This window comes from Protopterus annectens, chromosome 7.part0 (genome assembly GCF_019279795.1).
Source record: "Protopterus annectens isolate FY-2018-M chromosome 7.part0, PAN1.0, whole genome shotgun sequence".
In the NCBI taxonomy this organism is placed as follows: Eukaryota; Metazoa; Chordata; order Ceratodontiformes; family Protopteridae; genus Protopterus; species Protopterus annectens.
The window spans coordinates 799,601,578-799,745,756 of NC_056739.1; the positions used below are offsets into that span (position 1 = coordinate 799,601,578).

The following is a 144,179-nucleotide window of genomic DNA, read 5'->3' on the forward strand; positions in this document are numbered from 1 at the left end:
CACAACTACTGAGTGCTAAGGAGAAAATAAGTGAGTATCTGGATAATATGCATGAGTTTAAAAAGATTGCTGTTAAGCAACTGTTTTTTTTTTTGATGATAGCTCCAAAGCTCAAAAACATTTAGCATTAATGTCTTAGGCAACAGAAGTGGGAAGTGTTGTTGCCAAACTTGGGGAGCGTATAACATGAAAAATAACCAGATATGTCACAGAGGTATTAGATATAGTTCAGAAATGTTATGAACATTTGTGTAAAGCAGAGAAATGTGTAAATTACGAAAGAGCACAAATGGAAATATTTATGGAAGACTTAATTGTGCCAAGGTTAGAGACAGATGAAGCTCAATAATTAACAGTTAAGATAAGAGGAGATGAGATAAAAATAGAGATTTATACTCAATCTGAAAAAAAAAATTCCAGAAATAGATGGTATTCCTGTGGAAGATTGGAGGCTAGGAGGGAAGAAAGTGATATACTGCAGATCTGGATGTTTTCTTTAACAATATTTTAAAAGCAGGAGAAGCACCAGAAGCCTGGAAGAAAGCAGTGGTAGTTGTAATACCCGTAAAAATCCATCAGCCACATATAGGCTCATTTTAATTTTAAACAATGATTATAAAGTGTTAATGTCTATGCTAGCTAAAATAATGGTAAAGGTGTTGCCGAAATTGATAGATATGGATCAATGTGGTTTTATGGAGGGGAGGCAAACATTTGACAACAGTAATAGAACAGTCATGATCCAGAGGGAAGCAGAGTATAAGAAAACAATGCTGTTGCTGGCAGGTCTTGATGCAGTGTAAGCATTTGCTAGAGTAAGTTGGGATTTTATGAGTAGGGTAGTGGAAGCATATGCATTCCCTGTTTCAATAATAAGGTTAATTAGGAGAATATATGAGAGAGTGGAGACAAAAATTAAAGTGCGAGGGTTCCTTTCTAACAAATCCTTTCTATCATGCAGAAGTGTGCTTTTTCCCTTTTATTACAGGTTCATAGATTAGTACTAGGCTAACTGCTGTTGTGGGCCATTTCAAGCCTAGCCAGTTACTCCATGTGAGACCCAAATCCTGCACCTTGTGTCTGTAAGGTAAAGACCTTAACCATTATGCCAACTTCCCACCCTTATTTACTTTATTTTGAAAACCATTGGCAAAGACAATAAGAGACTCAGAAAGTCAAGGATACAATTGGCATGGTAATCAAAAAAGGTGGCTTTATTTGCAGATGATATTATTTTGTACTTGATAAGTCAGCATATAAACCTTGTGTTATAGAACATTTTGTAGCAGCTTTAAGACTTTTCAGGATATAAAATTAAAAAGATAAAACAACTATAGCTGCAAATTATGTTCCCACTCATGAATTAGTTCAGCAATACCCATATTTATGGGGACATTATAAAATGAAGTATTTAAGAGTATGGATTAAAAAGGCTTCTGTTGTGGCAGTTAAGGATATCAGGGAAGAGTTGAAAAAAACTGAGAACTTGGAAGCTCTTGTCTATGGATATGGATAGTATGATACAAGCAGCGAAAATGTTTTTAGTTCCTTTAGTTTTAAATGCAGGTCAGGTATATTTTTATCAACCAGAGGAGATTAATAAAGAGTTGTAGGAATTTATTGGGGGTGGAGGCAAAAAAACAGTGAGATAAGTTGATCTTCCTAAAATAACAGGGTGGTTTTGGATCACGTGATTGGAAGGGATATCTTAGAGCTAAGCAGTTAAGGCTTATATACATAAAACAAGCAGAAAGTTATCATTCAAAGTGGAAAGGGATGATTAAGCAAGGCGGGAGTTCAATTGGAGAGAATGAGATTTTGGAGGCAGATCTTTAAGGAGAATAATAACAACATGCAGACTATTATAGTCATAACGTTTCAGAAAGTATTCTAAGAACTTAGAAAACACCAAAATGGAGAAAGGAGATTTTGCAAATAAGGATAACTGCAAGCAGGGGTTCAAAAAATAGGCAAGAGAGGGGTGGAATTTACTGGAGAAAACTTACAAAGGACTCAAGGTATTGGAATCAAATAATAAGGGAGGGGAAAGTTAATAGAGTGGGGTGAGGCTAAGATGAAATTTGTGCTGCAGACTAGAGACTGCATTCTCTACAAGGGGATTGATAATAGAGGATAGGCAAAGAGAAAAGGAAAGTCTTAAGTGAAAGACCTGCCCTAAAAGAGTTTTTATTCATCTCTAGAAGAAAGGATAATCAGCAGTCTATATAAAATATTGCATGACGGTTATAACAATGAAGCAGATGAGGTTAAAAAGACTGGGAAGAGAGACTGGAAAAACAACTTTCAAGGAAACAATGGAGGTATATATGTATGGCTCCCAAATATGTAACAAATTCTAGAAGGTTTAAGATTTTTGCTTGCAATTATTTACGTAGGTATTTTTTTACCCCAAGCAAATTTCAGAGATTTTTCCTCATTAAAATAGCAAATGTTGGAGATGTGATGGGGAAAAAAAGAGATAACTGGAAACATGTTTTTTGGAGCACAATTATTTGGCAGATATTAAAAATTCTTTTCAGAGTACTCTGTCAGAAATATTGGGTGAGCAAATGACTGTAAATAAGGAAAGGATTTTTTGAGCTGGGACACAGGATCTGAATTGCCTAGACATAATAAGACCTTGTTAAGTTTAACTCTGTTGGCTACTAAAAAAGCAATTACTTGAAAATAGAAGTCAAAATATAAACCAACTGTATCTGAAGTATTGAGTATAGTTAAAGAGATAAAATAACTGGAAGAGGGATATTTAGAAAAGGGAAGGAGCAAATTACATAGAAATACATGAAATTTGAGGGAACGATACATGTAGGATAATGTTCAGGAGAAGGAATGAGGTTTAATGGAAAGCAGGAATTGAGCAATTTGTGTAATGTACTGAAAGACAGTTGTTATAAAGAAAAAAAGTTATGCAAATTATGATTTATGTAAATGGAAAATGTTAATATGGTTTATTTTCTTTTCTGTTAATATATATGTGCCTGTGTCTTAAGTGATGATTTAATAAAGGTGTTAAAAAGGCAAAACTGCCTGATTTTATGTTATAGGAAGGTGTACATGTCAACAGAATAAACCCATAACCACCAAACCTGTTATCAATGAAAACAATGCAGCAACATTATCCAAGAATAGACAAAATCCATTGTTTGTTTGTGTTTTTCGGCTTTTCCCGGTTAGGGGTCGCCACAGCAGAACTCCGGTCCGCTAATGATTGGAAGTTGATTTTTCGTACCGGCTTGCCAGGCCTGACGCACAACCTTCAACAAAGGTATGCCCATTCATGCATGTCTCCACGCAGAAGACGCTCTAGCTGAGAATCGAACCGGACAGCGTCTTACTGTGAGGCGACAACACAACCGCGGGTAATAAAAAATAAAAATAATACAACTGAAGTATCTTTTGCTCATTCAATCCCCCTTGTAGTCTCATTTGCTCCCACATCCCTTGTATTTAAGTATGTTCAGATAAAATCACTTTCGCTAGTAGATCTAGGAAACTCTCTTTCTGATACCCTCCCTGCAGAGGAATAAAGATGAATTATTGAAATTTCCAGTAGTTTATTCAGTTAAGTAGTTAGATGGAAGAGTGTTCTTGCTCTACAGTACATTCAACAGGTGAGTTATTTAAAGTTAGATACAGACAATGTTGGGGGAGGGATCCATGGGAGCTGATTGGAGAAAAATCTCGGAGATGGAAAAACAACAAGCCAATCCCAAAGCTTAGAGGTTAGTCCCATATTTGCATATTCCTGAAACACCCGTGACTGTTTACCTTGGGTTTGTCAGGTTTTTTTATTTTTATTTTTAATAAACAAAACATGACAACACACCAGGAGCTACCATTATAGAACTATATTTAAGAAAACCAGTAAGTAAAGTACAGTGTGTATATGTGTGGCCACACAAAGGACTAGGAAACGAGAACAGGCACACATAGTGGAAATCAATAAATGCAGTGGCAATCCAAGGACAAACACGGCAGGTACGATTATGTAATGCAAAACTATTTATTAAAAAACAACCTCGGTCAAGCGCTTCCATCCCGTACAAAATGGGACTTCTTCAGAACCATGAATTTTAAATTACCAGTGCTATTTATAGGCAAACATTAAAAAACATGTGATCAACCATTAATTAGGACCCAACATTTCTTAAAGCAACCCTCAGGTAAAAAAATTAAATCTACCACAAGCTTCAAGAAACATAAATAGTCTAAAAACCTTAAAATATGGTACAAAAAGAAGTAAATGTCAGTAAGGTGGTTTTGGGTTACGTGATTGAACGGGACTGTAGTCTGACAGCCTAAGACATGTAGGCTGTACTTACTGTCACTCATTCCAGTGCCAGTAGCATAGTCTGTGTTTGATGTACTGGGTGCACCATCCCATTATACATTATCAGAAAATATAAAAAGGGCATCTGTCCTACCGCAAAAAAGAAAAAAAAACATTTTTCCCTAACCTCTCAACATTTTCCTGTCCCACTGCCATACTGTTGTTCCTATGCTTGCTGTTCCCCCTTTCCAACTGATATATCACCCAGTTTATTTCCCATTTATATTATATACACAGCTGGCACTTTGCAGCCCTTATATGAACTCTGTGCTATGCCCTATTTGCAAATGTGGGGGATGCTTCCTCATAAGTGAATACATACAGTGTTGAGCATTGACATGCTTGCCAATGTTCCCAGGTCACATAATCATTCATAGTGCATTGGCTTAATTGCGCTGTGACTTTCATGTTTACAGCTGTGAGAATTCATTATGTAACACTATCCACAACTATTTCAGCTCATAAATCTTTTTCCCATGAATCTCTCACTCTGTTAGGAAGCAAGGAGGCATGTTGTGTTAGTTTATAACCAGCACACACTTTCTCTAGGATAAATGTACAGGAGAGTCATATACTGCCTTTGAATACTAGTGCCTCTTTGAATACATCTGTATTTTCAGGAATTAAATTATGCTTTAACATATTGAAATTAAAATAAAAATCAAGATCTTATTTAGGTAGAGACTTTGGCTAAATAAGCATCTCTCTCTGTCTTAAATTACCTACTTGCAAACATAATACCAATGTTTGTTCATAGGTGTGTACTAGGCTAACAACCACTAGGGCATTTTTAAATATAGCTATGCATCCCAAATCTCTGACAAGTTCTGGTACCCTCCATAAGTGTAAGCAGGAGCTTGGCAGATGAACCATTTACAGGCTGCCAGTGTTCATTAGAGACATGGGTGCCAAACCAGAGATGAATTTCTGGTTTCCCATCCAGTTGTCCAACTTGTACTTGAAATGAATTAGGGAGGAACTCTGTTTCACATGAATGGGTAGCCTTTGCAGATAAGGGGGTAGTCTCTGAGATACCTACCTGTCTCCAGCAGATACTATTTATATAACAAGCAAGGTTTAAGTCTTTAGAATGGGTATTTTTGGTGCTGTTTGTTTTGCAGATATGCAGGAGGTCCATCAGGATGGGGTCTGACAATGCCTTGTATACCAGGCATAGATCTCTCTTCAACAGCCTTTGGGAGACAGAATGCAGGGCTAGGGCTTTTAGGTGGTCTGCATAGGACACATCACTTATGATCTGTATTATTTTAGTGAGGAACCTCTGTGGATGTTCCAATTGTTGGATATGCCTGGTTTGGTACATACCAAAGGGGCATTGTACACATTGATAAGTCTGATGAATGCTGAATATAGTGGAATAATGATCTCCTTGGACCTAGATGCTATACCTTTGTTTATAGGTTGCACAACATAGAATAATTTTCTGACTACTTTAAACATGTAATGGTCAAATACTAGATTATTGTCTGCATGTGTCCCCAAGTTGCTGTCTACTGGGTCTACTCTTAATGGTATGTTGTCAATATGATAGTTACCATGGGTTGATGACTTCTCGACGAATACTGCTATGCATTTCTTAGCATTTATTTTTAGTCCATGGCTCTGACACAAGTTATTTGTCTGTGTCAGCCCTTCCTAGAGAACATTAGTGTCATTGGAGGATTCTATGGCAGCTTCTAATTTGCAATTGTCTGCAAATCTGGTCAGCCAGAGGCCCTTGACATTAGCCTTGACTTCAGAGAATAAATGTCAAAAAAGTGCAGTCCTAGGACCAATCCCTGAAAGACTCTAATTCTGATTGGATTCTATGTAGAGGTGGACTCTCCAATTCTAACTACCTGGTCCTGTCTGTGAGACAGCTGGCTACCCACTGGGTGACATATGGGTTTATACCTAACCTCTTGAGTTTATCAAAGATGCCCAAGTGCTGCATTGTGTCAAATGCTTTGGTCAAGGTAGGCAGTGTGAATCATTTTACCCTTATCCATTGCTTTGGTGACCTTTTCAAAGAAATCCACCAGGCTGAGTAAGCATGACCTGCCCTTGATAAAATGAGATTTGGTTGGGTCCAGTGTCTGGAAGTTTCCTATGTCATTTTTGATCATTTACATGGTAATTCTTTCCATGGCTTTACATATGAGACTAGTGAGACTTATGGGTCTGTAGATGGCCCAGTTTTGTGCAGAAGGATGACTGTTCCTGTTCTCCATTTGTGAGGCATGAAGCTTGTTTGGAGGCTAAGGTTAAATAGTGATTCCAGTGGGCCTGATAGGTCATGTTTCATGCTATTTAGAAGGCATCCTAGGATATTATTTGGTCCCATCAATGCAGAGATTTTGGCCTTAAAGAGAGAGAGAGCGAGAGCATTGAGGAACTGATCCCTAATGATAGTATAACGATTTATATTTGATGGTATTTTCTGAGGGAAGGTTGAGGGAAAGAGAGGGGTAAAGTTAGAGCTGAATTTGTCTGCCAGTAGGTTTGCTGTATCTTCTGGCTCAGTATAGGTGACTCCATTAACAATGAGCTCTACACACAATTGTGTATTGCCTTTGAGGTTGTGGACATAGCTAAAAAAATGCCTTGTGGTTGTCCTTGGTCTGGGAGGCCAAATTTACCTGAAATTTGGCTTTGCTATTCTTTATTTGTCCTCTGAGTTGTTTGATTAGTTTGATGAGAATGCTTTTATCCTGCTGGGTGCTACACCTACTGATTTTTGCCATGATTTTTTTCTGTTATACAGTCTATTAATGTGATTCCACCAGGGTGGCTTGTTTTTTGAGTTATATCTGCACTTATACCTGGTAGGTACAGCTGCCTCTAGGCAGCTATTAACATGCTTGATAGGGTTTTTGTGAACAGTTCTGCATAGGCAGCAGTGGTCTCAGAGTTTACGGGGACTTGAAATTTTGCCAGGTTATTACTTAATAGGAGGTTAGCCTTGGAGCAGTTCCTGAACATTCCGGGGTTAACTGGATTTCTGGGTTTTATTTTTATTTCAAAGGAGACCATTTTGTGACCTTTCCAGAGAGGATATTATTAGCAGATGCACCCCTTGTTGGCGTATTGACAATCTGGTCCAGGAAGTTTGCATTTACAAAATCCAGGAATCTCTGTGCCTGCATGTTTGGTGTCATATATGTTTCCAAGTTAATAGTGAAGTAATTAAAGTCGCCTATGAATATAGTATTGGGTTGAATGAAGAGTGCTGCCAGTAAGCTTAAATATGTGTTATGGGTCTCCTGAGTCATAGAGCGGGACCTACAGCTTGCAAGGAAGTATTATCAATTTTTTTCTATGGTGATTTGAACACAGAAAAGCTCAAGTGCATTGTCCTGTTTGACCAGCCTTGAAGTAAATTTATTTTTGATGTAAATCATGACACCGCCACCTTTAGTCCCTGTCTATATAGTAGCTGTTCTAAATGTATGGAAGGCATTATAACCTTGCACTGCCAGTGTGCTCTCTGTGGCTTTAAGCCCATATCTCAGTGATTCCACAGACATCAGCATTCTCTAGGGTGAGGAGAGCTTCTAGGGAGTGAGACAAAGTCTCCTTTACATTACCTTTGTCCATTGTAGACATTATTCAGTCAGAAACTGGCAAGCTTTTTGTGATTAGAAAACAGCATGTTGCAGTTTGACAAAAGACAACTCTGATTTCTAGCTTCACTATCAGGGGTCTAGGTTCTAATATGAACATAGATTAATGGACCCCCTTCATCTGCTCATTTGATGGTTGCTTGTTTCTTATTTCCATTATCATAAATGTACAGTACTTTGTTTTCTTACTTATTTGCTTGTTACATGTGATGATATGTATGTGCATTCATACCGTGATGATTGACTTGACTTCAACACTGCGGAAGATTGAGTTAAATGATTATTCTTTTTCTGAGATGGTGTGACCTCAGAGTTAGAATAATAGAGAAAGGGCTTATAGGGGTTTCTTTATTTTGTTGCATGTTGTCATTGCACTAAACTGACATGTGTGTGAGTATTTGCATTACATCATGTGTAATCAAGTAAATTTTGTGCAGTCAAGGCTGATTGTTAGTGTTTAGTGCTCCTGAGTTTCAAGGTATCATAGAGGAACTTAGGTTAATGCATTGGTCCACGATGGAGGAATTAAATGACCCAGGAGATGCTCCTTTTTGGGGAACTGTAATATGGGGATATTTGTCTAATTAATAATGAAGTCTAGTGGATGCCACAGGGTCTAATCACTCCTAAATTTAAATAATGTTTCACCACATCCAGTGTTAATATGGCTGTTTACAGTGTCTGAAGGGTACCCAATAAAGCAAATATAAATTTAGTAAAAGAGTGCCCCATGGTGAAGCCACTTCAGAGCATTTAGGATTCCTGTGGGAGTCTACAGATAAATGGTAGTGCAGTTGTACTGGAGGCAGGCCCATTGGTTTCTGGAAATTCTTCACACATGCCAATTTTCATGGGCTCCACCCTCCCTTTCTGTTGATATTTGGTACTACATGTTTGTCGGTTTTCAGTTTCCTCAGTCATTATGCCTTACAGTCTGTGCAGGAAATGCAGGCCAGAGCTGGAATTCTTCTGTATATGTATTTAGAGATAAAAGTAAGACAAGGAAGGATTTAATGGGAAAACATTCCATGGTGACTCATTTTGTATTGGGGTTGTCCTTAACCGTGGCTGTATCTGCTGCTCTGATCTCCAGATTTCCTTTTGTAAAAATAACATAAACTTCAGCTGCACTATGAAACAAGTATTTTAGAAACCATAATGTTCTCTCTCAGAGATTTTTCTGGATGTTGCCCTTTAGCAGGATTCATGCAACCCCTCCCTCACAAATCAGTCTGCCTTTTCCATGCATTTGCATGTTTAATATTGTACTTCAGTACACAGCAGTCTTCAGCTTTCATCATAAATGAGTTGTGATTAAACGTTCCTTACACACTGTGATTAAGTTAGAAATAGCCTACTGTGGAGGTAGGAGCTATTGTGAAAAGGAGCACTCCACGTTCGTGAATCAGTATACATTCCGTGAGTAACAGGCCTTGACTGGAAGTACCTCAGTGAACACACCTTTTCTTGCTGTTTAGTGTTTGGAGTTGCACTGTACCCAGTCACACATAATATCAGTTTGTATGTCATGTTTGTTCACAGCTTAATGTGTGACATACAGCAAAGTGAATTTTTGTTCCTTTTTTTTCAGAAATGTCAGAGACTTCTGCTTCACTCATACTCCAGTCTACAGTTTAAATTACTGCAGTGCCTAGTTGCCTGTGGATTTAGGTGCAAAGATGAAGTTAGAAATTGATCTCCCAGTTCACTGTCCTTAGCTTTGTATCTGTGATATAAAAATAAATTATTTTAGTATATCTGATCACACTGAAATTTATGTATTTATGTTTGCTAACCTGGCATTTTCAGCTGGGCAGATCCTGTTTACAGTAACTAACCAAATAAGTTAGTCCATATCAAAATAATTTGGATAAATGACATACATTATACTGAAACACATATGTAAAAAATGACTAAAACAAAACAGAGTGCAGAAGAACAGAGGAATGTAAAATTTCATAATAAAGAAGTGTTAACATTAGTTTACAATTCCATGGCTGATAAGTAAATTAGACATTATTTAACCATCTTACACAAAGGACAGAAGAAGCAGGAACATAGGGAGTAAATAGCCATGACACGTAGCCATTGGGCAGATATAATACTGACCATATTAAGATAAGGCGTGCAAACAAAGTTAGGATTTAATTAGTTAACAGACTGTGGGATATTCAGAGGGAAGAGAAGAATAGTACGAGAGGGACAATTTAAAGTAAAAGAGGGTGAGTGCGGAAGGAGCAATGCTTGGAAAGATAGCATAATAAGAAATGCATGAGAGAATATATATTAGATGTAGGGAGATGAGGGATGAGTACGAGGGGAAAACGGTTTGGGAAGGGGTAAAGTCTGCAGAACTGAAGGGCAGAATACAGCTCAAAGAGGTATCTACATGTATTCAAATTCAGCTTTATAAATGTACTAGAATCCAAGTACTGCTAAAATAACACAATGGCATATAACATAGATAAACAGACAGCAGGCACAGTGTACTAATACATAATGATGAAATAATGATCATAAAACAGTGATCGTAAAAAGTTGGCTTACTCCATCTGGGTCAACTGCCCTTTAGTCAAAAATCTATTTTGTCAGATCCAATTAATCGGAAGTCTGTTTATTTGACTGTTTTTATATTGGCAGTTCTAATACTCTAAAAGTACAGGCAAGTAAAGCTATGAAAAGTCATATGCTAGTGAAACAGAAATGGGCCTCAAGGAACCTTTTAAACTGATGGTATGGAAACTTACTTAATCATTGAGGGAGAAGGTTCCAAGATGTGATGCTTGATGGCATAAGTGCAAGCTCTGGCAGTTTCCAGCTACACACTGGAAACCCTCTGCAACCCCAGAGAGATGAGATACGTAGGCCTAGATATGCTACTTGTTGTGACGCCCCACCACTGGCCCAAAGGACCAGATGCTCATTCAAGTAAGGATGACACTAGTTATGTAATGCTAAACACATCAACACTTAAACTTTAAATGTGATATTGAACATAAAAAATGCTGATTGTGGCCTGAAAGTAATCTGCTCTTATTTATAGTTGACTTTTATTATTGAACGAATATGACTTTTGATTGGAACTCTCAGGTGTACATAGCTTTTTATCATCGAGTAATTGTTATGTAGAATAGCTATAACAGTACTAACTGCAGTACTCAGTTACATCCTTCCAGCCACAACACTTTTTTCCCATTTTTTGCACATGGGGTTGGGGTGTCACTTCAACAGTGACAGTCATCTAGAGCTAAGGTTTACACTACTGGGTGCCTAACCCTGCCACAGTAGTTCTTCACACCACGCTCACACGTATACTCACATCTATGGCCAATTTAGAGTGTCCAGTCCACCTACTGCATGTCTTTGGAATGTGAGAAGAAACTGGAGCATCCAGTTAAAACCCACGGAAATACAGGGAGGACATGCAGACTGTGTACAGAAGGCATCCTGGCCAAGAATCAAACTGGGGATCTTCTTGCTGTGAAGTGACAATGCTATACGCTGTACCACTGTGCCACAGTACTCAGTTGTTAGTTGTGAAATTTGTCAGAGACAATCCAGTTTCTCCCTACTTCACAGAAACTGAAGAATTAATAGAGCTCATTCTGTGGGCACCGCCTGACAAAGGGAATGGCTTTGGATGGTCATCCAAAATATTTCTTGTAGTTTTCTTCTCAGAAGATTCCAACATGGGACATCACACTCCTCATTGGCCTATATGCCATAAGCAAATGCACCAAGGCCTTGAGTTTGTTCCTCCTAACTATGAAGAGTGAAACATTTATATGAGAAAGGGCACACACACACACACACACACACACACACACACACACACACACACACACACACACACACACACACACATTAACAAATGCATATTAGGTATTCAGAAATGTGCAGGAGTTATGGTTTTGTTTAGAAAAAGAACATTTTTTCAAATACAGAGAATTTTTAAAATATATCAGGCAGAGCACTAAGGGTCGATATTTTGAATAAAGGGGGAAAAGTTAAGATTTATTTTTTATTATACTTCTGTAACATAAAAAGAAAAATATTATTTACTGTGTTTAGTTCAACCATATCTATCAATGAAAGGAATATAATGTGTGAAGATTTTAACTGTAATTTGTGTGGGGAGAAAAAAGGAAATGAACAGTATTATAGAACTTTGATATGCCATTTAATACAGAAATATTACTGAAGAATGAAATTAAGAAATTTGTGACCGGAAGAAAAATCCGATTTTAAGGGAGATTTAAGAACTAGAATGGACTTCATTTTTTGGAATTCCACTGATTTCTGTGATTAAAATAAACATTAGACATTACTTTTTCAGATTATAAAGCATTATTCATGCAAATATCCGAGAGGACCGATAGGGAATGACTAAGGATCGAAACCTTTAAAATGGATAAGAAAATAGCACAGAAAAACTATGTGAAAGAATATTTACCAAAGACTATCTTAACTTGGAATTCTATGTTTCTCAGATGGAATAGTTGACATCTTTAAAATAAGACTTGTCAAAAGAGTAAAAAGTGATATGGGAGCTTTAAAAAGGAGAAATAAAAAACAGAAATAATTAATAGCAGAAATACATTTTAATATATATTTATAATATGTGTGTGTGTGTGTGTGTGTGTGTGTGTGTGTGTGTGTGTATATATATGAACTGGATCAATTTCAAGCTGAGCCCAGGAAAGTACAGAAATAAGAAGTATGATAAAACATGAACGTATTTATACATTATTCTGTGATAAAATAAGAAAAAAGTATGCAATATTTCCAATACAAAAGTTGTCAGTTTAAATGTACTATAGATAAAATGTTCTATCATATCCAGTTAGATAAAATGTTCTATCACATCCAGTTACATATATATTTGATGTTGCAAACTAAAAATTCTGTGACATCATGGGAAAAAAAAGGAAAAAGTGGGTAAGGAATACACTAAATGTGTTCATAAGTTGACATTGTGCTTATAGTGACTAAGGAATTGAAGAAAATAAGGTGGAAAAGGTAGATAATGTGGCCTGAAGGTAAGAAGCCACACTGGGCTTGTTGGAAAAGGCGTGCTTTTAGTTGAGATTAGAATTCGGTGAATGTTGTTAGGAATTAGAAGTGTGGATGTAGAGATTCCCAGAGTTCAGGTTATACATTTGAGAAGCTGTGATTATTGCATTTTAGTTTTGTCTTGAGCAATTGTAGAATTGACCCTGAGTGAACATGTCTTTGGAGGTTGTAGGAAGTTTTCAGGGCAACTTTAACAGCGGGGTTGGTGGTGGTGGTGGCATTCAATTACCAACAGCTTAAGTAATTGAATCACTAGTAAGAGATCAGCTGTTTGTTGTTGAATTAGTAGACATTTAGCTTTGGTGATAGTCTGTCAATGGTGATCTCACCTAGAAGACTGGGAGATAAACTGACCAATTTTGTTAGAAGTGCTCTGCAGAACTCTGCTGTTTTTATTTGATGCAGCTGTCACTAATTTAAGGCCAAATTCAAGTTGGCAAAATAGATTTCCTTTGCCTATGGTGGCTCTTCTTGTAAAGGCAAGAAGGCATAAGATCTTTCATGGCTAGAAATGGAGATAGTACCGTTTACTTCTGGTATTTTGATATGGGGCTGGAATGGATGTTTAGGGACTGGTTGAGCCAGATGAGTTAAGTGTTTGAATGAGTTGCTTGCTTTGATTGGTAACCTAAGTTTTTCATTGCTGACATGTTAGGAGTTTTGGAAAGCTTTTGGTTTGTTTCTAAATTATGTATTTTGTTTTCACTGAGTTCAAAAATATTTCTTTTTATTGATAACCCAGTTGGTATGTGTATGTGTGAAGGTCATTCTCTACTTAGATTTATGGTAGGAGTGTGATGGGTTTGGTCTAAATATTACCATCTCATCAGCATATAAAAAGAACTGAAAAGATGGGATTCGGTAGGTATTCTGCAACCCAAGTGGTATTTTAAGTCTTTAGAATTTGTGAGCAATCAAACATGGAAAAGAGAGTTATTTGGGTCTGAATCAAAATAATTTAGGTGGAAGTTGTAGTGAATTAGTATATATTTTGAAAAGTACTGGGACAATGATCACTAAAACATGGAAGATAAACAACAATGAAAAAATGTTAGTGAGGATATTGGGAGTTAGAAGATCTAGAAGAGGGTGGCAACCTGATTTTATGTTGGGTGGGAAGGGAAGCTTTTGAGTAAGCTGGATACAATTGGAATTAACCAAATGGTCACTAGAGAGTGGTCCTAAAAGGTTTAGAATGAAATTGCTTAGAATAAGAAGATTCTTCTATGTATATACTGCAGAAATAATTTTAGGAATAAGTGTTTGGAATTTTTTGAGGGAAGCTATAGATGGTAGGTAAGTGGATCTGGTTGTTCTTGATATGATATTTATAATTATCCAGTTGGCTCTATGTCAGAGGTGAAGTTATCTTGAGAATTATTTTGATATTTAGGTGTGATTTATATAAATTAGGATTTCTTCTGCTGTTCTGTTCCCTGGCCTAGCATGAAATCAACCTGTTGAATATTAGGACTGTCATTTTTAACGCATTATTCTGTAACAGCAGTTAAGTCAGGAGAGTGAGAGGCAATGGATACACTTATTGATGCCTTTCAATTTCCAGATATTAAAAATTATAGCAGACGGTGAAAAAGGTGAGCACTTTCTCATTTTCACAATAGAAGATCTTTATATACGAGACCCTACACCAGATTCATAAAGGTTACCACAAAGTGTAAACTATGTGTAAGGTTGTTGTATACTTCCTGAGTTAAAGAACAGCCTTACCACAATACTTGTACTCTCTGTTCACTCAGAAAGGTTAGACTAAGTGTGCAGATAGTGGTAGCTTTTATGAATCCGACTTCCTGTATAGTTAGATGTAGTGAATCTTTGTATATGGTTTATTGCTGCATTTAATAAAATATGTACTATTAAACAAAACTGACTTTATGATGAGCATCATAAATTTACAAAGAGTAACGTTAAATCAGGGTCAAAATCAGAGTACTATGCCTAAGTCATTGCAGTTGAAAAGTATGCACTTATTTCATCTGGTTTACTACTAATACTGCAGGCATCCTGTAAGGAGGATTGCAAGCTGTGAACGTTTTTGTGCAAGTTTGAATATACTACAGGTCCTGTGCTTAACTGAATGGTTGCTGTTCTTAGTGGTATAAAATAATGAAATGTAACAGATATTTTAATAGTTTCAAACTGTAGTTGAAGGATAGTGCAGACCTTTGCAATGTGAAGTAGTCTGCAGCTGGGAGTGTATGACTAAGTGAAAGCGTTATTCTGCATGAGGTAGTACATTTATAACGAATGATCATGAATGAAAAAGATGAAGGAGAATGGTTAGCACTTGGTTTTGGGATGGGCAGGGGTGCTGCTTCTTGGTTCAGTGTATGAGGAGGGGAAGAACTTTTATGTGAGTGATAAGATAGGATATGATAGGACTGACAGGAAAGGGAAGAGAAACACAGAAGGGAAACAGTGTTAGGAGAAGGCTGAAATAGTAGTGAAGAAGGCATGCAGTGTGTCTGTGGGTTAGGGTATGCTAGCAGTGAGTTTTAATTTATATGGCACTAACTAGGGGTGTTAGAAGGAAAGGGTGGAAGTATTTCTTCAGTCAGCATGGGGTAGTGTAGCACATATATTTAGAATGGTGTTTTTTTTGCTAAGAATGGTATTCGCTGTCTCTCTCTCTCTCTCTCTCTCTCTCCCTCTCTGTCTCTCTCTCTTTCTCTCCCTCCCCCTCTCTCTCTCTCCCTCCCTCTCTCTCTCTCTCCTTTCCCATATTATAATGAGTTTAGTGTGTTCGTTTATATAACATTTCCCTTAGTGCCACTTTATCACTACTTAATACCTAACAAGGTTTTCCCTTCAGAAGAATCCCATTTCATATTCTTTGCCTTCTACGTATGCCTCTACTTCACTACAATGTTTTGTTTACTCTTTATCACCTAACAAAGATCACAATATTCACCCTTCCTCACCTGTTCTCTGCTTTCTACTTTTATCACCTGTTCTTTGCTTTTTACTCATATCTCCCACATCACCTCTCTTTTCTTCCTACCCATAAATGTAAAATTATAATTTAGCATTTCAAACCTCACTGTAAATATGGCAAATTGTCTTGTATTAATATGCAATGTGTCTGAATTTTACTGATTGCAGATTTTTTTTGTAGTACAGCTACCTTTCACTTATTATAGGTAAATAGGTTCATAGGTAAGTATTAGGCTAGCTACACCTGAAGACCATTTTAAGCCTAGCCAGTTTCCCTTTTGGTGCTCAAATAAACCTATCCCATTTGGTGTCGGATTGGTCTTACCCATTCTGTGGTCGATAATTATATATTACCCCTAATGAGAATAACTGGGATCATACCATGGATAATTTGAGGGGACCCATACATGGGATAAAATATGTAGAAGCTCTCTCTGTTCATTAGTAGTACAGGGGAGTCCCAGAGTAAATTTGTCTTGCAGCTGGCTTAGAGGATTATGGAACTGTTAGTGAGATGCTTCATGTGGTCCAGAGGTGCAAGGTTTGATTCCCGCAGCCTCCATTACCTAACTGTGTGACTCTGAGCAAGTCACTTATCTAGACACTGTTTCTATGTTAAGTCTGAAGAAAAGGTACATGGAGATCAGTACTTTACCCTGGAAAACAAATAAATAATTTTTCTGTTTCCTTTTCATAAATCTAAGTTGCACTTGAATCTGGATAAGAATAAACTTTTATGTGAATGGGGAGTCTGTTCCACAGTAGCGTATCCTCTGTGACATACACCTGTTCCTCCGAACCATTCTGTTGTAGAAGAGGTTTAGATCCCTAGACCGAGTATTTACAATGCCACTGGACTTCTGTTTTGATGAAGTTTGCTTAATTAACAAAATATGAGGAAGTTATTTCTGTATATCCATGTAGGAAAAAGTGCACTATGGGTGACAAAAATATTTGTCAGGGGGAGAGTTTGCACATTATACATACATAAAATTATAATATGTATGATTCTCTTTTTTTATGGCGAGTGTTTGTAAGCATAGACAAAGTTGTGGCTGTTTGCACGAACAGTAGATGTTTCTATCAGTCAGTAGATATGGAGATAGAGAGTAACTGAAAATCTTACAGGCTAGGTAAGTAGTGACAGTAGTATAGAGAGAATAAAGTCAATGACATTTGTAATGGCTGTGAATGGAGGTGGGAGAGGTAGAAAGCAGGCCACATCGCACATGCTGTCGTGAATCGATCAGTTGGCACATGCAAATAACATCGAATGCTTGCAAGCACGGCAGCGATTAAAGAGAAAAGCAACAGCAGCAACTAGAAATAAAGCAACGTATTTGTACTGTAGTGTTACAGAGGTCATTTATATGACCAAAGAATATGTCTCACACTGACCAAAGTACCAAGTTTCCTCTACAATATCCAGCTATTTAAAGAGCAAGTGAGGGAATGGCAAAGGAAACACATGTTTACAGCCAGGAAAACAGGTCATTCTCCCTTTTTAACTTTGTAATCAAAGCAGACAGATTGGTATATGGAACAATGGTAGATAAACATGGAAACATAATTCCTGAGAATCAGAAGAAGTTACAAGTTGTAGAATATATATATATATATATATATATATATATATATATATATATATATATATATATATATTGTAACATTAAAGGAGAGTGTCAGGCACTATTCTGGATCCCAGTTTGTTGTTTTTTAGTTTATATTTGTCTTGGTTCTAAGTTGTAGAATAGTAGTTAACAGTGATTTTAAAAAACTACTAAGGATAATGAAAGACTTAAAATATTGAAAGGGAGGACGTTAACAACAAAGCCATGACACTCAACTGATAGTAATATCATAGAAATAGGTTTAAAAAGTCTTAATAGAAATAAATAGAGTGAACCAAGAGAGGATGAAATGGCGTACTGCTGTCATGAAAAATGTCAGCTAAAGTATTTATCCATATACTAAATGAGTAGTTTTGGGAAGAAAGAAAATCTAGACAGCTTGAACATACAAGGATTATGAAACATCTGTGGAAGAAAGATTTAAGAAGACATACAAAACTGAAATCATGTCTCTTTACTAAGTACTCCCAAGATTTTAGTTCTTAGAATACTTTCATCTACTTTATGAATATAATATCCTGTATGGTGATTGTTATTCTCCTTAAAGATCTGCATCCAAAATTCCAGTCTCTCCTTGTTTCTTGAGCTTCCCCACTGTTTCATGATCATCTCTTTTCACTTTGAATTACAAGTTTCTCCTTGCGCTATGTACAGAAGCTTTAACTGTGTAGTTCTGAAATATCCCTTCAAACTGGGTAATCCCAGTCTGCCTTGTTCTACTGGAAGAATATGCTTATCCCACTTGACTCTTGCCATCTTCCCCTCCCAGATAAAATCTTTCAGCTCTTTTTTAATTGCTATCCACAACTTCTCCTCTGGTTGATAAAAAATATGCCTGACCTGTGTATAAAACTAAAGGGACTCAAAACATTTTAACTGCTTGTATCTTGCTATACATATCCATATAACAGAGCTTCTAATTTCTCAGTTTTTGAATTATCTTTTGTTTCGTCACTTCCCACATATCCGTAGCTGCCATACCAGAATCTTTTTTTAATCCATACTCCTAAGTACTTCATTTTATCATGTCCCCATAAATATAGATCCTGATGAACCAATTTGTGTGTGGGTACATACTTTACAGCTATTGCCTTTGTTTTAGCTTCGTTAATTTTGTATCCCACAAAGATGTGAAACTGTCTCAAAATGTTCCACAACACTGAAATGTCCTTTTCTTGTTTTATCAGATATAAAATAATATCATCTGCAAACAGAGCCAGTTTTTCTTGACTACCATACCAATTATATCCGAATTTCTGAGTCCCTTATTTTATTGCCAATAGTTCTAAATATAAAGCAAATAAAGGGGAAAGAGGACACCCCTGCCTCATTCCTTTGCTCAAACAGAAATTATCAGAGAGGAACCCGCCCACTTTAGTTTTCACCACCAAAACCTCATATATCCTTCTAATCAACCATATAATTTTATCAGGAAATGCAAATGCTTCCATTGCCCTGCTCATAAACTCCCAGCTCACTCTGTCAAATGCTTTCTCTGCATCTAGACCCACCAACAACAGTGGTATTTTCTTACATTCTGCTTCCCTCTAAATCATCAATGTTCTGTTAATGTTGTCAAATGTTTGTCTTCCCTCCACAAAACCACATTGACCCATATCTATCAATTTTGGCATCGTCTTTGCCATTCTTTTAGCCATTCTAGACATAAACACTTTATAATCATGGTATAGAATTTAAATTGACCTGTATAATGTTGGATCTGATAGGTCTTTACCCTCTTTAGGTATTACAGCCACCACCACTTTTCCCAATATGTTGGTGCTTCTCCTTCTCTTAACATACTGTTAAACAGAACCTTCCAGACCTTTATTATTTTTTCCCTCCTAACTTCCACACTCTTCACAGGAATACCATCTGTTCCTGGGGACTTTCCTGTGGATTGGTTATACATCACCATTTTATCTCATTTCCTCCTATCCGAACTGTTAGTAATTGAACCTCATCTACCTCTAACCTTGGCATATTTAATTTTTCCACAAACATTTCCATTTGTACCTTTTCTTGATTTCCATAATTCTCTGCTTTATACAGACTTTCATAAAATTTCTGAAATATTTCTAGTACCACTACAGGACCGCTTGTTATCTTCCTTGTTATAAGCTTCTTAAGATTGGTGACAACCCTTTCTACTTTCTGTTGCCTGAGACTGCTAAATGTTTTTGCGCTCTGGATTTATTATTAAAAAAAAACAGTTCCTTAACAGCAATCTTTCTAAACTCATGCACATTATTGAGGTAATCCCTTATTTTCTGTTTAGCATTGTACAGTTGCTCCTCTTCTTGTTCTGTGACATTCCCACTATTCTGCAATACTTTAACATTTGTCAGTCCCTCTAAATAATTCTTGTTACTTAACTATATATCTCTTTCTTTTATTTCCAATCTATTTTTAAACTCCACTTTAATTTTATCTCACTCCCTAACTATATTTTGAGAAAAAACTTCTATCTTCTCTAATAACTCCTGAATAATTTATGTTACCCATTCCTTAAAGTCCTTTCTTTTCAATAGATAGGTGGGAAAGTACCATTGTCTCATTTTTTATTTCATCACCCTGGCGTTTTTCATTTAGTTATTATTGGGGTGTGATCTCAAATAGTTATTGGATGTGTAACACGACCTTCAGTTAAATGCCCATGTTCTTGTGAAATGTAAGTTCTGTCTAGCCTAGTCCAATTTTTGTATCTTGGGGAACAATATTTAAATTTACTCCAAACTCATACTGCTGAATTAACATCTTCTATGCCAAATATTTTCATAAATTTCTTCAAAATATATTCTCCTTTATTATATTTTCCCTTCTGCCCCCGACACATCTTCACTGAAAATCAAATTCTAGTCCCGACCTATAAGCAATATTTACTGCTGAAAGCTGATTTTTTTTTCAAATAATTTTCTTAATCTCCATTGTAGCAATTTTAGGTTGAATATAAATACATGCCAATGTAATCCTCTTCTCTGGCCAGTAGCCCTTTTTTTCCAAACATCTTTATTAAATTTACACATATGATAAAGACAATCCTACATTTATATAAATGAGAAACATACAAAATGATATTACTTTAATTACAAACAGTTTACATCATAGACACCTTGAAACAACTTGTAAACATTATACATCACTTATAAACCATCCAGTCATTGTCAGTTAAGCATTATGTAGTTCATGCAAATCCTGCTTCTTAAACCTTGTACCTGCTCTGCACATATTTTTCCTACAATTCCCATTTTTTCCTATGCAGTTTGCTCCTTCCCTTTTCTAAATATCCCAAGTCCAGTATCTCTGTTACTATATTCACTACATCTAGTAAAGTTCCATTTTTTAGTAATTGCTTTTTTGTCAGCCACCATAATTAGACTCAGCAAGGCTTTACTATGTCTAGATTCTGTATTATAACTCAAAAAAATCATCTCCCCAGTCAATCCAATCTGCTCACCCAGCATCTCCAACAGAGTGGTCTGCAGGGAATCCCAAAAGTCTGCCAGCTCATCACACTTTCAAAAAATATGTTCCCAGCTACCTCTTTCTTGCCCGTTACACTTCCAACATTTACTATCCACCTGAGGAAAAATTCATTGGAGTCTACTTGGGATATAAAAATGCCTGTGTAAACACTTCCAGCCAAAGATCCTAAATATTCTAGACTTTGTTGTATATTTGGAAGATATACATATATCCCCCCATTGTCTCTTTGTGAATTACTTATCTAGTCTCTCTTCACAATCCTTTCTAAGCTCCTCTGATTGATTTTTATAATTATCATGCAATATTTTATATGCTTTACTAATTATTTCTTTTTTAATGGCAGTTTCTGTTCTAGATTCTATTAAAAACTCTACCAGTGCTGGTCTTTCATTTAAGAGACTCCTATTTCTTTCTCTTTGCCTATACTCTGATATCAATCCTTGATAGGGAAGGCAATCTCTAACCTGCAGTCCAAATAAATTCTTGGCCTCTTCCCATTCTATTACCTTTCCTTTTACAGTTATTTACTCCCAATACCTTGATCCCTTTGCCAGTTTTCTCCAATAAATTCCAGCCCCCCCTTGCCATTATCCATATCCCTGACCACAGTCAATCCTATCGGCAAAATCTCTTATCTCCATTCTTGTGCTGGTTTGGTTCTTAGAATACTCCCTGCTATTTTATGAATATAATACTCTGTATGATTTTGGTTGTTCTCCTTAAGTGACTGCATCCAAAGTCTCAATCTATCCTTATTTCTTGAGCTTCCTCCCTGTGTCAGCATCATTCCTTTCCACTTTGAATTATAGTTTTCTGCTTGTGCTATGTATAAGAGCCTTAACTGTGTTGCTCTAAAATACCCCCTCAAATTTGGTAATCCTAGTCCACCTTGTTCTATTGGTATAATCAGCTTATCCCACTTGGCCCTTGCTGTCTTTCCTTCCCAGATAAAATCCTTCAACTCTTTTTTTAATTGCTATCCACAGCTTCTCCACTGGTTGATACAAGTATGCCTGATCTGTGCATAAGACTAATGGGACTAAATCATTTTAATGGCTTGTATCTTCGTATATATATCCATATAACAAAACTTCCAGTTTCTCAGTTTTTGTATTATCTTCTGTTTAGTCTCTTCCCACACATCCTTAGCTGGCACCACAGAGTCATTTCTAATCTATACTCCTAAATATTTTATTTTATCATGTCCCCATAAATATGGATATAGTGTGACCAATTTGTGTGTTGGTACATAATTTGATTTATTTGTGCTGTGGTGGGGGACATCTGAACAGTTTGATAGGTTCTTTGGGATTGTGAACAATTTGACTGTTTGTCTAAAGTTCACCTATAGTCTGTCTTATGAAAGGATTAGTTATCTGGATGTCATTGTTGAGAAGTTGGATGATCACCTGATTAATACATGGATCTATCAGAAGACATGCCATAGGAATGCGTTCCTGTTCAGGTCTAGTATGCATCCAGGTTACATTTTTGAGAATCTCATCAGGGGACAGGGTATGAGAGCATTGAGATTAAATCCCTCATTAGTAGGATTTCAGAAGGAAATGACCAGCCTGGAGAAGAAGTTTCTGGATAGGGGCTATACCAGGGATGAGCTGAGTAGACAGTGGTCTGACCTTCTTGATTTAAGGTCCACTAGGGCATGTCCTTATTTTGGTTTGCCTCTAGAATTGAATAATTTCTCCCCATCTACTAGCGGCAATAAGACTAAGATCCCACTTTTTTATACTAATGATTACAGAAGAGTCACTGATTTGTTCCATCACCATTGGTCCATTCTTTTAGTGGACGATGATATTAGCAATATTGTGGGTAGTTTTTCCACTTTTAGGTATAGAAATCATATGAACCTGAAGAGGTTACTATGTTCTGGGACACAGAATAATGTTGATAGGTTTCACCGTGGTTCCACGGTAGCGTGTGCCTCGTGTAATTTCTGTGGTTATATTGACTCATCTGGTGTTTTTCATCACCCTGATCTTGGTAGGGATTTTTATTTCAGAGGGGTTAACAATTGTATGACCCCCACATGTGGTTTACCTGGCTCAGTGTGTGGCATGCAGTGCATTTTATGTTGGGAAAACCAACAGACCCCTGCGTGATAGAATGAGGGAACATCTCTATCACATTAGGAAGGGGTCTCCACATAATGCACTTGCTAAGCATGCCACTGAGTTTGGGTGCACTCATACATTTAAATTCCAGGTGATTGAAACTGTTACACCTAGCATCAGAGAAGGGGATATTATTGCTTACACTGAGTATAAGGAAACAAGGTGGATTGTTCTTTTAAGAGCAGATCGAGGCAGTGGCCTTAATGACAGGGCTTCTATTAAGCCAGTTTTGAAGAAAAGAAGACTTCGTAAATGAAGTCTTTGATGGTTTTTATTTTTAGTTTTTTTTTTTTTGTTGAGTTTACAGTTTGTCTATGTTTTTGGTTTAAAGTGATTTTTAGAATGTAGATTGTAAGGATGTATTGTGTAATGTCCTTATTTTTAACTTTGTTCTTTATTACTTTGTATCTCTTTACTGTAACTTTAAGCATTGATTATTTAATTATTTTATTTAATTGATTTATTAGATGAGATGGTTTTGTATAAAAGATAGGTTAGGTCTACTGTTTGTAAAGGTCTGATGAAGCTCCAATGCGAAAGCGCTTACCTGTTTTTGTGCTGGAATAAATAGTGGATTTTTATTTCTTTGACCAGCTGAGTGTTTGTCCTCATCGAGTTGCAGCTGTGTTTTACCTCTGATGGTGTATATATTTTTTCTTTTTATTTCTTTTTTAATGGCAGCTTCTGTTCTAGATTCTATTAAAAACTCTACCAGTGCAGGTCTTTCATTTAAGAGACTCCTATTTCTTTCTCTTTGCCTATACTCTGATATCAATCCTTGATAGGGAAGGCAATCTCTAACCTGCAGTCCAAATAAATTCTTGGCCTCTTCCCATTCTATTACCTTTCCTTTTACAGTTATTTACTCCCAATACCTTGATCCCTTTGCCAGTTTTCTCCAATAAATTCCAGCCCCCTCTTGCCATTATCCATATCCCTGACCACAGTCAATCCTATCGGCAAAATCTCTTATCTCCATTCTTGTGCTGGTTTGGTTCTTAGAATACTCCCTGCTATTTTATGAATATAATACTCTGTATGATTTCAGTTGTTCTCCTTAAGCGACTGCATCCAAAGTCCCAATCTCTCCTTATTTCTTGAGCTTCCTCCCTGTGTCAGCATCATTCCTTTCCACTTTGAATTATAGTTTTCTGCTTGTGCTATGTATAAGAGCCTTAACTGTGTTGCTCTAAAATACCCCCTTAAATTTGGTAATCCTAGTCCACCTTGTTCTATTGGTATAATCAGCTTATCCCACTTGGCCCTTGCTGTCTTTCCTTCCCAGATAAAATCCTTCAACTCTTTTTTTAATTGCTATCCACAGCTTCTCCACTGGTTGATACAAGTATGCCTGACCTGTGCATAAGACTAATGGGACTAAATCATTTTAATGGCTTGTATCTTCGTATATATATCCATATAACAAAACTTCCAGTTTCTCAGTTTTTGTATTATCTTCTGTTTAGTCTCTTCCCACACATCCTTAGCTGGCACCACAGAGTCATTTCTAATCTATACTCCTAAATATTTTATTTTATCATGTCCCCATAAATATGGATATAGTGTGACCAATTTGTGTGTTGGTACATAATTTACCGCCATTGCCTTTGTTTTAGCTTCATTCATTTTGTATCCCGAGAAGATTTGAAACTGTCCTAAAATGTTCCACAACACTGTAATGTCCCTTCCTGGCTTTGTCATGTGTAAAATAATATAATTTGCAAATAGATACAGCTTTTCCTGACTATCATACCAATTATATCCTTGAAATTCTGAGTCCCTTATTTTCTCTGCCAGTGGTTTTAAATATAATGCAAACAGCAGAAGGGAAAAGGGACAATGCTGCCTTGTTCATCTACTCAAGCAGAAATTATCAGAGAGGACCCCGCACACTTTAATTCACACCTTTGATACCTCATATATTCTTCTAATCAACCTTATAATTGTATCAGGGGAAAGCAAATGCCTCCATTGTCCTGATCATGAAGTCCCAGTCTACTCTGTCAAATGCTTTCTCTGCATAGCCAGTAGCCATTTAGTACTACAAATATACCACTATTATCTTTTTTTTATTCTCTTCTATCAGTATTAGAGCTCCTCTTGCAATTAATATAAGTACCCCTCTTTTCTTTTGTCCCAGTCATTCCACTGAATAACTGTTCCAAAAACCTTTCTTTATCAAATTCACATGTTAATTTCTTTCCAAATGTGTCTACTATAGCATAACTATTTGCACTCTACATTTTAATATAGTTCACTAGTCTTAATTTTGTATATATCTGTGAGAACATTTACATTTAAAGATAATATAGAAAGCGTCATTATCAAAAAGCTATTATTCCCACCTTTTTGTGTGAGTTTTTTTTGTTTAGTGTCTAGTTCCAGCTTTTGTGTTACATGCATACACTAATGACTGGTAGGTTGATCTTTTATACAGTTGTTTCTTGTCATATCCAGTTTTGCCTATGTCACATCTTACAAAACTTTTTGTTTTATTCAAAGCCTTCAAACAAAAAAACAAACACCCCCAATACACCCCTAAAACCTACTAACTTAATACTAACACACAAAACTATATATACCTTCAAATATTGAAGCTTTACTCTCCTAATAGGAGCAATAATCTCAAACTGACAGCCACACTCACAGACTTGGGTTAACCTGATAGGAAGGTTATCCATGCTAAGATATAAGGTACAGCATGTGTGCCTACTAAGTGCTGTCTGGATTTGTCTTATCTTAATTGCTGTCCCAGATGGGGAAACACTTGAATGCTTTCAGAAAGTATTATCTCCTAGCCATTGAAAGAAATAAGTATTCTGTTTTTATTGCTCTTTAGTAGATTGTCTCCATGGAGACATGAGAATGAGATACAGAGTGGCTTCTACAAGCATTCATTTATTTGCTAGAAGAAAGATTTATTATATTCAAAGTTATTTTTTTACCTATTTGCTTTCGCTTAAAACTTGTTACTAGATCAAGCCAAGGGCCTTAATCCAGCCATTCCTTATGCAAGAATGAAAAAAAAGCACATCAACTTTTTGTTGTATTATGCTCTTTTGACAAGACTTTTCTTCTTTTTTACATTTCTTAAAAGTAAACAAGGGGAAAGAGAGAAGTATTAAAAAAACAGAGGCACCGTGTACTTTAACTTTACTTTACAGCATACCGATTATGTCATGAATTTTAAAAATATTACTGTTAAGAACAAAATTTTGTTTTACTTAGGATTAACTCTCGCTCTCTCCTCTTCCCATCTCCTAAGTGTTCTTCCAAGCATTAATGACATGAAGTAGGGCATATGCTTTAGAGTCCCTACATGTTTAACAAAGTCAAAAAAGTCCAATATTTCCAGGTTTTCTTGTTCTGCCATGTTTCACAAATATAATTAATGCTTTGTAATACTACATTTATTTGTCAGTTTCTGAGTTGCTGGCTTTATTCCTGTTGATCTCCATCTCCCAAATCCAGTCTATGCTTTATTTCCAACATACTCATTTCTAATCATCTCTGTCTCTCAAGCATTTTCAGTTGAAACAATGGAAAATGTTTCACTGACACAGTCTCTCTGCAGTCTTTATTACCAGAGAGAGAGAGGCAGAATCTTCTTCTGTTTTACAGCTCACTTTTTGTTGGAAAAAACTTTTGTATTTCCTCCTTAGCAAGTTCTGCATCAAAAATGATTGTGTCCCTCCAGGAAGAATATTCTGAAGATTACTGGGTACAGCAGCTTAAATCTCAGGCCTGCTTCTTGACATTCCCTGAACAGTGTAATAAATTTACTCCTCTTCTGCCTGGTGTACAGTGAGTAATCATTTTCCACAAACATGCTAGTGTGTCCCACTTTTAGTACCTTGCCCTTCTGACACAGTTTTGACAGAATCAACTCCTTCTTTACATCTTTACTATTAAAGGTCTATGTTACTGTATCATAGCCAGGTTTGGAGCATACACCCGATGTACCCTTTCAATTAACAACTCCTGCTGTGAAATACCAGTCTAGTTTCTTGTGATGTCCCCACTCTGGGCCAGTAATCAAGGAGCCTGAATCCTCAACACTGGCACTGGTGAGGGATATTCACTTGGAACAAAAATGGATACACTCAGTATTTCCATATGCAGCTCTCTTCATCAAGCACAATTTCCCTGAGGATAAACAGGGAACACACTCAGTCTGGGGGCCAGTTTCTCTGTCCCTCTCTCTCTCCAGATCTCCAATAAGACTCCCTACTGGTGCAAATGTAGGGTTAAGTCCTCAGCTGAATGTCCAAGCCAAATCCTCCAGCACCCTCTCTGTGAAACCAGTGATTCATGTCCCTGCTCCAAGCAACTGACACAATCTTTGAGATTTTTTTTTGCACACACACACACACACACACACACACACACACACACACACACACACACACACACACACACCTGGGAAAGACTGGCACAGATTTACTTGCTATATCACTTTCTGCCACAACTATAAGGTAGTTACACCACTGCCAGAGACTCCAAAGCCAGCTACTCCAATGCTCTTAAAAGGGCACCCAATTATACTGAGTAAAATTAATAGTAATACACATGGTAGTGTTATGCCAATGTGGTAAGGCTTTCAGGAGTGGCCAGAGCTGTCACCAAATAGATATAAGTACTCTCAGAGTTTAAAATATTCTCTAAAAGACCAGTCATGATAAAAAGTTCAAATATATTTAATAATGAATAATAAAAGAACATGAAAATACTAAATTTCTATTTACAATAAACACTAGAGTTCAATAACAGAAAATATTAAAAATAACCCAGGTGGACAGGTTCACACAGTTACAGAAAAACAATACTTAACTAATCTCACTATATTTTTCTGACTGATTTAAAGAATTATTATTCCCTGGTTACTTACTAGAGCAAGGCAAGATGAAGTAGGTGAGGGCCTTTCCTTGTCAGTTTACAAAAACAGACGGCCCTGAGACTCAACTAGTATTAAAACATTATTTTAGTAATGGATTACAGAATTACATCACATACATCTGGTGATCTGATTTCTGGTTCCCATGCACCCCCTCCCATTGCTAGAAACTACCAGGATTTTGCACATATGTGTCAATAATACACACACATGGAGCTTGCTAAGATCTGATCCAGCTTCTGGAAGTCATAAAACAATTCCAGAGTAGCAATTAGTTCACTGTTAAAGACAATACAGATGTCTTCCTAGTGCTTGTTTTTTCCAGACATTTCATCTCTGGCTGCAATCAGAATGTAAGATATAATCTTTATGGCCTAGGCCCAGTAATTTAATTTCAGAACATTTTTCAAAGTTAGCTGCAATTGGACAGTGATTAACTTCTTCTCTTCCATTATTCCAGTACCCTCTGTTAAAACATATACATTTAATTTAGCCACAATACCGTCAGGATGAACTGTTGATACATTTGTAACACAAGCAACATTACACATACATTTTCAGCACAAGCATCTAAACAACTCAGATTGATATACAAATGACATATAATTCTTTACAAAATTCCACTGCCCTTGCTTATTCTGGCATAGCTGGCAATACCTCACATCATCACATTGCTTATTTGTGCTTTTATAAAATTAATATAATCTGTTCCTTTCAGCTTCTCTGGTACAGCAGAAAATCTCAGGTTTTCCCTATATGCTCTGTCCTCTAATTCTATTATTTTATTTTTTTTAAACTTCTCTTTTTGAGCAGTCTCATATTCAACCAGCCTTTTCTTCATTTCAACCTCTGACTTTTGCAGTGTTATCACCTCATCTGAGTATCTGTTTAAAGCTTCTTCCATTTTTCCAGCCTTTTGTTATTTGAGTTGGTATACTCCAACAGTGTTTTGTTTATTTTAATCAGCTCTGAGTACATTTCACTTATTTTTTCCAAAGCTGGAGCTTACAGCTGTAGAATTCTTCCCAGTCAGTGTTTTTCCCTCACCTTTTGTGATTTATTTTCTTTCAGGTTCTCTGAATTTCTTTTTTGCTGGCTTCCTGGCAGTGCACTTACTAGACAGTTACTGAAATTTACCCAAAAATACAAGTTTATTGTCTCTCTCTTCTGAGTTTCTGTTTTCACATTGGGAGAGCTGAAATTAAGCTGCTACTCCATGTGCAGCAATCTTGGAAGTCAAGTACTCCCAAGATTTTGTCAAGATTGTTATCAAAGATTTTGTCAAAATGGTTACCATTTAAGAATAAAGTATGCTTGAAAAGTTTGTTAGAAGATGAAGATGTTAGTGTTATAGATGGAAAGATGATAAATACATATGCTAGATGAAAAGAATTTAGATTATGGTGCTTAGGTAATGGATATGATTAAGTAAGTCATGAAAGTTTATGGAAAATATTAGAATAATATGTTTTGGGATTTACATTTAGGTGGTGGATGAAAAGAGTATATAAAGATTCTTTTTGAAACCCATTGTTAATGGGTGTGGTCAAGATGGAGATGTGTGAAACAAAATAATGTTTTAAATTCTGTACTATTTTGGGCCAGGTATTAATATAGTGGGTTAAGCAAGTAAAGTAAAGTAGGAATGTGAAAAACAGGAAGTGAGAAATAAGGAAAGATAGAGCTTTCCTATGGTACTGTCTTATGCAGATGTATAATCTGCTCCCCTGCGAATGCTTGACATAGATTGTTTATAAAGACATTGCTTGATCATAATTGACTGAGAACACATTTATCCTGTAAACCACCTGCAAACATCAGAAATTAAAGTTTTCTAGGAGGCAAGCCCCACTGTACTCTCCGATGTGGAAGCAGGCCTCCTACAGGCTCCACACACTTATATGTGGATGTACATCATTAAGAAAATGAGAAACTACCCATTAAAGTGTACCAATATCTTCCACAAACAGTGGTCCTGCTGTGCCTAAGAAAAGTTAACTTTCAGTCTGCACCACCAGGTGATGATGGCCTCTGATGTAGGAAAATCTCAGAAATCTATGTTTGAAAAGCAAAAAACTGTAAGACAAAGTAAGGGCTGCATTGTGGCACAACGAGTAGGATTATTGCCAGATTACAAGAGGTTCTGTTGGTTGGATCATGGCTGCAGTGTCTTCTGAGTGGATTCTATTTGCCTTCTCTGGGTTTGCATGTATTTTACAAAATAAATTGTTGAGTCACATCCAACTCCTATAGTGACCCATGAACAGCCACCACCATCCACAGAAAATACTATGCAAGTAGGGAATGGAAGTGATGGCAACAACATTGGATAGATGGATTTATGGAAGTTGTAGAAAGTGCATTACATGAGTTGGGTCTAATAATCAAAGTGCTATGGCTTTGGAAAGAGAAAGAATAACAGGAAGAATGAAATTAAATTGTATTTGGAGAGCAAGAACTTATGTATGAAGAATAGGAAGAGTAGTTGCTAAAGAAAGACATGTACCTTACCAGTATCAATTAAGTTTAAAACGATATTAATGCAAATCAGTTTTGTTGAATAGATGGGGTTATTTAGTAGAGGTTTATATGTTGCTGGAAAGAATATGTGGACAGAGTACAGAATTATCCCCATTAGGAGAGGTATATTATATAGAGATAAGAAGATGGGTGCCATACCCACAATTTATCCAGTTGTACTTGTCTAATTAAGAAAAGAAATAATATGGGACAAAGTAAGCAAAAATCCCCAGGTCTGTTTGAAAAAATTGCCAGTAACAAGATACAGGGGATGAAGGCAGAACTGGAAACCAAGAGAGAAAACAAAGTCAAACGTGAGACATGAAACATGTTGTGATGATGTGAGATAGTGCCGACTGTGCCAGAGAGTAAGACAGTGCGTGTGTAACATATGCCAGCGTAACTAGCTGGAGTTTTGTAAAGAATTATATGTTATTTGAATATCAAACTGATTTGTACAGATGTGTGTGTTAAAAAAATGCATCAGTGGGTTCTGCTGGACAGAAAAGAAATATACATGTATGTCAGGGTGTATTGTTGTAAGTGCTTAAATGTATATATTGTAACAAAGAATACTGGAAGGGGTTAAGCTCAGCCCAGCTAACCTTAAGAAAAATAGCCTAAAATTAAATGTCCTGGTTTAGGCCATAAAGATTCTATCTTATAGGTCTGAATGCAGCCAGAGATGCAATGTCTATGAAAAGCCTTTCTACAGGAATGGTGGAAGTATTGGAATTGTTTACAGTCTCCAGATGCTGTAATATACTTTGATAAAGTTGTATGTGGGTATTGTGCCACATTCTGGCTCTGTTGCTAGTTAGATGGTAGTGTGGGAACCACAGAGTCAGGTGACCAATCTACTAGTGAGAGATATGCACTCAACACTTTGTTATTGGACCTGACACAAGAGATACTCATCCACTTCAACTTGCCTTGCTCTAGCAAGTAATTAGGGAACAGTAATTCTTCAGTCAGCTAGGAAAATATAGCGAGATTAGCTGGAAGTTGTTTTTTTTATGTATCTGAGTGTTTCCATCTGTGTTTTTTTTTTATTTCCTATGAACTGAAACTCTGGTGTTTATTGTGAATAGATAGTATTGTCATATTTTTTTATTAAATATATCTAAACTTTTCATTGTGGCAGGTCTTTTAGAAAATATTTTAACCTTTGAGAGCACTTGTATTTATTTAATGGTACTGTGGCTTCATCCTCCTGAAAGTCTTGCAGCTTGGTCACATATTACCTTTTGTATAAGTATTAATTTTACTGAGAGTAATTGGGTACCTTGGTAAGAGCCTTAAAGTAGCTGGCTGGTGACAGTGACTCTACCTAATTGACTGGGTGGAGGTGGCAAAGCGAGTAAGCTCTATCATACTTTCCCAGGTGTGCGTGTGTGTGTGTGTGTGTGTGTGTGTGTGTGTGTGTGTGTGTGTGTGTGTGTGTGTGTGTGTGTGTGTGTGAAAATCAAATCTCAAAGACAGTGTGTCTGTCAGCTACTTTGAACAGAGACACTGAGAGCACTGATTTCACAGAGAGTGTGGTGGAGAACTTGGCCTGGAACACCCGGCTAAAGGCTTAACTCTACAGCTGTGTCAATGGGGAGTCAATGGGGAGTCTTATTAGGGGTCTGGAGAGAACACCCAGCCTCAGGACTGGTGTGTGCATTCCCTCTGTGCTCTTAAGGGAAATTGTACTTGGTGCAGAGAGCTGCATCTAAAAATACTGTGTGTGTCTATTTTTTTTTCAGTGAAAATTCCCCACCAGTATCAGTGGTGAGGAATGAGGCTCCTTGATCACTGACCCAGAGAAGGGGCATCACATACTGGTGGCAGTGGTGGGATATTAAAGGAAAACTCCACCTTCACCGCAGTTTAACTCAACTCTTAGGTTGCTTTTCTCCCTATAATACAATTCCAGTACTATGCAGGTACCTGAAACCTGCTTGTACTTTATAAAACTTTCATTTCCTCAAAGGAAGGGAGAGACCACCCACTTTTTTTTAACCTTAACTTCTCACGAGCTGCTGAGGAATTTGTCTACACTTGCATGACATACCACAGACACAAAGAAATCTGTAGTCAGGAACTCAGGCTGCTGTAAACAAGATAGAGAGGTGTGAAACTGTTTTACATTGTCTTTAAGCAGAGGAAAAAACTTACACTGATTCACAGCTACTTTTAATGCAGCTGTGCCTTTCAGAGCAAAACAGAGCAATTAAATCATTCAATGTTTCAAAGGCAGTTGTCATCTCTTTCAAGGATTTTACATAAGCAGCATCACAGTATTGAAATGCTAAGCTTTAAACTTTGTCTGTTGTTTATACTACTTTACATTTTAAGATGACTTGAATGTAGTACATCTGTGACATTTAGAGAAAAGTCAGAAAATATTTTTCATGCAATTCTTGAGAAGTGTCAGCACATTTAGCAAAGTGTATGGGGCAGGGCTGTCAATTCATCTTGGACTACATAAAGATACTTTGAACAAAGGAAAACCACACAGCAAAAGCCAGATAAGCAAATTTATTTCTCTAGCACCTCGGCCACAATAAGCTGTACTTTGAACAAAGGCCTGCAATTTAGCATATATATATATATATATATATATATATATATGGGTCTACTTCAGTAGACTGAAATACCACTTACCTGAATTACAAATAACCAAGAAGACAAAACAGAAACCGCAACCCAGCCACTGGAGATGCACAAGCCAGTGCATTTCTTTGTGCCAGTCCCAAGCCCAGATAAATGGGAAGGGTTGCGTCAGGAAGGGCATCTGGAGTAAAAACATGGCCAAATCACACATGCGGACAACAGTACAAATATACATATTGGATCAGTCGAGGCCTGGGTTAACAATGACCACCACCAGTACTGTTGGCCAACAGGGTGCTGGCAGAAATTAGGCTACTGCTGGCCAAAGGAGGAGAAGAGGGTGAAGGCATGCCTGAAGGCAGGTAAAAGCTAGGACTGTGGTAGTGAGGGTCAGAACTTTGACTGTTGGCAGTATGACTGGTATAGGGAAAGAGTTAGATGATATGATGGACAGAAAGAAGGTTGGTATATTTTGTGTGCAAGAGACAAGATGGAAGGGGAGCAAGGCTAGGTGTATCGGAGGCGGGTTCAAATAGTTTTATCATGGTGTGGATGGGAGGAGAAATGGTGTAGGGGTTATCCTGAAGGAACAGTATGCTAAGAGTGTTTTGGAGGTGAAAAGAGTGTCGGATAGAGTGATGTTTATGAAGCTGGAAATTGATGGTGTAATGATGAATGTTGTTAGTGCATATGCTCCACAAGTTGGGTGTGCGATAGATGAGAAAGAAAAATTTTGGAATGAGTTGGATGAAATGGTGATGACTGTACCCAAGGGTGAGAGAGTGGTGATTGGAGCAGATTTCAATGGGCACGTTGGTGAAGGGAACAGAGGGGATGAGGAAATGATGGGAAGGTATGGTGTTAAGCAAAGTAATGCAGAAGGTCAGATTGTAGTGGATTTTGCAAAAAGGATGGACATGGCTGTTGGGAATACGTATTTTAACAAGAGGGAGGGGGATAGGCTGACATATAAGAGAGGAGGAAGATGCACACAGGTGGATTATATCTTATGTAGAAGGGCCAGTCTGAAGGAGATTGGAGACTGTAAATTGGTGGCAGGGAAAAGTGTAGTTAGGCAGCATAGGATGGTGGTTTGTAGGATGACATTGGTGATCAAGAAGAGGAGGAGGAGTGTGAGGGCAGCACCAAGGATCAAATGGTGGAAATGGAAAAAGGGTAATTGTGAGGTGGAGTTTAGGGGAGAGTTAAGATAGGCACTGGGCGGCAGTGAACAGTTACCAAATAGCTGGGTAACTACAGCAGAGCTAGTAAGGGAGGTGGCTAAAAGGTGCTTGGTGTGACATCTGGAAAGAGGAATAAGGGCAAGGAGACCTGGTGGTGGAATGAAGAAGTACAGGAGAGTATACAGAGAAAGAGGCTGGCGAAGAAGAAGTGGGATTGTCAGAGAGATGAAGAAAGTAGACAGGAGTATAAGGAGATGAGGTGCATGGCAAAGAGAGAGGTGGCGAAGGCTAAGGATAAGGCATATGAAGAGGTGTATGAAAGGCTGGACACTAAGGAGGGAGAAAAGGACCTGTAGGCTAGACAGAGGGACCAAGCTAGTAAAGATGTGCAGCAGGTAAGGGTGATAAAGGATAATGAGGGAAACATACTCACAAGCGAGGAGAGTGTGTTGAGCAGATGGAAAGAGTACTTTGCGGGGTTGATGAATGAAGAGAATGAGAGGTAGAGAAGGTTTGATGATGTGTGGATAGTGAATCATGAAGTGCAGTGGATTAGCAAGGAGGAAGTAAGGATAGCTATGAAGAGGATGAAGAATGGAAAGGCTGTTGGTCCAGATGACATACCTGTGGATGCATGGAGGTGTTTAGGTGAAATGGCAGTGGAATTTTTAACTAGATTGTTTAATGAAATCTTGGAAAGTGAAAGGATGCCTGAGGAGTGGAGAAAAAGTGTTTTGGTACCGATTTTTAAGAATAAGGGTGATGTGCAGAGCTGTAGTAACTACAGAGGGATTAAATTGATCAGTCACAGCATGAAGTTATGAGAAAGAGTAGTAGAAGCTAGGTTAAGAAGGGAGGTGATGATTAGTGATCAGCAGTATGGTTTCATGCCAGGAAAGAGCACTACAGATGCAATGTTTGCTCTGAGAGTGTTGATGGAGAAGTACAGAGAAGGTCAGAAGGAGTTGCATTGTGTCTTTTTGGACTTAGAGAAAGCATATGACAGGGTGCCTAGAGAGCAGTTGTAGTATTGTATGAGGAAGTCGGGAGTGTCAGAGAAGTATGTAAGAGTGGTACAGGATATGTACAAGGGTAGAGTGACAGCAGTGAGGTCTGCGGTGGGAGTGACGGATGCATTTAAGGTGGGGGTGGGATTACATCAAGGATCAGCTTGCAATGGTGATAGACAGGTTGACAGACGAGATCAGACAGTAGTCCCCGTGGACTATGATGCTTGCAGATGACATTGTGATCTGTAGTGAGAGTAGGGAACAGGTGGAGGAGACCCTGGAGAGGTGGAGATATGCTCTAGATAGAAGTGGAATGAAGGTCAGCAGGACTAAGACAGAATATATATGTGTGAATGAGAGGGAGGATAGAGGAATGGTGAGGATGCAGGGAGTAGAGGTGGTGAAGGTGGATGAGTTTAAATACTTGGGGTCAACAGTTCAGAGTAATGGTGAGTATAGAAGAGAGGTGAAGAAGAGAGTACAGGCAGGATGGAGTGGGTGGTGAAGAGTGTCAGGAGTGATTTGTGACAGATGAGTACCAGTAAGAGTGAAAGGGAAGGAAAACAAGAGGGTAGTGAGACCAGCTATGTTACATGGGTTGGAGACAGTGGCATTGACAAAAAGGCAGGAGTCAGAGCTGGACGTGGCAGAGTTAAAGATGTTAAGATTTCCACTGGGTGTGACAAGAGTGGACAGGATTAGGAGCAAGTATATTAGAGGGTCAGCCCAGGTTGGAAGGTTTGGAGACAATGCCAGAGAAGCAAGATTACGTTGGTTTGGACATGTGCTGAGGAGGGATGCAGAGTATATTGGGAAAAAGATGCTAAGGATGAAGCTGCCAGATAACAGGAAAAGAGGAACGCCTAAGATAAGGTTCATGGATGTGGTGAGAGAGGACATGCAAGTGGTTGGTGTGACAGAGCAAGATGCAGAGGACAGGAAAAAATGGAAACAGATGATCCACTGTGGTGACCCCTAATGGGAGCAGCTGAAAGAAAAAGAAGAAGAAGAAAAAGAGGAAAAGACAAAACAGAAACCGCAGTTTAACAAAAGTGCACATCACCGAAGCAGATTCCTGGGAAAAGAACCATTTGGTCAATATAAAAAGAAAAGCACATCAAAACATGTTAAACCCAACCCCCCTAACTAAATATACCAATTCTGAGATCATACTATACTGGGGAAAAGGGCAAATAGCCCATGTTGGTCAAGTGGTTGTTTTCCCAGGAATCTATTTTGGTGTTGTGCACATTTGTTAAAATGCGGTTTTGGTTTTGTCGTCTTGGTTTTTTGCAACTCAGGTAAGTGGTACTTCTGTCTACTGAAGTAGACCCATATATATATATATATATATATATATATATATATATATATATATATATATATATATATATACACACGCACACACACACACACACACACACACACACACACACACACACACACACACACACACACACACACACACACACACGCACATACACACACACACACACACACACACACACACACACACACACACACACACACACACACACACACATATATAATATAATATATGGTTCCCCTTTAGAATATCGAATTGCTGAAAGCTCGAAATTCATAAACTCGAGCCCACAATCTTGAGTTTTCAGCAACTCGAAATTCTAAAGGGTACCAAAAAGACATTTCAAAAATATCTTTACAATGTTTTTGCAGGGGGGCAAAACATATTTTCTTGTTTATTGCCTCTGTACTACCCTTTCTCCTTTCTTCATGCTTGTTGATTGTGTCCAAGTGTGACTCCCCAGTTTTGGGCCACTCCTCCCCTTAGGGACTGTATCAATGAGTACCCTCCCACCCAGGATGGGCACGTCCATCCCTTCTTACCTTCGATCACCATGTTGACACAGCGGTAAGTAGGGCACTTTATACTGCTTATCTCATAAGGAAGGGTATTGCCTCCAGGAAAAAATAGGTTATAACCCCCCTGTACTCTTCCCACATCAGGCCAATAATTGTTCCTTTCCAAACACCTGCAGCAATTGGAGAGAACACAAAGGTTCCTTACAAAAAAAAATTCAGGGTCTTCAAGATCTGTCTTATGCAGACAGACTGAAATCATTATCACTTTACTCTGTCATACAGGCTGCTCAGAGGTGACCTGTGCCTTGCATATAGAGCAATCTCTGACCCAGCTTTAATGGAAATGCTGCACATTTGCAAGTGTAATGACAAGTGTAATGACACACGGGTCACTCGCTCAAAGGACCTTAACCTGGTATGTGACATCAGCAGAACTTGCTGGAGAGGCAGATTTGTCTCACAGAGGTTGTCCCAACTTTGGAACAAGCTTCCTATTACTGTTAAACAAAGCCCCTCGTTGACCCTATTTAAGCGCAATTTGGATGACTCAGTGGATAACTGGAAATTTACCCCAGGGGTTCCACCTGTGTCCCTCTTGGACAGGGACAATAGGTGCTGATTTTAGTTGTCTGCTTGAACCAGATACCCTTGGGAACACAGGTTGAATTTAGCTAGGCTTGTAAGGGCCCTGGGGCCATTAGCCTAGTAACCTCCTATGATCCTATGATCCATCAGTTGCTTGAGCTGTTAATCAAACCTGGGTCAGTTGGGACATAGTCAGTGATTTATCCCTCTGTGCCACTGGAGCGACTCCTCAATAGAAATATATTTATCCCACCTTTCCATAACCCAGAGATGGAACACAACATGTTTTTTGATCATCAGCAAGCTCTTCTCCTGAGTCTTAATGTCTGCAAACAGGGACAACAGCTTCCTTCCAACAGGCCAGTACATTTCTAGTTCTAAATGAGTGACCAACATTAAACTGCCATCTACTGATGCCTTTTAACAGCTGCTGTCTTCTTGAATATATTATTATAAATCCCTTTGGATGCCTTGCTTTACATGTATTTAACTTTTGGTTTCTGACAAGACAGAAAGTCATTGAGTTTATAGTGTGCAGTAAACTACTACCATAGTGCTCTGGCACTTGGGAAAATGAGGTAGTCATCTTGGCAGCCACATCTGTTGTACAATGCTAAGAAATGGGTGGTCATTTTTCAGCAGTCTGATTACTGCAAGTACATCGGTACTGTCTAGTGGACAGGAACACTGATTCAACCTTTTTCCATTTCACACAAAGCAAAACAATACCCCAGGGATGCCCATTAAACATGCATGACTAAAGGGGTTGGTTGTACTTTGTTATTGGTCTCATGCCTTTCAGTCCCTTTTAGCCATGCATCAGTGCAATTTAATGTAAGCTGGTTGTGCCTTACTGGTTACTTCACTCCTTTTACATGCTGTGCAGGTGTTAAGACTGACATGCAAGAACTAAAATCTATCTTGCCTCCTCAGTGCCATGTAATGTATGCTTGTCATGCCTTATTGGTTATTTTACTCCTTTTACAACATTGACATGAAAGAATTAAAATCCATCTTGCCTTTATGCTTGCAGCAGTTGAAGCTCCAGTCCTTCGGGAGGACTATTAGAATAACAGCGCTGTATGCAGTCTTAGAACAGCCCCAAGTATGAAGCACGTAAGTCTTTCTCCTGTACCAGCCCATTACGGGTTAACTCCCAGTTCTACCTCACTGTCTCCAACACACAATTTTCAGCCAGAACTGCAACCACTAAAAGAAGTATAATCTGAATGCTGTGGCATTTACTTTTTCAGATATCAAAGTTTATTAGAATTCAACCAAGAAATATAATAAAAATATAAATTCAAAACAATATCAAACAAAATAAAAATCCAGTAGATGCATTTTGAAAGATACAGCAAATGCAACTAATCATAATATCATAGAAGCTAAATAAATGAAAAAAATTCTGATTTCTCACAATTCAAAATACAAAAACTCTTAACTTACAGTATGAAATCCCATCTAACTTACAATTAAATGTGCCAGTGTTTCATTATTCATACTAGCAACATGTTTAGCAAAAACATATAGTGAACTTCCCCCGTGTGTACAGAATCAAAGGCTAAGGAAAGGTATACAGACCTATTGCCTGTGCATTTGTGTGTTTGTGTTTGTGTGTGTGTGTATTTGTGTGTGTACGAATGTGTGCGTAAGTGTTTTGAGGGTTTTATGCTTTCTGAGGCTCTTTTCCAAAAGTTAGCCATCAGAGATTAATTGCAACGTATGTGAGACATAATCACACAGTTTGTTGTTACTGTTTAAGAGTAATCAAAGCCCTGCCTAAGGAAGGGTATGTCTGACCAACCAAAGCCATCATTTGGAATGGCTAGAGTGCAAGAACAGTACTCTGTATGGCCATGCTTTTTGGGGATATACTGGTGTTTATCTCACAGTCATAAAGTACAAGGTTTGAGTCTCACCTTTGAAAGGGAAATTGGCTAGGCTTAAAATGGCCCAGTAGGGCAGATAACCCAGTACTTTGAGATGAATCTTTCCTCATCTCCAATGGAGCATTCATTTTTTTTTATCTAAAATTATGATCTGGAATTGCCTTTCAGTATGCATATTTTGTTACAATATGGCGGCCCCTCACTCCACTGATGACACCACCACTCCATACCCTAGATGCAAGATGGGGTGAACTGCACTGTCTGGTACCCGAAGCAATTCCCTTCTCATCTTCCTACACTCACCCATCTCACCCACTGATTGCAGGATAATCAATTATCAGAACCCAGCTATGAAATGACACTTGGCACTTTCAAGTCCCCAAAATTCTTACTGGTCATGAAGCAATCTCATGTGATCTAGTGTGCTTACAAAATCGTGAATCGAAGAACTGTGATTTGATAAAAAGCACTGCTTCCTATTCCTTCCGTGAACATCATGGTATGACAAGCCAAATCCCAGCTGTAATGACCTAATATTTGTCTGTCTTGTCACTTACCCCAAGTTGTTTGAGGGTCAGATGTGGGTGTGGGACTGAGTTTTCAGTGAACCCCTTTGAACTTTTGTGGGAATGGTGTGATCATTTGTCAGCAGCAGGTTCCCACATAACAGAAACTGACTGCAGCTGCATCTTTTGGTGATTAGTCTGTGGAGAGGTAATGGCTGTAACTACATCAGTGCAAGTTGGCATTCTGTACTGGGTTAGCCAGCATTATGGGAGAATACATTCCTCCTGGCTAGCAACAGCAGCTGGGTAGTACCTGTCCAACCAGCAACCTATATCTGGCTACCCTAAATGGTACACCCAACCCACGTAGCCAGATTATTAGGAGAAAAGACATGATGATGATGTCATGGTGGGCTGATGGCCACTGCAGTATTGCATTTCTCCAGGGGTAAGGGAATGGGGCAAATAAAAAGCCATCTAAATAAAAAAAATCATCTCTCTGACTAAGATGCTATGTCAGATTAGTTACTATTAGAGATATCTGCAGAGATTGTGTAACTTTTTTGTTTGTTAATGTTCTGTTCCAGCCATAAAGGAGGTGAAATAATGACTACAATTCTGGTTCTGGTACTAAATTATAGAAAAGCTAAGGTGGTATTCTGAAACAGACAAGGTTTTAGGGCAAACAAAATTTTAATAAATGTCATCTTCCCAGCACAATACAGGGCTCCTGGTACTGTGACCCACTGAGTCCATTTCTATGTGCAACAGCAGCAGTTCTGGTTCTGAAGTGACCTAGACTGAGCAGAGAAGGTTGTAAGAATATTTCTGCTCCTTGGTGAGCTCTGCTATACAGAGAAAGTGGCCACTACATGTCAGACTCCAGTTAGCAAGCCACTTGGGTGATTTGTTTTCAAACTGCATGCTGCTGTGTGTATAATATTATGAAGGCAAATAGTACTCATGCAAGCTCTCTGCTTAAACAAACCACCTTCTCATGTTTACTACAGATTAAAAACACAAAATGATGCAGCAACAATTAAGCACAAAACAATTATAAATTTCACAAATCTGTGAATCTTATCCTTTGCACAGTATAAGTACAAAATGTGGAAAATGTGCAGGTTCTTCTGCAAGATAATTTTTTTCAAAGGTTGTTTTGAAGTGCACAAATTCTGTGGCCCAGAGGGTTACAGTGCTGAACACAACTGTAGACACCCCGGTTTGGTTAACATTCCTAGAGAGAGGTACAGGAGTCAGCTATGGAGAGAAGGAAGTGAGCAGTCACTACTGACTTTTCATCACAGGAGAAATACTTACTGGTGGGGCCTTGCAGCAGTGCTGCATGGTGGAAGGTTGAGTATTGCAGCTGTGATGCAACAGGTGCTCATGGAGCCATTATGCCTACCAAATACCTGAACAGTACACATGTGCTTTCGTCAGGGTCACAACTGCGTGGGAGCATACACCTGCCCAAGCTCCTGACAATTTATTGCACTGTGTCTCCCAGCCAACAGGGGGCAACACTAATACTGCATACATAATGAAGGTTCAAAGTTCAATGAATCATGGCATGCTGCTACTGGACTCTCACTCCTGTACTATCAGCTAGCAAATATACAAGCTCAAGGCAACACTCTCTCTTGGAAAAGGGTCAGCCTCCCCTTTAAAGTAATGTGGGGAGTTAAACTGACAGGATCTGCAAACAAATAGGCCAAGGTCAGCACAGGCCTCCAAATTTTTTTTTAAATATACTTGCTTATTACAGTCTACAACTTGTATACAAAATATGCACACTGATGCAATAGATAGAGAGACAGACAGATTTAGACACAAATTAGTAACGGTTTCTAAAAGCAGTTAAGAACTAAACAGCACAAATGACAGAAAACTGCCATTCAGGATAGCTCTTGTAAGGATGGCAGGATAAGAACTCAGGTCTCTCAAGTCCTACATCAATAAGCCTTAAAAACATCAATTTCAATATTTTCACACTGATTATCCACAGGTAATAACTATTAAAGCTGCCTAATTCAAATCCACGCAAGAAGACATGATGTAATTCTTTTCTGGAAGAACAGGATCTCAGGCACAATACTTTGGCATTTTATAGACTACCTTCTGAAGACAGCTCAGAGTGAGCTGGCCTCACATAACCTGACTCATCTATTCCCCAAATGAAATGGAATTTGCTTGGAATGTTTTAGGAAATCCGACAGCACTCAGTAGTTGGGAAGTTGTAGAAGGATCTTCAAAATATAAACAGATCTAATTCAGAAATGAATGGCTGCAAAAGGGCTGGATGATTTTATCTGGACTGTACATAATCTGCAACAGATGTTTACCTTTTCTGTACAATCTTAGCAATTCAGAAGTTTATTTATGTACTTTTTTACACCACACTCCACAGCATCAAAATATAAAGCAAAATACTAGAAACATATATATATATATATATATATATATATATATATATATATATATATATACATATATATATATATATATATATATATATATATATATATATATATATATATATATATATATATATATTTTAGTTACTCAGAGGAGATCTCCAGTATAAAATGGAGGATCGGTGTGGGGGTGTGGGCACCCTGCAATGGAAAAGCTGCATGCTTATTGAGGCTGAGATAGGTGTGTGTAGTTTTACATATCTGTGCTAGTTAAACCATAGTAAACTAACTGCATATAGCTTTAGTATTATGCAGCCTCGGGGCTGTTTAAAGTGCAATTAATACAGATGCAGTATTGACTAAGAGGTACTAAAGGTTAAAGTGTAAATGTATACAAGTGTGGTGCTGGTTAAAATGCCGATCTTTCATACAGGTTACTGCACAGATGCAATGTTGTATACTGTAGTGCTATACAGAGGTGCTGCTAAATGAAGTGTGTTAAAGTACAGATGTCTTGGTTACCTTCAGGAAGTATCCTGCTGACTCCATTAAGAAAGCGGAGGGTGTCATAAACACAAATCTAGTTAAAACAGCCAAGCATGTCAGTGTAAAATGGCAAACCAGGTAAACTGCTAACAGCTTACTGGCTTAATAGGTCTTTACAAGGATGTGGTAACACATTAAGCTGTTGTGTAACTGTATTAAAGAAAGACTCTGATTAATACAAAACACAGCAAGGAAACCAAGTAAGGCCACAGTTGGTGAATAAGGCTGTACTAAACACCAACCAGCTATGTAACAGTGTAGGAATAGAGCTTGGTGTTCATATGTACAGTAATATTAGCCTGATATGCACACACACTAAGTCACAAAAAGTTAATGTATAAGGATGTAGAGACACACAACTCTGCCATGTCAGGGTCATGATTTACTGAGTTATTGTGAAAAATATAATTAATGTCACAGACTGTGTAATTAATGGGTAGAGGTTAGCATGTAGCAATGTGTGTAGCATATGTAACCACTATGTAAAAGTATGGAAAAATGCATGTCATGCTGTATAATAAACATGTAATCAGACTTCAGGCTTCTGTTCAAGTGTCACAAAATCCAGGGCTAGTACACAAATTTGAAGGTTTCACAACACCCAGGAATAGTATACCAACATGAAAGTGTCACAACACCCAGAGATAGTACACAAACATGAAAGTGACACAATACCCAGGACTAGTTTAGAAAATAAAAGTTTCACAATACCCAGAGCCAGTATAAACACAGGAAAGAAAAATGAAAGGCTATTCTGTAAAGTTGACATGACACAATAGCCACTCAGAGCAGCAAAACAACACACCAAAGGAATATGTGATGTCTTTTTTACACACACACACACACACACACACACACACACACACACACACACACACACACACACACACACACACACACACACACACACACACACACACACACACACACATACAGACACTCACACACACGCACACACACACACACACACACACACACACACACACACACACACACACACACACACACACACACACACACACACAGGGTTTTCTCATAGCTACCTAGGTGAGGGAGGCAAAATAGTGTAACAATGTTGTAAGGCCTGAGTGTTGTTAATGGTAGTTTTACTGTTGATGGTAGTTTTAAAGTCTTGGTTTAAGTATTGTTTCCCAGCATTGCAGGCATTCTGACTGGTCCTTCAGTTCATATTTTTTCTTGCAGTGGTCCTTTCTGATCTGTCAATGTGGTTGGGATAGGACTTTACACCCAGACTTTGGCAGCAGCATTCCCTGCATGCTCACAACAGAAGCCTAGGCTGTTGTAGTGGGATGCTGGCAGATTTTTGTACACAGCCTTGCTATAGGGGATGAAGCATAAACCAAGCTCCAGTCGTCTCGCTACACGGCAGTAGGCAGCTAGCCCCAGAACCATCAGTGGTATTAGCAGAATAAATCCAACGGTAATAAGTGCTGTCGAACCCTTATCGTTCATCATCTCCACACAATAATGTGCCTCTGCATTAAGCACCTGCAGAGAAAAACATAAAGACAAGTAAGTATGGAGCACCACAAAATACCAACCACACTGTGGGAAAACAAGACTGTGCATTGTATTGTGAGCAGAAAATAAAGACAGAGATGGAAAAGTAACTACATCCTAAAATGGTTGTGTTGGAATTCAAACTTTAGATCCATTAGACTGCTCTGTTTAAGAGTTCACTAGTTGCAGTAAAGCAGATTTTATATCTTACACTGTGTATTCAGTTACTCATTTTGAGGAAACTCGAGTTCCACTAACCAGTTTCCCAGACAGCTGGTTATTGAATCATTTTCGTATGTTTGACTTTTTGATTTATCTTTAGTAAATAAAATTCTTTATAAGTGACAATGAAAGATGCAGAGGTTTTGATGGCACTAACTAATGTTTCGTTCTCTAGTCTGCTTTTTCGCTGCCTTCTAGGTAATATAAAAGCCAATCTTAACTAGCATCTTATTTTCTTGTGCACCCTGCCTAAGAATTTCCTTATGTTTATACTTTGCATTAATGACTTCTGTGTCTTTATTCTACTCAGATTTTATTAGCAGTTTAGTGGCACAAACATAAAAAAATCAATGAAAAATAAAAGAAAACCTCACATAGATTGTAAAAAGTGGAAGATGCCTCAAAATAAATCGGCTTTGAGCATAAATACTAACTGTTGAGTAAATTTACAAAGCTTATCCTGTATAAGCAGATTTAGTAGATCACACTGCAAAAGGCTTTATTTACTGTACTGCACTTTTAAAGTGTGTATTGCTGAATTGCCACTTACTTTCAACTGTTTTTAGCCATTTTCACTGTTTCAACTGTTTGCTGTTTGAGACTGTTTTCCTGCACTTTTTATTTTCTAGTATGTGTGTATTTTATAGCATAGGCTAGATTCAGATTCACTGAATCTAGACTGTTTGGCATTATCTGAGCACTAAAACCAAACATCTTACATTAAGAGGGGCCCCCTTCACCCTTGTGGCAGAAGAGTGTAGCAATGAACCCATCTGAGTTGGAGACTGTTGCAATGAGGCCCAATATTGAACATTTCCATTGGCCAGCTTGTTGAAAAATTGCTTAACCTAGCTTGTCTTTAGGCATCACATTTGCAAATGTCCTCATTAAAATAAGTAAATTTACACCTTGTATTATGGATGGTCAGTTCTCCTCCGTTTCTCCAGCCAGCCTGATTGACATGGGTATCCTGAGGTAGTGTAGCAATTGCCTAATGTACACTGACAACACACTACTCCTGAACCACTCAAGCTCAATTTGTGAGAGATGCATATACACCAAGAATTTGAAATCCTTCCTGTCTCATTCACAGGACAGTGACACTGAACAGGTTGTCAGCCACAAAACCACACTCTCAACACATAAACCATCATATGCAGAGGTACTCACCAGAAATTTACCTAAAACATTAGAGACCTCAGAAACACAAAGATGGTACACCTAATACAGTATCTACAGCACTCAATACACATAAAACCTCAAGGAAAAGTGTCTCACCAAACAAGTCCATAAGGCAAAGCATATCTAAACCAAATATTTTGGTTAAAGGCGACTCTATAGTGAGGCACACAGATGTCCCACTCATAAGGCTGGACAAGGAAAAGGTTACACTAAGCTGTCTGTCGAGTGCCAGGATCTGCCAGATCACACAAGCAAAAAATGCGGAAAAAATTACCACAGGTGGCAAGACAAATCCAAGGAACAAAATCTAATCCACATAGACAAGTTTTAATTCATAAAAACAAATAGTGTAAGCACTTTCATCTTGCTTCTGTGTGAGCAAGACTTCATCAGACAAACAGAACTAATGCAAAATATAGCTATTTAAAGTGTCACGTGCTGAACATCAATTAGCTTCTAAAAGCAAAAGTTACATATATTTAAAAACATTTCAATATAAATACAAATGCTAAATGAATAAGCATGAATAAATAAGCAAGCATGAATAAAACTGACCAAGAATGAACATGTACGCTGACGATGACCTGATTTTAAAAATATTATAAAAAACTTTGTTTAAAACTGTGCTACATAACTACTTGAAGTGTATGGATGTAGGCTTATATAATGATAGAGGAAACCAAGTGTTCAAAGCTAAGATTCACAGAAAATCCACTTACTCCAATTCCTTTCTTCATTACACCAGTAGTCACCCTTATCAATCATTTTTTGCAGTTATTTTTTACAAGTTTGTTAGATCACACAAACACTCAAGTCTCTCCATAACAAGAAACGTTATGACTCTGTCATAGTTCATGTTAGTGTGAATGACTTGAGACATACCTCACTGGACTATATGAAGAGAGACATGACTGATCTCTCTGAATATGTGCCTCAGGCAGATATATCCCTAGCCTTGAGCAGCATTCTGCCCTCACCTAAGATGATACCACAATATAAACAAAAAATGATTGACTTCAACAATTGGCTTAGATTCTGGTGTCATTCCAGCATCTGTCACTGCTGGGATTTTGGTTACTGGCCAAGGCTCTTGCCTCTCCCATAGTGCCTTTTTTAGGCAATGTCACAACAACAAAATTCCCAGTGTAAAAATGTCTTCAAAAAGCAACCTCAAGGTTATGCTGCTAAATGCTACGAGTCTAAACCTAAAACTGCACTCACTGGAAGCACCTTAGAAGATGCTGACATCTGTGCAGTCAGAGACTTGGCTTAAGGTTGGGGAAAGCACCCCAGCTATACTGGGTTATAATGCCTTCCACACATTCAAACCACAAATGGAAAGTGCGAGAACTAAAGGAAGTGGAATATCAATATTCATCAAAGATAAATGAAACTCTAGATTGGTTAAACAAAATTATTCCCTTGAACTAATCCAAGTCTATTTCCATTGCTCCAGTGCTGAAATTGAGAGCAGCAAAACTCTAATTCTAACTCTATTCCCCTTAACGATATCTGCATTAAGTATACATACATTGGTTAAATAATTTTGCACTTTGTATTACTTATGCATCAATTTTATATGTTTTTTATATATTTTTATATATATATATTTATGGATATATTTATATCATATTGGATAATATAGTTGTATAAGAATGTTTTTATTCATGTTTAATGTTAAGCAAAGCAGGTCAGTGATTTTATGTCAGTGTATCTTTAAATAGTTAATTGCTGTATTTATTTTAATGTTTGAATTTTATATGCATTGTGATAGGATGAATTTAATTGATTATGCTATTTAAAATGTAACTTTTATGGCTTTAATCTGAAGTAATTTCATAATGAAAACGTATGGTATTTGGAGCGTTTATGTGTGTGAAGCCTCTGTGTCTGAATAAAATGTATCAATGGTATTTTTGGTCCGTGTTCCTTCCAGGTGCCTGTTTTTTGTTTGGTCTTGCCTTGGCACTTTGTGGTTCTCTTTTTTTTGGTGATTTAAACAAAATGATTCCCTTGAACTAATCCAAGTCCATCAGACTGTAAGTAAGACCCCTCTCCAAGTTATTGCCAGTTATAGGATCCCCCTCCATGAACCAGGATATCCACACTGCATACTTGGATCTACTTGAATCACTCAAGATACAACCAAACATCCTGGTTTTAGGTGACTCTAACTACCCATCCATAGATTGGGTAAATTATATGTGTACTGACACACTTGCCCAATACTTCTTGGACTTCATCAGCTCCAGTGCCCTGTTCCAGTTGGTTGACACCCCCACAAGGGGTCCAAACATTCTGGATCTGGTGCTTACTAACATGGGTGATCGTTGCACCACCCCATGTGTACAACCCCCCTAGTGAGGTCTGATCATAAATCAGTCTCATTAGAAGTAGCAATAACATCTGACCCCCCCCCCTCCATTAGCAGCAACTAGACAAAAAACTTCTCCAAAGCCAATTACAACCTAATACATAACGGCATTAATAGCTTCATAGCCCCTGCCCTCACTGATGGCATGGACACCTATACTGGGGATTTACACCAATGCCTTGTATAAGCATCTACAAATGTATTGACTCAGCCGTACCTGATAGGATCAAAACAAGATCCTCAAGAAGGAACAAGCCTGCCTAGTGGACATCCACCATTAACAGGTTATACAAGAAGAGAGAGAAATTGCTGTCCAAAAGCAGGAAGGAACGGTTTCTGAATTGGACGCATTCGCTCCTCTGCTTAAACAAACAAATAAGGCACCTTGTCAGGCAGGTGCATATTATGTTTCCCACCCAGTTATCCAGGCTGGGCTTAAAACAGGGTAAAGAGGTACTCTGCTTGCCGTGGAGAAGGAGTCTATTCCACAGTTATTCGGCTTAGAGAAGGAGCTATCTGCTGAATGGTTTTGTATTTGTTTATTATTGTATTACTAAATACTTTTTGCTGTAAAATAATTCCTCTGCCTAATATAGAAAACTTATCATAACACATGTAATTGTTCCTGGTAGAAGTATTTTCCATCCAAAATATAAGTTATGCAAGTATTTAATGTTTGCATGCACACACACACCAGAAACTTTGCTGAGTGAATATACTTCACGTCTCATTGTGAGGAAATTAATGAAAAAACAAAATCATAAAATGCAATGCACTGTAACCCCCATACCTTTTTACTGCCCCTGATTTTGCCCTTTAGTTCTGCTCTTTCTCAGTTTAATTTCTCCAAGTCTTTTGGGTTTCTAATACCATGACAGGAATGGACCCCATTCCTAAGTCAAAGTATGATTAAAGTTCTTAAAATTAGTATTGTTTCAATCCCTGATGTTATGCAGAAGTGCTCTTCGCAATATATGCAAAGTGACCAGTAATGACTTCTTTTTTATGAGCCCTATTACTCCTACTAATATTGAAACCATCTGGTATCCTTCTTCCACACTGCCTTCATTTCTGTCTGCAGATCCTGGTATTTTATGACTTTGTGTCTCTGTACATGAGATACTGTAGTCAGTGGGTGTGGCAATTTCACTGTAGTCAGTGGGTGTGGCAATTTCAATGATCAATACTATGTTTGTCTTCTTTTCATGGACAACTATATCGGTTTTTTTCGCATCTGTTTTTTGAACTGCTGGTAATGGGTGATCCCATGTAATATAAACTTCATAATTCTCTATAATGCTTTATGGCTCAAGTTTCCAATGCTTCTCAGCTACTTCAATATTATAATGTTTGAATAATCCTCAATGCAACAGTCGTGCCACATTTTTATGCCTTTCAGTATAGAGGCCATCTGTCATTGGTGTAGCACATAATAACCACAATGAAGAAGAAAAAGGTGCAAATGCAGCTTAGAAAACAGTTATCCACACCTTAATGGAACTCCAGAAGATAGGAAACAGTTGATGGGCGTAACACAGTTTTAATGCAGTAAGAAAGCACAACACACCCAGCAACAAGATGTGTGATTGTTTCCAATTCTGTTTTTCAGAACCTGCATTTGTCTGTTTCTCCAACATGTTCAATGGACTTTGTAAACCAATGTGTACATAGTCCTGGTCCGCTAATATTAACCTTTCATATTTTGGTTTAAATTTACCTCTCATTAACCATTCCTGCATCAGATCCTGATCGACATGAGGTTGTTCCAGGAGTTTTCTGTACTTGCAAATATATTTATGCCTTTTCCACATTTCTTCATTCATTCAGTTGCTGCCTGGTTGTTGTCTACTTCTGGATTGATTTCCATTCCCACTTGACACCAATATGCTTCTGCTACACTAAGCAGAGAACTCATCTTAGAGTTAAGCTAAGCAGGGAAGTCATCTTACACTTAAATTAAGCAATGAAGCCATCAAAAACAAAATCATAAAATGCAAGACATTGTAATCCCTCCAGTGCCTCTATACTGTCCCTGATTTTGCCCTGTAGGTCTGCTGTGTCCCTTAGCTGCTTCTTGCAGCCTGGCTGTGACTGATTCAAAAGCCAGCTGGATGCAGAAAGCTTCTATAAGTATATTTTTTGTACTTAATCCGTTTCAGTGATAGTTAACAAAACTGTGCTGAATTTATTTATTTGCTTGAGATTGCATTTCTCTGTGTCTGCATTTTGTTTTTCTGTTTTACTGATAACTAACAAAACTGTACTGCATTTATTTATTGGCTTGATATTTCTGGTCACTGTCTGGCTCATTGTCTGTTCAGCTGGTTTCATAGTAGGGGTTGGTTTACTTTCTGTTGAAGCCAGCCTATCCTATGTGTGAGCACAGCTTTTTGTGTTATCTGATCCCCTGTGGCTCTTCAGTTTTCCCTTATACTACTGGTATAAGGAGTTACATTTTGTTTTTCCCTACCTTCCCGCCCAAGTGTTGTTGTATTCTTGGTGGCTTTGGAACTGCCCACCCCTGCTGTAAATTTGATTTTGGAAACTCCTCCCAATCCCATCTCATTTGTTTACTGTACTGAGTACAGTGTGATCATTTGGAAGGACTACCCCCTTGCTTCTTTGATTTTGGACACTCCTCATAGACCCATATCATCAGCTCATTCGACTGTGTGCATAGATAGCATTTGGGAAGGCCAAGCCCCTTCTTAATCTTCAATTATCTTCTGTTTTTTCCCTCTCTACTGGAAAAAAAATTACACTTTTTTCAGCTGCTTTTACTGTAATTGAGTTCTTCCTACTTTATTACCTTATTTGCCTTGCTGCTTGCTCTTAAGTGTTGAAGTGATTTTATTCTGCTTTATGTATTGCTGTTTGTTAGTAGCCTGATTAAATTTGTCTGTTATTCTAATCATCTTAGTTTTGGTTTTAGCACTTGGGCTTCAGGCCAGTTATTTTACATTTAAGAAGGTTTTTGTGGTCTACACTCTTATAGACAAACCCTTATTAAAACCCTCTCTCCATAAGTCCATCCAAGTTTCAGAAAACTATGTCTGGACAATTCCCATCAGTTTCTCCTGCCAGCCTGGTTAACATGGGCATACTGAGACAGTGTAGCAACTGCCTCATGTTTACTGACAGCCCTCTTCTCGTAGCACATAACACTTCTACTTGTGAGAAATGCATCTATATCAGTAAAGTACAGTTGTGTACACTTACCATAAATGTAGATGTTCGAGTGTATTCACTGTTGCAGTCATTGCATTTGAGTTATCTGCTTGCAGGTAGCCCTCAGTTGGCCTGATTAACAAAGTCTTGGGTCCTGCATCAGTTGCTATCACTTATTCTATGACGTCAGGTCATCAGGGGTATAAAACATGCAGCCAACGCCATTACATCAGTTTTTCTTGCCCCAAATGTCAGGTGCCCCCTTAATGGGGAGCAATTAAACATAAAAGCACAAAGATATACCTCCAACAAAAAAGCAAATACACCAAAAAGGCTTTTAAGCATAGTAAAGGAAAGTAGAGGTCTAGCCAAAAGAAGTTAGGGGGCTGGAGGGAGGGTAACCAGGACTGCAACAGTGAATACACTCAAACATCTACATTTATGGTAAGTGCAAACAACTGCACTATGTTCTTTGTGTTTCACTGTTGCAGTCATTACATTTGGGTAGATTCCCAAAGCTATGGTTGGGAGGAGGAATTTAGGTAGCATTAGGGCCAGCTATAAGGCCCTGCAAGACTGCAGTGGCAAAGCCAGCTCTGGATTTAGAGAAAATTGGCAAATGATAATGCTTGGTGAAAGTATGTACAGAACTCCAGGTAGCAGCTTCTAGGATGTCCCTGGTAGGGACGCCTCTGAGAATGGCTGTAGAGGTATATGCAGCCCTGGTGGAGTGAGGTCGGATCCCCTGGTGGATAGGTTTTCCATGGTGCTTATAGCAGAAATGAATGCAATGGCTTATCCATTTAGGAATGGTTTGCTTTGAAATAGCCTTCCCCTCTGCCCCTGCAGCAAATGCCACCAGCAGTTGTTCAGATTTCCTTTGAGGTTTAGTCCTGTCCAAGTAGAATCTAAGTTGTCTGTGCACATCTAAGGAATGCAGTATCCATTCCCCTTTATTCTGTGGATTAGGAAAGAAGGTTGGCAAATGAATGGACTGATTAAGAGCCACATTGGATACCACCTTGGACATGAAGGATGGATTGGTTCTGAGGGACACCCTGTCCGTATGAAAGATGATGAAAGGCTCCACTGCTATAAAGGCCTGTAATACAGATACACTTCTAGCTGAAGTGATTGGTAAAAGGAAAGCTGTTTTCCAAGAAAGAAAATTTAAGTCTGCAGTAGCAGCTGGCTCGAAATGAGGTAGAGTGAGTTTCTCCAAGACAAGGTTAAGGTCCCAGGCTTGGGGTTGGAGCTCTCCTGGGTGGTCACAAATTTTTGGCCCCTCTGAGGAACTGCTCGAGCAGTGGATGAGAGAAGAGGGGAGGCTCTGTGTTATAATGAGCTGAAATGGCTGAGCCATGGATTTTAATGGAGGAAAAAGACAGGCCCTTGTGAAGCATCTCATTTAAGTATTGTAAAATCTGAGGTAAATTGGGTGCTGCTGTGCTCATCCTTGAGATTGGTTCCAGGCACAGAATCTTTTCCATTTTTCAGCATAAGATTTTCTAGTACTAGGCCTCCTTGCCTCTAAAATTATATCCATCACAGGTTTGCTGAGGGATGGTAAAAGAGAGATTAAGTAATTAGCTAGGCTGCAAGGTTCAGTGTTGGAAGCTGAGGGTGCAGAATCTGGGTCTCCTGCTGAGACAGCAGGGAAGGAGTCTGAGGCAGGTGCCATGGAGATAATTATGACACACTGCATAGGAGGGGGTACCAGTGTTGGCACGGCCAGTCTGGAGCAATCAAAATCATCCTTGGTTTGTCCTGTTTGATTTGATAGTACTTTGGAGAGCAGAGGCAGAGGGGGGAAGGCATATACTGATAGGTTTTTCCAGCTGAAGGACAGAGCATCAACTTTTCAGGCTTGCTTGTGGGGAGTCCTTGTGTAAACTTTGTCCAATTGGTAGTTTTGGGGAGAGGCAAACAGGTCTATATCTGGGCTCCCCCATTTGCTTGTCAACATGTTGAAAATCCTTGGTTCCAGTTTCCACTCGTGTGGGTCAATGAGGTTTCTGCTTAGTCCGTCTGCCAGTGTATTTAATTTTCCTGGCAGGAATTGAGCTTATAGGTGCACTTGGTAGCTCAAGGCTGTGTTCCACAATGCCATGGCTAGTCTGCAGAGGGGGTAAGAATGTGTACCCCCTGCTTGTTTATGTACCACATAACAGTGGTGTTGTCCGTCTTTACCATTAGTTGTCCTGGAAGAATGTGGTCCTTGAAGGCTGTCAGAGCATTCTGTACAGCTAACATTTCTTTTTGATTGATATGCAGGTGCATTTGACTTGGGTTCCATTTGCCCTGAATGCACTTCCCTGCCAGGTGAGCCTCCCATGCATAGTCTGATGCATCTGTTATTAGGGTTTGGGCAGCAGGGGGTGGTGTGAAAGGTAGTCCCTTATTTTGGTGGCAGGCCTCTGCCCACCAAAGGAACTCTAGGTGTAGGCAAGGTATGATAGGAATCATTGTTTCTAGGTCTTAAGAATATTGACACCATAGGCTTTTTAGATACCACTGTAGTTTCCTCATATGCAGTCTTACATATGGAATTAGAGGAATGCAATAGGCCATGAGCCCCAAGGCTTGCTGTATTTGTCTTGCAGATAGCAGGGTTTTTGTGGCCACTTGTTTGAAGTAGGTTGTCAAATGAATTTGCTTTTCTGGCGTGAGATAAGCCATCTGAGAAGTTGTATTCAAGCTTGCTCCCAGGAATAAATTTGTTGACAGGGTACCAGGTGTGATTTCTTTTTGTTTATGGTGTACCCCAGACAATTTAGAACCCTTTTTTACAAAGGCCAGATGATTCAAAAGTATGTCCTGGTTTTCTGCCTGAATTAGACAATCGTCCAGGCATGGGTATATTTGAATATTTCTTTGCCTGCAAAATGCAATAACTGGAGCTAGGTACTTTGTGAATACCCTGGACGCAGTAGATAAACCAAAGGGCAGTGCAGAGAACTGATAGTGCGTGTAGCCTGCTTTGAAGCGTAGGTAACTTCTGCAAGATTCCCTGATTGGGATGTGCAGGTATGCTTCTTTTAAATCTAGTGTTGCCAACCAGGCATCTTTGCCTAGCATAGGAAGTAATTGGTGAAAAGTCAGCATCTTGAATTTTGGAATCTCCAAAAAGGTGTTTAGAGCAGACAGGTCCAGGATAAGACACCATGAATTGTCTTTTCTGGGTACCAGGAAAAGTCTATAGCAGAAACCTTGTCCCTTTTCCTCTTCTGGTACCAGTTGAATAGCCCCCATGCTTAAGTGAGAAAGTACTTGTTTTTGGGCCTCTGCCCACTGATTTGGTGGTAGGTACGGCCACCCACTTGGTGTTGGTAATGTGTGGAAGTGAAATCTGTATCCCTCGGACACTATATTTAAAACCCATTTGTCCTGGGTAATGAGTTCCCAATTCTTTGCATGAAGCGCAATCCTTCCCCCCACATGGAGAGTCAGTTGATAAGTGCTTGGAAATTTTAAAAGGAGGTCATTGAGACAGTTTACCATAGGGAGAGTCTTATTATTCCCAGACTTGGAAGTGGAGGCCCCCCTATTGCTTAGTTCTGTGAGTCCTCTGGGACAGAAACCTGTGGTTTTTGCTGTGTCTGGGTTTGGCTTGAGAAGACCTGGAAGGGGCTGGAAAGGACCAATTCTTAGAGGGCCAGTGCCTACTAAATCTAGGAGGCTGAACTTGTAAAAAATCTTTAACAGTTTGCATAGATTTAGCTTTATCTTCCATCTTTTTAAGAACTTCCTCAGCCTTATTGCTAAACAGGCAGTCCTGATTTAAAGGAGCATCCAACAATTTAGTTTTAACATGATCAGGCAAAGATTGCTCCTTAAGCCAAGCATGCCTTCTGAGCACAGACCTAGTAACACCAACCCTGCAAGAGGCCTCTAATGAATCAAAACCACATTGCAAAGTATGTTTTCCAACTTGTTCGGCAGAATGCATTAAATCCTGTAATTCTTTATTTTCCACACAGTCAGGAATCAACATAATTTTCTGTTTAAGCAGTCCAATAACATGTTGCTGATATTTTAACATATGAAACTGGCAGTTTAAAGTCCTATTGGCCAAGGTTGAAGAAGTGTAAACCTTCTTACCCCATCTATCCAGCGCCCTGGAGTCTCTATCAGAAGGAGTAGGATTTTAACAGTAGAAGCCTTAATGCCCTTGGGCCCCTGTGAAATAGTCTCTCGATCTACAATAGGATTTTTGAAAAGGAACTTGTGGGACTCAGGGACCCTATAGTATCTGTCAGGTTTTCTGGGAGCAGGAGGCAGGGAATCAGGGGCCAAACTAGATTCCGAGAAAGCATCCTCAACAATGTCTAGTAGAGGAGGAATAGCTAAAGGCCTATGCTGAGGTAGGAGAAGGAAATCCCTAAGCCAGTTTTTTGAATCAGAAAAATCCTGGCTTTCCCAGTGGAAATGCTCCCTTAGAGTATGTAAGGTTTCCCCAAAAGAAAAATCCTCAGGAGGGTAAACAGGGGGAATAGAGTCCTCTGCATCAGAATCCTCATTAGTAGGTAAGGGCAAATCCAGATCATCAGAAGAGTCAGAAAAAACAGAATCCTGATCAGAAGATTCATAATCAACTTCAGTCCTAGGCCTCTTAGACGGGGCATGTGGCCTGGGCGTCATTTTTTTAGACACGGATCGAGATTTAGGCCTAAGTAAAGAAGGAGGCGTCAGTTTAATATGCAAGTCCGTAGGCCTGAATACACCCTCAGAAGCCAGTACCTACACAGCGGCTCTGGACCCATCCAAGGTAGAGACATCCATGGGTTCTATAGTTGAAGCATCTCGCAGTATACCGGACTCTGAATGGGTCTCAGTAGAGGCCTGCGAATCAGAAGTAGCAGGTATCAGGGGCTGCGAAAGCACCTCACTGAGCACCGGCGAACCGGCGGCTGGCTTAGGAGAAGTGTTGTCAGCAGTTTTGGACCTCGGTGGCCTGTTTATCTTTGCATTTTTTTGGAATCCCGGTAGTGGAATGGCTAACCGATGACATTTCTGGATAATTAAACCGAGAACCAAAATATTTAGAGGCGAAAATATACCGATGACGGATAGTGCGCTGATTAAATGAAGCACAAAACCGACAGCAAGGTACATCGTGGTCAGGGCCTAGGCAAGGAATACAGTACAAATTAAAATCATTTTGAGGTATTTGCTTTCCACAAGTAATGCAATTATTAACTTTTACTGACATCGGTAAGGAGCAAGAAAAAGTTTCCCCAACGGGGTATTTAGCTTTAGTTGAAGACTTTGGTTCTGAAACTCGAAAACAAAAATTTCAGGAGTCGGCCGACAGGCACTTGCGAACTGCTTCTGCTTCAGGCACCGCACGGCAAGAAAGACTGATGTAATGGCGTCAGCTGCATGTTTTATACCCCTGATGACCTGATGTTATGGAAGAAGTGACAGCAACCGACGCAGGACCCAAGACTTTGTTAATCAGGCCGACTGAGGGTTACCTGCAAGCAGATAAACCAAATGTAATGACTGCAACAGTGAAACACGAAGAACATCCTGGTACTCATGCTCTCTCGCACCACAGTCAGTACTCCTGACACACCACCCACATCACGTAGCCAAGCACAACACACACCCACCTATGCAGAGGTCCTCAATAAAAACTTAAAACAGCCGAGACCTGCAAAACACACTCACAAACATTCCACACATAACACCAAACACATCACAGACAGTGCTGACACACCAGTGTCTCACAAACACAGCCCATAAGGCATAACAATAACCTCACACAACCCATAAGGCACAAAAATAAACCAAACATGAAAATAAATAAAAAAGTAGTGAGCCTGCAAGGCTTAAACGAAACCAACTTTTAATACACAAGAGAACAAGATAAAACAAAGTAAGCGCTTTCATGGTTACCACACCGCTTCATCAGATATTCTCAACATAGCAAAAAAGAAATTAAACAGGATTACAAAGAAACAATCCAACCAATAAAAGACCAGCCCCTAATTAAAACAAAGACTATACTAGTGCTTCAGAGGGTGTGCCTTCAGAAAAGGTTATATGATGCTAATACTTATCAGAATGTCTCTAAGCTGATTGTAAATGGTATAATGGAAAAAGTTTCTTTCTTAATTTCTGATTTACTTATGACTGGTCTCATAGATGAGAATCTTTTTAAGTATTTTAATGTTGAGCAACCCCTTGTTCCTACTATATATGGTCTACCAAAACTCTGCAAGAATTTGGTTTTACCACCTATGCACCCCATAATTTCAGGTAGAGGGTGGTGTACGGAACCTTTGTCGATTTTTATAGAGAATACTTTGCATCCCCTATTGGAACAATGTGACAGTGTTCTCTTGTGTATTAAAAGTTGGTTTAGTTTAAGTCTTGCAGGCTCGGTACTTTTTATTTATTTTCATTTACTTGTTTTTTATTGTACCATTCCGAGTCGTGTTGTTGTTTATTTTTATTATAAACAAACCAAACATATTAGTCATTGGCGAACCAATTGTAACACACACCAATGTCCCCTTCACCAGGCTCGACAAGGAGAAGATCATAGTAAGCTGTCTGTCAGGTGCCAGAATCCACCACATCACGCACACACTTAAGTCTCTAAACAACAGGTACAAGTATGACTCTGTCATTGTTCATGCTGGTGTGAATGACTTGAGACATACCTCCTTGGACTATATGAAGAGAGACATGATTGAGCTCTCAGAGTATGTGTCCCAGGCATGTATGACCCTAGCCCTAAGCAGCATCCTACCTTCACCAAGAATGATACCACATTACCAACAAAAAATAATTGACTTCAACAATTGGCTTAGTTTCTGGTGTCATTCCAAGGGGATGCAGTATCTGTCTGCCTGAGATGACATGGTTGACAGGCCATGCTGCTTTGCCAGAGATGGCCTCCACTTGTCACCCCTGGGATTCAGGGTTCTGGCCAAGGCTCTTGCCTCCCCCATTGTGCCTTTTTTAGGCAATGTCCCAAAGACAAATTTTCCACATAAAAGATCTGTCAAAAGCAAATTGAAGGTCATCCTGCTTAATGCTAGGAACTTTAACCTGAAAATGCACTCACTAGAGGCTCTCCTCGCACTGGAAGATGCCGACATCTGTGCAGTCACAGAAACTTGATTCAAGGCTGTGAAGAGCATCCCTGCATGACCAGTCTATACCTTATTCTACACATTCCGACCATAAAATGAGATCAGGAAGACTAAGGGTGGTAGAATTTCTATTTTCATTAAAGACAAGCACACCTCCAGATTGGTTTGCCAGCATGATGCACTAGAAGTACTCCAGGTGCAACTGACAATTGGCAAGACACCCATCCAAGTTATAGCTAGCTATAAACCCCTCTCTATGACTCAGGCACCCACTCCTCCTACCTGGACTTACTTGACTCCATCAAGGTACCCCCTAACACTCTGATCTTTGGTGACTTCAACTACCCCACCATAGATTGGGCGAACTATTCCTGCTCTAATGCATTCACCCAACGATTCCTTGACTTCATCAGTTTTAACACACTAGACCACCTTGTCTCATCCCCCACAAGGGGAGATTCCAGACTTGGTTCTCACCAATATGGGTGACCACTGCACCACCCCCATAGTAAGTTCTTCCCTGGTGAGATCAGACCATCGGTCTGTCTCATTCAAAGTATCTATCCCATCCAACCCTCCCCCCAGCCGTAACCAGGCTAAAAAACTTCTTAAAAGCTGACTACAACCTTCTAAGAGAGGGTGTCAGTAGCTTCACACCACCACCCCCTCAGAGGATGCAGACAAATATGGTGAACAGTACGCCAGTGCAGTATACAAGCACCTGTACAACTGCATGGACTCAGCCATACCCTCAAAAAAACACAAACCTATCTGGTGGACATCCTCTATCAACAGGCTTTACAACAAAAGGAAGAAACTGTTATTTAAGAGTAAAAAGGCACAAATTCCTAATTGGAAAACCTCCCTCCTTAGCCTTAACAAGCAATTAGATCACTAGTGAAAACCTCCAAAGCCAATTATGAATTGAAACTAGCCACCAAAACAAAGGCTAACCGCAAAGCCTTTTTCAGTTACATCAGCAACCTCCATGGCAAAGCCCAGGTTTGTTCCAAATTAGTTCATAACGATACCACTTACACTGATCCTGTTGACTTAGCCAACCTGCTTGCAGATGGGTTCGGCACAAACTTCACCACCCTGTCTCCCCCCAAAGGCCCATTCAACATCCCTGATACTTTTTCCGCACCTCACATCTCCATAGATCAAGTGTTAAAGGCCCTATCCAAGGCAAAGAACACAGCTTCCATGGAACCTGAAAGTATACCAGGCTGTATTCTGCACCATCTCCAGCAAGAACAAGCCTTGCCATTGAGCACCCTATTCAACCATAGCCTAAGTACAGGCTTCATTTCAGCAGGGGAACTGCCATTGTTGTCCCTTTGCACAATGGTGGTGCCACTACTGACTCTGGAAACTATTGCCCCATTAGCTTGACAAATCTGATCTGTAAGACCATGGAGCATATTATTATGGACCTCATAAACAAGGACATAGGCAATCTCCAAGCACTTGATTCTACCCAGTTCGGATTCATCAAGACAGATATTGCCTGTTGAACATGGTTGACTTTTCTGAGACTGTCACCAAGGCACTGGATGAGGGGAAAGTCAGTATACACAGCTTAACTTGACTTGGCCAAAGCCTTTGACACAATTCCCCACTTGGGCTCAGGTGGGTGGCCAATGAGCTCACAGATAGGACCCATAATGTCAAAATAGGTGCCACCACCTCCTACAGCAGACCTGTCACTAGTGGTGTTCCCCAGGGATCTGTCCCTACTGTTTGGCATCTACTTCTCAGAGGTCCAGGCAAAGACAAAAGGCCTGTGGCTGAAAAGTTTGTGGGCGACTGTAAGTTGGGTGCTGTCACTAACTCCCCAAATGATGTTAATATACTACAAGAGAGTCTCACAGCAACAAATGACTGGTGCCAAAGTCACGACCTTAAGTTAAATGTGAAAAAATGTATTATAATACCATTCAGCAAAAACACGGCCCCTACTTATTATCACATCAATGGCATGCCCCTAAGCACACAGCCTATGGTGAGAGTCCTGGGTACACAGGTTGACAGCAATCTCACATTCGACCATCATGTAGCAGCAGTGGTCAGAAAAGTCTTTTACTTGGTTCATTTCATAAGTAAAGGGATTGCATCCAGAAAAAAGGAGATTATTACCTCTCTGTACTCTTCCCTCATTAGGCCAATAATTGAGTACAGCGCCCTATTTGGTATGTACCTCTCCAAATGCCTGCACCAACTGAAAAGCCACAGAAATACCTCAAAAAGAGAATCCATGGCCATCAACACCTGTCTTATGTGGACAGGCTGAAATCACTATCACTTTACTCAGCATCATACAGATTGCTCAGAGGTGATGTGTGTCTCACCTACAAGACAATCTCAGACTCTGCTCTACTAGAGATGTTCCATATCCATAAGTCCAATTCCTCCCACATTACCCAATCAAAAGGCCTAAATATAACATGTGACATTAACAAAACCTGCTGGAGAGACAGGTTTGTCTCCCAGAGGCTGCCCGATCTCTAGAGTAGACTCCCCATACACATCAAACAAAGTACGTCGCTGACCTTCTTCAAGCACAGCCTTGATGAGTGGATGAGAAAACACAAATTTGTATCAGGGGTTCCACCTGTATCCCTCACTGACAGGGATGACAGGTGCTGATTGAGGTTTCTTTTTTGGGGATAAACTCTTGGTTAGGCTTGTAAGGGTCCCAGGGCCATTAGCCTAGTAACCTCCTATGGTTGTATGATTTGCTGGTAAATCACTGAGGACTAATATCAGTCAATAATGCTTATTAAAAAATGAGCTAAGTGTACAGTGATATATTTATGAAGTGGTCTCTTCAAAAAGTAAAATTCATTACAATTTGCTTTATAAACTATATCATGATTACTTTCTATTTTTTTCTTACGAGTCAGAGCTTTAATAATATTCATGACCAAGTTTGCTGAAAGTGATGACCCAGATATTTCCCACTTTTTGAAGTTAGAATAACTACAAATTTCTGGCATGATTGTTTGCTCCTACACAGCATAACAGAATACCATGCCCAAAAGCAGCCTTTTTGCTTCAGTTCTCTCTCTTTGTCACCCACAAACATGCACATACAAATACATACATAGATAACCACACATAAATCCATCCATCCTCATCCCCTTTTTCTCATTTTGTACATGGGGTCAGGGTATTACTTCAACAGTGACAATCATCTTGAGCCAAGGTTTACACTGCCAGCTAGCCCTGCCGCTATAGTTCATCCATACTACTCACTTGACCTACAACCAATTTAGAGTGCCCATTCCACCTACTGCATGTCTTTGGAGTATGGGAGGAAACTGAGTACTTGGAGGAAACCCACAAAACTGGAGGGAGGACATGCAGATTCCACACAGAAGGCACCCCAGCTGACAATCGGACCGCAGAATGTCTTGCTGTGAAGTGACAACAGTAACTGCTGCACCAACGTGGCCACCGTCACACACATTTCTATTTTTTCTCTTTATTTACTGTTTTAAAAATGTTACACCTGCTAAATGGCAAAGACACTCTTAGCTAGCGTAAAAAAATGGTGGATGTTTCCATTTTTCTCTCTGAGCTTCACTGCAGCTTAATATGCTGTGAAGAGATAGACTTGTTTTTTACTGAGCACTAACTTTAATACCCTGCTAGAGAATGTTTGTTCTGCAGTCAGAGTTAAGGTGTACATGTTGCCCATTCTCTAGAGTCAGTCCCAACAGAGGATACAGGGAACTTACATATCCACTGCTGTAACTTTTTGGCAAATTTCAAGTCAAAGTTACTCATTGTAGTTTGTGTGTGTGCACGTCTGCATGCATGTGCATTTGTATATATGTGTGTGTGTGTGTGTGTGTGTGTGTGTGTGTGTGTGTGTGTGTGTGTGTGTGTGTGTGTGTGTGTGTGTACAGTATGTCTGTGTGAATACTCCGACTTAGAACCCATGGAAGTTAAGATTTTTACACTTCATCTGAGGTGCATCTTGTACAATTACTGAGTGCTATTTTTAAAAGAGCTAGATGTAAGAAATGCTTTGTCATTCTATCAGAAGACTTGTGAACACCATCTGCCTTTTGCACTGAATCAGTTTCCAAATACGTTCGCATGCTGATCTGAATTTGTATGTTATGCGAAGGTGGTGGGATGTCTGGTTTACTGATGGCATATTTCTTACAGAAACACACAGCTTGGCTGAAATAATGATGGTATCTAAATGTCTCAAGTTAATTATTATATTACTGTGATAGCAGAGTACAGTCAGGATTTGCATGAATGATGGGACAGTAGATTCATACATTGCCAGGATTTAGGAATAGTTTATGATTCTACTATCAAATGTATGCTAGCTCTAAATTTTTATATCCACCATATGCATTTTGTATTTCCTAACACTGGTTTATGATACCAGTTTGCAAATAGTGCATATTGTCAAGTGTTTTTGTGCCAAAGGCTTTATTTTTTATTACCTGCTCTGCCTTTTCTGTCCCTTAACCAATTCGGTTATTGTGTTACATTAGGCCATTTTCTAAAATGATAAACAGTAGAGAGTCGATTATCTGAACTAAGTGGGACCAAGGTCAGTTTGGATAATCAAACTTTTCGGATAATCAAACATATAACTGAACTGGATAAAAAACTCCTAAAATATTGTTTTTTTATGCACACAGGAATACACCTTTTAACCATTCAGAGATTCCAGTATACAATAAAGTATATTTTTCACACACAAGCTGGCAACACGCTCAAAAAACATGCTCAAGCGAATATGTACAATGTTTACATATTCAGACTTTATGATTTTTCCTACCCGAAAACTTTGGAAGGCTGGTTCTGATAATTAAAAATAAAATAAAATGTGGAGATGCCAACGGAGTGAAACACAGCTATTAACTGTAATGTCCAGGCACAAACCAAGTCCAAGATGATAAAAAAATCCAAGATTTATTGTCAAAGTACAATCAGGTAAGCGCTTTAGCATAGGAAACCTGTTTTAAAGAAGAGGAGGTTATGCAGATGAAATTAGGCTTGATACATTTGTTTTATGCGTCTTTTCAGGTTTTTATATAGGTCTCAATATGTAGTATACATGTTTATATTTTACTACATATTTTTATTTTTAGTTTTATTTATGATGTTGTTTTTTATTTATTTAAATATGTATTTGTAGTACACCATGTCCACTTTAAATGTATGTTGCATATAATGGACATTGGTTGATTGATTAAATGATATTTTTGAATAATGACTATTTTATACAAATGGCGGCTAATTCTTGTTTTGTCATCTGGTCTGATGAAGCTCCTATGCGAAAGCGCTTACCTGATTGTATTTTGACAATAAATCTTGGATTTTTTATCATCTTGGACTTGGTTTGTGCCTGGACATTACAGTTAATAGCTGTGTTCTACTCCGTTGGCATCTCCTCATTTTATTTTATTTTTATTTTTATATATCCTTGTGACTACGGAGGATTTATCTTGTGGGGTACTGGCAGTCTTTATCTTATTTTTGGTTCTGATAATTGACATTTCGGATAATCGACTCTCTACTGTAGTGAAAAGGATTCTGCAATGCCTTCTACCCTCCTCAAGAGTGTGGGGGACAATCCAAAACATAATCAGCCCATGTAGCTAAGATTCTTAAAGGGGATTTAATGATTATTGTCACTTACAGTTAGCTCAAATAGCTAAGATTCCTAAAGGGGATTTAATGGTTACTCGCAAGCTATATATTTATCCTTAGAACATTACTAACCCGCTTGTTGTCCATTTGCATCAGTCTTTTCTTCTCAGTCACCTCCCTCCTACTAACATCTTACTCTTCACTGTCCTATTTTTATTTATTTATTTTATTTTACATTTGTTTTCACATGGGTAGTGCACTGATCTCAGTGAATCATGTACAGACACAGCATGGGTGAGCGTATCATAATGTAAAGAAGTGATAAAGTTATATATACTGTGTAATACAGAAATACATATTTATATAAACTTTGTAACTTATACAGGGTGGGAGGTTGGCATAATGGTTAAGGTGTTTGTCTTACAGCCACAAGGTACAGGGTTTGATTCTCACAGGGGGTAATTGGCTAGGCTTAAAATGGCCCATAAGGGCAATTAGCCTAGTACTAACCTATGAACCTATGACACATGAGCAACTGAAAGACAAGTTACAAGCAAGGTGGAACAAGCACAAGTAATGCCCTATCATTTCCACCTACACAAGACTCCTTTGTGTTTGTCACACTGAGACATCACTTAAGAAATGTAAATTGTCTGAATTTATTGTAAATGAAGTACATAGGTTCATAGACTCATAGGTGTTTACTAGGCTAGAGATCACAAGGGCCTTTTTAAGCCTAGCTATGCATCCCAAATCTCTGACAAATGTCGGTACCCTTGATAAGTGTAAGCAGGGTCTTAGGAGGTGAACCATTTACAAGCAGGGGCCTCAGAGTTGAGCCATTTACAGTCTGTCATTGTCCATTAGAGACATAGGTGCCAACCTACAGATGAATTTCCTGTTTCCCATCCAATTGTCCAAGTTACACTTGAATTGGGTTAGGGAGGAACTCAGCTTCACATGGATGGGGAGCCTGTTCCAGAGAAAGGGTTGTCTCTGGGATACATAACTGTCTCTCCAGCAGGTCCTTTTTATATCACAGGCAAGGTTTATGTCTTTATAAAGGGTATTTCTGGTGTTGTTTGTTTTGTGGATATGCAGGAGGTCCCTCAGGGCGGGGTCTGACAATCCCTTGTATGCTAGGCATAGATCTCCCCTCAACAGCCTGTAGGAGACAGGATAAGGGATGAGCCCTTGAGAAGGTCTGCATAGGACATGTTATTTATGCCCTGTATTCTTTTAGTGAGGAACCTCTGTGGATGTTTCGGTTGTTGGGATACATCTGGTTAGCTACAAACCAAAGGGGACATTGTACTCAATGATAGGTCTGCTGAATACCAAATATAGGGGAACAATGACTTCCTTGGACCTAGATGCCATACCCTTTGTTTGTAGGTTGCACAACATAGAATGATTTCCTCACTACTGTAGACTCATGATGGTCAAACTTTAGATTACTGTCTATGTGTGTTCTCAAGACCCAGACTATTGGGTCATCTCTGAGGGGTGTGTTGTCAATTTGATAGTTACCAGGGGTGAATGGCTTCCCAAAGGACACTGTTATGCATTTCTTGGCATTTAGTTTTACTCCATGGCTCTGAGATCAGTTATTTGTCTGTGTCAGCCCTTCCAGGAGAATATTTGTGTCAATTGGGGATTCTATGACTGCTCCTAATTTGCAGTCATCTGCAAATTTAGTCAGCCAGAGGCCACTGACATTTGCCTTGACTTCTCTATCTTGAGTGCTCTGCCCTGGTAAGCAAATTGTAAATAAAAAATAAATAAATAAACATGACGACTGAGTGGAAGAAAGCTGGGCTGTAAATAACTTTGTAGATGATCAATGGTAAATTAGACAGGTTGCACTACAGCTAATGTGTGAGATTCCAGCACCTTCTGCTGATACTGAGTTTCTATCAACATTATCAAGGAGAGTAACCTAACCTCATGCTCAGCTCAGCACAGTCAGCCATAACCCCATAAAACAAGTAGACCTCTCTCTCTCCGACTAGCTACCCCCACAGAGATAGTCCAGCACTTGAGTCACAATTTGACCTCAGGTCATGTGGTTTGTAGTCAAGACTTTACTCCTGTTTGCCACAGAGTTCACCTCATCACTATGACAACTCTTATGCTTCTGGTAATAAAACAAACTGCTCCCATTGTAGACTAGATCTGTTACTGTAGAAAATAAAGGAACAGAAAGGTCATATAAACACTCCAGGAAAACATGACAAAATGGTTGGGAATATGTTTACCATAACAATAAAAGTGAATAGTGAAATCAGGAAAAAAAACTTTTAATGGGCACATATTCACAGTTCACAAAGGGATGGTGGAGTGTCTGGCAAAATAAGTGAGACTCTGACAAGAGGAATTACATCAGGCGTGAGATTAAAGGGATACACTGTTGTATGGGTATCCTAGGAATGAGACAATAAAATGACAAAGTGAATTCCTAGCAGGAGTCAGTGTTGTTTGTTTAGAAACAGTATACATAGCAAGAAAACAGACATTCCAGATAAAGGCAATATTCACAGCCCTGCATATATTTTACAAGGAGAAATGTTAAAGCAGGAGTTTCTCTGACATCCTACCAGTGTTAAGTGGTGACAAACGAATCTGTAAAAAATGTAATGCAATTAATGAAAATAAATAAATAAGTAACTGAATGGAATGGGGACCTATGTAAAACTAAAGTCCTGGAATGTGTAAAAGGTTGCAGATGTGAAGAGAGACATGACTGAGCTCTTGGACTGTGTGTCTCAGGCTGGTATGTCCCTAGCCTGAAGCAGCATTTTACCTTCACCTAGGATGATGCTTCAATACCAACAGAAAATGATTGACTTCAGTAATTGGCTTAGTTTCTGGTGTCATTCCAAGGGGACACAGTATCTGTCAACCTGGGATAACATGATCACAGACCTTGATGCTTTGCCAGATATGGTCTTCATCTGTCATGCCTGGGATTTTGGCTACTGGACAAGGATCTTGCCACCCCCATAGTGTCTTTTTTGGGTAGTGTCTCAAGGACAAAATTTCCAACATATGAACTTCATCAAAGAACAACCTCAGGGTTTTTCTGTTAAATGCTAAGAGTCTTAATATAAAACTGCACTCACTGGAAGCAGTCCTCGCCTTGGAAGACATAGACAGTTGTGCAGTCACGGAGACCTGGTTCAATGCTGTGGAGAACACCCCACCCATATCGGCTACACCTCCTTCCACATGTTCAGACCACCAACTGATGGTGTGAAAACTAAAAGAGGCCATGTATCAATATTCATTAAAGATAAATACACCTCCAGATTGGTTAGACAGCATGATTCCCTGGAGATACTTCAGGTGCAATTAACTGTTGGCACGAAACCTATTAAAGTCATTGCCAGATACAGAAGCCCCTCCATGAATCAGGGGACCTACTCTGCCTATTTGGATCTACTTGAGTCTACCAAGATACATCTAAACACCATGGTTTTGGGTGACCTTAACTATCCATCCATTGATGGAAGAAATTACTTGCGCGCAAACTCACTTGCCCAAAGGTTCCTCAACTTCATTATCTCCAGTGTCCTGGACCAGCTAGTTGACACCCCCACAAGGGGTGCCAACATCCAGGATCTGGTGCTTACCAATATGGGGGACCACTGTAACACCCCCCTCTGAAGTCTTCCCTTTTGAGATCAGTCTCATTTGAAGTTACTATTACACCTGACACCCCCAGCACCAACTAAACTAAAAAACTTCTCCAAAGCAGATTATAACTTCTTACAGGATGGTATAAATAGCTTCACTGCACCTCCCCCCTCAGATGGAACTGACAGCTATGCCAGGTTCTACACAAATGCTTTATATAAAACACCTGAACAACTGCATTGACTAGGCCGTACCTGATAGGACCAAAACAAGCTCCTCAAGGAAGAGCAAACCTGTCTGGTGGACAACTGCCATTAACAGGCTTTACAATAAGAGGAAGAAATTGCTATGAGTAAGAGGGAGCAAGCCCTAAACTGGAAACACTCCCTCCTCAGCTTAAACAAGCAAATAAGACTTCTTGTGAAGTCCTCCAAAGTTAACTATGAAGCCATATTAGCTTCCTCAACTAAGGACAACCATAAGGTGTTCTTTAGTTACATCCATAACCTAAAAGGAAAGGCCTAGATTTGTGCCAAACTGGTAGTTAATGATACTGCATATACCGAGCCTGTGGACATTGCTAACCTGTTAGCCAACAGGTTCTGTGAAAACTTCACTTACCTGTCCCCACCACACTTACCCCAAGACATCCCTCCCACCTGTCCTCTGCTTTGTATCTCTAAAGAGCAGGTCGTGAATGTAGATCAATGTGTGTGTATGTATCTTTAAGAAGCTATCCAAGGGATTGCACAAGTGTACAAATACTGAGCACGTGCACGTCTGACTGACATTTTGTAGTAAGCTGCTGAAATTTAAGCACGTATGTATGCAAGGTCTATCTGTTCATTTATATTTTATGATGCTGCTATCCATCCTGATGTGTTTCTGTGTATTAAAGCATCTAAATGAAATACCCTGACTGCTTGTAATCTATGTTAGAGAGGGACAAGCGACATGGTGTCAGAAGTGGCATGTCTAAAAGGATAAAGTGTTTGCATGTTTGTGCAGAATTACAGTAAAGTTATTTTGCAAAATACAGCCATTACAAAGCATATTTCACAAAGTACAGTATTTTAAAGCATTTATTGTGCATTTGAATGTTATTACAAGGTCACAGAACAGTTTGTTCATACATAATTACAAGAGCCATATTTTCAGTGTATACACAAACACACACTTTGTGAGCATGGCAGACAGATTTTGGAAACCCAGTGGACTTGTGTTTTACAATAGTATTGCAGAGAACTGGAGAGTGTTTGAGCAAGAGTATGAAATGTTCATACAGGCTGCATTTTCTGAGAAAGATGATTCTACAAAGGCATTTATTCTGCTTAATTTAGCTGGGTCAGAAGCCATAGAAAGGGAGCGTTCATTTGTGTATGCAACTGCTGTCTATGCAGGAGAGAGAGAAAACCATCATATTGTTGTACAGGCTGAGTCAAGGGAGGACCCTGAGTGCTTAAAATATACATTTAGAGAAATGTGTAACCCCCAGACAAATGTTACAATGGAAAGGCACTTATTTTATATAAGGGATAAAAAGCCTGGTGAAACATTTGCAGCATATATAACTGACTCGAGAAATAAAGCTAAAACATGCAGATTTGGTGATTTAAGGGATGAGCTGATAAAAGACTTGTGTGTGGCATTAAAGATGATGCTGTCAGAAAGATTTTGCTTCATGACATTGATTTAACTTTGAACAAGGCCATTGAGATTTGTTAGATATATGACCTCAAAGAAAAGCACACAGATATGCTTACAAATGAGAATAGCTCTAGAAGGCAGAGTGACAAAGCTCATATTGATAGCATGCAGCACATGGTTAAAAGAAATAGGCCCAAGCACATGGCAGGAACTGTAGCCCCTGCAGCACCCACTGGTGCTTTCCAGCAAATTCAGAGTTTGCACAGTCTCAGTGAAGTGTAAGAGTGAGTCAGCAATCCCAAATCATGGGCCCCAACTTAGTTTCATTGCCAACTTTCATAACTGTGGTGGAAATCATGAATCTAAAAGAGAGAAATATTTAGCTTTTGGTCAGCAATGTCACAAATGCAATAAATGGAATCATTTCAAAAGGTTTTGTAAATCAAAAGGCCCACATTCTTTCATTAAAAGGGAACATTTTAAGAGATAAGTTGATCAATTAGAGAGCTGCAACCCTACTCTTTATGTTGATGGTATGTCAATGCTTCATGAAACAGTCATTGCAGTAGATTTAAGGGCAAAGAATGAAGTATTTTGAACTGTTCGGATAAATGGCAAACCTGTAGAGCTCAAAGTTGACACAGGTTCCAAGTGCAATGTTATGTCAGCAGAAACATTTGCTAGCGTGTGACATGGTGAAAGGCTTGATTTGGCAAAGTGTGCAAAGCTGGTTGTTTATGGAGGTGAAGAAATTCAAACTGAAGGTTCAGTAGTGCTTTTATGTTACTCTGCTGGGAGAAGCTAAGACTTGTTATTTTATGTGGTCAAGAGACAGGTCCAGTCATTATTAGGGCTCAGAGACAGTTTGAAAATGGGACTGCTTTCATTTAACAAGGAACTCCATCATGTTAGCTTAAAGGACCACTACTCTAATTTTGCCCAGTATATATTTTTTCTACCTATGCTGATATTTTCAAAGACAAACTAGGAAAGCTTCCAGTTGTGTACTCCATGAAGTTAGATCCAGATGTCAGTCCAGTTATCAGGCCAGCTTGTAAAGTTCCAGTAGCCATGCAGAACAGAGTCAAAGCTGAGTTAGATAAAAAGGTGCAACAAGGTGTGATTTGTCCAGTTGCAGAACCACCTGAATGGGTATCTTCCATGATGGTAGCTTATAAAAAAAATTCAGACGACATCAGAACATGTATTGACCCACAAGATTTGAACAAAACATTAAAAAAAGACCTCATCATCCAATGCACACAGTCAAAGAAGTCACAGGTCTGATGCCAAATGCCACTGTTTTTTCTGTCTTAAATGCAAAGAATTCATTTTGACAAACTCAGCTTGACAAGAAATCTTTATTGCTCATTGCATTCAGTACTCAGTTTGGCAGGTACAGATTTTTGAGAATGCCATTTGGGATAAATTCTGCAAGTGAAGTCTTTCAGCGTGCAATGGAGCAAGTTTTTTCAGCATATCCTTGTGTTATTATAGTAGATGATATTCTGGTAGGAGGTAATGGTGAAGATGAGCATGACAGAAACCTCAGAAAAGTTCTGGAAAGAGCACGTCAAGTGAATCTTAAGCTCAGTTCTCAGAAATGCAAATTCAGGCTACAAGAGGTTACTTATGTTGGTCATTTATTCACCAATTTAGTCCTATGACCAGACCCTTCTAAACGAACAGCCATTCTTGAGATGCCAGCTCCAGACAATGTTCAAGCCCTGAAATGTTTTCTTAGCATAGCCAACTACCTAGGCAAGTTCATTCCAGACTTGAGCCAACTATCAGCACCACTTGGAGAGCTGACACACAAAGATGTATCCTGGTTTTGGTTAGAGCAACACCAAAGAGGTCTACTTTGTTTCGGTGAATCTCATTTCACTGAATTTCATTTCACCCTGACCACTTTGCTGAAAACTCAAATTACTGAAAAGTAATTTCACTGAATCTCATTTCAGTGAACTGCAGTTAGTATATATGGCACTATGCAGAGTACTGAAAGGCAAGTAAAAGGTATATGTCTTTTTCCCCACTGTAGTGCGATCCTGGCATTAGTATATATAGTTGGGGGGGTGGGGGGCATGACCCCACATTGGGAGGTGTGGGGGGCATAGCTCCCCACTTAGTTTGAGTACATATTATCTTCTGGAGAGAGTTAGTCACTGGTGTTGTAACTATGCATGTCTATTGTTTAAAATGTATTGTTTTGAAGTTTTTGGGCAAATACAATATAAAACAAACAAGGGGGGGGGGGGGGCTACACCACCCACACCCCCCAAAATGGGAGGCTGTGACCTCCCCACCTTAACTATATATACTAACTTCAGGATTGCACTACAGTGGGCAAAAGGGCATATACCTTTTACTTGCCTTACAGTACTCTACACAGTGGCATATATACTAACTGCACTTCAGTGAAATAAGATTCAGTGAAGTTAGTTTAAAGCGATGTGGGTGAAATGAAATTCAGTGAAATGAGATTCAACAAAACAAAGTTGACCCTGCCAAAGAGCATTTAGTGTCCTGAAACACAGAATTGCTAGTCCACCAACTCTCACACATTATGATGTTCATAAGCCAGTTACTTTTACATGTGTTGCTTTGAAATTTGGTCTTAGTGCAGTTATTCTGCAAGAGTGTCAACCTGTTGTCTGTGCATCGAGAACACTTAAACTGAAATGCAGTATGCTCTGACAGAGAAAGAGCTTTTGGCAACTGTGTTTGCATGTTCAAAGTTCCATGATTATGTTTATGGTAGCCGTATCCAGATCGAAACAGACCACCAACCTCTAGTCACTATCTTGAGAAAGCCTGTGCATTCAGCTTCAGCCAGATTGCAATGCATGATGCTGAGATTGCAAAAGTATAATTTCAATCTTATCTACAAGAAAGGCAAACTTCTTTATCTTGCTGATACTTTGTTCAGATCATCTAGAAACATCACAGAACAGCATGAGGCTGAGAACCTTGATTTTGAAGTCATGGAAGTAAGACATTTTTTCTTCACACGTCTTGATTAGTTGAGAGATCACACAGCCACAGATCCAGTTTTGCAAAGGCTCAACCACTTTATCAAACAAGGATAGCCATCAAAGCAATCTAATTTACCTCAAGAAGTACAACCTTATTTTATACAGAGATGAGATTTTGTCTGACAAAGATATCATTATGAAAGGTCCGAAAGTAATTGTTCACCAACATTTTAGAGTGGAATGGTCATTATGTGGTGTTAGTAGACTCAAGATTGACCTACTTCCTGACCTAGCATCCAGTACTGTCATTACTAAGATGAAGTGTCATTTTGCAGTCAATGGTAGTCCTCACAAAGTTATTTCTGACAATGGCACTCAGTTTATAAGCAAACAGTTCATAAGATTTGCTGAAGAATGGGACTTTGCTCATGTCACGAGTAGCCCAGATTTCCCGCAGTCAAACAGTTTGGCAGAATGTGCAGTTCAAAGTGCAAAACAGTTACTAGAGAAGTCAAAATGATACAATAGTGATGTTTTCCTGAATTTCTTGAATCTCAGAAATGTTCCTTGTGATAAACATCTTGGTTCGCCTGCTCAGAGACTTCTGTTGAGACAAACCAGAACCACATTACCAATCAGTAGGCAATTGTTGGTTCCATGTGTCAAGAATAACAGGTCAGTGATAACCAATCTGTTGAAGAAGCATTTAACCCAGAAGTCCTACTACTATAAAATCAGCAAATTATTCAATCCTTTACAAGAAGAGAAGCGGTAAGGATGCAAATATCCAAAGGTTATGATTGGATTGGAGTCATGAAGAATATTTATCCATAGCCAGAGTTGTATACTATGAAATCACAAGGGGCAGAGTTTAGATGGAATTGGAAACATTTGAGACCGGTGTCTGAGCCTATACCACAGCACATAGCCTGTGAGAACGACTCTTTATCTCAGAGTGAGTTGTCCAGTGTTCCAATTTCAGGGGAAGTTACAGAGAATATTCTTGTTCCTGTGATGAATCCAGAAGTTCCTGATACGAGTTGTTCACCGAAGATTGTTCTTGTTGCTAAATTCAGCCCAGACTATTATGTTACGAGATCTGGTCATATCTCCAGACCATGTAACAGATACATAGCAACTTGGACACAAACATTGTGTTTGTTTCTAATGTCTATAATAATGCATGTCTAACTCTAACGTTGTTTTTACCAAGGGCAATCTTTTTAAGAAGGAAGATGTAGATGGATGTGTGTATGTACCTTTAAGAAGGGTTAAAGGGCTTGCACAAGTGTATAAATACTGATCACGTGCAAGTCTGACTGCCATTTAAGGTATATCTGTGAATCAGTTTGTTTATATTTTATGATGCTGCTATCCATCCTGATGTGTTTCTATACACTAAAGCATCTAAACAAAATACTCTGCCTGCTTCTCATCTATGTTAGAGAGGGATGAGTGACAGTGAACACAATCTCTAAAGTCAAAAACACAGCATCTATGGGACCTGATAACATCCCAGGCTGCATCTTACATGGAACCAAACAAGAATTAGCAACACCATTGGGTACTCTTTTCAATCATATTCTAAGCACTGGCTTCATCCCAGCTGAATGGAAAAAGGCCACCATTATTCCCTTTCACAAAGGTGGTGTTTCCACTGACCCTGGGAACTATAGACCTATTAGCTTGAGTAGCCTCATCTGCAAGGCCATGGAGAGAATCATCATGGACCTTATCAACAAAGATATTGGTAACCTCCAAACACTTGACCCTACTCAATTTCGATTTGTCAAAGGGAGATCATGCCTGTTAAATCTGGTGGATTTCTTCAAGGCAGTCACTAAGGACCTCAATGAGGGGAAATCTGTGCATACAGCCTACCTAGAATTAGCCAAGGGTTTTGACACTATCCCCACTCAGGCATAATCGACACGCTCACCTCCTAGGTATCAACCCTTATATCATTAGATGGGTCGCTAACTGGCTCACTGATGAACCCATATAATCAAAATAGGGGAATACACCTCCAACAGCAGACGTGTAACCAGTAGTGTTCCATGGGAATCAGTCTTGGGACCTCTACTGTTTGGAATCTATTTCTCCAAAGTGCAAGCTAAAACTAAAGGTCTGTGGCTGGCAAAGTTTGCTGATGACTGCAAACTGGGAGTGGTCATAGAATCTCCAAACCATGCTAATATCCTACAAGTGGGTCTTACACAAACAAATGACTGGTGCCAAAGTCATGGCCTTAAACTCAATGCAAAAAAATGTTTTTTCATCACTTTTGGTGAGGGCGATGTTCCTGCTAACTACCACATTAATAACAACACCATAAGTACTCGCTCAATGTTGGCAGACATGGGCACAAAGGTTGACAGCAACCTTACCTTTGATCACCATGTCTCCACAGTGGTAAGATGGGCATTCTGTACTGCTCATCTCATAAGGAAGGGCATTGCCTCCAGGAAAAAAGAAGTTATAACCTCCCCATACTCTTTCATCAGGCCAAAAATTGAGTACAATGCCCCTCTTGGTATGTAACTTTCTAAGCACCTGCAGCAATTGGAGAGACCACAAAGGTTCCTTACAAGGAACATTCAAGGTCTTCACCATCTGTCATATGAATATGTCACTTTATTCTGTTTCATGCAGACTACTCAGAGGTGATCTCTGCCTTGCATATAAGGCAATATTTGATCATACTTTTCTGGAAATGTTGCATATCCATAAGTCAAATGGTACACGGGTTACTTGCTCTAATGGTCTTTACTTGGTATGTGACATTAATAGAACCTGCTGGAGGGACAGATTTGTCTCCCAGAAGTTACCACACCTTTGGAACAGACTCCCGCTTCATGTGAAGCAGAACACCTCATTGGCCCTCTTCAAACGCTATCTGGATGATTGGATGGGTAACAATAAATTCACCCCAGGGGGTTCCACCCATGTCCCTCCTTGACAGGGGTGATATGTGCTGATTGTGGAAATAAGGATAAAACTTGAATAGCCTTGTAAGGGTTCTAGAGTCATTATCCTTGTAACCTCCTATGATCCTATGATCCTATGTTTGGGGGGAGAAACTAACTTGTTTGGAAGAGCTTGATATATATATATATATATATATATATATATATATATATATATATATATATGGATCTACCTGAAAACACCGACATGCAAAAACACCGACAATGAAATCACCGAAATTTCAAAAACACGAAACCTCACATGCCCGACAAACCACAATCCCGACAGTCAACAAACAAAACAAATCCCCTGTCCAAAAAACACACACACAACATAAGCACACCAAAAACCAACACTAAACCTTACAAACACAACTATCTATGCACTAACCTTAACCCAAACCCTAACCCTAAGGTCTGTCACTATCGCACATTCACCTGACCCGTGCCCTAACCCTAACTCACTTAATCTGCCCCTAACCCTAAAGTCCGTCACTATTGCACACTTACCTTACTTGTACCCTAACCCTAAAGTCTGTCACTATCGCACACTTACCTTACCCGCAACCTAACCCTGCCGTCCATCACTGCCGCATACTTACACACTAGCACTCATTTGACATGTCGGTGTTGTTAGTGTTGGGATTTTCAACTGTCGGTCATCTCCGTTGTCGATCCTCCGGTGTCGGTGTCGGTGTTCTCGTCGTCAGCATTTCCAGCTTTCTACATTATCAGGTAGACCCATATATATATATATATATATATATATATATATATATATGTAACAGCCCCCCACATCTCCTGCATTGCCAGCTTTCTTAAAAGTGATTTGGTCATTATCATAGGTGTATCACTGGATCGAATGAGTTAAGTGCCACAATGCATTTGTGTTGTTGTAATTTAGTTTTTATTTGGGGTATTTTTTAATAAAAAAATTTGTAAATGTTTTATTAAAGCATGGTCCGTCCATACGCTTTAATGGGAACACCTCTACACATGCACAGCAGTGTGTCCATTAAAGTCTATGGACGCACTTCATACTTTCACTACCATAATGTCACTGAGCTTAAAGTTTTCTTTTAAGCTCAGTGCCATGATTGTTTGCAAAATGCTTTTCCTCCAGCAAAATCAACTGCGTGACACCTTTCTCAATGTTGTGAAAATGTTGCTTGGTATTTCGCGCACTACCTGATGCAGTGCAAAGGAAGAAAAGTTTTTATGACCAGATCACTTTAACTAATTCAGTGTTTCCACAGCTGTAAGGAGTGTGGCATCTTCTGAAATGGCCTACCAGCTGGATATAGAGCTAGTAAAACAAGTTTCCTAAAGGATGACCAAAGTATAAATCTGCAAAATTTAGTTCAGAAGTGTTCACATTGCCACGGATTTTGGACAGAATTGACAGTGATACTGGGAAATGTATATCCTGCAGATGGGATGACCTCTTGCCCATTGCAGTTCTGGCTTCATTGATAAGCTGTTGACCTAAGATTGAGGAGTAATGTTTACTGAATTACACCCATTGGATTGGTAAATATAAGTGACAGATCTAAGGTCATGGTATTAAAACTGCTAAACAGATTCAGTATTACATGAAGCTTTCTTAAGCTTACGAATGACGCTTAAACATCATCATCTTCACCATCATCAAGCCCTTTTTCCCATTTTCTACATCGGGTCAGGGTGTTGAGTCATCTCTCACCATCTCTTCCTCTCTATTTAGTGCCATTCTCCTGCCTTCTTCGGCACTCATGCACAGGTCACAGGTCACAGGTCTTCTCTCATACAATCCATCCATCTATTTGCTGGAAGCCATTGTGTCCTCTTGCCTTCTCTCTATCTGTCCAAAATCATCTTCATAAGAATCCCTTCTGGTTTTCAGCACATGTGCCTGAACAACCATAATCTGTTCTCTTTGACCTTTTCAGCAATTGGAGCTACTTTGGCATCTGCTGTAATCTTCTTATTTATTTGTCTATCCTACAGTGGGCATCCTACCACCCATATCAGGCACTTCATCCCCATCACCACTAGCTTCCTCAACTGCTTTCCTTTACTGCCCAGTTTCTGTACCATACAATAGGACTGGTCACACCACTGTCTTGTACACCTTACTTTTCAGCTTCTTTGGCATTCTTCTGTCATGCACTACACCTGACACTCTGTGCCAGTTGGCTGCAGCTCCTTTGATTCTAGCTTTGACCGCCTCATTCAAACTTCCCTTCTCCTCAACCACCCCTTCCAGATACTTGAATTGGTTAACCTGTTCCACTGTTTTCCCTCTATCTCAATTCTCAGTTTCTTCTGAACTCCACCATTTGCTGCTATTAAAACTACCTTATCTGTACTCAGTTTCATCCCATGTGCCTTCAGTTTTGCATTCCATTCTTCTATCCTTTGCTGCAACTCTTGCTCACTCTGCCTGTAATGTTACATTGTTTGCATACAACAAATTTGTTGATCTATCCCCTCCGACCTGTTTGCTAATGTAGTCCATCACTAGTATGAACAGCAGTGGGTTCAGAGCTGAACACTGGTGCACACCCACTCCCACTGGGAACACCTGTGTGAAACCGAACACTGTTCTTACTTGAGTCATTGGATCTTTGTAAATAGCTCGTACTAATTCTTGCATCATAATAGCATGGCTTTAGTTTTACTCTCTTTAGCTAAGAACCATTGATAGATGACTTAAGGTAGGAGACACGAGGAATAAGTAGCATGACAGAGCGCCTTCATTGATAGGTTGTTGGATTGCATGATGTCAATGAGCTAATAAGAAGAGAAAACAGAAATGTCCTGTGATGATTCAGGAACGCTGCATAAAAACATGGAGTCAAAGGCCAATTACTAGAACAATGGCGAGGTTACCATAGTCAAAACTTTTGGGAGTGGAGTTTGTTAAAATATGGAAGGCCTGTTCTGGCAGGAATTGAGAGATTTACGTAATGCTGGATTGAAAGACAGTTACTACAAAGAAAGAAAACATGTAATGTATAATGCGTGTACACCAAAAACAATGTTAATGTGGTTTGATTTCTTTTCTATTAATATATGTGTGTCTATGTCTGAAGTAATATTTTAATAAGGTGTTTAAAAAAATGGAAGGAGTAGTTTGGTGTTGTGGCATTTTCTGTACCTGTGCTGTTCTTTGTATGGAATGCCACAACATAAGTTAAGCTTCTGAGATACAGAGAGGGAAGCATGAGACTGGTGCAGTGGAAAGTGTTTGGATGTAGCAGCAAGAATTGAAAAGTCTAATTAGGACTGGCTACCGATTTCTAGGCAGATTGAGTGAGTCTTATTTATTTACGTCTATACTTCTTTATTTAGATTAATAAGCTTTGTTTTTTTTATGTAAGTAACTTGCAGTTCTTCCTAAAATAGAAAAATACACTCCAGTCAGCATAAGATTCTGACTGGTCTTATGTGGACCAGGCCTGGTCTTTGAATACGCATCATGAAGTGGATGGGAGGAGTGACGCAGTGTACTAGAGACCTCCAGACCTCCTTCTATGTAAAAAACTTATTCTTCTTCAGAGAGGAAATGGTCACTGTGCTTTCCACGGCAGGGTTGCAGTTTACTCAAGGACAGATTTTACAGTTGAATGCTCAAGGGGATGATAATAGTAGGATGTTCTCAAATGCATGACAGAATATAAGTTCTCCAATAAATGCTTTTAGCCAAAGATGAGAAAATGAAAAGTTATATACATTGAAACTGTGAGTTACACACTTACTTTGATAATGGATGATCAAAATGCTGAGGTTCTGTCCCCACAACACTTGGGTTTATTTTTGCAGTACTGATACTGTTGTGCAGCATTTGGAGTGAAGGGTCCAAGGCTGCACTCTTGAGATGTTATCATATGGATGAGACATTAACAAAATCAGAGGTGCCGGAAGATGCTGAAGGCTGAGGGGGTAGAGGTACAGAGGGGCATGTAGTGGCCTGAAAAGAGCATTTTTGCTTTTTTCTTCTACTGTTAATGGTGATAAAAGATTTGTGATGCCCCTGCACTGTCCCAGTAATCAAGGAGCCTTAATCCTCACCACTAGTACCAGTGAGTGACATGCACATTGGAAGGATGACAAGTAAACACACAGTAAAGTACAATTTCCCTTAACAGCATACAAAGATCACTGTCAGTCTAGAGCTGGTTCCTCCCTCTTTCTCCAGATCCCCAGTAAGACTCCCTACTAACACAGCTATAGAGTTAAGATCTCAGCCGAGTGATCAAGCCAAAACCTCCAGCACCCTCTCTGTCCAACCAGTGGTTCATGTCCCTGCCCATTTAGCTCGTTCACACACACACACACACACACACACACACACACACACACACACACACACACACACACACACACACACACACACACACACACACACTGAGATTTGATTCATATACAAACACACAGCCACTCCTGGGGAAGGCTGGCACATGTTCACAAGTTATGCCAATTAAGACATAAATACTTTATTCAGACTGGTTTCGGCTAATCAGCCTTCTTCAGTGAAAAAGCATTTTCACAGAAAAAGACTGGTTAGCCAAATCCTGTCTGAATAAAGTATTTATGTCTTAATTATCATATATTAGTGCTTGGTGTACTCTATGCTGGCCACTGGTGTTTTTACTGTGTATGGTTTGGCCATGCATTCTCCATACGTGCAGAGCGTCAGGTTTTTTAACTAGTTATGCCCCTTTCTGCCCAGACTGTAAGGTAGTACCAGCTGCCATCAACCACTCTTATCAGCTACTATAAGGCCCTTCCCAAAGGGTGACCAATTCTGCTGTGTAATGTTACTATTATCCAAATGGTATGTGTGTCCAAGACTTTTAAGGCTATTTAGGAGTGGCCTGTACAGTGTTACCAAATACATATGCAAGTATCCTAAGAGCTTAAATATCTCTTAACAAACCAGCCACAATTAAAATGTTTAAATATATTTAATAATAAATAATAAAAGAACAAGACAATACTCAAACAACACAGTAACTACAGAGTTCAGAATCACAGGAAATATTTTAAAACAACATTGCAGGACAGTCTCACATAAATACAGAAAACATCCAAACTAATCTTTACTATTTTCCTAGATATATCTAAAATAAATCATTTTCCCCTAAGTCTTACTTACAGACAACATGCAGGCAAAAGTGCTGATGAGTGGATGTTTCTAGATCCAAGACTAGATACAAAATGCAAAGACTCTCTCTAAGAGATAATTCTTAAATTAATAACAACACATTACTGCTGGGTCAACTGGATGACGTCACTCTTTGTCACCTCTGCCTTCAGTTCCCAGGCTAATGGATAGCAACAGAATTTAACATTTCTCTGTAAAAAATGCTTATCTCTCAGAAGTTTGCCTAGAACTGGAAGTCGTAAAACAGCTAAACACTTTTACTTTTGAAACCTGTAATTATTTCTGTTTCCAGACAATAGAAAGAACTTCTAGCTTTAGATATCCTGTCTTCTTGCTGTATTAACTAACTTTATAACACATCATAAAACTCTTCACTTATTTTCTTAGAGTTTACAAGTTAACTCTGTATGTTCCAGCTTCTACAATGAAAACATACATTTGCACAGGCATATAGCTGATATACATTTCTGTTCTTTTCCAGTAGGTTACACTGTGGTTACATTCTTGAAGCTCAGTACATAACATACAGTTCAACGCACACTTCTACACCAGTAGTTTAATATACACATAACATATAGTTCTCTTACATTTGTAGGACAAGCCTATGGATCATATTAATATTCACAAATGACATATGATTATTTACAAAATTCCAGATAGCTGGGCTGGCAGCCTCACAACCCCCCCCCCCCAAGAGAACTCAAGCTAGTTTTTCAAGTGACCCTTGAGAAATGTTGCTTAAGTTAGTTGAGCCTATCTGGGAATACCTTACCCCATTCCTTGTCTTGAGACCCCATCTGCATTGGCATTGATAACCCCACTGTGTGCTGCACTGTCATATCATATGCTTGCAACCCTAGGCCCCACCTTAGTAACCTGGCATTTTGCTGGCTGGCTCGATGTAGCCATGTTAAGGGATTGTGGTCTGTAACTACAGTGAATTTACTTCCATACAGATAAGGCTGAAGTTTCTGCAGTGCTCACACTATGGCTAAACATTCCTTTTCTACAGCTGCATAGCATTCCTCCCTGGGTTGGAGCCTATGACTGAGATAAACCACTGGGTGCTCTTCTCCCTCTGAAGAAATCTGGCTAAGTACAGCCCCACTCCATGGTTTAAAGCATCCACCTGCACAACATATTCTTTGCTGTAATCTGGACTGGCTAACACAGGGGGTCCTCCCAAAGCTCCTTTAAGCTTCTGGAATGCCTGCTCACATGCTGGGATCCCCACTACCTTATCTGGCCTGTTTTTCCTTGTCAGGTCCGTGAGGGGAGCAGCTATGGTTCTATAACTGCAGATGAACTTTCTGTACTACCTTATTATCCCTAAAAATGCCCTCACCTGCTTTTTGGCAACAGGAGCAGGCCATGCCTGAATGTCTTCCACTTTGGCAGGTTCTAGCCTGATCTTACCACTCCCCACTGTATGTCCCAGGTAGGAGACCTCTGCCATACCCACCTGACATTTGCTAGGCTTAATGTTCAACTCTGCCCTCTGTAGTCTGCCCAGCACCTCCCTGATATGCTGAAAGTGCTCTTGCCAGGAATGGCTGTAGATGGCAATATCCTCTAGTAAGCAAGGGCAAAATCTCCTGCTCCTGCTCCTGCTCCTGCTAGGATATGATCTACCAGCCTCTGGAAGGTCACTGGGGGATTTTACATCCCAAAGGGTATCTTTGTGAACTCATACAAGCCAAAAGGAGTCACAAAGGCTGACCTCTCTCTAGCACTGGGAGTCAATGGCACCTGCCACTAACCTTGGCAAGATCAATGGTGGTAAGATACTTAGTCCCACCCAGCTACTCTAGGGCTTCATCTGTCCTAGGCATGGGGTAAGCATCTGCCTCTGTGTGACTAATTTCCTGTAGTCCACACATAACCTAGTGCTGCCATCCTTCTTTGGTACCAGAACCACTGGGGAGGCCCAGGGACTGCTGGACTCCTGAATTACCCCGAGTTCCAACATTTCCTGCATCTCCTCCCTCAGAGTCTGTTTGACTCTCTCAGGCACCCTATAAGGGGCTTGCTTAATAGGCCTTTGGGGTCCTGTATCCACATGGTGCTGCAACAGGTGGGTGCACCCTGGTTTCCCAGTGAACATGTCCCCAAACACCTGTAACACTGCTCGGATTTCTTGAACCTGGGTAGGGGATAGCTGCTGGGACATTGCTACCCCTTCCACTGAGGTGTCCATCCGAGCCTCACTGAGAAGATAAGTCACCAGATCCCCCTCAAACTCCTCCTGCAATACACTGCAAATACTCAACACAAGGGTCTCCCTATCATGGTAAGGTTTTATCTTATCATACCAGACCTTTTTCTGCTGTTGGGCTTCTGCCAGGTTCTCATGGGCTAAGCCTGAGTTCCCTGAGTCTTTTCCTGAGGTTTAAGACATATGCCACAACAGACTCCTTGTGAGATTCACACTCACCCTCCCAGTCATCTCGAATCAAATCTAGAGGTCCCCTCACCCTATGCCAATACAACTCAAAGGGTGAAAAACCTGTGTATTCCTAGGGCACCTCTCTGTAAGCAAACAACAGATGGGGCAAATATTTGTCCCATTCCCTCTTAAACTGGTCTGGAAATGCCCATAGCATCATCTTGAGTGGAGAGTTTAACCTCTCAACAAAACCATTAGCCTGGGGATGGTAGGGGGTTAGGTCTTTAGGTGATTCACCTACAGTACTGCCTCACTACTGACAGGTGCCACTACCTCACTGTCAGCCTGGCTACCCCTACCTCTGTCCTGTGTCACTCTGTCCAAGGGAAGATCAGTACCCAGTAGCGTTGTGCAGTCTCTCAGTCTCACTGCTACAGGGTAGCTCTCTCTCCTCTCTCCATATCTACCACCAATCCTGGCTTGGTCTTTAATTCTCCAATTCTCCCCAGCCTACCTACCACCACATTGTCTCAAGCCTGACTGAGTGTAACTACATGCACACACGGTACTGCATTATCAAAATCATTCCCTATCAGGACATCTGCAGCGTGGTAGTTTAGTACCCTTGTTGTCTCGAGACAACCTACTGTTGGCATTTTGTCATTCCCACTTGCTGGCTCTCCCAGCTTTTGTTCCCCACCTTGCCTCCATGGATATCTATATGCTACACGGCCCCACTGGTTGCATTTAAAACATTTAACCCTTGGTCCTGGATGTGTACCTGGACTAGTGGCTTCTCCTGCTACTGATGGACTCTGTTGTGTCAGTCTGGTCTGCCCACCATGGGGGTTCCCTTAGACCCATGAGGAGCACTGGGTGCTCCTTTACTGTGCAGTGATGCCCTGCTTGCTAGGTATAGGTCTCCCTTCTTCCCCAACTCATCTACAGTAGTGCATTGTCTATCAGCTAATCAGATTCACATGTCCTCAGGCAAAGTGCTAAGAGCTTGTTCCCTCACCAAAAAGTCTGCCAGGCCTTCAAAGGTGGTGACATGACATCCACTCACCCACCTATGAAAATAAGTGCTTAGTTCAGCAACATATTCACACACACTTTCATCTGCCTTGCATCTATTCTCACAAAGTTTTTCCCTATAAGCTTCAGGTGTCAACTAAAAAATTCTAGCAAACAATCCTTTACAACATTATAATTTAAACAATCAGCATCAGATAATTTGGAAAGAACAGTTACAGTTTTACCATGGAGTAAGGGGGTCAGGAACCATACCCAGAGCCCTTGGTCAACATTATACTATTTACATACCCTCTCAAACATATGAATGAAACTATCAAAATTATCACCCTCTGTAAATTGTGGAAGAAATTTACTGACCTTTGTTGCTTCTGGGGTTTGGTTACTCCCTTCCCCATTACCTCCATGACTTTGGTGAACAGTAAGCATCTCCTTTTCATGTTGCCTCTGTCTCTCATTCTCCTCAGCCTTCAGATGTCTCAGTCTCTCTGCTACTTCTGTTTACAAATGCTTGGCCTCCAACTCAAGTCTCTTAAGCTCCAGACGGATTTTTAAGTCCTCTGTGGAAAGGCTAAACTATCCATTTTCTGGGAGTTGTACATCTCCATGGCCAGTCTGACTGTCCTCCTGACTGCTATTCTGTCATGCAGCTGTGACTAAAGCTGCAATCATGTCTGCCTTAGTCAGGTTGGCATGCACCAGTCCTTTAGCCTGGCACATCTCAGTCAACTGGCTCCTTGTCAGCTTGCCATATTCCTCTGCAAACATGCTTGCCTGCTCTTCCTGACTAACTAAGCTAACAAAAAAATAAAACAATTGTGATATGAACTCTGAATGTTCACTGCGTGGCAGATTTAGAGTACAAAAACACCTTCCAGTGATCACCGTACACAAGCTACAGGAATTCAGTGTCCACACCACTACAAGCCAATTAGTACGTGATGTGGCTATCCTACCACAGTCAACCAATTAATATGTGATGTGGCTATCTCACCACTGCCAATTAATATGTGAACCCCTGCACTGGCCCAGTAATCAAGGAGCCTCAATCCTCACCACTAGCCCAGTGAGGAAAGTGCACACTGGGAGGATGACAAGGACACACACAGTAAAGTACAATTTCCCTTAAGAGCACACAGAGATCACAGTCAGTATAGTGCTGGTTTCTCCCTCTTTCTCCAGATCCCCAATAAGACTCCCCACTAGCACAGATATAGGGTTAAGATCTCAGCCGAGTGGTCAAGCCAAATCCTCCAGCATCCTTTCTGTCCAACCAGTGCTTTGTGTCCCTGCCCAAGTACCTCACACACACACACACACACACACACACACACACACACACACACACACACACACACACACACACACACACACACACAAAAAAAACACAGTTTGAGATTTGATTTATATACAAACACACAGCCACTCCTGGGGAAGGCTGGCACAGGTTTAGTAGTTATGCTCCCTTCTGCCCAGACTATAAGGTTGTACCAGCTGCCACCAACCACTCTTATCAGCTACTATAAGGCCCTTCCCAAAGTGAGACCAATTCTACTGTGTAATGTTACTATTATCCAAATGGTAAGTTTATTCAAGTCTTTTAATGCTATTTAGGAGTGGCCTGTACAGTGTTACCAAATACATATGCAAGTACACTAAGAGCTTAAATATCTCTAGACAAACCAGCCATAACTAAAAGGTTCAAATATATTTGCTAATAAATAATAAAAGAACAAGACAATACTCAAACAACACAGTAACTAGAGAGTTCAGAATCACAGGAAATATTTTAAAACAACATTGCAGGACAGTCTCACATAAATACAGAAAACATCTAAACAAATCTTTACTTTATTCCTATCTATATCTAAAATAAATCACTTTTCCCTAAGTCTTACTTGCTGACAACACGCAGGCAGAAGTGCTGATGAGTGGATGTTTCTAGATCCAAGACAAGATACAAAATGCACAGACTCTCTCTAAGAGATAGTTCTTAAATTAATAACAAGACATTACTGCTGGGTCAACTGGATGCTGTCACTCTTTGTCACCTCTGCCTTCAGTTCCCAAGCTAACAGATACCAACAGAATTTAACATTTCTCTGTGAAAAATACTTATCTCTCAGAAGTTTGCCTAGAACTGGAAGTCATAAAACAGTTAAACACTTTTACATTTGAAACCTGTAATTATTTCTGTTTCCAGACAATTGAAAGAACTTCTAGCTGTAGACATCCTATCTTCTTGCTGTATTAACTAATTTTATAACACATTGCAAAACTCTTCACTTATTTTCTCAGAGTTTAACCTGTAGTTAACTCTTTATCTACAATGAACATGAAAACATACACAGGCATAATATATATACATTATTTTTTTTTTTTTTTCCAAGGTAGTGGTTACACTCTTGTTACATTCTTCAGCTCAGTACATAACAACACAGTTCACACACTACTCTGCGGGTATTTTAATATATAATAATATATTCTCTTTATATTATAAAGACAGCCTATGGAGCATATTAATATTCACAAATGACATAAAATTAAAAAAGGAGAGGAGAAGTTTTTTAACAAACAACAACTAAACTCTCTATCTGTGGGGTATTTGGGCATTGTAATACTTAAACTACATAGTGGTGAACAACAATTGTAATTGCTATATGACATGGACTCTATGTTTTTTTCTGACTTTGTATTGTGAAAATTCAGAATAAAAATTATAAACCAAGCTGTCAGCACTATAGTTAGAAGTAGACTAGTTTTATTTATTTATTTAACATTTGTTGACTGGGAAAGTCTGACTTGGAACGAGCCATTTTTCAGTGGAGGCCCAGGGAGAAATACTCCAGACGCATTTTTTTTTAATGTGGGAAGAAACCCACACTAATGCAGGTTGGACATGCAGACTCCACACAGAGAACACCCAGCCAAGAATCAAACTGGAAAATCTCCTGCCATGAGGCAACAATGCAAACAGCTGTACCACTGTTCCGTCCAGGCTAAAACCAGAGTCCATGTGTCCACTTCCTCTGGTATGTCCTAACATGTTGAGGACAATAAATGCTGATTTCTGAGTTTGGTTTTGGGTTGTAGAAAGGTACAGTTGTATAGACAAATTTACTGTAACAGTTGTCCTAGTGACATTAGGTTACCCCAGATACTGGAATCAAATTAGATTATATTGAAAAAGAACTGTGTAAACTAGATACAAACAAAGCACAGGGAGGAGACGGAATTAGTAACAATGACCTGAGAACACTTCAGCAAGAGCTTACAGTATCATTATATTTATTATTCACTTGGTCATATAAATATGAGGAGATTCCTCAAGATTGGAGACATGCACTTATTAAACCTGTCTTCAAAGGAAAGGTTAGTAGGACAAACCTAGAGTCATATAGACCTTTAAGTCTACTTTCATGCTGTGGAAAATAATGGAGAAGGTAATATTGGATAAGTTATTGTCAGAATTGGATAGGCTGGGACTTGAAACCATATATCAGCATGCATATGTTGAAAACAGATCTATTACCACCTGTAACATGATGTTCTATAACAATATAATAACAGCTATGAATGAAAAATTGTGCTGTGATGCAATTTATATAGATTTAACTTCAGCATTTGACAGGGTCATACACAAAACACTGATCAATAAATTAGTACAACTGAATATTGATGTACTCTTGATAAGATGGATAGCTGCATGGCTTACAAACAGGACATGGCAAGTATCATACAGCAACTGGACATGTGAAATCCTTGGTTACAGTCAAGGTGTCCCACAGGGCTATGTCCTAGTCCCATACTTGTTTAGATTGTATCTTTCTGACCTAACTTTTTCATCTGAGGTGTTCTACAGTCTATATGCAGATGACCTGAAATTGGGTAAAGTTTAAACTGATTACATGTGTTACAGATAAGGCATTTCTGCAAAATAACTTAACTAAATTGATTATTTGGGCACAGGAGAATAATATGCTGATAAATAAATCAAAAAGTAAGCATATGAGATTTGGGAGACATAAACTGAAAGGTGAATATTTAATACAGCACACAGTGATTGAAACTGTAGGCTCATTTAAGGACCTGGGTACATGGGTAGATTCAGCTATGAGGTTTTTCTAATCATATCAACCAATTGGTTAATGATAGTTCTAGAACTATAGCAAAGCAATGTCTTTCAGCTTTTCCTGGTTAGAGGACGCCACAGTGATTTACCAGTCTGCAGATTGTTTAGCAGTGGTGTTTTTATGGTGCTGAGTTGCCAGCCCGTCGCCCAACCTTCATAGAAGTCATGCACATATGCAAATACCTGCATGTCTTAAAAACTCACTCAGTTGCAGGGAGGACATGCAGACTCCACACAGAAGGCACTCCAGCCAAGAAATGAACAGGAGAAGCGCTTGCTGTGAGGCAACAGTGCTAACCACTGGACCACTAATGCCAACAATAATTATAGAACTATAGGTTGTATAAAAAAAATTATAAAGTCTAGGGAATTAAAAATGATGAAGTTATTGTTTGTTAGTTATATTAGACCTAAACGAGTATGGAATAACAATTTGGAAACTCTATGAGAAAAAAAACATGAGTAAACTGGAAAGAGTACAGCGGAAATATATCAAGGGCATCCATGGATGTGAAAATTTAAGTTATTATGAAAGACTAAAATATCTGAACTTGTACAGTGTTTCTTACAGATATCTAAGAGGAGATCTTATTCAAGTATAAAGGGCATTTAAAGACAACTACCTCTGTGAATGTTTGAGGTTATCAAAAAGTACTTGAGAATCATCAGACAACCTATTTAGAAGATTCTATAGGAATGAGAAGTGTAGTAATTGGTTCTCTGACAGAGTAGCTGATGCATGGAACATACTACCAAATTGCATTAAAATAATTACTAGTTTAAAATATTTTAAGAACAGCCTGGACACTTATTATGGGGACAAGTATTTTGGTATATTGGCAAGCTAGAAGGACATTAATGCCCGTGCTTGAAATATTTGTATGCATGTTTGTTTTATATCCTGCAAAGCTTCAGGGCACCTTCCACTCACCCAAACCATTAGCTTCAGCTGAGCTGGCTAAAAAGACAGGTTTGGGCTCCAAGACCTTCAGAGCTTTCATGTCAACTGAGAGAGGAAGGCTGGGCACTGAAAAGACATTGCTAAGAATAACAAAATAAAAAATGCCCGCACACTGGCATAGAAAAAAACATAACAAAAAACAGGGGGGTGGTGGATGGAGGGAGTAACTACTGCAGCACTGATCATTTGAACATCTATTGGCAAGGTAAATTTACTTACACAACTGTACTATGTTCTTCATATTGGTCATTGCTGCAGTAGGCTAAGCGGTACGGGTAGATTACCACAGCTTAGGACAACTGGGAGGTAGAAGAAGAAGGGTACAGGAACCCGTGGAGAATGGTGCTAGCAAAACTTGACCTAGACCTGGAGAAGGAATCTGGCTTGTAGTGCTTTGTAAAAGTATGTACAGATGACAAAGTTGTGCTTTTATAATATTTCTATAATTAAACCCTTCCCAAAAAGCCATAGATGAAACCAAAGCATGTTTAGAATATGGCTTGACACTGCCTGGAATACTTTTGTTGCAGTGGGAATAACAAAAGATATTAGCCTGAGATATTCATTTGGAAATAGTCTGCTTTGACACAAGCTGCCCTTTCTCCTTACCTTCACAAGAAATGAACAACTGATCGAAAGTTCTGAAAGATTTTGTAATATCAAGATAGTACCTGAACTGTCTGTGGACATCCAAGGTATGAAGTATCCTTTGTCCATCATGTTGGGGCTCAAGGAAGAACACAGGGAGATTGATAGTTTGGCTTTAAGTACATTTGAATACCACTTTAAGCATAAAAGAAAGATTAGTTCTCTTGGAAACCCTGTCCTGTGGAAAATGAAATAAGGTTGAATCACCGTAAGAGCTTACAACTCAGATACTCTTCTTGCAGAGGTCAGAGCAAGCAGTAAAACTCTTTTCCATGTTAAGAACAACCTGTTGTTTTTGTATTTGAATCGTATACCCCTACTAAGTATATGTATACTTAACTTGCTTGTTTTCTACCTACAATCACTGCATTACTATTCTTTGTAACCTAAGTGGTACAGCAGTTTGTATTGTTACCTCATAGGAAGAGGTTCTCTGGTTCGATTTTCAGCTGGGGTGCCTTCTGTGTGGAGTATGCATGTTATCCCTGTGTTTGTGTGGGTTTCCTCCGGGTGCTCCAGTTTTCTCCCACATTACAAAGACATGCATCTGGAGAGTTTCTCCTTGGGCCTCTGCTGAAAATTGGCTTGTTTCAAGTAAACCCGGCAAACAAACGTTAAATAAATAAATCTAGACTATATGATTTTATCATTGAAATGTATAACATGTATTTTCATTTTGTACTTGTATGTGAGATTGGATCAATATTTGTATCTGTACATTATGTATGTATCTTACGTTTATTTATAAATGTGGAGCTTTTCTCACCAAGCCTCTGCTGAAAAAGGACATTTTGTCCAGTTGGACTTTCCAAGTAAACAAAAGTAAAACAAATGTAAAATAAATAAACAAACAAACAAACAAACAAACAAACAAACAAACAAATAAATAAATAACCTGAAATCAGCCAGATGAGCTGGTTCAAAGGGAACAAATGTTAGCTTCTCTAACATAAAATTAATGTCCCAAGGAGGAGCCACTGGTTCTCTTGAAGGTCTCTTATGCAAACCTCTTTCAAAAACATGTTGAAATGGGAAAGATTTGAAAAAAGGGGGATCCATGGGCAGAAATGCTGAAATGGTAAACAAATGAACCTTGATAGAGAAGCAAGACAGGCAATAGAAAAGCATCTCACACAAATATTGTAAAAAAAAAAGAGCAACTTTACTCTGAATGGGTTCTGGTTATATTTTTGGCACCAACTAGAAAACATTTTCCATTTGCTAATATATGATTTTATAGAAGAGGGCTTTCTTGCCCCTATTAGTACCTCCTGCACATCCTCAGTGAAGAAGTGCTTAAAAGGTACTAAGACCCTATCATCCAGGCAGTCAGATAAAATAGTTTGGGGCTGGGATGTATAAAATGTCCTTGTTCTTTTTTTTAAAAAACAGGAAAATCTTTATTAAATTATTACTTATGGCATAGGGCATCATACATTTATGTAAATGAAAACAAACCATCTTGACATATTTTCAGTTGCAAACATTATAAATCACTTATAATCTTGCCAGTCATTGTCAGTCAAATATTACAAAGCTCTTTTAATTCCCACCTTCCCTTAGACCTCATTCCTCCTTCAAAACAATATTCTTCATGCATTGTTCCCACAATTCCCATTTTTTTCATGTAATTTGTTCCTACCCTTTTCTAAAGATCCCAATTCTGGTTGTTTTATCTCTGTTACTATACTCACTACTTCTAGTACAGTTGGTTTAGACTTTGATTTCCATTTTCTAAGAAATGCTTTTTTTGGCAGCCACCAGAATTAAACTCAGCAGTGCCTTACTGTGTCTAGGCAATTCCAATTCTGTATCTCAGATAAAAAAAATAACTTCCTTAGTTACACCAATTTCCTCACCCAGTATTTCTGACAGAGTAGCCTGGGGGGAATTTGTAAAGTCTGCCAGCTCATTGCACTCTGAAGAAATATGTTCCCAGTTACCACTTTCTTCTCTATTCTTATGTGACTAGATCCAGTCTGTGAAGAAACATGTGGTAATTGCCCATGGCCAGTTACAAAAAAAGGGAGAACCACTGTTGCCTGTGCGACGCCGGTGCCCTGGCCCAGCAATCAAGGAGCCTCAATCCTCACCACTAACACCAGTGAAGTGCATCTCATATAGGAGGAAAGGATAACAAATACACACAGTAAAGTGCAATTTGCCTTAAGAGCACACAGAGATCAGTCAGTCCAGGGCTGGTCACTCCCTTGCTCTCCAGGTCCCCAATAAGACTCCCCACTGGCACAGCTCTAAGGTCCAGATCTCAGCCTAGTGGGCACCCTCTCTGTCCAACCAGTGCTTCGTATCCCTGCCCAAGTAGCTGACACACACACACACACACACATACACACACCCTTTGAGAAGAGTTCATACAACCACACAGACACTCCTGGGAAAGGCTGTCACAGGTTATTCAGCTGTGCCTCTTTTTCCAAGACTATATGCTAGTACCAGCTGCTACCACCCACTAATATTTATCAGCTACCCAAAGGCCCTTAAAAGGGTGTCCAATTATTACTGTGCAATATTATTATCCAATTGGTAGTATAGTCCAGGGCTAATGCTAATGAAGTGGCTTTGTACAATTTTACCACAGGCATGTAAGTACTCTAAAAAGCTTAAATTATCTCTACAAAAACAGCCACAGTTGAAAGGGTTTAAAATATTTAATAACAAATAGAACACAAGACAATAATTTTTACTACACAGTGCTAGTCAAGAGTTCAGAAATTACAGAGAAATACTTAAAATAATTCAGTAGTACAGTTCTGACATCACAGAAAAACAGTCTAATGTTTCTAGTTTTCAGTTATTTCTAAGAGAGAACACAAGTCTAAGATAAACTTACATATAGAGCAAGACAGTGCTGGTGAGTTGGATGGTCAAGACAAAAATGCTTAATGCTCTCTGATTCTATTTGTTTTTAAAATCACATTCCTGGTTCACGTTACATCATTCTTCACACTTCCCTGGGTTCCCAGACTAACAGAAACTACATTTACATTCTTCACCTCTGGGCAGAAACCAGAGCAATAAAGGACATTTATGCATGCAAATTCTGGCCATTAAGACTGACCTTAAAACAATAGGCAGGATGCCTCACTCTAGACTTACTGACTCCGAGTTTTAACATCAAAGGGTCACAGCATGCTTTACTTGGTCAGTAGAGTGCACTGTTGATACAATTTTTCCAGTTCCACATGTAACACTATTTTTACCATTTAAGACAACAAGCCCATGGTTTACATTAATATTTACAGATGACAGAATTATCTCCAAAATTATATCTGGCTAGGCTGGCAGCCTTCATCTATCTTCACCCAATCTTCACAGCCTGAACCAGAAGGGGTGTCACCACAATGATCTTTGGGGATTCCTTCTGAATCTTTAGAATTACCTTGAATATTAGTGGAAAGGGTAGAAAAGCATACAGTAATATTCCTGTTGAAGGAAAGGAAAAGGCATATGTCTTCTAGACCTTCATGCATGAAGTCTTGGAACAGAATTTTGCCAGATGATTGTTCATTGGGAAGGCAAAATGGCCTACTTGAGGAACTCCAAACAGATGGATCAGATCTTGGAAGACCCCTTGATCTAGTTTCCATTCATGAAGGTCTGTTTTTGTCTTGCCCAGCTTGTCTGCCATACAGTTTTGCTCTGATAGAATGTAGGAATAGAGTGATATTGTGCTATAAAACAGAGTACGACCTGATTCTCCCTTGCTCATTTATGTACCACATCACTGTGATATTGTCTGTCACAGCTTGAAGTGGTGCTGGGGACCGAAGGTGATTTAGAGAGTTGACTAACTTGATAAGGGCAAACATCTCTGTTACATTTATATGCCTGTGTCTGTCTCTGTTGTCCCAGATACCTTGCACTTTTATCCCCTTAACACTGATTCCCTAACAAAGTGCAAGGTAACTGTGGTGAAAGCTGTTTTGGAGCAGGAGAGGATACAGAAACAGCTGGTTTTAGGGTACTTGATGTTTCCACCAAGTGATTTCTCTTCTCACACATCCTTGAACTGGACTCTGAAATGATAATGAGTTGGGTGCTGGTGCTGGGACCAAGGAGACTTCAGGTACCATTGTATCTTTCTCATGTGGAGTTCTGCCAGAGGTATCATGAGAATTGTAGCTGCCATGAGACTTAGAATCCTTAACTTTCCCCTCCCTTGCCCACTCAGGGAACTGCAACAGTCGCAGAATAGACTGCTTACAGTGCATAGTGGCTGTATGTGTAATACCAGAGGAGTTTGGGAAATAAAATGGAATATATCTAAATATAGACATGTTTTCCTATGGATGAAAAGCTCATTGTACTGAGGTTCTCTTGGCATCCCAGTTTGCATATAAGATCTCAAAGAGAGAGATTCCTGATACTTTGAAAAAGAGTCTGCATAGATAGGCAAGCCATCTAAATATGGAAAAATGTGGATACTCTGTAGCCTGCAATGTGCTATAACTGGAGATAGACACTTTGTAAACACTCTTGGGGCAGTGGATAGCTGAAAGGGTAAGGCAGAGAACAGATAATGTGATCCAGATGCATAAAAACTTAAGAAACATCTGAAGCCTTAATGGATAGGAATGTGATGATAAGCACCGTTTCTACCTAGGGTTTCCAAAACATCTTAAATGAGGAAGAAGGGGTGAGAGATTGTGTTATGAAAGCATCCTGAACTTGGGCACTATCACAAACTGGGTTAAGAAAAAGGTCCAGAACTGATCTCCAGGCAGTTTCTTTTTCTTTTTTTTGGCATCAGAAGCATTCCTGAATGAAAACCTCTTCCCCACTGGGAAAAGGGAACTATTTCTATTACCCCCTCCCCCCCCAATACAGCATGTGCTGTAGGACAAGGCAGAACAGAGGTTTGGTCAGGGGATGTGGAACTATTCCCTGCAAAGGAGGGTCTCTTCCCACTGCCATCTGTACCCCTGCTGAATCAGACTCAGAACCCTTTTGTGTGAAACAGCCTATCGTTAAAGAATGAGAAAAAGAGAATGTGACTTTCTGGAAGGGATAAGAAATTGCCAGGGTGTGATGGGGGACGAGGCCTCTTATATAGTCATTCTGACTTATTTGACTGTCCTTTGTTCTGGGGGGTTCCTGCTTTCTTTTAGGGAACCTCCCCACCATTGTATTTTAATGTCTGCTTACCAGCATATTGCTGAGACTGTTTTTTTTTTTTTTCTTGCTGCAGTTGGGCAAGGGAGCAAAATATCCCTGGAAATTTTAGAGAAGGAGGGATAAAAAATCTGAGAGATTCCCTGTATATCAGCTTACCTCTCTCATCACATTTTCGATAACCTTTGCAGCAACGGGACTAAAATCTCTATCCAAAGGTGAATTTAAAATCTCATTTTTACATCCTCTAGGAAGTTCTGAGAATGAGGCCAGGCAAACCTCCTCAACACAGTTTCAGTGGCAGCCTCACTGGATGTAGTGTTTACAGTCATTAACACACTTCAAATGAGCAGTGACCTGAAAAAAAAAAAAAAAAAAAAACACACACAAAGCAGATTTTTTCCTCACAGGGAGGAACTGTAGATAAAACATTCCTCATATTTTCACAGTTAGTCAGAATAAACTTTAACATATGTACCTGAGAATTCAAAGTTCTAAAAAATTAAAGTTGCAGAAGTAAACACTTTTCCCCAAACTTAAAAATAGTTTTCCCATTCTTATCAAAAGGGTAAGGATTAGCGTTAAAATGTTTGGCAGCAGCTGGATTACGTGACGCTATAGCTCTGAGTCATGTTTGGGAAGACCACATAAAAACTTAAAAGACTGAGGAACTTTATATGTTCTTATACCCAGTCAGTTGAGTCAGGAAAATTACAGGCTGCGACACATACTTCCTCCAGAGCTGACAGAACTAGGGAAATGGGTAAAGGTTCTGGAAATTCCTTTTGCAACAGTTGATAGTATTTTCTGGGAGACTGAGAAACCTCAGTGTTCTCCCTCTGAATACACTTGCATATTCTGGAAATAGTCTCAGAGAAAGAGCACCATTGATAGGGAGATTCATGTAACATGCTCTCCACTGAATCTGAATCAGAATTTTGAGGGACAAAACTGTATCTGTTCCATCAATTTCCACTCTGGATTTAATTTTTTGAATCTCTTCAGGAAAAGAGGAATCATTTTTTCTTTTACCAGAAACCACCTGATAAGAAAGGTCAATAGCCCATACAACACTTAATAAACTACTCCTGTCCAATGAAACTGAAGCAGGAGAAGCTTTAAATTTAGTTTTCTGTTTCTTTGTGACAGAAAAATTAAAGGAAACACACTTTTAATGGCAGCAATAGCTTCCTCAGGGATGGGCAAAACATTCTGGTTAAGCAGGGGCACGTTCCCTGCCCTTTTTCACAACACCAACAAAAGTGGTTCTCCGTTGCCCACTATGGGGAGCCCAATAGCGGCAGAGGACATTGCTAACTGCCAGTCCATAGTGTCAGTATGTGTCACACTAGAGTTAATTAGGAAAAAGAAAGACTGGCCTGAGGAACCAGCTTGGCCACAACGGAGTCTCTTACCTGCATCTGAGGCAAATTACCTGCCTGCTGTGGTGATAAAAGCTGCTTAATTAATTTTTTCAAACTCCTTTATTGAATTATCACTTAATACATGGGAAGACATGCATTTATTTAAAGAAACACTGTGTGAGTAACATCTGCTAGCTGAGAATTATGAGTAATGATCTTTGAGATCTTTTATTGACAATTGCTCAGATAAAAGTTTGTTTGCCTGAGCAGCACAAAACACTCAAAAACATTGTTTCTTTGCAGTCCAAATCACTACACCTCCCATGCACTGGCATATTATAATCATTTGAAGTTGCTGCTTCACAATAAAAAAAAAATGGTTTCCTGATAGATGAATTTACACAGAAATATATTTGGCAAGTAATATTTGCTGAATTTTGCACTGTCATCTTTTCATTATAATTCCAAAAAAGGAATATTACAATAACATGAATAATTAATATTTTTGTCTGATTGGCTGTACCTCTCAACCTCTTAGCACAAGAAATCTGGACAAAGCCTGACATAATGGGGGGACAAAGAGCTAAAAGTAGGGACGAATTTTAAATATTGCTCTTATAAACTTAAAAAGTTGCTAGAATAACAGGATTTGTGTTAGCATGGATTTTCTTAATTAAATTAGGTCTGAAACTCAAATGTAAGTCATTTTTCTTTAGGAATTTCAATCCTCAGTGATTTGCTAGAAAACCACAAATTTTATGAGGAACAGGCCAAAAATATGAGGCAAAAATATGTGTAGTTGAGTGGTATGCATGCTTTAAAGTTTTAAAAAATGATGTTCTCTGGAGCAACCTCTCTTATCTAGGAGTCTGAACCCTCTACACACTCATGTTTGCACACATATACTCACATATGCAAACACACAATCATACACACTTGCATATACACATGCACTCATGCACAGTCCTATCTACACATGCAGTTGCACACAGCTGCTTACAAGCACTCACAAACTCGAATACACTCACATTCAAATACATACACACGAACATTTGCAGACAACCGGACACACACACACACACTCACACACACACACACACACACACACACACACACACACACACACACACACACACACACACACACACACACACACACACACACACACACACACACACACACACACACACACACACACACACACACACACACGCACACACACACACACACACACACACACACACACACACACACACGCACACACACACACACACACACACACACACACACACACACACACACACACACACACACACACACACACACACACACACACACACACACACACACACACACACACATGCATTCACACACTTTATCTCTAATGTCCCTTTTCGGAGGCACAGCATTGTTTAGTTGTTGTTGTTGTGTCTTTCGGCTTTTCCCGGTTAGGGGTTGCCACAGCGAAACTCCGATCTGCTAATGATTGGCAGTAGATTTGTATGTACTGGCTTGCTGGGCCTAACGCACAACCTTCAAAGACGGAACGTCCATTCACGCATGTCAGAAGACGCTCTAACTGAGAATCGAATGGGCAACATCTAACTGTGAGGCGACAATGCTACCGCAGCACCTCCACCACAGTTCTGCACAGCATTGTTTAGTAAACAAAAAAAAAATCTGAGCCAGGTGCTGGGGGCAGAGTTCATGACTTTATTTAAAATGGGGGTTCAATCCCCCTTACCCTGTGGTTCCAGTGCCCTTGAACAAAATTTCAACCCACCTGAGGTGGGTGCTGGTAGCTTAGGTGGATGTTAAGTATCCTGTGGTACTTACCTGATAGAAGGTTATGTGAATTTCACTACTATTCTGGCCAAATTTCAGCCATTTATGTAAATCCATTGTGGACCATCCCTGAAAACAGGCTACAAGCCTAGATGGACTAACTCAGTCCACAAAAGTAAATTACGCATAAATAAGTACAAGTACTACTTACACATACACATTGTTTTATTAAGTCATAGGTTATAGATTCATAGGTAAGTACTATTTATTTATTTATTTATTGCAGTTGGTTTACCAGGATAGTCCATTGGGCCACAAGGAACCCGTTTTCAATGGAGTCCTGGGGGGAAAAGCTCCAAAAATACATTTTACATACCTACAAACATATATTCACACATACATTCAAAGTTTAACAATAAGGTAAAAAAGCAAAAAATGTACAGCTAGATACAATGTGCAGAAAAATGTAATAATATTAATTTGTACAGAAATATCCATTTATACAGAGTAGTTAGGAAAACTTAGTCACTAGAAAGTTAGAGGAGATTCAGTGGCATGATGAAGTGGTGGAAGAAGAGAATCATTGGACTTATCTAATAATTTCTATAGAAATTTGGGTATAGTAAGATGTAGCAGAGTATGGAGGGCGAGAGAAGAGAAGAGTAGGTTATGTAGGGTGGGAGCAGGAGCATTCCCACTGAGATGCTAGGTGTGTATAGAGAGATTTTTTGAAAGCAGAGTGATTAGAGGTGGTACGTATGAGTGAAGGAAGGGAGTTCCAGATGCGAGCTAGGTTGAAAGATAGAAGGTTTTTGCCTGGGGGATATGTATGTTTATGGACTTTGAGTAGGTTTTGATTGTTTGATCTTAATACTCTATTGGGTAGATGCATATTAAATGCAGAAGAAAGGGAAGGACAGAGGGAGGGCTTGAGAATAAGCTTGTGGGCTAGAGTTAGCTGAGTGTAAGTGAGTTGATTGGGAAGTTCTAGCCATTTTAGTTTCTGGAGGGAAAAGCAGTGGTGAGTGGAAGATTTGTGGCTGGTGGCGAATTTTGCAATTTTGTTGTAACAAGAGGAAAGTTGTTTTTTGAGAGAGGATTGAAGATTAGTTAGGAGTGGGGCGCCATAGAGGAGGGAGGGGATAAGGAAGGATGAAGCAAGTGTTATTTTGGTAGCAGAGGTAAGGTAGGCATTTTGTCTATAAAGCATACCAAGTTTTTGGTGGGTTTTTTTGATGTTTTTTTGTAGGTGCGAGGTAAATTTAAGTTGGTTGTCAATTTGTACTCCAAGTAGCTTGGTCTCTGACACTAATTCTAGGGAAGAGTTATCTTGGCTAGTGATTGAAAATGTATTCATGTTGAGATGAGTAGCTTTAGAGGGAGTAAAAATCATTAGCTTGGTCTTGGAGGCGTTAAGAGCCACATGAATGTTCATATGGAGTTGCCCCTGCCTTTTCCATACTTGTCTCCATCTGTTTCAGTCACCTTAAAATCCACTCTGTACAGCAGCAGTTGACTACCTGATGGCAGTCCATCATGATTGCTCTCTCTGAGAAGTACTGTAATTTCCTGATATCTCCTTTAAGCCTTCCTGAGCCCCCAGTTTGATGAGACACTAAATCAAATTCCTATCTACCTGAGATGGTGGTATCTTTATGAATGTTAAACATCCAGTTGACTCATCTGATGGTAGAGCACATGAATTTTACCATTGCCATGGCCAAATTTCAGCTATTGGTATAAATACATTTATTTGTTTCCCCTGAAAAAAAGGCCACAGGCCTAGTGGGACTAGCTCAGTTAACAAAAAATAAGTACACATAAACAAATGTAAGTGGTATTTTTCTGTCCATGCCTATGCACCCTGGCAAAGACATACACACTCGCACACACACACACACACACACACACACACACACACACACACACACGCACACACACACACACGCACACACGCACACACACACACACACACACACACACACACACACACACACACACACATACACACACACACACACACACACACACACACACACACACACACACACACACACACACACACACACACACACACACACACACACACACACACACACACGCATATGCACATCTGCTTTTGTGAAAATAACACAAATGCACATCATATCATGGGTTGTGGGTTCTTAGGTAAATAGTAGGTCCACATGAGTGTTTTATATGGAGCTACTGCTCACCTTTTTCAATCTTATCTCCTTTTGTTTCAATCATCTTAAAATCTCCTCTATACAACAGTAAACTTTCCTATGGCAGTCCATAATCACTGCTGTCTCTGAGAAGCAATATTGCCTAATGTCTCCCTTAAGCCTTCTCCCGTGCTACTCCAGTTTCCATCCTTTTCCTCCCATCTCCAAGTTTTTCCCGTTCTGATGCTGATAATATCATGTGACACATTTTTATCACACGTCCTTTACCCTTTTCTGCTATTGTATGAGTACATGAGGCAATGTGAAATTGTTCTGTACTACACATTCTACATTCTCCTAACTGTCTTGGTAGCTCTCTGTTGTACTTTGTGAACCAACTTGGTATTTCTCTCCAAATGCGGCCTTTACAAATGAATGCAGTATGCTATATGAAATAACAGAGTCATCAAGGATGACCACTGACATTTATCCAGCCCACACTCTACCATTTCCCAGCATTCTTTTTTGCCTTTTACTCTGCCAACCAGGTTTCATTCCAAGTGTGCAGGCTTTAAGACCCAGATTTGCTTCCTGGGTCCTACTTAGGTGTATTCCTCCTAATATACAAATCCCCCAAGTTCCCCCACTGAAATGCATACCTGTATAACTTTCTGCACTGAATTCCAGGCATCAGCAATCGTTTTACCCTCTGAATTACTCTGAGCCTTGGTAGAAGCCAATTCCTTCAATTTATAACTGCTACACTTTATTGTTGCCTTGCTCTTTAAGACTATACATGTTCGTTTTTTGCTAATCTGTCTTCATTTGGGTTCTGATGCAGACCAAGCAACATCCATGCTGCTCTGTTATGAACTGTTTCTAATCTCTCAGTTATCTTAATTTCTAACTCCTTTCTTGTGGTTGACAGAAGTATAGTGCCAGCCCCCAACAGACACACACACACACACACACACACACACACACACACACACACACACACACACACACACACACACACACACACACACACACACACACACACACACACCCTCTGAATACTGGTCATGAATGCTGGTTCATCACTGCAGATTGTATTCAATTTGAAATGCCGGAAACTGTTTATTCTCATAAGCATTACACATACATATCCAGAATGCATTTGAACCCATGTCAGATCTCACATGTACTCGCTGTCACCTTGATTAAGTCACTTTACCTCCCTGTGATCTCACATCTGAAGTGTAAATGTGTCACCACTGACAATAAGTCCAATGAGGCTCCTGGGTTAAAAAAAAAAGCAATAATGATACATATCATTGAGAAGAAATATAGGAATAAAATCTCCATTGTTTGTGCCTGCTGGCCCCATCTCTGGCTGGTGTATGTACTCCTCAGATTGCAGCTGTCCCAGTTCCAAGTGTGTGGCATTTAATTGACCTAATGGATGCATCACTATCAGTTGTCTTTTACAGGGGAGGGGGGACATTACTCTTTCTCAACAGGAGGTACTGATTGATATAAACCAGATGTTCTGATGGAATGCAGCTATCTTTGCTCTCTGTTATGTTATAACCCTCCCCCATAGGAAGTACCACTGATTCCCTTATGGGGGGGGGGGTGAGTTAAGAGGTAGTGAGTAAGAGTGCAATCACAATGGCTTTTCCTTACAGGCACCTTAACCAGGATGTTGCATGGAAGGAAGGCTAACACCAAGCGTACTCTGATTTCCTGTTTTTCCCATAATTAGAGCGATCCACTTCTATACACACCTAGCCACACTTAAGCTGTGTGACGCACATGCCTGTGTGAGACAGACTGCTATTTCTTATTGTCACTTCTGGTGCAAATCTCTGCTACCTCCACGCCTGCATTTAGTAGTGATTCAGATAATGGAAAAAGAGTGTAGGGGCTAATTATTCATTGTTAGAAGTTATTTTTTTTAATTGCAAGATTTAATTATCTTATTTAAACTTGGCTCCAGCCTCTGAATGTGTTATATAAACATTGTATATTTGCATTGTCTTTACTCTGGTGATGTTTTATCCTCTGGTCCAGGCAGAGGTCATAATAAGTCTTTTGTGAATCAACACTATATTCTAGCTATCAGACAGTAAATAAACTTATAAATAAATGATTACTTTGTTACTTATTGCCTGTCAGTTATGCATTTAGACTTGCATGGTATGGGTTTACTTCTACCAGTGAATTAAATACATATTCTGTTCTGTAAATTTATTTCCAGTTTGTATGGACACTTGCTCTTACATATTTTGTGAATGTTGACTTTTGCCTGAGTTGTGGATAAAAATGGTCTTTTCTGGATTAATACTCTTACTCAGTAAACAGACAATACTAAAAAATTAAATCATTCAAGGAATGCCAGTGCAGTGTCTTTGTGTTTCCTGTCGCACTTTACAATCAGCAAAGTACAGACCTCAACTGAGATGTCAAACTTAGAAAACTTGTTTAAAGCAGAAAGGCTACCTAGAAAGATGGGCATACCTCTCAACTGTCCAGATTCTTGTCTCATGTTTTTTTCTGCTCCTCATAAAAAATTTGATTTTCTGGCAAATCAGTGATGATTGAATTCACTAAATAATGACGGACATTTGAGTTTCAGACTTTATATCCTTCAGAAAATACAGTGCAACAAGAACTTTTACTCTAACAACTTCCTAAGTTTATAAGAGCAATATTTAAAATTTGTTCCTGTTTTTGGGCTTTTGTCCCCCTATTATCTTTGGATTTGTCTAGATTTATTGTGCTAAGAGGTTGGGAAATATGAAGAGAGGCATATTTTATTCTTAATACACGATGCTGGTTATGGTGAGGAAGAGCTCTGTTAAAGAAAAGTATGATAGCCTTAGACGAGAGTGATCTGGTTAAAGATAAACAAGACAGTATAAGGTGAGGGTGAGCTGCTTATTGCACTGACCCTTAGCTCCTTGGCATACCCCTGTACTAGTACCTGATAAGGAGCATTGGCACAGTGTGCAGAACCGGATATGTGTTTGAGGGAGGGCTTGACCCGCAGCTCCCAAACATGTGTTTTGGGCCTCCATGATGGCCTCAGAGACATGATCAGATCTCTTAAGGGTGGGCGTTTTCTGGAACTGTGAATCCATCTCTTTTTCCTGTATGGTTGCTGTATGGGATGAGACATCATAGACTAAACACACTTTTGAGCTGGCATGGCATGATACCTCTGTAAGGCCTGTTTCAGCAGCAGAAGTAACTATTTTCCAGTGTCTGTCAACTGGAACTCATTGTTCTCTTGTCTTCCCTCACCACTTATATAGCCTGGACATAACAACTGGGCATGTCCTCCATCATTGTTAATGTAACAAGTGAGTACGTTCTCTGTCATTTAGGTCCTAACAACTTAAATGCTGTGGGGGAAAGGGGAGATGTAGCGGGCACTAAAGGTAATAAAAGAGCAGACTAAATACATATTTGGTTATCTGTGGCCTTAACATTGCATTTACACGTTTACACATATCTGTCACAATAGTATGCTTTTACTACCCAAATATAACTAACATTACTGTTTCTGTGAGAGTAACTGATGCTATTGTCACAGAAACATTGATTATGAAAGCAGATAATGATTGCTTGGCCAGATATTCTACCCCTTTCCTTGCACACTGAATACACTTCAAATCTAACTTAAAAATTGGGTTATCAGCTCTAATAGGCATGGCTTTATGTATATCTGATGTATGTTTGACCTTGCTAAGGCAGGCTGTGCTAATTCTCCATCGCTCTGTGAATTAATATTTCCTTGTGCCTCCTTGAACTATTTGCATTGTATGTATCTATTGATATGTTTGAATTAATTAGAAGTTACAATCATGTCTTCCTTTTGCTTTCTTCTCTGAGACTTTTTAAAACTGTGCATGTTAGTTTTTGTAGTCTTTCTTCACTTGGCTTCTGATGCAAACCAGGTAACAGTTATGCTGCTCTTCTGATTTTAACCCCTCTGTCATACCTCTCAACTGCTATGACTTAGGCATAACACTATGATTTTTGCTCTCAGATTTAGCATTGTTCTTCCTAGAATTATGTATTCCTCATAAAGTTAGACATGTTTATGGATACATATATTATGTCTATACAAAGTATCCCTACCACTAACTATATAAGGTCTACTATACAAAAAACTTTTATTGTAAAAAAATAAGAAAGTGCTCCTCTGACTCTCTGCTATAACTTTTAAAGGCCAGTGCTATGATTTTTAAAGCATGGAGTTTTGATATGTTTGGTATCTCTGTGTCTTTAGAAAGATGAACTCCTTTGGACCTCAACACAGACCTCTAAATGGGTTTTACCATCTGTCTTTATCTAGACATGATAATGTAATGTTTACTTCTGGTGATGGTTTTTCTGGTCTGTTCCAGCACTGCACCTACCTCACTGCTTACTATATCACAGGTTCTTTTCCTTGCCTCACTCTTATTATTGCTACTTCCTTTCCAGCTTTGGATTCTTTCCCTGTACATTTGCTTCCCAGACCCATTACAGCACACTGAATTTAAGGTACCATGCCCGCCAGCATAGCTATGGGTCATGAATGAAAAAGACTTTGCCTTCCTTCCAAGCCTTCTGGACTACCATTCAAATGTCATTGAAACAGACTGCCCCTTTGCTACATAATGCATTACCATCCTTATATCTGACTGAACTCCATTTAGTATGAGTCTACGTCCTCAATAGCTAATGTTAGCCAAAGTTTTACCCAGGTTACCACCACAGTATGCATTCAACGAATTTCTAATTTTGCATTAACTTTGTGTTACCATATCAGATGCCTTACTGAGTCTGGGTCACAGCCCCTTTCTAGTATGTATCATGGGTATACAATCAAACATCTCCCTTAGCTTCATGTCATATGACCATTCTGTCATGAATCCATCCTGCCTTGTATGTTGTGTCCCAGTGGCTCTCATTTATTTGTCATCAATGACTGCAAGACCAGAGGCCAGACTGCTAAGTCAACACTTAACTTCTTCTGAGCTCTCCAAGAATCATAGGATGAATGACACAAGACCCCTGTCTGATCTTTATTATGTGAATATGTTAGGGTCAATCCCCTTACCAGAACAGTTTTAGAGAACTGACAGGATATCTGGGAATTCCATTGTCCAAATCAGCAAATCACAGGAGTAGGATAAAGCTGATGACAGAGTGAGGGCAGATGTGGATCTCCTTCACAAGAAAGGGACACAACAGAGCCATGAAATGAGAAAGCTATCACTCTGACCTCAGATGCAGGGAAAATCATGAAACCCCTAGTGACTGAAATAATTTTAGAATATTTGTAAGTTCATTGAGGCACAGGCCCAAGTCAGCTAGGCTTATAACAGGAACATCATGCAACAGAGACCAAAAAGAGTTCTTTAACTAGGCTACAGGCTATACACCAGAGAGGGGCTTTGGTAACTAAGGCCTGTTTAAAGTTTAGTTGGCTTTCTTAGACTGTGCCATGTACAAATTTAGAGAACAAATCAGATTTAAAGTAGATTTTAGATTTGCAGCCACTGTAAAACACTGAATAGACAACATGATGTTGATGGTTATAGTAAATGGAGTTCAGTCAGATGGAAGGATGGTACACAGTGGTGTGCCAAAGGGGGGTCAGTACTATGACTTGTCCTTTTCAGTGTCTTTGTAAGTGACATTGCAGGAATAGCAGAAGACAAATATGGCCTTTTTAGTGATGACACAATGAACATACTTAGGTTGCTATACAAGAATGCATAGAAAGTGTAAGAAGAGATGGGGCATGATTGTATGAATGATCTAAAGTACAGCAGTTTAAATTCACTGCAAAATTATGTATCTGGGAAGGAAAATACCAGAAAAAGAGTCGATAGCATTCTTTGAATTAGCTGTAAAAAGAAAAGGACCTGTAGTAGTCATATCAATTACCCTAAAGGTATATAAGCAATGACAAAGAGAATCACAGAAGGCTGCTGAAACATTGAAATGTTTAGAGGAAGACATTATGCGTAGGAAACAAATGATCATCAGCCTTTTATAAAGACAGTTGTTAACAAACATACCTGGAATACTATATGCAGTTCTGGAGATCATATCACTGCAATGACATATATTAGAGGCAGTTCAGTGAACAGAAACAAAAATGGGTATGTTTTTCCCCTGAGAAAGAATATATAGAGATTAGGAGAGCTTAACATGTAAATCTGAAAGAAATAAAACGGAGGATGAGACATGACGGAATCTTTTAAGTACCTTTTGAGTATCAGAAAAAGAGATAAATGAAAACTGGCACCATGTGAAGTCACCTAGCAGACAACTGACTGCAAATACATGAAAGTATTATTTCACAGAAAGGATGGTGGGTGACTTTAATAAGCTATGTGAAAAAAGTAGTACAGTGAGACAGGGTAAAAACAGTTGAATGCATTGGACAAACATAAGGCAGAGGTGACATAAAAGGGAAAAATACAGCACTGGATGAGAAGACAACTGTCTTTTCTGTAGTGAGGGCAAATCAGGATTTAGCATGCCACTACTAAATAGCAATATCTGGAAAATAGTGGCAACTGCCAAATTACCTTTTAGTACCTTAGAAATCTCTCACCCTGAAAAATGACATGCAGACTCTAGCAGCTTTTCCTAAGTAATCTGCTTACTGTTCTAACTTGCTTGCTTTATAACAGCTCAAAACACTGAGTCTGGGAATGCACTTCATTCAGCATTTGCCTCAGGAGCCCCCTCCCCAATAAAGCTCATAAATTCAGCAGAGGTACGCTTTACTTACATAATGGGCTACATACTAAATGGCAAGATCTGGAAACCATTGGCGACTGCCAAAGAAACCATCAGTACCTTACAGTCATATCAGGCAATGTGTACATAGGTATGTATGTGGACCATCACTTTATAGCATATGTAGTAGCCGTGAAAGGAAAAAGAGATAAACTTATAGTTCTAAAAGGCACCCCCTTGACAGACTCATTTACAACACTGTGGCATCTCCTGTCACGGCCTGGCAGATGCACCCTTCCAGTTAGGAAGCTACAGCAGGGTAAATCATAATAAATGTACACTGTAAGGGGTGCAGGAGCTGAGCACTGATACTGACACTGGCATCGCTGGGAGTGGGGTATACTCAGTCAAGACTCGATGAAGAGGCCTGTGGCAGGCCATGAAGTGAGGCATCAGAAGCCAACAGCAAGCAGCCTTCAAAACAATTATTTACAAAAATGTCAGTTTAAAAACTACACACCACAACTGCAAGTGCTTGATGTTGGGTCATGAATATATGAAGCTGAGATAATGACTGTGGAAGAAGGAAACACATGCAGTATAGCCACACACAAATGTCCTTTGTTTAATTTTCTCATATCCCTTCCTTCCAAACAGCTTGTTACGGTCACCCAAGGGTGCTGTGATTAGAGATATAACTTTCCACTATCTGCAGTGACTCAAACGTGGTAACATAAAAGTTCAAGGGGCATAGCAGTGCAGGATGTTGTTTTCCCAGCAGTTCTTACCATGAAGGGTTATTGCCACTGTCACATCTGTCTTGAACATGCCTGATCCAAGAGCCACTCATGACCCCATCTTTCTTATTGCCCTTCCTCTTCTACTGCACCCCCTGTTTCTTATCTATAGATAATGTGGTGTACCTACATCGCAACCTTTCTTTCATTTCTTCTAATGGAAACATGCCCAGATTTGCAAATTTTGTCTTGATAATTGATAATCTAGCTTTTCCATGTCCCCCATTAAAGTTTTTGCATCTTTGTGTTTCATGTTTTCTACTAACTGAATTTCCCTTCCTGTGTGTATCCTTCAGAAACATATACTGGGCATCAGATGGGACCTTGCCAGTGTCCTGCTATCACCCTTGTGCTGTGTGCAGATCAGCATTTTATTAGGCACTGCTGGGGCTCTTTCACACTGTATGGTATGATTCTGCATCAGGCTCTTACCCCAAATCCATTTCCTCCTGTGCTAAGACTGTATGTTTTACGTGGACCATAACTTTACACTTATCTACATAAATCCCAACAGTCATCAGTATGCTGACTATGCAAACCCTTATAGTTTTTACTAAAACCCTATGCAAATCATTACATATTTTAGTAAAACCATTTCTTTCCAGCTTACATTCACAAGCAAAACTGCCACTAGAAACCTAAGAATGGCTGTTAACCAAGCCTGGGATGTAGCATGTATAAGTACTTCAGTAAAAGCCCATATTCTACTAAACTGTACAACTCCTTCACCAGCTGTAGCCAACTCACATATTTGTGAGCAGTGTGGATTCAACATGTTTGTGAAAAATGCTAAATAGCTTGTATATCTTGCTTTGTGTTATATTCCCAAACGCACTGATATTTAAACCAAAGGATTCTACACATGATTTACAAGTGATTCAAAATGATCCATGTGAAATCTTTTAGAGATCAAGTATTACCTCTTGGCCATCTATTCAGACATTCTGAGTACTTTAGCACCTCTACTACAGTGGTATGTGCACCCAAAAGAGCTCCAACATCAAAGATGGCTACAGCTATGCCAAATGCACCTAATTGTAGCTTGAGATAGGGTACCATATTTACACCTCTAACTGCATCTAGTTGCATCTTCAGATGGAGCATGTTTGTTCTGTCAAATCTGCATGTAGCTGCATAATTGGAGATAGCCACATCTGCACTTGAAACTCTCAAAGGTTCATCTAAATGAAGCTTCTGATGGAGCCATAACTATTCCCTCAAAACTTTACCTAGTTCTAGTTCAGCTAAGACACATCTGTGCCCCCAAAACTACAATCTATACTGCTCAAAACTGTGTATAAATCTAGATTTCAGCATAAACATATTTGACAGCCTTATAGCACCTAACGCATCTATTATGCCTCTGTTAAGTACAGACCTGGCCCAAGCTGCTCACACTAATGTTTCATTTTGGTAGCGTTAAGCAAAGAGGAGGCTTTTAAAATATGCTTGCAGTAACCTCTTTGGTATTGCCAAACCCCAAGCAATCACTCAGCTCCTCAAGTGTTCTGTTCCACTTTCAATGTGCAGCCAGATTTTGCAGTTTGCCATCAATTTTGGTCATGCTCCTAATGAGTTCTGCATCAAGATAGTCCATTAGCAGATTAACAGCTCTCTCTCTCTCTCTCTCTTTCTCAGGATCTGGCACCGCACCTATAACTGAACCATCATTTAGTAAAAGTCACCCTGAAAAATGACATTCAAACTATAGTTGCTTTTTCCAAGTAATCTGCTTATAGTTTTCATTACTCACTTTAGGACAGTTTCATGCAAAAAATACTGTCTCTGGGAATGTATTTCATTCAGCATGTGCCATGGGAGACCCCTCCCCAATGAAGCTCATTAATTAAGTAGTGGCACACTTTACTTACATACTATGCTGTATACTGTCAGCATGCAAATGGAGCCAGAATGAACATCCTGCACAATTCCTGTTTGCCACCACAGTCATGACAAGAAAGAAAGAACCTAAAAAATCAGGGCTTACCTTGGAATGACAGAGGAAGCCAAAGACAACCATAATTATGGCAGGAAGCAGAATGAGGCCGAAAATCACCCCTATAATGAGGATGTTGAAGATACCAATCAGAAAGTTCTGTGCCGAGATGAGAACAGCACATGCCCAACAATCAAGGGAACTGCGCAGCTCAAGCTGGTTGTCTTGGTCTGGAGCACTGTATGGAGGTGGCACGGACACTGTACCTTTGGGTTCTTGAGTTGCTGTGGTCTCCCTGATGACCGAACCCTCTGTCACACTCAGCTTTTCCAGGGAGTCAGACATTTCTGCAGCTAAAATGAACCCCTTAGGCTTAAAAATCCATTCCACCTTATCAATTTGTTTGAGGAATGTTTTCAGTGGATTCCAGAAAGAAGAAAAAGAAAGAGCTTTTCTAATATTCAGAACTGCAAAATGTTTCTTTTTCTTCTTGCGCAGAGATATATGGCACTGCATACAGGTTTACTGCATAAAAGTTCAGTGCGTACAGGTTCTCTATGTACAGGGTCACTACGTACAGGTTCACAGTATGCAGGTTCTTTTGTGCTCTGCCCTCCCAGAAGGAGGAAAGAAGTCTGTCCAACTGCAAACAAAGGAACAAGATATGCTGTTAATACCACATGCTTGTGGACGTACCTTGTAACCAACAGCCTGCTGTTAAAATGCAAGAACTCTAGAAGCATAGCCTGTTACAACCCCCAGGAGCCACCCCACCCCACCCCACAGGAGGCAGAGTTCCTGTTTATCTAAGAATGTGACACATCCCTTCCCTGATATCACAGGACTGAGTGATGTATGTATGTTGTGATGTGGGAGGGAAGTGTATTTCCAGACGCCAGTTTATACTGCATTCCAAAGATGGTCTTTAATTAACCCCTGAGGGGAATACACTTTATGGACTGTGAGGCAGGACTTTGCCCTTTAGTTTTAAATGAAGGAACAATGCAGACACAAGAACAGTGGGTTTATTATGTCATATGTTCATAGGTGACAGCTACAGGTGCCTTTACATTTACAGCCCCATACTACCAGAGTCAGTGTAACAAAAATCTGGACAAACATGCACATGTAAAATAAGCAGGCAGAATAACATCTCCCTTCTGTTGTATTAATATCAACACACTCTCCCTCACTAAGTCATCTACCTTGCTGTTAAAAGGCTACAGTTACCGACTGTACAAAGCAATTATCTTGGAGCTATATGTTTCACTCATGTTACCCTTTTCCATCCTTTCTTACCCATCCATGCCCACACTAAGCGATCTGTCCACCTATCCACTGACATTTCCTTTTTAGACACTTTCTGCTGTGCCAAACTATTGTTTCCCTCACACTTATGTTTTCTTATAGTCTCCACTACCTTGGTCATTGCAGACTTGCTCTTTGTCAAATTTCCAGTTCGCTGCTACAAGCCATTAACCTTTTCTTTGAGACACTTGTTTGTTTTGCCATTCTTCTGGCTTCACTCAAGTACCAAAAAAAAAAAAAAAAACAAAGACAAAAAAACAAAAATAAAAGGCTCCAGCAACATCCAAAAATCCATAAAATAAGCTTATTAGACAAAGATGAATCTGTCATAGACCCACGATCGAAAAACACTCTCATGCAGAGAACATTTTCCAATGAAGACTGCTCTAGTTAACAATTCAGCTTTCTCTAACCTGTAAAAATCATGGTCATGAATTAGCAATAAAGAAGTTGATGGGTATGAAGGCAAAGTACTGTGAAAGCAACATCTGAGATGTTTTACCCCTAATGAAAAGTGTTTCTTTTATTTGTTTTGGGTGTTTTGGGGGCTTTTCTTTTGATTTGTAGAGACTAATAAAACGTTGTTTAATGGACCAGGCTTAATCAGTTATACAACTGAAATAAAAGGACACACACAGACACACACAGAAACACACACACACACACACACACACGCACACACACGCACACACACGCACACACACACATACACACACACACACACACACGCACACACGCACTCACGCACACATTTATTTTATATACTGAAGAAAATGGAGATTTAACATTTTTCATTCAGATTTCTTGTCAGTAGCCTTGTACTGCTTAAATGGCTGTTAGCTTTTCTGGGGACACATGCTTATGACTTCATAATCATTTACTTGGGGTATTCATGTGAACTCCATATTATGCTCTGGTTTGTGAAATCATATAATGTGCTGGTGAAGGAAGGTTTAAATGCCGAATATTGCCCCCTGGTGGCATAGGTTGCCTGTCAATAGAAGCTACCTGATACTTTGACCTAAACCGTTGACTTTTCACCTTCCCTGTGATCAGTCTCTGTTGGTTATAAACTCTGCTGAGCTGAAAAACATATCATGGTGGAAGTGTATTGAATTTGTCTGCTACTCTCATTTTACATGTATCACATGATTCTTTTTCAGTTTCTGCTCTCAGACACCATGCATAACTGCGCTCCTCCCCTTTAAAGTGATTTCACTTGTGGCATATTGAATATTAGAATCCTGCCTCCCCTAAACAGTGATTGTATCTATGACACAGGCTCTCCTGTTAGTATCATCTACCCTGTTCTCCATCAGTCATTGGTCACCCATCTTCTGCTCCTACCCCCATTAGGGTTCCTATTGAAGTTCTTACATTTTAGCAGTGAGTTGACCCAGCAGCCAGTGTAGAAAGAATAGTCTTTCCCTGTCATGTCTCACTGCATCTGACAATGCAGCCAACATTTACTTTTTTTTTCCTGTGGTGTAAATGGCCATCAGTGGACCCCAGTGCTTCTCTTGGAACTACCTACCACTCCTGGTCTCCTTGATCTGATTAGGGTTGAGACCATCAAGGAGATGAGGGTGCTCTGGGTCCACATCATTTATTTTATTGACTAAGTAGACTGGTGAGGTGACCCTTTTCAGCCATTACTCGGACTCTTAATGAGCCACAATGTACAATCTTACAGTCAAAACCAAAGAACATACATTTTTGTTACAATTACAAATGTTAATGTACTGTACATCAAATAGAGTTGATAAAAATAACTTAAAGAGAACAATTCTATTATCAGGTCAAGATTATTCTCATTTTTACTGATTTGGAAACTGATTGTAGGACATTCATTGGAGAAAAATAATCTGGATATGAACTTTGCTTTCTGAGTTGTATTTAGCCATTAAAGTGAAACAAGTGGCTTTACCCAGAAGAAGTTATTTCAGTTTGGTAGTGAAAGTCAAGAATTGTTTCAGTTCTAACTTCACCTGAGAAATTATTCTAGGTTACAGGACCAGGTTTAGAAAATGTTCTTTCACTAATGGCTGTGCTGAATCATGGTATAATACCATCTGCCTATGTATCTCTCAGGACAATAAGACTGGTCTCTGATGGTCAGCAAGACTTAACCACAGAAACTGTCTTAGTACTATTATTTATTTTTTTTAAACAAGAAACATTTTTATTAAATTATCATTTATGACATAGGAAATCATACATTTATATGAATGAGACAAACCATATGAACATATTTTCAGTTGCAAACATTATACATCACTTATAATCTTCTATATAGTCATTATCAGTCAAACATTACATAGCTCCTTCCATTACTGCCTTCCCTTAAACCTCATTCCTTCTTCAAAACATTATTCTGTATGAATTGTCCCCACACTTCCCATATTTCTCTATTTAATTTGCTCCTACCCTTTTCTAAAGATCCCACTTCTAGTTGTTTTTATCTATGTTACTATAGTCACTATTTCTAGTACGGTTGGTTTAGACTTTGATTTCCATTTTCTAGTAACTGTTTTTTTGGAAGCCACCATAATTAGACTCAGCAAGCCCTTACTATGTCTAGGCAATTCCGATTCTGTATCACAGCTCAAAAAAATATTTTCCTTAGTTCCATCAATTTCTGTCAGAGTAGTTTGCAGGGAAGTTTTAAAGTCTGCCAACTCATTACACTCCCAAAAATATGTTTTGAATTAACTGTTTCTTTACCTTCACACCTCCAATATTTGCAATCTACCTAAGGAAAAATTCTTTGGAATCTGCTTGGGGTATAACAATACCTATGCAAACACTTCCAAGCAATGATCCTTAATGTTCTAAACTTTGTTGCACATTTGGGAGCCATACGTATGTCCTCCCATTGTTTCTTTGTGAATCGCTTATCCAGTCTCTCTTCCCAATCCTTTCTAATCTCCTCTGATTCATTCCCATATGTGGGATCTTTACAAAAGGGTAGGAACAAATTATGCAGAAAAATTGGAATTGTGGGAGCAATATATGTAGAATAGTGCTTTGGAGGAGGAATGAGGTTTAAGGGAAAGCAGGAATTTTATATGCCCAACTAATTGTAGATCACTGTAACATCTCTTTAAGAAACCTCTTGTGGGCATGTACTAAGTGAGTGTATTGATTACTGAGAGTGTGCAGGGACAGAGTGCAATTTTGTAGTTAGCTGTTGAGATGTAAGCATGTATGTATGTAAGCTCTGTCTTTTAATCTGTTCGTTTGTGTTTATTGATGCTGCTATCCATCCTGATGTGTTCCTATAAAATAAAGCATCTTAAACAAAGTACCCAACCTCGCTTGTCTTCTAAGTGTAGCGGGACGAACGACAAGGTGTCAGAAGTGGTATATCTAATGGCCAGAAAGAACTCCAGTTTCTCTACTTTGACTTTGAGAAGTATATATGAGAGTGCACTGTCCCTGTTAGATGTTGTTGTTGTTTGTCTTTCGGCTTTTCCTGGTTAGGGGTTGCCACAGCGGAACTTCGGTCTGCTAATGATTGGCAGTTGGTTTTTATGGTGATGAGTTGCCAGCCCAATGCCCAACCTTCAACGAAGGCAAGCCTATTCAACGCATGTCTTTCGAATGCCCACTCGACCGCGGGGAGGACATGCAGACTCCACACAGAAGGCACTCCCAACCCAAGCTGAGAATCGAACGGGAGAGCCTCTTGCTGTGAGGCAACAATGCTACCGCTGTCTGCAAAAAACAGGTCAGAAACACATTTCTAATGTTAAACTTGCTCAAAACATTTATTTGCAAAATATGAAACGAAGCATACAGACTGCTCTGAATGATATTAAAATAAGTCAAAATGTCCGATATTGCTGGAATTATTCAAATTACTATAGAAAATGTTTGAAATAAAGTCCAAATTGCATAAAAAGAATAAAATAAGAGAAATGACCAAAATTTTTTGCTAAGCATGTACTTTTTTGTATTAACTGAGGCTATCCAAGTTATCAGAAGTGTATGAAGTGTTCACGTTTGTGTAGTGTTACAGTAAATTAATTTTACAAATACAGCCACTTCAGAGCATATTTCACAAAGTACAGTATTTTAAAGAGTTTATTGTGCATTTGTGTGTTACTGCAAGCTGCAGAGAGGCAACTTGTTCATACATAATTGCAAGGGCCATATTTTGAGTGTGTTTGTGCATACTTTGTTGGCATGGCTGAAGGTTTTCGAAAACCAGGTCCACTAGTGTTTGGTAATAATATTGCTGAGAACTGGAGACTGTTTGAGCAAGAGTACAATATTTTCATACAAGCTGTATTTTCTGATAAAGATGACTGTACAAAACATTTATTCTATTTAATTTTGCAGGGTCACAAGCAACTGAAAGGGCACTTTTATTTGTACATGCACCTGCTAGTTATGCTGGAGAGGGGGAAAACCGTCATATTGTTGTACAGGCTGAATCAAGGGAGGACCCTGAGTGCTTAAAATGTAAATTTAGAGAAATGTGCAACCCCAGACCAGAATTACAATGGACAGGCATGTATTTTACACAAGGGATCAAAAGCCAGGTGAAACTTTGGCAGCATATATAACTGACTTGAGAAATAAAGCTAAACTGTGCAGATTTGGTGATTTAAGGGATGAGTTAATAAAGGACAAACTTCTGTGTGGTATTAAAGATGATGTTGTAAGAAAGATTTTGCTTTGTGACAGCGATTTAACTTTGAATAAGGCCATTGAGATTTGTCAGATATATGAGCTCACAGAAAAGCACACAAATATGCTTATTTATTTTATTTTATTTTTATTTTACATTTGTTGACTGGGCTAGTCTAGCTGGAGAAATTTCCATTTTCAGTAGTGGCCCGGGGAGAAAAGCCCCACAGAGTAAGATACATACAGAAAAACTATCATACAAAAAATATAATAATAATAATAATAAATATAGATATATGTATAGATATATATAGATATATATATATAAATATGCCAAATCAAGCCTTTGAGCCAAAGCCAAAGAGCTTTTGGTCAAGAATGCCACAAATGTAATAAATGGAATCATTTAAAAAGATTTTGTAAATCAAAGGGTGCACATTCTTTTATTAAAAAGGAACATATAGATACATATAGATATATGAGCTCACAGAAAAGCACACAAATATGCTTACAAACGAGAACAGCTTTAGAAGTCACTGCAGCAAAGCTCAGTAGATAGTATGCAGCATGTTATTAAAAGAACAGGCCCAGGCACATGGCAGCAACTGTGGACTCTGCCACACCCACTGGTAAAGCTCAGAGCTTTCTAGCAAGTTCCAGAGTTTGTACAGCCTCAGTGAAGCATAAGAGTGAGTCAGCAAACTCAAAGCATGTGCCCCAGCCTAGTTCCATTACCAACTGTGGCAGTAATCATGAATCTAAAAGGGAAAAGTACTTAGCTTTTGGTCAAGAATGCCACAAATGTAATAAATGGAATCATTTAAAAAGATTTTGTAAATCAAAGGGTGCACATTCTTTTATTAAAAAGGAACATTTCAAGAAACAAATCAATCAATTAGAAAGTCATGACCCAGAGTTATCTTGATGGTGTGTCAGTGCTTAATGAGATGCCGAATGCAGTTGATTTATGAGCCAAGAATGAAGTATGTTGCACTGTTCAGATAAATGGCAAACCCATAGAGCTCAAAGATGTTATGTCTGCTGAAACATTTCTTAGAGTATGTGCTGGTGAAAGGCTTGATTTGGCACGGTGTGCAAAGCTTGTTGCTTATGGTGGTGAAGAGATTCACACCGAAGGCTCAGTAGTGCTTTCATGTTACTCTGCAGGTAGAAGGTACAACTTATTATTTTATGTGGTCAAGAGGCACATCCAATCATTATTAGGCCTCAGAGACAGTTTGAAAATAGGACTGCTTTCATTTAACAAGGAAGTTCACCATGTTAGCTTAAAAGACCACTACTCTAATTTTGCCCAGTCTATTTTTTCTACCTATGCTTATCTATTTGAAGACAAACTAGGAAAGCTTCTAGATGTGTACTCCATGAAGTTAGGCTTGGATATCAGTCCAGTTATCAGGCCAGCTAGAAAAGTTTCAATAGCTATGCAGACTAGAGTTAAAGCTGAACTAGATAAACTGGTGCAACAAGGTGTAATTTGTCCAGTTACAGAACCGACTGAGTGGGTATCTTCCATGATGGTAGCTCATATGAAAAGCTCAGATGACACTAGAATATGTATTGACCCATGAGATTTGAACAAGGCACTGAAAAGACCTCATCATCCAATGCGCACAGTCAAAGAAGTTGCCGCCTTGATGCCAAATGCCCCTGTTTTTTCTGTCTTGGATGTAAAGAGTTATTTTTGCAAATTCAGGTTGACAAAAAGTCCTCATTGCACATTACTTTCAGTACTCCATTTGGAAGGTACAGATTTCTGAGAATGCCATTTGGGATAAATTCTGCAAGTGAAGGCTTTCAACATGCAATGGAGCAAATTTTTTCTGGGTATCCTTGTGCTATTATAGTACACAACATACTAGTAGGAGGTAATGGTGAAGCTGAGCATGACAGAAACCTCAGAAAAGTTCTGGAAAGGGCACATCAAGTGAATCTTATGCACAGTCCACAGAAATGCAAATTCAGGCTACGAGAGATCACTTACATTGGTCATTTATTCACAAGTTCAGGCCTATGACTAGACCCTCCTAAGCAAACAGCAATTCTCGAGATGCCAGCTCCAGACAATGTTCAAGCCTTGCAACTTTTTCTTGGCATGGTTAACTATCTAGGCAAGTTCATTCCAGACTTGAGTCAAATATCTGCACCACTCAGAGAGCTAACACATAAAGATGTATCTTGGTCTTGGTTAGGGCAACACCAAGAGCGTTTGATATCCTGAAACAGAGAATTGCCAGTCTACCTACTCTCAGATACTATGATGTACACAAGCCAGTTACTCTTTCATGTGCTGCTTCAAAATTTGGTCTTGGTGCAGTCATTTTACAAGAGAGTCAACCTGTTGCTTATGCATCCAGAACTCTCACCCAAGCTGAAATGCATTATGCTCAGCTACAGAAAGAACTTTTGGTAATTCTGTTTGCATGTTCCAAGTTCCATGATTATGTGTATGGCAGACCTATCCAGATCGAAACAAATCATCAATGTCTAGTCACTATCCTGAGAAAGTATATGCATTCAGCTCCAGCCAGATTGTAATACATGATGCAGAGATTGCAAAAGTATCATTTCTTGTGTAGAAGAAAGGCAAACTTCTTTATCTTGTTGATAGTTATCCAGATCACCCAGAAGTACCACTGAACAGCATGACAATGAGCAATTTGATTTTGAAGTCATGGAAGTGAGACATTTTTCTTCCACACATCTTGATGAGCTCAGAGATCACACAGCTGCAGATCCAGTTTTACAGAACCTCAACCACTTTCTCAAAGAAGGATGGCCATCAAAGCAATCTAGTTTACCTCCAGAAGTGCAACCTTATTTTCCATACAGAGATGAGATTTTGTCAGACAATGGTATCATAATGAAAGCTCCTAATGTTATTGTTCCCAAGTCTTTGCAACAAGAGTACATTACTGTCTTACATCGAGGTCTCCCAGGAGCAGACTCTACCAAAAGAAGGACGAGAGGACTAGTATTTTGGCCTTCTATGTCACAAGACATTGAGAGAGTACTTTCATCTTGTTCTGCATGTAATAGTACAAAGCCACATCAACAGAAAGAATCACTTCAGCTAAACCAGATTCCGGAACTACCGCGGTCAACAGTAGCTACAGACATTTTTGAGTGGAATGGTCAACATTACTTGGTGTTAGTAGACTGTTACTCCAGTTGGTTAGAGATTGACCTATTTCCCAATCTAGCATCCAGTACTGTCATTACTAAGATGAAGCATCATTTTGCAACTAGTGGATCTCCACACAAAGTTATTTCTAACAATGGCATGCAGTTTACAAGCCAACAGTTCAAAAGATTTGCCAAAGAGTAGGAGTTTACTCATGTTATGAGTAGCCCAGAGTATCCTCAGTCAAATGGTTTGGCAGAACATGCAGTTCAAAGTGCAAAGCAGTTACTAAAGAAGTTGAAACAAGACAATAGTGATATTTTTTTGAATCTCTTGAATCTCAGAAACATTCCTCATTTTAAACATCTTGATTCACCTGCTCCGAGACTTCTGTCGAGACAAACCAGAACCACATTAATATTCAGTAGTCAATTGCTCATTCCATGTGTCAAGAACAACAGGTCAGCAAAAGCCAATCTGTTCAAGAAGCATTTAACCCAGAAGTCCTTCTACGATAAGACCAGCAAACTGCTCAATCCATTATGAGAAGGAGAAGTGGTAAGGATGCAAACGTCCAAAGGTTATGATCGGATTGGAGTCATGAAGAATATCTGCCCAGAGCCGAGAATGCACATTGTGGAATCATAAGGAACAGTTTTTAGGCAGAATTGGAAGCATTTGACACCAGTGTCCAAGTCTATACCACAGCACCTAGCCTGTGAGAAAGACTCTTTATCTCAGAGTGAGTTGTCTGGTGTTCCAGTTCCAGTGGAAATTCCAGAAAGTATCCCTGTTCGTGTAATGAATCCCGAACTTCCTGATACAAGTTGTTCAACGAAGACTGCCCCTGTTGCTAAACCCTGTCCTGATTGTTATGTTATGAGATTTTTGTCGTATCTCCAGACCATGTTCCAGATAGACGGCAACTTGGATATGAACATTCTGTTTTGTTTCTAATGTCTATATTGATGCATGTTTAACTGAAATGTTATTTTAATAAGGGCAATCTTTTTAAGAGGGAGGATGTAGATCAGTGTACATATATCTTTAAGAAACCTTCTGTGGGCATGTACTAAGTGTAATGATTACTAGCATGTGCAGGGACAGAGTGCCATTTTGTAGTTAGCTGTTGAGAAGTAAACATGCATGTGTGTAAGCTCTATCTTTTAATCCATTCATTTGTGTTTATTGATGTTGCTATCCATCCTGATGTGTTCCTATATAATAAAGCATTTTAAACAAACTACCCCACCTTGCTTGTCTTCTAAGTGTAGAGGGATGAGTGACAGTAATTATCCCTTTTTAACAGCAGCTTATGTTCTAGATTCTACTAAAACTGTACCAGTGCTGATCTTTCAGTTAGAATCCCCTGTTTCTTTCTCTTTGCCTTTGCACTGATGTCAGTCCTTGATAGGTTAGGCAATCTCTAGCCTGAAGTCCAAATACATTCCTGGCCTGTTCTCATTCTATTACCCTCCCTTCTTTAATTATTTTCTCCTAATAACTTGGTTTTCTTGCCTGTTTTCTCCTGTAAATTCCAGTCCCTTCTTGGTTATTCTCTGTAGTAGCCTAATTACAGTCATCCCTGTTGGTAGAATATCCTTTCTCTATTCCCATTTTGGCTTATATTTTAGAATACTTTTTACTACTTTATGAATATAATATTCTGTATGGTTATTGTCATTCTCCTTAAGGATCTGCATCCAAATTCCCAGTCTCTCCTTATTTCTTGAACTTCCCCCTGTTTCATCATCATCATCATCCATATTTCCACATTGAATTATAACTTTCTGCTTGTGCTATGTATAGGAGCCTTAATTGTGTAGCTCTGAAGTATCCCTTCAAATCAAGTAATCCCAAACCACCTTGTTCTATTGGAAGGATCATTTATTCCAACTTGACTCTTGCCATCTTCCGTCCCATAAAATTCTTCAACTCTTTATTAATTGCTATCCACAACTTCTCCTCTGGTTAATAAAAATATGCTTGAGCTGTGTATAAAGCTAAAGGGACTAAAAATTTTTTTACTGCTTATATCGGTATTCATAAAAGAGTTTCTCATTTTATGTATTATATTTTTAGTGTCTTCCCACATATCCTTAGAATATATTCTCAATATCAGTATATTGTTTATATATATATATATATATATATATATATATATATATATATATATATATTGTTTATGTGTTTAGTGGATAGCAAAGTTAAACCATTTCTGAACACAGAGGCCCAGATTTGTCGTGACTCCTGGAGTTTTTACCTAGCATTAATAACATAGATTTTAATGGAAGCTATAGTTTTTTGACAGTTGATATTAAGGACTTATATAGTGTCATACCCCAGGAGCTAGGCATACAATGGGTACGTGAATTCCTACTTCTAAAAGGAGCTGATGGAGATGAGATTGACCTAGTGGAGATGCGTCTAGAATTAGTTTATCCAATAACTTTATTTTATTCAACAAAGAATATTTTTTGAAAAAAACTGGGATAGCTATGGGTTCTCCGTGTGGGGGAACCTTTGCAAATTGCGTTATGGCATATTGGGAGAGGGAACTTCTCTTTAAAAATTCAGTTTATAAAGAAAATACCATCTGGTATACACTTTACCAAGATGACATGTTTTTCATTTGGAAAGGGACAGATGTTACAGCTAAAAATTTTGAGAATGAAATCACAAGTCTCACAAATTGTTTACAGTTCACCTTCCAATTTGACACTGAATCTATCAACTTTTTGGATGTACAACTAAATATGGACAGAGTTAACAGGCATGCAGCCAAGATATATAGAACGCCCACCTATTCTAACTCCTTCCTGCACTTCCAGAGTAGTCATCCATTCCACCAGAAGAAAGCGGTTATTAAAGGGCAACTAGTGAGAGCCACTAAAATGGTCCCTACAGATACTGACTTCTACCTTGAGTGTAACAACTTAAGCATGTTTTCCAAAAGAGGGTATCCAACCCAATTATTTGAACAATTAATGGAAGAAGTCAGTATAAACAGGAATACAGGGCACTTTCAACCCATACTCTGGAAGGGACATAGGGAAGAAACTTTAGAGTACATTCCACAAAGTAGGTCTAAGGCTGATTTAAATACTGATACCAAATACACCCTGTGTTTCCTTACAATGTTTTCAATGGATGCCCCCGAAATAAGAAACATTTTCGTTAAAAATTGGACATTCATTAGGGAAGACAATGCCACATCTAGAATTTTAGGTGAAATGCCACATATGATATAAAAAAAGGCCCTAACCTAAAAAATATTTTAGAAAGACAACAGCTAGTGAATCATGCCCATTGGGTATGAAAAAGTGTGAACGGTGCGGTTATTTTCAGCATATTAGAGAGGGCAATGAGTTTAGAATCCATGACATACAATATAAAATCAAAGGAAAATTTAATTGTGAAACAGCTGGAATTGTCTACCTTGCAATGTGCCAACAATGTGATGGTTGTCATATAGGCAAAACTGAGAGGGCTTTCAAACAAAGAGTCTATGAACATGTATATCACATTAATAAAGAAAGTCCTACAAATGCATTAGCCAAACTCATAGCTATTAACCCCACACATAGTTTGTTTTTAGTATCATTGAGCAAGTTAGTAAGAACATTAGGGGAGGAGCATGGGAGCTATAACTACAAGAATCGGAATTGTTGTGGCAGCTAAGGACGAATACTAATGTCCCACCAGGGCTTAACGAATATTGCTCTATTAAATGTATGCTGAAGTTAAAATCTTTGGAGAGATATTTTTTTAACATATACTGACATGCATGAAGTCAGTAATTTTTGTTAAAAATAAGATGAGCACATAGGTCTAAAAAAAGTCTTTTTATGATCGGCCACAATTTTAATGTTTAGTTGTGGTTTTATAAAAGACAGAAGTTGTTTTTACAGAAATTTTACAAAAATGAGGTATGGTTTTATAATAATAGGACTGCAACTCTAAATCAAGGTTCTTTAACTAATTGAATTCCTAATAGTATAATTAATGGTTTTTATAATGGTGATGGTTCTTGGGAAATGTTTGTCTGATGAAGTTCATTGTAGATTGTGAATGAACAAAAGCACTAACAAAAAATTTTGGGATATTTGAAACTCTCTCCTGGCATCATTTGTTTTATGTTGATGTATTTAATTATTTATTCATTCAGGATCATTAAGGGGGTTGGCAGAGATTTCCAGACAAGCTATAATAATAACTCATCGAAACAGTTTAGATTCTTTGATACTACAGGGCCATCTGGTGTTATGACCAATCACGCATTACCAGTACCCTTCTTCAGATGGTGCTTCCTTTCTCCCGGAGGGCCATATCAGTCACACCCAAGGTAAATTTGGGTATACCCATCCAATCATTTAATTTAGGTTTAAAGTAAGATAGTGAATTGTACTGCTTAACATGTAGGGAAAGTTTATTCTAGAGGTTTTTGAGGTGCTGTGCTTTATTTATCTGTTAGTGAAGATTAATGCTTCTGGTTCTAGTACTGGTTGGAGAAAACTGGAATTGCAGGGGAACATAAGATCCAGAACAACTGGATCTCTAATGGTGCAGTAAACAAGACAGAGCTCTCCCTTCAAAAGTCTGTAAAACACTGAATAAAGGCATAGAGCTTCCAACCTGTTTTGGTAGTTTGGGGACTTTAGGGGTGTGATCTTTTTAGTCAGGAAGTCTAAGGTCTTTGTAATTGTTTGATATTATTAATGAGATACACCCCAATGGGGGCACTATACTCGATAACTGTCCTGATCAATTCTGAGTATAAGGGAATGATTACCTCTTTAGATGATGATGACATTCCCTTGGCAATTAGGTGGCCTAAATAGAAGGGGTCTCTGACACCTTTTCTTACATGATGGTCAAAACAGATGGACCTATCAGCCCAAGTACCTTGGTCCCTGACAAAATTTTCTTTTTGTTATGGTGTATTGTCAGTACAGTATGATGAGGACAGGGATTGTTTACCAAAATTGATGATACTAAACTTTTTATCATTTAGTATGAGACAAATTTAAGAACACTATTGGTTTACTAGGTAGAGTTCATTCAGAAGAGTTTGGCTGTCACAGGGTGATTTAACATCAACCTCCAGTTTGCAGCCATTTGCAGACTTTGTTAGCTAGAAGTGTTGGCTCTCCAGATGGAGATCTGAGAAGTAAAGACCAAAAAGAAGATGTTTCAGCTCCAAGCCCAGACGGAGACCACTGGTCACCTGCATGCTTAATAATAAGGCATCGCCATCTCACACTATCTATTTCAGCCAGTTTGCTATCCATCTTACCACATATGAGTCAATTTTTTAAAGCAATTAGCTTTTGTATGATGCCAACATGGGGAATGGTGTTGAAGGCCTTTGCCTAGTCAATATACACCATGTGTACTGCATGTGCAGTATCTACAGCCCCTGTACCCCTTTTGAAAATGTTTACCAGGTTAAATAGACAGGATCTGCCCTTCATGAAACCAAACTGTTGGGGGGGGGGGGTCAAGTCTAACAAGGGTCCTGATATCACACTTTGAGTTTAGCTATAATATACCCCATAGTTTTGCAGATGAGGCTTGTAAGGCTGCTAGTGCTGTGATTACCTGGGTCAGTTGTAAGGCCACCCTTATGGAGGGGCATCACTACTGCTGTGAGCCACTCATCAGGCACAAAGCCAGTGGCTAAACTTAAACTAAACAACTTGAGGTGTGTGTGTCTGCAAGGGCATATTTAACACTGTTTATTAAATAACCAGTTATATGATATGTAGTAGTAAAAAAAGGATTGTACACCTGAAATCTGACAAAAATAAGCACCTCGCATATTTTTTTCTTACGCAGATATTACAGTGTTATAAAATGTTATATAGAGTGTAACAAATCTTGCTAATAAGCTGTGTGATGTAATTAGAGGACCACTATGTATTTAGCAGATTTCCTCATTTTTAACATATGTTTCTCCACTATCTTTTGACTCTACCACCCAAAACACTTCCTTTGTGAAAATAAGCCCTCATTTTGACGGTTTCTGTCATTCTCGTATCTACAGCCCCGGTACTGTGAGACATTGTTTAGCTTCTAACAGTCTCGCAGGTAGTTTTCACTGTAAGGGCTGGGTAATAATGTCCTTACATTTTCCTATGTTGCCACTGAAAGACTGCCCACCCACCTCCAGTCCTTTCATCCTGGAAACACCCCTTGCAATTAATTATGCCACAGAACATTTGAATATTTCATGTACGCCACAAAAAACAGGATGCTGTACAAGTGGAGGAACTATTGTCTCCTCTGTGATTGCTGGATGCATCTATTTTGTTGATGCATTATCTACCTTCTTCAACCTGCAGATCATGAAACAGTGTTATCTTGGAATTATAATTTTTTTAATAAGGTATATGCAAAGAATGTCATTTGTTCCACAATCCTATACTGTGTAGCACATCCTGTTAATGGAGTAAACTTTTTTTTTCATTCTGTCAGTATGGCTGTTTCCCCCTTCCCAAAAACTAGTGTGTTGGAATATTTATGTTGCATTTATTTCTATTTAATGTTCTGCATTACAGTTGTTACCACAAATGATCGCATTAAGGAAGATTAAAGAAAAATGAATGCAGTGCTTTTTTAGTTTCTTTTTTTTTTACTATTTTGATAATATTCCAGTCAACTATGTATACTGCAACATAATGCCCCTCATTTCTGTTGCAGAACTTTATTCAGTTTGACAACAATGTGTCTCAGAGGGTGCTGTTTTGTTCTCTTGTGACTATATTCAGAACAATCTTGTTCATTTTATTTTGGGGGGTAGCAAGTAGCTGAGAGCTGAAGTCACTAAATGATGATGGGGGCTGCTGTGCTTTTCTGTATGTTCAGGGTTCATTCTTTTATTGCATTTATGTTTTTTTTTCTTTGTATTATTAAATCGTGTTGATCTCAAAACTACTGGCAAGCATACCTCTCAGCTCTTCAGAGTTTTGCCTGTAGTTGAGATGTTTGCCTCATATTTTGTTCTTATGTTGTAATAGTTTTTCAATTTCTGGCAAGTTGTTGGTGGCTAAATCCACTAAATAATGACAAACAGTGGCATTTCAGATTTCATATTCTTCAGAAAAAAATGCATCCTCCTAATGCAAAAGCTGATATTCCAGCAACTATCAAAGTTTAGGCAACAAAAAACAGATTAAGCCTACAAGCTATTAACCAGCTGCTTCCTGTGGGATGGGGTTTTGATTCCCACAGCCATCATTTGTCTATTGTGTGATCTTGAGCAAGTCATTTATTCAGACATGCTTTGGGACAATTGGGTCAAGTTTATTGTCTTTTAATTCTGTTATCCAGTCTGAATGCAGATTAGTTAAATATAGTAAAATAGTGGAAAATAGACATTCTTGGCTTCCAAGACCAGAACCCATGTTAAACAGCTGTGCAAATGATTATCACATTCCCTGTGTTGTGCTGTCCTGTTGATCAACACATCTGTTTCAGACATCCTAATGTGATATTTATTATTATTTTTTATCTCTTATTAATGTGATATCATATGATTTATTTACTAATGATGAATTTGTAGTTGAGAGGTTCTCCCGTTTGATTCTCGGCTGGAGCGCATTCTGTGTTGAGTCTGCATGTCCTCCCTGCGGTCGAGTGGCATTCGAAAGACATGCGTAAATGGGCGTGCCTTCGTTGAAGGTTGGGCATCGAGCTGGCACCTTGGCACCGTAAAAATCTATTGCCAATCATTAGCAGACCAGAGTTCTGCTGTGGCGACCCCTAACCGGGAAAAGCCGAAAGAAGAACATGTGACTCATATTTTTAATTTGACTTCCATTCAACTTGCTGGTTTGAAAAATCTTCTTTTAACAATGAAAGGGTTAAATTCATATTTTAGCTGTATCAGGATGAATATTGCACATCTTAGTGTAGCAGCATAGTACCTTATGTAGGTGTCTGCCACATAGTATGAGTAAGAACATTTTAAAAATGAGTAGTACAGGAATGAGAAGAAAGTATCATGTGTGAAATATCAATACTGAAGCAAATGTCACTAGTTTAAGGAACAGAGAGCCACTGCTGTGTGTGTGTGTGTGTGTGTGTGTGTGTGTGTGTGTGTGTGTGTGTGTGTGTGTGTGCGTGCGTGTGCGTGTGTGTGTGTGTGTGTGTGTGTGTGTGTGTGCGTGCGCGTGCGTGCGTGTGTGTGTGTGTGTGTGTGTGTGTGTGTGTGTGTGTGATTAGTGGTTATTTAGGAATATATATTTCTGTTTAAGAATATAATTTACTGGAATAGTACTTTGGTATATCACTTAGTTTAAAGTGTTTGTTGTACTTTTGTACTTGCCTCTTGCACCAAGGCATGTAGTACCCACAAACCTGGGCTGCATTTTCCTACCATTCATTCCCGTTATAAATGGCCATGATGCAATCATTCTGTTGTTGCTGAATTTGGATAGTGATGAAACAAAACTATATTCTTGGCTGCAAGATAGCAAGGCTGCAACAATTATGGCTATCCTGTTTTCACATGTGTATGACAGGTGCTTGTGGCCTATGGTATGATGTTGGGGTGTGTTCTCTCTGAAGAATGGCATAGACAACATTACTCCCTCCCCCGAGCACAGACCAAAGGAAAACAGTGATACTGTGACCACCCCTACCATGCTGTGTGTGCCAATATACCAAGTGGGGTATGACTGCATGTGCATCTATACCATACTATTTATGTTAGACTACAAGAGAACGGTGTGGAGGAGTTCTCAGTATGGGACCATGCTGGGGCTCTCTGAAGTGTACTCAGATGATTGGCATCCTTCAGAAACTGTACTGACACTGGTGTGTACAGGAAGCTGGCCCAATGGTGGAGGTGAGGACACCCATGTGCCTATCCCACATGCCAGGGAGTTTGAAGGTGCCCTCACCTGTGTCATCATGCAGGGAGTGCAGTATGTTAGCTCTGCTTAGGTGGTGTTGATGTCTGCCTGCCTCAGGATGATACCCCTGCACAGAAGTTGAGTAATGCCCATTGTAACACCCATTGCAAGCAAGTAGCTGGATCCAGTGTGTTGACAGTCTATGCCACACCCGTCAAAACCCATGTCTGTATACTCTGAATGTGCAATTTCCCACTGCAGAAGACGTGGGTAGTGGCACCCACTGCAGGTGCGAGGACAAAGGACAGGGTCACATCCTCAATTTTTTATTTCTCCAAATGTTTTGGTTTTCTTACACTATGACAGGAATGGACTCCAATCCTTGAGTCAGGATATGATTAAAGATCATGAAATGAATATTCCTTCAGACTTTGAGTGCCATGATTGCTTTTCTCAGTACCAGCAATATTCTGCAATTCATATGGAGTTACATGTATGTTGGCAAGGTTCAAAAGGCTTGAAAAATATTTTTCATTAAATATGTTGCCACTACTATTATTATCAGAACCGTCCAGATGTGTTTATTCCATATTCTAAGGGGATACTGTATCTGTCAGCCTGGGATGACATGATGGACAGACCTCGATGCTTTGACAGAGATGGTCTTCATCTGTCACACCTGGGATTTTGACTACGGGGTATGGCTCTTGCTACCCCCATAGTGCCTTTTTTAGGCAGTGTCTCTAGGACAAAATTTCTGATGGAAAAACTCCATGTAAAACAATCCCAAGGTTATGCTGTTAAACACTAGGAGTCTTAACATGAAACTGCACTCACTGTAAGCAGTTCTCACCTTGGAAGACATAGACAGTTGTGCAGTCACACAGACCTGGTTCAAGGCTGTGGAGAGCACCCCAGCCATATCGGGCTACACCTCCTTTCACATGTTCAGACCACAAACTGAAGACATGAAAACTAAAGGAGGTGGGTATCAAGCAGTCTGGATGATTGGCTGGGTAACTGCAAATTCACCTGTGGGGTTCCATCTGTGTCCCTCTTGGACAGGGGCAATTGGTGTTGATCGTGGAAATAAGGGTAGAATGTTGCTAGTTTTGTAAAGGCCCTAGGGCCATTAGCCTAGTAACATCCTATGATCCTATGATCCTATTACTCTAATCTCTGTTACCATATGTTGATATCTTATGACTTTATCTCTTGGCATGCAGGATGTATAATACCCCTGTGTAGCCATTTTAATGACTAATGTTTCTTTTGTTATTTCTTCTTTGGCTACAATATTTGTTTTCTTGCTTCTGCATTCCTAGTTGTTGGTGTTGGATTGATCCCTTGTTATCAGAATGGCTTAATTTTCCTGCAGCTCTTTGCGGTTCATGTTTCAGGTACCTATGTGTTGTAGTGTTTTCACAATCTCCAATGTAAAGTTGCCTCCACTGCAGCATAATTTAGTTTATGCATGTAAGATTAGCCAGTGCCCTTTTTCTTAAGGCTAAAAGCTAAAGTTTACTGAATACATGTATGTTCTTTCTTTTTTGACATCTTGGAGGAGAATGGAAATAACATAAGGACAGCAGATGATGATGACGACGAATGAAATAAAATAAAATCATCATCAACCCTGTTTTTCCTCATTATCATACATAGAGGGGGATGCTGTGTCAACTGTTATCACTTATGTTGGTTCAGTACCACTTGCCAACCTTTTTTGCCAATCACACCCAACTGTCACAGATCTTTTGTCATGCAATCCACCTACTTCTTGGCCGGACATAGGATCATAGGAAGTTACTAGGCTAATGGCCCTAGGGCCCTTACAAGCCTAGCCAAGTTCTTCCTTTGTTTCTATGATCAGCACCTATTGCTCCTGTCCAAGACAGACAATGGTGGAACCCCCAGGCTGAATTTATAGTTACCCATCCAATCGTCCAGACTGCACTTGAAGAGGGCCAAAGAGGTGCTCTGCTTTACATGAATTGGAAGTCTGTTCCACAGGTGTGGTAACCTCTTGGAGACAAATCTGTTTCTCCACCAGGTTTTATTAATGTCACATACTAGGTTAAGGTCTTTAGAGCGAGTAACCTATGAGCAATTGGACTTAAGGATATGCAGCCTTTCCAATAAAGCAGAGTTAGAGATTGCCTTATACGCAAGGCAGAGATTGCCTCTGAGTAGTCCATATTTTATTGGAGTAAAGTGATAGTGGTTTCAGCCAATCCACATAGGACAGATGCTGAAGACCTTAAATTCTCCTTGTGAGGAACCTTTGTGGTCTCTTGAATTGCAGGTGCTTGGAAAGGTACATACCAAAACGGGCATTGTATTCAATTATTGGCCTGATGAGGGAAGAGTACAGGGAGGTTATAACTTCTTTTATTCTGGAGGCAGTGCCCTTAGTTATGAGACGAGCAATATAGAATGTCCTTCTTACCACTGTGGAGACATGGTGATCAAAGATAAGGTTGCTGTCAACCTGTGTGCCCAGGTCTCTCAGAAAAGCAAAACCGAGCAGTGTGGTGAAGTGAAGTAAACAACAAGCAGAAACAAAAGTAAAAAGCGTACATCACAATGTATGAAAACAAAATTTATTCTAAAACAACAAAGCTTTTGGATTAAAACGCCCTTCTTCAGTGTTATAAAAGACATACAAACAGTCATTATTTTATACTAATTTAAAATACATCACATGACACAACCTATCCTATCATATAAATGAAATATTTACACAATCAATCTTATCTAATTACTTGCTGTTTAAGCTTTAAAATTGGTTTTAAGCTCACTTGTTTATTTATGCCAGGAAGTTTGTCCGCCTGCATATGGACAATCCATTCATACTCTTTAATGTCTAACCTATTTACAGCATCACCTCGCCTAATATTCAGGGTCAATTTATTGATAACTCTAAAAGCAAACTGATGTGAAACACCAAACATTTTTATATGTTTCGCTAGAGAATTGTTTTCTACTACTCTTCGAATATCGGACCGATGTTCCATAATCCTATCTCGCAATTTCCTCATAGATTTTCCTACATAAAATGCTGTGCATTCCTGACAAGTGGCTAAATATACTATGTGGCTAGTATTGCAAGTAGCTGCACAGTCAAATATAAACTTCCTATTATCATTAGGATGTATAAATTAATTAGATCTACAAATAGCATTACATGAAGAGCAATTATAGCATGGTATAGTCCCCTTCCTATTATGTTTAACATCGGGTTTCTTGTTTAAAGCAAAGTCTTTATAACATAATGATTTTTCAAGCTATTAGAATTCCTATATGTAAAGAAAGGTTTATATTAATCCATTTTTCATGTCCTGGGATTGCGTTCAAAATATTCCAGTTTTTCCTGACAACATCCTCAATTAATTTACTTGCTCTATTGTAAGTCATTGCATACCTTAATTGTTGGTTATTACCCATCCGATGCGTTTCCCCTTCAGTCAAACCAAAATCTGAGAAACAGGGACTCGCTCTCCCATCCCTCATATTAAGAATCTCACTTTTTGTTTGATTCAGATGAGATTCATCATAACCCTTCTCCTTAAAATCTCTTGTCATCTCATCTAATTGTTCTACACAGGTATTCAGCTGAGATGACCTTTAGCAATACCTCTAAAGATATGGGGAGCATGCATACTACATCTATACAAATATTTATTTGCCTGTACATCCTTCTTAAATACTGAAGTATCTATTCCCTCCCCATTTTGATATATTTTAATATCCAAGAAATTAATTTCTTCCCTTGATGATTTTGTTTTAAACCTCAGGAGTTGAGTAGTAGAATCTAAATAAGCCACAAATTCCTGTAGCTGTTCTTCATTTCCCCTTCCATATTAAAAAAATGTCATCCACAAAACATTTGTAGAATGATATTTTAGAAACATGCACGTTACTCTGACCAAAGACATACTCATCTTCCCATTTACTCATAGTCAGGTTAGCGTAAGTATTGGCAAGGGATGTCCCCATCGCCACTCCTGAAACTTGATGGTAAATGCACTTATTAAATATAAAGATATTATTTTCTAGAACATGTTCAAGAAGTTCACAGTGAGTTTCTATCTGCCTTGCCATATGGTTACTATATCTGCACATAATTTCTCTAATACAATTCACCCCATAATCGTTAGGAATTACAGTAAAAAGCGACTTTACATCTAATGTAACAAAAATAAAACCTTCAGATCTATTTCTCCTACTGTGCCAGTCATATAATTTCACTAAAAAATCACCACTGTCCTTTACATAACTAGGTACATATTGCAGGAAGCTCTTAAATACATTCTGTAACTACACCGATATGGGTTCAGTAACCCACCCTCTCCCAGACACTATGAATGATGATATTATAATTAAAGAAGCAGATAAGGGTGGAAGTATTGTAGTAATGAATATAAATGAATGCTTTAATTCATGATGTGAACACTTTTAGAATAATTACTGAGGCTGAAGTTAATAGCATCATTAGTAAAATCAACATGTCTATATTTGATTTACAGGCATTAGGTGATATTGATCTGGATCTTTTTAATATTTTAACCGTACCCTGCCCTATGATCCCTGTATTGTATGGTTTACCTAAGCTGCACAAATCTCTTAGTAACCCACCCATGAGATCGGTAGTGTCTAGGAGAGGGTGGGTTACTGAACCCATATTGGTGTAGTTACAGAATGTATTTAAGAGCTTCCAGCAATATGTACCTAGTTATGTAAAGGACAGTGGTGATTTTTTTAGTGAAATTATATGACTGACACAGTAGGGGAAATAGATCTGAAAGTTTTATTTTTGTTACATTTGACGTAAAGTCACTTTTTACTGTAATTCCTAACGATTATGGGGTGAATTGTATTAGAGAAATTATGTGCAGATATAGTAACCATACAGCAAGACAGATAGAAACTCATTGTAAACTTCTTGAACATGTTCTAGAAAATAATGTCTTTATATTTAATAAGTGCATTTACCATCAAGTTTCAGGAGTGAATGAACAATGACCACAACATAAATCCACTAAAGGTACAGGACGGCACAACGATATCCCAGCTGGAACAGGTCACAATTTATTAGACAAAATGTAAATGGTACAAAACAAAAGGTTAGGAACAGACTCAATGTAGCCAAGAGTTAAGCGCTTTCATCTGTCTTACACAGACTTCATCAGAACCACCATTTTTTTCTGAATTTCACTTTTATACTCCATTTTGGTGCCAAAAACATTTAAAATTTGAAAATTTAAAGACATACTAACATATCTAATAAAACTTATTCAATACATTAAATAAAATGTAATATGAATCAATTTTATGTTATTTTGTAAAAAATGTAATAAAATATCTCTCTCTCTCTATATAAATAAATAAATATATATATATATATATATATATATATATATATATATATATATATATATATACACTGCTGTATCTACTATTGTACAATTCATATTTATATGACACATTTTTAGTTTCAAGCATGGGACAGAAATGTATACTTGAATTGTTACAAGTACATAGTATGTGTATAAACAACATGTTTAGTAGATGGAATCAGCAGTGTATATATATAGATTTTATTACATGTTTTACAAAATAACATAAAATTGATTCATATTACATTTTATTTAATGTGTTGAATAAGTTTTGTTAGATATGTTAGTATGTCTTTAAAGTTTAAAATTTTAAATGTTTTTGGCGCCAAAATGGAGTATAAAAGTGAAATTCAGAAAAAAATGGTGGTTCTGACGAAGTCCGCGTAAGACAGATGAAAGCGCTTAACTCTTGGCTACATTGAGTCTGTTCCTAACCTTTTGTTTTGTACCATTTACATTTTGTCTAATAAATTATGACCTGTTCCAGCTGGGATATCATTGTGCCATCCTGTACCTGAAGTTTCAGGAGTGGCAATTGGGACATCCCTTGCCAATACTTACGCTAACCTGACTATGAGTAAATGAGTATGTCTTTGGTCAGAGTAACGTGCATGTTTCTAAAATATCATTCTACAAACGTTTTGTGGATGATATTTTTTTAATATGGAAGGGAAATGAAGAACAGATACAGGAATTTGTCACTTATTTAGATTCTACTACTCAATTCCTGTGTTTTGAAACAAAATCATCAAGGGAAGAAATTAATTTCTTGGATATTAAAATATATGAAAATGGGGAGGGAATAGATACTTCAGTATTTAAGAAGGCTGTACAGGCAAATAAATATTTGCATAGACGTAGTATGCATGCTCCACATATCTTTAGAGGTATTGCTAAAGGTCAATATTTAAGAATTAGTAAATCAGCTGAATACCTGTGTAGAACAATTAGATGAGATGACAGGAGATTTTAGGGAGAAGGGTTATGATGAATCTCATCTGAATCAAGCAAAAAGTGAGATTCTTAATATGAGGGATGGGAGAGCGAGTCCCTATTTCTCAGATTTTGGTTTGACTGAAGGGGAACCGCATCAGATGGGTAATAACCAACAATTAAGGTATACAATGACTTACAACAGAGCAAGCAAATTAATTGAGGATGTTGTCAGGAAAAACTGGGATATTTTGAAAGCAATCCCAGGGCATGAAAAATGTTTTAATGATAAACCTTTCTTTACATATAGGAATTCTAACAGCTTGAAAAAATCTTTATGTTATAAAGACTTGGCTTTAAACAAGAAACCTGATGTTAAACATAATAGGTAGGGGACTATACCATGCTATAATTGCTCTTCATGTAATGCTATTTGTAGATCTAATGAATTTATACATCCTAATGATAATAGGAAGTTTATATATGACTGTGCAGCTACTTGTAATACTAGTCACATAGTATATTTAGCCACTTGTCAAGAATGCACAGCATTTTATGTAGGAAAATCTATGAGAAGATTGCGAGACAGGATTATTGAACATCAGTCCGATATTCAAAGAGTAGTAGAAACCAATTCTCTAGCGAAACATATAAAAATGTTTTTTGTTTCACATCAGTTTGTTTTTAGAGTTATCAATACATTGACCCTGAATATTAGGCAAGGTGATGCTGTAAATAGGTTAGACATTAACGAGTATGAATGGATTGTCCGTATGCAGGCGGACAAGCTTCCTGGCATAAATAAACAAGTGATCTTAAAACCAATTTTAAAGCTTAAACAGCAAGTAATTAGATAAGATCGATTGTGTAAATATTTCATTTATATGATAGGACAGGTTGTGTCATGTGATGTATTTTAAATTAGTATAAAATGATGACTGTTTGTATGTCTTTTATAACACTGAAGAAGGGAGTTTTAGTATGAAAGCTTTGTTGTTTTTGAATAAATTTGTTTTTATACATTGTGAAGTACGCTTTTTACTTTTGTTTCTGCCCAAGTCTCTCACCCCTGAGTGCATGCTTAGGGTGTTTCTATTGATGTGGTAGTTAGCCAGAATATTGCTCTTACTGAAATGGATGATACATTTTTTTTTTGTACTGAGCTTAAGGCTGTGACTTTGGCACAAATTATTTGTTTGCGTAAGACCCTCTTGTAGGATGTTGACATCGTTTGGGGATTCTATGACCACTCCCAGTTTGCAGTCTTCAGCAAACTTTGTCAGCCACAGACCTATAGTTTTTGCTTGTACTTCAGAGAAATAGTTTCCGAAGAGTAGATTCATAGGTTCTTAGGTTTGTACTAGGCTATCGGCCCTAGGGCCTATACAAGCCTAGCCATAACAATTCCCTGGCTATTTCTTCCCACAGTATTTACTTAGAGGTTGCAGGACTGATCCCTATGGAACACCACTGGTTATAGGTCTGCAGTTGGAGGTGGATTCCCCCATTTTGACTGTATGGGTTTTATCCATGAGCCAGTTAGCGACCCACCTAACGATATAAGGGTTGATACCTAGCTGGTGAGTTTGTCAATAATGCCTGATTGGGGAATAGTGTCAAAAGCCCTGGCTAAGCCCAGGTAGGCTGTATGCACAGTTTTTCCCTTGTTCAGGGCCCTGTTGACTGTCTCGAAGAAGTCCACCAGGTTTAATAGGCATGATCTCCCTTTGACAAATCCAAACTGAGTAGGGTCAAGTGTTTGGAGATTACTTATATCTTTGTTGATAAGGTCCATGATAATTTGCTCCATGGCCTTGCAGATAAGGCTAGTCAGGCTAATAGGTCTATAGTTCCCGGGATCAGTGGAAGCACCACCTTTGTGCAAGGGAATAACGGTGGCCATTTTCCATTCATCTGGGATGAAGCTGGTGCTTAGACTATGGTTGAAAAGAATACCCAATGGTATTGCTAGTTCTTGTTGGAGCCCATGTAGGACACAACCTGGGATGTTACCAGGTCCCATATTTGCTGTGTTTTTGGCTCTAGAGCGGGCATATACGCCCTGTTCTCTAGAGATACAAGGTGGGTGACAGGTGGAAAGAATGTCATGGGGTATGTGTGGTGGGGACAGGGAAGTGAAGTTTTCACAGAACCTGTCGACTAACAGGTTTGCTATGTCCACAGGCTCAATGTATGTGGTATCATTAACTACCAGTTCAGCACAAATATGGGTCTTATCTTTTAGGCTATGGATGTAATTAAACAACACCTTATGGTTGTCCTTAGTTGAGGATGTTAATTTGAATTCATAGCTTGCCTTGGAGGACTTCACAAGAAGTCTTTCTTGCTTGTTTAAGCTGAAGAGGGAGTGTTTCCAGTTTAGGGCTCACTCCCTCTTACTTTTGGACAAGAATTTCTTCCTCTTGTTGTAAACCCTATTAATTGCAGTTGTCTAACAGGCAGGTTTGCTCTTCCTTAAAGAACTTGTTTTAGTCCTGTCAGGTACGACTGCATCAATGCAGTTATACAGGTGTTTGTAAAAAGCATTGGTGTAGGACTCACCATAGTTGCCAGTTCCATTTGAGGGGGGAGGTGCAGTGAAGGTACTTATACCATCCTTTAGAAGGATATAATCTACTTTGGAGAAGTTTTTTAGTTTAGTTGCTGCTGGGGGGGTCTGGTGTGATAGTTACTTTGAATGAGACTGATTTGTGGTTAGACCTGACAACAGAAGACCTCACAGTGGAGGATCTACAGTGATCCCCTATATTGGGAAGCACCAGATCCAGGATGTTGGCTCCCTTAGCTGGGGTGTCCAATAGCTGGTCCAGGGCATTGGAGTTTATGACCTTGAGGAACGTTTGGGCAAGTGAGTTTGAGCAGGAGTAATTTGCCCAGTCAATGGATGGGTAATTAAAATTACCCAGAAGCATGGTGCTCTGATGTATCTTGATGGATTCCAGTAGATTCAACTAGGCAGAGTGGGTGTCCTGATTCATGGAGGGAGTCCTGTAGCTGGCAATGACTTGAATAGGTGTCCTACCAACAGTTAATTGCATCTGAAGTGTCTCCAAGGAATCATACTGTTTAACCCATCTGGAGGTGAATTTATCTTTAATGAATATTGATACACCTCCTCCTTTAGTTTTCGCACCTTCCATTTGTGGTCTCAACATGTAGTACAAGGTATAACCTGGTATGGCTGGGGTGCTCTCCACAGCCTTGAACCAGGTGTCTGTGACTGCACAGATCTCAGCATCTTCCAAGGTGAGGACTGCTTCTGGTTTCATGCTAAGACTCCTAGCATTTAGCAGCATAACCTTGAGGTTGTTTTTTGATGAAATTTTTAGGTTGGGAATTTTGTCTTTGTGACATTGCCTAAAAAGGCACTATGGGGATAGCAAGAGCCTTTGCCAGTAGCCGAAATCCCAGGGGTGACAGATGAAGATCATCTCTGGCAAAGCACTGAGGTCTATTGATCATGCCATCCCAGGCTGACAGAAACTGGATCCCCTGAGAACGACATCAGAAACTAAGCCAATTATTGAAGTGAATGATTTTCTATTTATATTGTGGTATCATCCTAGGCGAGGGCAATATGCTGCTCAAGGCTAGGGACATACCTGCCTGTGACACATAATCAGAAAGCCCTATTATGTCTCTCTTCATGTAGTCCAGGGAGGTACATCTCAAGTCATTAATACCAACATGTATTATGACCAAATAATAACAGTACTTGTTGTTGAGACACTTGAGTGCCTGCGTGATCTGACAAATCCTGGTGCCAGAAAGCCAACTGACCATGACTTTCCCCTTGTTCAGCCTTGTGAGGGGGATGTTTGTGTATCTAACTATAGGGTCTCCTATGACTTAAGATATTTGGAGTGGATGTGTGTTGCCCTATGGGTTTTGATGGTGAGACACTTGTGCTTGTGTCATTATGTGTATTGTGTGTTTTGGGTGTTATGGTTGGTTTAATATGTATATGTTTTGGAGGTCTCTTGTGTTTAGGTAGATTTTTTGTGAGTACCTCCACATATGTTGGTCTATGTGTATGCTGTGTGTCATGAGTGGGAGTTGTGGTAGGTGGGCTGACAACCCACTCTGTATAGCTGTATATTGGGCGACAGAGTTGTGATTCCAGATTCATAATGTAGGTGCATCTCTCACAAATGGTATAGGAATGATTCAGAAGTAGGGGGTTGTCAGTGTACATGAGGTAGTTGCTACACTGCCTCAGTAGACCCATGTCAACCAGGCTGGCAGGAGAAAAGTGGGGAACCGACGGTTCATGGTTCTAGGAATAAATCTTGGTCTGGCTATAAAAGTTGAATAGAGAATGCAGCAGGGGAAGGTATTAGTAGGTTTAGGTATGAAGAACTCTGGTTTAGGTAATATTTGCAAGGCTAGAGAGCAGGCATCTGTAACCAGCAATCCCTATGCACAGTAGTGTGTAATGCACAAACAAGTACAAACTGGTTCAAACACAGGCTTTTTAAAGCAGAAAAACAGAAAACAGCCAGAGTTCAAATTATCCAATCAAAATGCACTAAATGAAAAATTATATGGAGCTTACTTGCTTGCTGTTTACTGCTGAATCAGAGACACGTAGCTCTGCATGACTCCATCTGTAGTCTGTTTAAAGCACCAAGCCTTTCAAATTGCACACTGATAAAGAAATATATTTTGCAGCTATAAGCACAGTTACAGATAACTTATTTTATAACAAACCACACATAGTCTGTCAGATTTGTAGCATATATTTACAAAGTTTTCCTTCATTACAGATATGAATGATGACTTCTACAAAATACCTCTCTCAGTCCTTCTCTCACATAACTGAATTACTACAATAGCTATATACAGAGCTAGTCACGCACACAAGAGATTGTTATTTCCTCCTGGTATATTTTTCTGGTCTTCTATGGGAAGTCACATAATGTCTGTTTATAGACTTTTCTATTGTCCTTTTGTGATTTAAGCACTTTTGCTGATGTGAGGATGCCATTCTGAAAGGAAACATCTGTATAAGCTGTTCCTACTGGAAAAACATCACGTATTGCTGAATTTATAAAAAAAGGATGTCTGTTAATAGATATTTGTAATGCTTGTTTTCCAGTATTGCTTTGTTAGGCATTTTCTGATGCTGTGAAGAGAAGCCTGTCTGTTATACATATAGTATGAATGCACATTGTAAACTCTATACATATATTCAAGCAAACGTTTTCTTTCAGCATATTTACAACAGAATTAATTTCAGCCTTATATTCATAATATCTAACAATTCCCTCTGTTTTTAAACATACTCAAAACATTCTATATAAAAACACATTAAGAAACAAAACCTTTAGTCTTTTTTGATACAAGTCAAAATGCAATTTTACATAGTTAATACAATGAAAACATGTATTACTACCAAACCTGAATGTATTTAACAACTTTTTCTTTTGCAGACCATTCTGTGAAAATATTTTATCAGTTATGAGCTGTGTCTGTTTAATTTTACTTGATTAATTTATTCTTTTGCAATCACAAAATTTAATTTATGACTTAGAATTGTTTTATTAACTCTTTGCAACTGTTGAATTAACTATAAGAGACAATAACTATGTGCTACTGCAAGCATTTATACACTACTGAAAATATACAGTTTTAATGTCATTTTAACCATCACATTGTGTTCATGTCTCTGAACTGCTCAATAACATCTTGGTAAAATACTGAACTGGGCTTAGATAATAAATATTTGAAAGCAATTATTTTACTGGGGTAAAACCAGTGATATTACAACTTGACAAATTACTTTTGAACTTATTACAATGTATCCTGATCAGTATGTATTTACACAGACTGTTTGCTATTTATGCATTTCAATCTAGTAGGTACCCTGGACCCATTGTTTTCTTTAAATATGTGTTTTTCACACATATTCATTACTAGACATTAATTTCATTTGTACTGAATTTTTCTGCATTTGTACATACAAAGACTATCATTTGTACTGAAATTTTCTACATTTGTACATACAAAGACTGTAAAGTACATTTAGTCTAATCTTACAAATTTAATAACATTAATATTGAGCAAAATCTTGGAAAATGTTTATGTCTCTTTAGAAATATCTAGTGGAATTGCCACCAAAGGCATATGTCCTGTTATTTTAAACTACATACTTAACAATTAAAAATGTTCATGCTTTTTTATACCAGCATTGTTTTGCCAAAAACATATTAAAAATAGTGACCATTCTTGCTATTAGAAACATTTATGCATTTTGCATATCTTTATTCTCTCTTGTATAGCTTTAATAAAGCAATTTTAAATCATCTCTTGTTTTTTAAACCATCTCTTGTATAGCTTTACAATTTAACAGGTTGTAAATACAATTTAATTCTAAACAATACAATAATAACCATTATGGTAGCTATTAACAACTTGTAAAATATCTTACCCTGTCAGGTTTAATCCAGTTTACCAGTATTTCTAATACACTAATACCTGTTTTTCCCCCATAAAAGAATATTGTCAAGAAGGAATGAGATATTTTTTCCTGTAGCTTTATTTTAGACCCTTGTTGTTTATTTTTTCTGTAGCTTTATTTCAGACCCTTGTTGTTTATTTTTTCTGTAGCTTTATTTCAGACCCTTGTTGTTTATTTTTTCTGTAGCTTTATTTCAGGCCCTTGTTTATTTTTTCTGTAGCTTTATTTCAGACCCTTGTTGTTTATTTTTTCTGTAGCTTTATTTCAGACCCTTGTGCAGTATTGCTTATACAGTCAGTGTAAAACTGAGAAAGTGCCCCTCCCCCTTATACAGTCAGTGTAAAACTGAAAAAGTACCCCTCCCCCTGTAGTACTTCAGCACAGTTTACCTGCCCTATGCTGTGAGAATAGAATGTATGTCAGCCCAACACTTTGGTTATACATTTATTTTATTAGGTTACTAAATAAAGCTTTCACTGTATATTACCTCTAGTAGGTATTTACACCCTCCTACACAATTGATTTGAACTGTATATATACTATAGCCCATTTGCTGGCTGTACTTGATGCAACTGAGGTTTTTTTTTTCTTTTTAACATTTACTTGCAAACAGATTATCAGTGACATCTTTGCAAAATTGTGACATTTTATTACAATTACCAAATAGTGTTGCCTGTAAACATTTTAACAATTATGTTTTAATAACAATGATGCTTTAGAAAAACTCAAGCTACTTGTCTGGCAATCAGTCTTGTTGTTTATCTGATCTTTCCAACATTTCCTGTAACTATTCATTCAGTCTAGGAAGGTCTGAGCTCACATTTTATACTCTATAAACTATAATTAATTTTTTTGGCATTTTTCCTTTAATGTGATTGTGATTTGCATAACTATGCATTTATACAACATAAAGAGACATTATTTTACAATTACCTTACATGGATGGTTTGACTAATACCATCTGTGATTTTATTTATTTTTAAAATTCAGAACTTTAACTGTTTGGTGTTACTATACAATTATAACATATGTTTATTTATATTTGTTGTTGTCTGCCTTTTACTTTTGTGCATTGTAAACAAATGTACTCTAGATGAAAAGAACATACATGCATGTCTGTCTTGTATATGTATATCTTTATACAAGCATGTCATGTCCCTACCATCCTAGCATGCATGCTTAACCATTTTCAAAACATAAACATATTATAAAATATATTTCTTTCGCACAGATTAACTGCGTATGCAGGAAATTCCCAGTCTTTGTCAGTTGAGCTAATTTATTTCCTTTATCCTGCAACTGCTGTTGAATTTCCTGTGATATTGCATGGTCTTTCTGACATTCTTTAGTAAGCTGTTCTGCTGAATTTGAAACTCCTATGCACTTTTGAAAAGATGTGTGTATAACTTGTCTAAGCTTCCTGAACTCATTGTGTCTGTCTTTTAGAAGTTTATTACATTGCTTTGTAACAAAATGTACTAGAGTTTCTATCTGTAACTGATTTGACTGTTGTTGCAACTCTGAAATAAACCTTTTACATCTGGTGACAGAACATAACTGTCTAACATTTGAATATAATGTCAACATATTAACTTTTCTTGGTTCTTTACCTTTACAATTTTTGTCTGTACAGTCTAACCTTTGGATAATGTCATGCACTGTATTTTTATGACATTTTACACAAAATAAACATTTTTATACCACACATGATTTATTTCAGATACCAGTCAAATATTATAATCCATTTGCATAATGCCTTACTATCAAATTGCAATCCATTTGCATAATGCCTTACTATTAACTTGGCCTAATAAGGTTTTACATTTGCTAATATGCTGTATATACATTTATTCTATTATTATTATTATTACCTCTATGGCATTCATACTGTATGTAACACAGAATAATTTTCTTACCAGTCAACAGACAGGCAGATGGCCAAGCTGATTTAATGTAGATGGTTGAAAAGTTTCTGTAGTCACTTGTGAAGTTGGTACAGCAAAACTGGCAGATTCAGTCTTACAACTTTGTCTTGTACCTTTTCTGGAGAATTTATGGAACTGCACCACCTTCCTGCAATGCAGTCTCACCTGATTTAGACGTCTATTAAACTGTATTGCTACAAACTGTTGAAAACTGTAGAAATCTGAAGTACTTCACATAAATGTTACTGTGCTTTTACAGGAGTGACATTACCCATTCACTACCCCTGTTTTTGGATACAGGCTAGGAACGTTGTCAAAGGGTCACCATTGAAAAATTATACGGAGCTTACTTGCTGCTTACTTGCTTGCTGTTTACTGCTGAATCAGAGACACGTAGCTCTGCATGACTCCATCTGTAGTCTGTTTAAAGCACCAAGCCTTTCAAATTGCACACTGATAAAGAAATATATTTTGCAGCCATAAGCACAGTTACAGATAACTTATTTTATAACAAACCACATGTAGTCTGTCAGATTTGTAGCATATATTTACAAAGTTTTCCTTCATTACAGATATGAATGATGACTTCTACAAAATACCTCTCTCTGTCCTTCTCTCACATAACTGAATTACTACAATAGCTATCTACAGAGCTACTCACGCACACAAGAGATTGTTATTTCCTCCTGGTATATTTTTCTGGCCTTCTATGGGAAGTCACATAATGTCTGTTTATAGACTTTTCTATTGTCCTTTTGTGATTTAAGCACTTTTGCTGATGTGAGGATGCCATTCTGAAAGGAAACATCTGTATAAGCTGTTCCTACTGGAAAAACATCACGTATTGCTGAATTTATAAAAAAGGATGTCTGTTAATAGATATTTGTAATGCTTGTTTTCCAGTATTGCTTTGTTAGGCATTTTCTGATGCTGTGAAGAAAAGCCTGTCTGTTATACATATAGTATGAATGCACATTGTAAACTCTATACATATATTCAAGCAAACGTTTTCTTTCAGCATATTTACAACAGAATTAATTTCAGCCTTATATTCATAATATCTAACACTAAACAGAGCCCTGCAAAAGTAACAATAGCTAGATCAGTCCAAACTATACACTGAAACACACAAAAGTTCGAAATTCCAGAAACCGCAAACTAATGAAACACCACTGGAAAAGCCAGCAACAAAAGTAGACCAAGAACTTTAGCGTAAACTTGCGTCTATTGCTCGCTTTCATCAAAGTCTTCTTCAGAAAACAAATACTACTACTCACAAACATACCAAGTTTAAATACTATAAAGAACCAATAAAAAATGCACATCAATTATGACATCAATCAAGTAGATTAAACTAGTTAAAATCACAATGGCAATAAAAGTGTATGGTAAATTATTTCCTAAGATACACTCTATGATGTTTTAAAAAACATTTTATATTTGCAATGTCATTTAAACCAGGTGCCTGGTCAGAATTTAACTTCATCTGCCACATGGCTTCCCTTTGTTCTAGTTGAGTTTTAAAGTCCCCCCCCCCCAAATCAAAATCCTTCTGTTCCAGTACTGATAACAAAAATGTATTAAACTGGAGGCATAACAATGTGTGCT

At 38.8% G+C, this 144,179-nt stretch overlaps 1 protein-coding gene across 1 annotated transcript; it reads right to left on the bottom strand.

Moving 5' to 3' along the window:
- Window positions 1–44,225: 44,225 nt before the first annotated feature.
- On the bottom strand, window positions 44,226–110,604 carry TMEM88 (transmembrane protein 88). The gene is made up of 2 exons (XM_044076101.1): window positions 109,945–110,604; window positions 44,226–44,757 (listed from the first exon to the last, which is right to left on the bottom strand). Exons 1-2 carry the CDS (start codon window positions 110,407–110,409, stop codon window positions 44,491–44,493), a joined length of 732 nt encoding a protein of 243 aa, XP_043932036.1. The 5' UTR covers window positions 110,410–110,604; the 3' UTR covers window positions 44,226–44,490.
- Between the last annotated feature and the right edge of the window lie 33,575 nt (window positions 110,605–144,179).

Coding starts and splice junctions, on each gene's coding strand:
- TMEM88 (XM_044076101.1), bottom strand. CDS start 110,409: ATGCAGTGCCATATATCTCTGCGCAAGAAGAAAAAGAAACATTTTGCA. Junction 44,758..109,944: donor GCTTCCTCTGTCATTCCAAG/GTAAGCCCTGAT, acceptor TTTTCTCTGCAG/GTGCTTAATGCAGAGGCACA.